The sequence below is a fragment of the Mya arenaria genome, chromosome 7 (assembly GCF_026914265.1).
Source record: "Mya arenaria isolate MELC-2E11 chromosome 7, ASM2691426v1".
Taxonomy (NCBI): domain Eukaryota; kingdom Metazoa; phylum Mollusca; class Bivalvia; order Myida; family Myidae; genus Mya; species Mya arenaria.
The window spans coordinates 66,987,444-67,131,622 of NC_069128.1; the positions used below are offsets into that span (position 1 = coordinate 66,987,444).

Below are 144,179 nucleotides of genomic sequence, written 5' to 3' on the forward strand. Positions count from 1 at the left end.
GACCATCACACAATGAGGTTGTCGTGTCCGGGCTGTAACTTTCCCTGGTATGGACAGATTTTAAAATAACTTGCTACATGTGTTCAACATACCAAGACGAGGTGTCGCGTGCAAGACCCGTGTCCCTACCTCTAAGGTCAAGGTCACACTTGGGTGTTTATTAACAATGGAATGCTGCATATATAAGGACATAGAGTATAGGTTGTCGTGTCGGGGCTGTTACTTTCTCTTGTATGGACAGATTTTAAAATAACTTGCCACATGTGTTCGACATACCAAGACAACATGTCGCCTGCAAGACCCGTGTCCCTACGTCTTAAGGTCAAGGTCGAACTTGGTGTTTATTCACAATGGAATGCTGCATATAAGGACACATAGTATAGTTTGTCGTGTCCGGGCTGTAACATTCTCTTGTATGGACAGATTTTAAAATAACTTGCCACATGTGTTTGACATACCAATACGATGTGTACAAGACCCATGTCCCTTCCTCAAAGGTGAAAGATACACTTAGTGTTTATTCACAATGGAATGCTGCACATATAAGGACATAACAAGTATGGGTGGTATTTATGTTCAGAGGCAATTTAAAATAACTTGCCATAATTATGTATTTGACACGTAAAGGCAAGATAAACTTTTCATGTACTGACCTTGTTCATAGGTCAATGTCACATTCGGGGGCATTCGTCACATACTGTGACAGCTCTTGTTTTTTTAAATTTCTTTTGACAGGCACATTTTAAGCTCGACTATTCGAAGAATATGGAGAGCTATACTACTCACCCAAGCGTCGGTGTTGGCGTCACACCTTGGTTAAGGTTTTGCATGCAAGCACACATAGGTTAATATCACAGCAACTACTTGAGGTATTGCATTGAGACTTTATACAATGGTACTCATACCATCTAACCTACTTAATTAACCAAGTTAGATAACTTTTTGTTGCATTTAATGCAAAAAATAGGCCTTTATTATTCGACTTAGAAAATCTGGTTAAGGTTTTGCGTGTAAGCACATATCTATAGGTTAATATCTTGGCAACTACTTGAGGTATTGCATTGAGACTAAATACAATGGTACTCAACCATCCAACCTACTTAATTAACCAAGCTAAATAACTCTAGTTTGCATTAAATTCAAATAACGGCCCCTTTTTTAATTGACATAGAACTTGTTAAGGTTTTGCATGTAACCACTTTTAAGTGAATACCTCAGCGAATACATCATGTATGACATTGAAACTTTACACACAAGCTCCCAACCAATTAACCTTCTTTTTAGCTCACCTGTCACTTTGTGACAAGGTGAGCTTTTGTGATCGCCTTTTGTCCGTCGTGCGTCAACAATTCACTTAAAAGACATCTTCTCCTTAACCGCTGGGCCAATATTAATAAAACTTCATAGGGATGTTCCTTGGGTGGTCTTCTATCAAAGTTGTTCAAAGAATTCAATTCCATGCAGAACTCTGGTTGCCATGGCAACCAAAGGGAAAATCTTCTTCTCCCAAACCACAAGGCTTAGGTCGTTGATATATGGTAGGTAGGATCACCAAATGGTCCTCTACCAAGATTTTTCAAATTATGGCCCTTGGGTCAAAATTGGCCCCGCCCCGGGGGGTCATGGGTTTTCTCTATATGTTTAGAGTGAAAACTTAAAAAATCTTCTCCTCTGAACTTACTTGGCCTAGAGCTTAAATATTTGTCATGATTCATCGTCTAGGGGACCTCTACAAGGTTTGTTCAAATTATGGCCCTGGGGTCAAAATTGGCCCCGCCCCGGGGGATCATGGGTATTCTCTATATGTTTATAGTTAAAACTTCAAAAATCTTCTCCTCTGAACTTACTTGGACAAGAGCTTAGATATTTGGCATGATTCATCATCTAGTAGACCTTTACAAAGATTGTTCAAATGATGGCCTTGGGGTCAAAATTGGCCCCGCCCCGGGGGGTCATGGGTTTTCTCTATATGTTTATAGTGAAAACTTAAAAAATCTTCTCCTTTGAACTTACTTGGACTAGAGCTTAGATATTTGGCATGATTCATCGTCTAGTGGACCTCTACAAAGATTGTTCAAATTATGGCCTTGGGGTCAAAATTGGCCGCACCCCGGGGGATCATGGGTATATTTGATATGTTTATAGTAAAAAAATCAAAAATCTTCTCCTCTTAACTTACTTGGCCTAGAGCTTAAAAATTTGGCATGATTCATCGTCTAGTGGACCTCTACAAAGTTTGTTCAAATGATGGCCCTGGGGTCAAAATTGGCCCCGCCCCGGGGGATCATGGGTATTCTCTATATGTTTATAGTTAAAACTTCAAAAATCTTCTCCTCTGAACTTACTTGGACTAGAGCTTAGATATTTGGCATGATTCATCATCTAGTAGACCTTTACAAAGATTGTTCAAATTATGGCCTTGGGGTCAAAATTGGCCCCGCCCCTGGGTGGTCATGGGTTATCTCTATATGTTTATAGTAAAAAAATCAAAATCTCCTCTGAACTTACGTTGCTTAGAGCTTAGATATTTGGCATGATTCATCGTCTAGTAGACCTCTACAAAGATTGTTCAAATTATGGCCTTGGGGTCAAAATTGGCCCCGCCCCGGGGGGGTGGGGGGGGGGTAGGGTTTTCTCTATATGTTTATAGTGAAAACTTCAAAAATCTTCTCCTCTGAACTTACTTGGACTAGAGCTTAGATATTTGGCATGATTCATCGTCTAGTGGACCTCTACAAAGATTGTTCAAATTATGGCCTTGGGGTCAAAATTGGCCCTGCCCCTGGGTGGTCATGGGTTATCTCTATATGTTTATAGTAAAAAAATCAAAATCTCCTCTGAACTTACGTTGCTTAGAGCTTAGATATTTGGCATGATTCATCGTCTAGTAGACCTCTACAAAGATTGTTCAAATTATGGCCTTGGGGTCAAAATTGGCCCCGCCCCTGGGTGGTCATGGGTTTTCTATATATGTTTATTAAGTGAAAACTTCAAAAATCATCTCCTCTGAACTTACGTGGCTTAGAGCTTAGATATTTGGCATGATTCATCGTCTAGTGGACCTCTACAAACTTTGTTCAAATTATGGCCCTGGGGTCAAAATTGGCCACACCCCGGGGCTGATGGGTTTTCTCTATATGTGTTATAGTGAAAACTTAAAAAATCTTCTCTGAACTCACAAAGACAAGTAATGTCTTAATTTAAACTGGATAACATATTTAGTACACATACCAATTTTCAATATGGGCCATATACAACAATTAATAACAAATATACATATATAGATACACACGTAAAATCAGACCACTGATGTTTTGCCGTCAAACCAGCCCACAGGCTGACAGGGCAAAACTAAAGGGCAACTGATGTTTTGCCGGTCAAACCAGCCCACAGGCTGACAGGGCAAAACTAAAGGGCAACTGATGTTTTGCCGGTCAAACCAGCCCACAGGCTGACAGGGCAAAACTAAAGGGCAACTGATGTTTTGCCGGTCAAACCAGCCCACAGGCTGACAGGGCAAAACTAAAGGGCAACTGATGTTTTGCCGGTCAAACCAGCCCACATGCTGACAGGGCAAAACTAAAGGGCAACTGATGTTTTGCCTGTCAAACCAGCCCACAGGCTGACAGGGCAAAACTAAAGGGCAACTGATGTTTTGCCGGTCAAACCAGCCCACAGGCTGACAGGGCAAAACTAAAGGGCAACTGATGTTTTGCCGGTCAAACCAGCCCACAGGCTGACAGGGCAAAACTAAAGGGCAACTGATGTTTTGCCGGTCAAACCAGCCCACATGCTGACAGGGCAAAACTAAAGGGCAACTGATGTTTTGCCGGTCAAACCAGCCCACAGGCTGACAGGGCAAAACTAAAGGGCAACTGATGTTTTGCCGGTCAAACCAGCCCACAGGCTGACAGGGCAAAACTAAAGGGCAACTGATGTTTTGCCGGTCAAACCAGCCCACAGGCTGACAGGGCAAAACTAAAGGGCAACTGATGTTTTGCCGGTCAAACCAGCCCACAGGCTGACAGGGCAAAACTAAAGGGCAACTGATGTTTTGCCGGTCAAACCAGCCCACATGCTGACAGGGCAAAACTAAAGGGCAACTGATGTTTTGCCGGTCAAACCAGCCCACATGCTGACAGGGCAAAACTAAAGGGCAACTGATGTTTTGCCGGTCAAACCAATCCACAGGCTGACAGGGCAAAACTAAAGGGCAACTGATGTTTTGCCGGTATAATATATACAGTACAAAGTGCATATTTAAAAAAAAAATCAATATTTTTTCACATATTCGGTATTATAATTTTTAGTGAGGAATTATAAGATTTTTTTTGATTTTTTAAAAAAATGTTTGAGTTTGAAAATCCGGTGCCAGTGGATAGCTCTTCCTGAATTTGTTCTTGCATTTAGGGTCATTTGTCATTTTCCCTGACAGCCCTTTCGTAACAACTTTAAAAATATCAATCATTTTAACTTCAGACTTAATGAAGTTGTTAAGATTAATTTTGTCAGATTCTGTTTAACTTTAAAATTCCAATCCAACAATTAACTTGAACGTTCATCACAACTTGAAAATATTGAAAGAAGGAATTTATTCTCATTTGAAGCATCAATATATCACATTTATATATTGTATTCAAGGGAAGGACCATAACTCAAAAAGCATTTGTTGCCAAGTTGCATCCCTTGATCTGTTTTTTTTTTTCTTCAGCACTAGAATAGAAAATTTAATGAAATTTTAAGGATTGATTCTTCACAATCATCTATTCAACACTGAGTTCAAGATCAATGCAATGTAAACTCTGTATTAAGTGTTTAAGTAATTGAATTAACTTGTCACCGGAACTTTAAAATTGTGAAAGGAGCTTAAAGCATTAATTAGTGTCAATAATGAATTTACACTATTTAAGAATAATTATAATTCTGTGACTGTTCTATAATTGCCCCCATTCAAAAACATGTATGTTTAAAAATTATTCAAGGTATGATTTTTTTAAAGGTCCCAATGTTGAAGTTTAAAATGTTTAAAATGTTATCAAAATTTACTTATTTCATCTATTTACACCCATTTGAAAAACCATAATTTGATTATCAATAGATCAATATCCCCCTATTAAAAATACAATGTTCTAAGCTGGCGCTGCCGCCGCCCCAACCACCACCACCATCAATGGCAGCAGCAAAATCAGCAGCAGCATCAGCAGCAACAAAATCAGCAGCAGCAGCAGCAAATTCAGTAGCAGCAGCAGCATATTCAGCAGCAGCAGCATATTCAGCAGTAGCAAAAACAGCAAAACAATCACCAGCGGCAGCGAAATCAGCAGTAAAAACCAGCTGCAAAAACAGCAGCATGATATGTAGCAAAAGCAGCAACAGCAGAACCAGCAGCACCAACGCGAGCACCACCAGAAGCAGCAGCACCTGCACCTTTACTGATAACATATTTGTAAGATACGTCATCAAGCACCGCCAACTCCAAGATTACTGTCATTTAAAGCCTACGTAACGTCACTATGCAACGCCTCCAACACTCACTCACTCACTCACCTCACCTCACCTCAACTCACCTCACCTCACTCAATCACTCACTTCTCACTTGCTCGCTCACCTCACCTCACCTCAACTCACCTCACCTCACTCAATCACTCACTCACTCACTTCTCACTCGCTCGCTCGCTGTGCTCATATCTCAAACGTGAAGAGCTCTCTTGGTCAGTATTGCGCAACTATGATTTCATAGCAATACTTTGCGTCGAAGCCATAACTTTTAAAACCATAAATGAAAATTCAAACAAATATGGGATTTTGTATTTAACACGTTTTTTTTAAATGGTTATCAATCTAACAAGGCACAATCCGGGCCATTGGTCATATTCCTGTGGCAGCTGCTTTTGCATTCTAAACGTACCTCGGGCATGTTCATGTAGTTAGTGTTCATCATTTTGCAAAGACAATTCGGATGTATACGTTGCTTTAAAAGCGCAAAGTAATTATGGAGTAATATCCTAATCTAGTGTACCAAAAACACATTTAATACTTCAGAAATGACGCAGAATATGATAGTTATGCCTTGATATTTTTATGGAACTGACTTCAAGTTATTCAATATCAAGTAAATGTGCAAAATTCTTTTTCTTTTTGGAATCTCAACAATCGTTTGTTTGTGTGTGTCTAAAACCATTTTTAATATTCTTCCTATACATTCTCTTATTCCAATATCGATCAATCAAGGGCTAAGAAACACTATCGATCCTCAGACTGAAGTGTGCCAAGCAAACACACCGTATTTAGCAACATTCTAATCCAATGGCGTCAATTTTATCTTGTTTGCAGAATATATATTTGAAAATCACTATGCAACTATGCCTTACAGCGATATAACGTGTGTGGTTCGTCATATCATCTTCACAGTCCTGTTGTGTGGGACACTGTTCGTGTGTCTGTGCGATGGGAATGATTGATATGCTACATTTGCAGTAACACCAACTGATTGATGCGCAACATTTGCAGGTACACCAACTGATTGATATGCTACTTTTGCAGGTACACCAACTGATTGATATGCTACTTTTGCAGGTACACCAACTGATTGATATGCTACATTTGCAGTAACACCAACTTATTGATGTGCTACATTTGCAGTAACACCAACTGATTGATGCGCTACATTTGCAGTAACACCAACTGATTGATGCGCTACATTTGCAGTAACACCAACTGATTGATGCGCTACATTTGCAGTAACACCAACTGATTGATATGCTACATTTGCAGTAACACCAACTGATTGATATGCTACATTTGCAGTAACACCAACTGATGATGTGCTACATTTGCAGGTACATATAATGCATGATGTTTAACATTTGTAGGTACACAAATTACTTGTTGTGCTACATTTGAAGGCACACAAAATGCGGGATGTGCTATATTTGAAGGCACACAAATTTCTTGATGTGCTACATTTGCAGGTACACAAACTGCTTGATGTGTTGTATTTGGAGGTACACAAACTGCTCGATGTGTAAGATGTGCAGATACACAAACTCCTGAATGTGTTACCTTTGAAGGTACACCAATTCCTCCATGGGTTACATTTGCAGGTACACATAGCGATTGATATGTATACAAACTGCTTGATGTTCTACATTTGCAGGTACGCAAAATACTTGATGTTTCACATTTGCAGGTACACAAACTGCTTGATGTTTCACATTTGCAGATACACAAACTGCTTGATGTTCTACATTTGCAGGTACACAAACTGCTTGATATTTCACATTTGCGGATCACAAACTGCTTGATGTTCTACATTTGCAGATACACAAACTGCTTGATGTTCTACATTTGCAGGTACACAAACTGCTTGATGTTCTACTTTTGCAGGTACACAAACTGATTGATGTTCTACTTTTGCAGGTACACAAACTGCTTGATGTTCTACAAATGCAGGTACACAAACTGCTTGATGTTCTACATTTGCAGGTACACAAACTGCTTGATGTTCTACAAATGCAGGTACACAAACTGCTTGATGTTTCACATTTGCAGATACACAAACTGATTGATGTTCTACTTTTGCAGGTACACAAACTGCTTGATGTTCTGCAATTGCAGATACATAAACTGTTTGATGTGCTGCTTTTGTTGGGACACAAATTACATGATGTTTAACATTTGATGGTACACAAATTACTTGGTCCTTAAAATTTACAGGTACACAAATTACATGATGTTTAACATTTGCAGGTGTGCAAATTACATGATGTTTAACATTTGCAGGTGTGCAAATTACATGATGTTTAACATTTACAGGTGCACAAATTACATGAAGTTTAACCTTTTGCAGGTGCACAAATTACTTGATGAGCTACATTTGCAGGTGAACAAACTGCATGACATTACATAAAATGAATTATGTTTACATTTGCAGGTACACGAACTACTTGATGTGCCGTTCCAGAACTAGTTTTACCGACAGGAGAAGCTGACGGTGTGTGAGGAGTTCTGTAATGCCTGGTATGCCGCCTGCTCCTCTGCTATTCTGAATGGTAGTTACAAAAATAAACAACTGGCCGACAAAAAGTGGCGATTTCAAGTAGTATTTATTAGGTGCCTTTAGTTTTGGTATAAACTATATAAAATTTATAAGTGGTCGCCGTATGTATCAATTAAATCTCTAAACATGAATCCAACCTGGGTATCTGTATTGTATATTCCTTGTTTTAGCCACGTCGACAGTGACGCATTGGCAACTTGTATTTTAGTGCGACTTTTTTAATACTGACACGTACATTGTGTATGTCTCATCGAGAGGGGTGCTTCTTAATAATCTTATAATTAAATGCACATATATCACGTTTATCATGTGCTTAGACCTTTTACAAGAAAAGAATGGTTATATTTCCTTGCAGGCTCGGTTATAGGCAGATTGTACACGAATGGCTGGGAGTTTGGTGAGAAGCGGAACTACCAGTGTGAACCCATGGAGAGCCAAAACTGTTTCACCTTTGACTTCGCCCTTGAAAACACATCCGGTGCGTCTGAAAACCATGTGATCTTCGTTGTGGAGTTTTTATTGGCAGCAGCATTTTTACTGAATTTGAAGCCATGACAGTCAGTTTGATATTACGTCTGAATTAATCTTTTTCAGTATTAGGTGTTGTATTTTCCGATTCATTGTTAACTTATGGACATTGTTATACCATAATATATTTGTGGTGATTGTCAAGTCGTGATAATATGATGCATTTGAAACTATGTCATCCAATTTATGTTTACAAAAAAGTGGTTGGAAGAGAAAATACATATAAAATATATTTGTTGTAAAATGTAGATCGACAATTGAACTATTATGAATATTGAACCTATATTTTCGAATAGATGCACAATTAAAGAAAAGTTTGAATCATAATCAATAACACTGTGTTCTTTTCTTTCATTTCTTTTTCGTTTTGTCTGTTCTACATCTGTTTCGTAATAAACTAAACTCCTAAATCATTATACAAAACACAGTCGCATTGCCATTTCGCACTGAAGAGACATCTAAAATATGGCTACGGAAAGTCAGTTCCAATTATTCAAAGAACGTTTGTCATCTCGTTGCTGTTGCGAGCGCAATTTGAAGCCACGAGTTAAATTGATGGGTTGAGTGAAATCAATGCAATCTCCACATGTATGGCTCAGTAGTTGCTTGCAAGTGGTACGTAAAAGAGTACGCCAAATCGCTGATTTCTTTGACATGTGAAGATGCCTGTTGCAATTGATGGTGTTTGGCAGAGCAGAAGCTGCGATCATCTAATGCTGCAAAACTTATGAATACTGTGTTTTGTAAACAAGAGTTTCACCTTAGGTCAGGGTCAGAGGTTAAGTAATGTTCACCCAAGGTCAAGTTTATGGATGTTAAATTTTGTTCACCAAGACTCAAGAGTTCAACATAAAATGAATGTTTTAACTTAAGCTTTATCTTTATATAGATTCATTTTTTCTTATCCATTTCTAGTAAGGCTTTATACGATCAAGGTTGACGACGAAGACTTACCACCAGTAAAATTCCTTCAGTAACCAACCGGACAGTCTTTGTTCAAGTAAGTCCAGGGTCTGTTTTTACTCATGTAGCAAGTCTGTCTAGGAGTCTCAACACTCAAACATCAAATCTTGGTTTGATTGTACAACTTTTATTGGACAAGCAACAATGGTTAAACTGACCATCTTGCAAATACAATGTTTGTTTTTTAACAATTATTTAACTCATTTTATATTACAAAGAACTACATTTAACATTATGACATTTAAGATTATGCGTTTCTAGTTAGAGTCCAACATTCAAGAGATCAGTAAACACTGAACCTGCATCATACCAAACACTGTTAAAAATTGAAGCCTGGTGCTCCCTTGCCTGACGTTCAGAGCTAGAGGGTAGTGCTGAGAAATTTGGAGAACTCGGTAATGGTTAAAACCCATGGAATTGTCTCCCATATGTTGGTTCATTCCACTTGATAGGTTTGAGAACCAAACAATTCAGGCATCGCACCTGGACCGGTTCACATCTCACTCCATTTCTTTACCTCAACTGATACAAATTATGGGCCTGGAATTGTGGTTTCTTCTGACTCATGGCATGTATGACTTTCCAAGTCATAATAGGATACTGCAGGTCCAAGTCATAATAGCATACTGCATGTCCAAGTCATAATAGCATACTGCAGGTCCAAGTCATAATAGCATACTGCATGGTCAAGTCATAATAGCATACTGCATGGTCAAGTCATAATAGCATACTGCATGGTCAAGTCATAATAGCATACTGCATGGTCAAGTCATAATAGCATACTGCAGGTCCAAGTCATAATAGCATACTGCATGGTCAAGTCATAATAGCATACTGCATGGTCAAGTCATAATAGCATACTGCATGGTCAAGTCATAATAGCATACTGCATGGTCAAGTCATAATAGCATACTGCAGGTCCAAGTCATAATAGCATACTGCAGGTCCAAGTCATAATAGCATACTGCAGGTCCAAGTCATAATAGCATACTGCAGGTCCAAGTCATAATAGCATACTGCATGGTCAAGTAATAATAGCATACTGCAGGTCCAAGTCATAATAGCATACTGCAGGGTCAGTTCATAATAGCATACTGCAGGTCCAAGTCATAATAGCATACTGCATGGTAATAGCATACTGCATGGTCAAGTCATAATAGCATACTGCAGGTCCAAGACATAATAGCATACTGCATGGTCAAGTCATAATAGCATACTGCAGGTCCAAGTCATAATAGCATACTGCAGGTCCAAGTCATAATAGCATACTGCATGGTCAAGTCATAATAGCATACTGCATGGTCAAGTCATAATAGCATACTGCATGGTCAAGTCATAATAGCACACTGCAGGTCCAAGTCATAATAGCATACTGCAGGTCCAAGTCATGATAGCATACTGCAGGTCCAAGTCATAATAGCATACTGCAGGTCCAAGTCATAATAGCATACTGCATGGTCAAGTAATAATAGCATACTGCAGGTCCAAGTCATAATAGCATACTGCAGGGTCAGTTCATAATAGCATACTGCAGGTCCAAGTCATAATAGCATACTGCATGGTAATAGCATACTGCATGGTCAAGTCATAATAGCATACTGCAGGTCCAAGACATAATAGCATACTGCATGTCCAAGACATAATAGCATTCTGCAGGTCCAAGTCATAATAGCATACTGCAGGTCCAAGTCATAATAGCATACTGCAGGGTCAATTCATAATAGCATACTGCAGGGTCAATTCATAATAGCATACTGCAGGTCCAAGTCATAATAGCATACTGCAGGTCCAAGTCATAATAGCATTCTGCAGGTCCAAGTCATAATAGCATACTGCAGGTCCAAGTCATAATAGCATACTGCATGGTCAAGTCATAATTTCATACTGCAGGTCCAAGACATAATAGCATACTGCAGGTCCAAGTCATAATAGCATACTGCAGGTCCAAGTCATAATAGCATACTGCAGGTCCAAGTCATAATAGCATATTGCAGGTCCAAGTCATAATAGCATACTGCAGGTCCAAGTCATAATAGCATACTGCAGGTCCAAGTCATAATAGGATACTGCAGGTCCAAGTCATAATAGCATACTGCAGGTCCAAGTCATAATAGCATACTGCAGGTCCAAGACATAATAGCATACTGCAGGTCCAAGTCATAATAGCATACTGCAGGTCCAAGTCATAATAGCATACTGCAGGTCCAAGTCATAATAGCATACTGCAGGTCCAAGTCATAATAGCATACTGCAGGTCCAAGTCATAATAGCATACTGCAGGTCCAAGTCATAATAGCATACTGCAGGTCCAAGTCATAATAGGATACTGCAGGTCCAAGTCATAATAGCATACTGCATGTCCAAGTCATAATAGCATACTGCAGGGTCAAGTCATAATAGCATACTGCAGGTCCAAGTCATAATAGCATACTGCAGGGTCAAGTCATAATAGCATACTACAGGTCCAAGTCATAATACCATACTGCAGATCCAAGTCATAATAGCATACTGCAGGTCCAAGTCATAATAGCATACTGCAGGGTCAATTCATAATAGCATACTGCATGGTCAAGTCATAACAGCATACTGCATGGTCAAGTCATAACAAAAGTAATGGGTGTGAGCAGACCTTCATAACCTCCAAAATCAAACTCGCAAATTCCTTCAGCACATATTACGTAGTAAGCAGCATAAAGATACAGGAATTTAAACTTATTATATCAATACTACAATACCTGTCAGTGAACAGTGGCCAAGCCAGTGATAACACCAAACAAATGAGTAATTTTTTTATTTATTGTATCATTTCTTCATATTCAAGCAATACATGTACAATGACACATTTCTATGGGATGAGAAATGAAGACATACTCTGTATGACCTAGTCAATGTTAAAATGTGGACAAAAAATACAACTCTTTAACAAGGCATTCAAGCCAAGCATATTCGTATCACCATTTCTTAAAATGTAAATGTTGACTATCTCAAACATTGATTTGGGTAATATTGGTAATATTATGGTCAAAAATGTAATACAAATTTCCACATAATTTTTTTTTACATGATATAAAAAGCATGAATATAAATCTTTATAAAATCAGTCATCATGGTATTATAACAAACTGTATGTTACATCAAAACAATATTTATGTAGAGATTTTGCACCAAAAATAAATTCTAGCTGTACTGTGTAGCCAACACCTTTCTCCATTACAAAAAAAGCAGTTCTACCAAATTTTACAAAAACTAAATCAAGAAAAAACCTTAAAATACTTATTTATCATCATTACCAAGAAACTCTGTTATGAATGTATGTATATTCAATGAAACAAAAAACAATAAAAAAGAAAATTATGCAAACCTGTTCTTGAAAAGACGAAAAAAACAACAACACATGATTTATTTCAATACAAGTTACAATGTTGTGACCATATTTATACAGCATTAAAAATGTGCAAATGAATACATGAATATACAGGATGGCGGTGTATGATAGAACGACAATATGTACATAATGGGACAGAGACTTGCACAGATTCATGATATCAATGAATGAAACATCCATTGATCCAATTGCTTAGAAATTTGATTAAGTTAACATCATTGTTATTAACATCATCGTTTATTTGAAATCTTGACTGCTCTGAAAGTTTCATGGGTCTGTTCGTGATCTGCAGTGTTTCTTACAAGATTTAACATAACTGTTTGAGCTGATCTCATTTTACTTTCAACATATGAGCACATCATAAAATATTGCACCTTTCAAAGAATATCTATCCTCAAACAATGATGCCATTAACACTGTTAACTTGAACAAAATTTTAAACAATCAACCCAATGTATAGTAGAATGACCATCTACTTAATAATAACTTGGTTGTTGAAGTTTAAAATTCAATATTGTAATTTTTAACCCATGTAACGTCCATTTCTTTTATAGAAGTACTAATAAATTTAACCTCTGTAACTTTCTTTTCCAAGTATCTAGCTTGTTTTCAAGGAGAGAAAAATCTGAAAAATTAGTGTAAAAAATTGCTGGTTTTCATTTTTTAAAAAGCAAAGTGCTTTAAAATGTCAAAATTTTGTCAATGTCAAACTTATGTCAAAACGTCAATGTCAAGAATATTGGCACTGCCAATTTCAATAGTACATGAAGAAATTTCTCATTTCTTTCTAAACTCAACAGTATTACAAAAGTCATAACATTCGTACTCAAAACACACAAGACTAGATTCCTGTCAGTCAGGATACATTCTGCAGCAGTTCTGAATAATCCTGCTGCAAAAATAAAGCTGGCATAGACACAATAACAGGCAAAGCATTTCCTTATCGCATCACACACCCAAGTGAACATGTTCATCTCTCATATCAAAACAGTTTCAACAACTTTATGAGATGCTCACCTCGAGAACATTTCTTCAAGATTATTCCAGAATTGGTCTCCGCCACATGAATGTCCACTGTATTCCTAAATCTTTCCACTCACATCATTAAAGCTCCAATATTTAACAGCAATAGACAGTCAATGTTTTTCACATGTCACAATAATTTCGCATCCCATTTTTTATCTGCTTCTTTTTAATTCACAGCAGATGAAGAGTCAACATATTTCTAATATGTACGTATTGTCACGTTAATCTCAATCATAATGACTTCCGCCACAACAATCTCAATCATAATGACTTCCGCCACAATATTGAATAATTTCCATCATGATCATTTCCGCTGTAACTCTGGTTATAAACGTCAACTATGTAGTATTAAAACTGATATATTTGTAAGCCACAAGCATTGTTCAAACATTTCTAATATTCATCAATATAACTTCCACAGTACTTCTGAATATTCACACTAAATCTGTTCTTTTTATAATCAAAGCTTACATATTAAACAAAGCAAGGAAACAGTCCCCTGGAGTGATTCTAGTATAGTATCCACCTCACAAATTTCTTCTGTAGTTCCAAATAAACTTGCTCTTGTTTTTATTTGTTATTATCAACTTTAAACCTCAAGAACTTGGAGACAAGATGACAGGCTAATTCTAGTAGTATCCTCCCCTATAATTATTCCCGCGGTAATTCTGCTTATAACCGCCCCTGTTGTTGTGACCCCCTCGGTTGCCATAGTTACGGTTGTCTTGCTGTCCTCCCCTGTTACCATGGTAGCCATGTGACCCCTGTTGACCCCGATAACCTTGACCTCCCTGGTTATGGCCCCTGCTGTCGTTGTACCCATAACTACTCCTGTAAAATGTTAAAAGACTTTGTTTATTACAGTATCCAAAGAAAGGAACACTTAGTGAACCAGTTCTTGTTTACTTACTCCTTTATGACGGAATGATAGCATATAGAATCATGCTAGTACTGGTACTCAATTTTCGGATCCCATGAGAAAGTTTCTCTGGTGGAATTGAACCAACATATATTTGAATAAGAGGCTGACAGCTATACCACTAGAACACTCGTACCGTTTATGTTGCACCAGTTAAACATAAAAACAAAACAAGTTTCACCATGTTCTGGGCCTTTTGTTATATCAATACAGTTAGCTGCTAGCACTGACAGTAGAACATTATTACTGCCAAGAACTGTTTCTCAGAATTGTTTATCCTTGCCTTTATTAACTTTCTGACTCGGGGCTTCCATTGAATTAAGTTTAGAAGTAGGGTTACCCTCTTAAATTTGGCTTTCACATCCGAAACTACAGAAACATAAGCTTGTTAAACTTAAAAACAAAGCTGCATACTTCAAGGTTCATACATTTCTAAAGCAAACTATTTTCTGGCCAAAGTAAAATTCTCATAAACTTGTTCATGATTAAATTAGATATTTAAGCAGATTTGTAAGCTTCTTTTTGATTTTTGGAAACCATTGCGTTTTATTATTGTTCTATAAACCTTCACCCCGATGATGCTTTAAACATAGACCCCATTTGGCATTGCTAAATACATTATTATGACATATTTGTTAAACTGACCCCCCATTACCTGTTATCTCCTCCATATCTCCCATCACCATGTCGACTGTCGCTATGATAATCCCGGCCTCGATTGTAGTCACGGCCCCTGTCACGATCTCTCTCGTACGAGCGGTCACGCTCATAGGAGGACTTACTGTGATTGGACCTGAAATGGATTATTTAGCCATTATAGCACGATTATTTTAACCCGTAATGAAAGAAAACAAAACAGCATACATGCCATATCCCCAGTGGGGGGAAAATTCCCCGGAATTCTGACCCATCCCCTGGTACCCTGAAGGGGGATCCGTATCCCCTACAATTTAAAAAAAAACTATATATTTTTTTATTCTAATCTTTTTTTATAAACTAGCTCAAGGTTGACAGTGGAAAGCATCCATAATAGTATGAGTGTGAAATTCCATAAAGGACCATAATGATTAAGTCCAAACATATTGTAAAAGGAGTGTGTTTCTGTATTTATTCTTATATCATAAGTAGATATTGTGCTAAATTTTGCTTCGTAAAAATCCGCTGGTGTAATTTCAACATCCCCTGAAATTCAGACCAAAATCCCCTGGGAAGACTCTCAGAAATATGGCATGTATGAGGCAGCATGAATTTACTTGAGTTAAACAGGGAAAAGTGCCAAACAGCTTGACAAGATGATTGTAATAGTACCTACCTTATGGAGGTATAGTTAATTAATTCATGGAGTCCCTGAAGCAGGGACCCCCATTTCCAACATACTGTGCATCCCAAGGACCCACAAATATAAACATTCAAGTATTTTTCTTTATATTGGGACCCCATAAACTTACCAAACTCCAACTGTCATCCATGAGGGTCCAAGGATCCCAAGCTAAAAATTCATAGCGAAAAAACACACTTTGATAAGACTTCAATATCATGTTTTTTTCTAAATGTTATCTATCCAGCTTACATGTAGTTTAATAACTCACTGCATTATTTATAATTTTGACAGCTTCTCTATTGTGCAAGATCCTCTTTATGGATGTGAAATGACCAATCAATTCTTTACCTGTGAGACCCATGTGACCTGTCATCGTTACGATATCTGTCATCATGTGACCTCTCCTCGGACCTTCTGTAAGAGTCACTACCATGGTTACCACTGGAACGACGCCGATCGTCTGAGTCTCGAGACCTGCCACTTGAATCTCTATTGCGGTCAGAGGAGTCTCTATTCTTGTCCCTGTACTCTCTGTCCCTTTCATGTGAGTCTTTTTGTCTGTCTCCTACATCTCTATTTCTTTCAGATGTGTCGCTTCTCTCTTCAGATTCTCTCTCCCTTTCTGTAGGTTCTCTTTTTTCTTCTCCAATTTCTTTCTCTTGTGAGTCCTTCTCTTTTACTATTTTCTCATCAACAGACTCAGCAGATGTTTCTTGTGTCTCTTTGACTTCCTCTGTTTCAAGTTCACCTTCAGGTTTTTCATTTTCTTCAGTTTGACTGTCTATTTGATTGTCTTGGTCAGAAGCTGATGTTGTGGCAGTAGATTCTTTTTCAGGAGATTGCTCAAGGTCTTGAGTCTTCTCCTTTAACTCCCTTGCTTTTTCCTCTACTTCTGATTCAGCAGCATCTTTAGACACATCTTCAACTTCTTTAGTTTGTTCATCCTTTTCCATAGTCTCTGCTATATCTTCCAATTGTTCTTTGTCTTCCTTCTCTGGTTTATTTGAATTTTCAGTCTTTTTAACCAATTCACCATGTTCAATGTTTTCCAATATGTCATCAACAGATTCAAGATCCATTTCTTCCGGAATCTTATCTTCATTATGACTTGCTGTTTCCATTTTCATTTCTACTTGATCTTTCTTTAGAGCTGTAGTACTTTCATCAACTTCCACTATGTTGTTTTTATCTTCAAGAACACTGGCTTTGACCTCAGTTTCTTTCTTCTGACATTTCAATTCCCCATCTGCTGGTGTGATTTCAGTTTGTTCTTTAGCCTTTTTTTTGCAAATAAGCTTAGATTGTTCTTCATCTTTCAATCCTTCTTCTTTTGAATCTGCTTTTTTAGTATCAATGTTCTCAGAATCCATATTCTGTTCCTTCTGTTCTTTCTCATTAGATTTTTCATCTTCTTGTGCCTCATCTATCACCATTACATCCATCTTTTCTTCCTTCTTATTATCATTTTCTGTATTGATTGTAACACCCTTTTTATCTTTATCTTTCTTCAAATCTACACGCTCTTCTGAACTAATTTTCTCTTTCTTTTCTTGTTTTATATCCTCAGCTATTTCACCTTTTCTCTTCTCAACGTTAACTTTTTTCTCAGTCTCCAATTTTCCAACGTTGTCCAGTTTAACATCATCAATTCTTTCAGCTTCATCCACATCAGCATTTAGAGGAATTTGATTGGCCAGCTTAAATTTCTTTGGACCGGCCCGTATTCCTGAAACATGTTAAGAAAATTAAACCATTAATCTCTACAAACTAGGTCAGTTTCAATGTCTTTATACATGCCCATATTCAAAAAAAACATGTAAGGCTAATAAAACCATTAAATCTATAAACTTAGTTAGTTTGAAAAACATCGGACCTGCCCATGATTCAAGAACATGTTGGGCCAATAAAACTATTAAATCTCTATAAAATTTGCAAAAGCTTGTAATTTTCCCAACTTTTTTATTAGTTCATTATTTGGTTTATTAAAAACACTTCCTTTAATTTTTTTTTTAAATCAAACATAAAAGCATACAAGGAAATTCTATGGGAATCAAAGTTTCACTTAACCAAATGGAAATAAGAATCTAAGATGTTTTTTTGTGTTATCATGGTCCATTTTTTTATATGATCTTGTGAAATGTTAATAAAACTGATGAACAATAGCAGGGGTTAATAAGCATGGAAGGGTACATTGTGTTCTAGCAATAATAGCTACATCTCATCAGAAAAATGCGAAACCTCATGAACTGATTTCATATCTCAATAACTGCTTTTATTTCTATGTGTAGCTATTAAATTATTGACTAAGGTTATTATCGTTCAAACTACAAATGTCCATTAAATAAAATTTAAAAAAAACGCAAAGCAAGCAAAACCCAAGCCAATGGAGTAGGTAGAAGCAACACTAAATGCACATAAGAATACACTGATTATAATAACTCAATATAATATAAAGAGCATAAGACTACCGCCCAAACAATTCTAAGGGAGATACATAACAGGGGCTTGGGTGTTAAAAGTTCGTTGTTTTTTTTTAGTGAAATGTTTACACCGAAGTAGAATAAATTACATATTTCCCCCCCTGCAAAGGAACAAAGAGGTTGGGAAACTGGTCATTCCATTCGTCTGGACAAAGTCTAACAGAACATGTTTTACTCGATTTACGAATCACAGAAATGTTCTTCTAATACAAATGAATACAATGTAATGGAAGTTTAAAGAGCAAGATGTTGTGGGTTTACAAAGACACTCAAATCACTAAGAATTGTGGTAGATATACAATAAGCCCCAGGTATAGGATTCACCAATATATTCATAAAATGGAAATGCTGAAGACTGTTTGAACGGTAGTAGGTATAAAAAAAAATCTATGATAAACAGAGTAGCAAGCTGTGGTAGGTATACAAAGCCATCTAAGCTAAAACAGAGTAGCAAGCTGTGGTAGGTATACAAAGCCATCTAAGCTAAAACAGAGTAGCAAGCTGTGGTAGGTATACAAAGCCATCTAAGCTAAAACAGAGAAGGAAGCTGTGGTAGGTATACCATCTAAGCTAAAACAGAATAAAAAGCTGTAGTATATATATAAAGCCATCTAAGCTAGACTATAAAGCAATGTGGTTGATAAATTACCTTTTGGTAAACGTTCTGTTGAAAAAACGGTGATATTTAGATTTTGAAAAAAATGACATTGTGTAATTTCATACAAATTTGTGATCACTGACTGAATCATATGTCCAGTTTGTCTTCTTTTTTCTTTGTAGGCATAGTTTTATATGATCTTTTTGACAACCACAAGGAAAATATGTTCAAATGTCTTGCATTTAAAACCAAAAATGCTGCTACTAAAACAACTGTATCTAAGTAACATACATGCAATCACGTTCTGGAGATTATATGGTGACAAGAATTATCTATGTGCACAATATGTAAAACATCAAAACTATCAAAGGGCCATTCCTCTGTGAAAATAATCCTCGTAGATCATGCCAATGTTAATATACAACTATGTTTGGTACTTATCATTCCAGTGAAATTTCATAAAAATATCTCCAGTGGTATTGAACATTTTTTGCAAAACTTTTTGACATCCATGCACACATATCAAGACAAATGAAAAGCACAACATACAACATCTAAATATCCCCTTCTACCTTAGGGGAAGGCATAACATAACAAAACGCTGGTCTTTTGTTTTTTTCTTGTAGGCATAAATGTTTTCAGGTCGAATTAGCAATATTTAACAATTATTGAGTCACATTATTATGACATATTTGTTAAACTGACCCCCCATTACCTGTTATCTCCTCCATATCTCCCATCACCATGTCGACTGTCGCTATGGTGATAGTGGTGTCACAGTTACGGACCTTGGTACATTATCCATTTGTCAAAGGCAACATGTGTACCAAGTTTCATTTGAATATCTTTAACTATTTTTTAGTTATGGTAAAGGTTAAAGGTTTTGCATGACGATACCTGGGGTATCATATTGACTATAATTCCTCATAAAACATATGTGCTATAAAACATTCATAAAACATAAAACAAAGACTGTCTTCAATATAACAAAAAGAGGACTAACTGGTTGCTACTGTCCTCTTCTGAACAAATCCTAACACTTCGACTTTGAGACTATGGAATAAGCTATGATCTATACATATCAAACTAAACTTATGTTGTGGTTAGGAGGTCCCACTAACAATCTCAAAGAAGTGTACTTACTAGTTGTGACAGTCTTCTTCTGAACTAGTCCCAATACTCCCAGCACCGACGCACTGTCAGATTCCTTGGCCATGTCTGAAATGGAACATCCAACATTTGTAAATTTTGTTAACAAAACAACAACAGGCGCAGTATTTTGTTTGTGAATAGAAGAGCCCCTTTTAAGATACAACTTCTGAACATAAGAACATGCAATTCTTATTGCCAGTGTGCCCTTTTCTGGCATATATAGTGTTTTGATGGATTTAACACAGTAAACTGCCCATTTCTTTGCCGGATGAATGTTTTTAAGGCTTTTTTGTCAGAATGCTACATCATCTGCCTTAATGCAATAACTGCATATAGAAATAGAGTCAGATATTACCAGGACAACGTTAAAATCTTTCAAGGCTATCCAATTTGAACATACAACCCTTCTCCAGGAAAAATGTTCACACAGGATCAATCCACTCCAGAAGTTTGTCTGAACTTTCAAAAGCAAAACAAACAAATGGGAACCCACCCTTACAGAATTACCTTTACCTTGTATCCCTAGGGCGGGTTGTTTAAATGGAATTACCCTTGAGGATAGACTTTCTGAAGGATTTCCATAAATATGCTTTCGTCACCAAGCCATGTGATTTTTTCTCTCCGGGTTCTCTTAAGTTTACCCATAACAAAAGACCACACTCTCATGCAACATCATACCAAGAAGTATGACTTAGCATAAGTTAATATAAATTATTCACACTTATTTAAAGGCTAAACTAGTAAGGGTTAAGGTTTTCCATGGTCTATCATTTATTTTTAGAACTAAAACCACAGTACCTTTCATTGCCACTGCTGCTGGTTTTGCTGTAGTATCCCCTGTCTGTTCAGGCCGTCTGGTGTAACATACAGACTTTATACACCCTACCATGTGATTGGCTGAAATGACAGAAAAGAAATTGAAGTCATTTGAGATTGGCTGAAATGACAAAAAAAGGAAATTAAACTTTATGAATGAATGACATTTTAAACATGGTATAAACTCTTTATAGTAAGTTTGATGCAAACAAATAATTTGACGTCATAGTAACTGTTTCTTGTCACTAAAAATAGAACTGTGGATTCCCAAATATTCAAGTTTTTTTTCTTTCTTTCTGCAGCAGACATAAGAGGCCATGACAAAACCTAGACATTTTCTCTCAATAGCATATGAACTTTCATAGCCTATTTAAAGACCTAAAGACACACAAGTCAAGTTTTAACCTCAAAAGCTACATGCAAAAGCAAAACCTACCCAATTTGTTGCCAAACTTAGAAGTGTAGCCACAAGCACAGAAGAGTGGAAACTGTGCCTGCCTTTCCCACGGAATGTTCAAGTTGAGACTTGACATCTGTCCACTGTGAAATCCCATCATGTGATTGGCATAAGCTACACTGCAGCTGGTGGCAAATCTGCACATGGAGCAATGGATGAACTTCCTGAAATTAGAAAGCATAGAGTAATACACTTGACAGCAGCACTTATTTGCTATGATACTGGAATTATTTGTTATGATATCAATACTGATTTGTCATAAAACCAATACAAACTTCTGATACCAATACTGATTTGTTATATCAATATGGATTTGTTATATCAATACTGATTTGTTATATCAATACTGATTTGTTATATCAATACGGATTTGTTATATCAATACTGATTTGTTATATCAATACTGATTTGTTATATCAATACGGATTTGTTATATCAATACTGATTTGTTATATCAATACGGATTTGTTATATCAATACTGATTTGTTATATCAATACTGATTTGTTATATCAATACGGATTTGTTATATCAATACTGATTTGTTATAACACCAATACTAATTTGTTATATCAATACTGATTTGTTATAACACCAATACTAATTTGTAACAACACTAGTACCCCCTTAAAAGGAATTTGAAAAACATGACTATAGAAGGTCTTACTTGTAATGGTCAGTTGAGGCCATAATCATTTTACATTCCACACACTTGGCCCTCTGTGTGGCGGCTGGGAACTTCACTTCCCCGATGTCTTGTATCTTTGAGATCGATGGTGCGTTCAGAGATTTGATGTTGGTTTTCTTCTGTTTTAATCCACCATCATTCTTGCTGCCTGGGGAGAAACCTGAAAAATAATTTTGTTAATCTGAAAATTTATTTCTGATGTCTTTATCTGTTTACATCTTGCCAATTTAAATCTTATCTTGTACCTCATTACCTTCCTGGTTGTTGTTAGTGCTGATCAATTGCGTCGTACCTTGCTAGTTTTCATTAAAACTAATATGAAAATGGCGTCATTCCTTGCTGGTTTTTGTAAGCACTGATATGACAATGGCGTCGTACCTTGCTGGTTTTTGTTAGCACTGATATGACAATGGCGTTGTACCTTGCTGGTTTTTGTTAGCACTGATATGACAATGGTGTCGTACCTTGCTGGTATTTGTTAGCACTGATATGACAATGGCGTTGTACCTTGCTGGTTTTTGTTAGAACTGATATGACAATGGTGTCGTACCTTGCTGGTATTTGTTAGCACTGATATGACAATGGCGTTGTACCTTGCTGGTTTTTGTTAGCACTGATATGACAATGGCGTCGTACCTTGCTGGTTTTTGTAAGCACTGATATGACAATGGCGTCGTACCTTGCTGGTTTTTGTTAGCACTGATATGACAATGGCGTCGTACCTTGCTGGTTTTTGTTAGCACTGATATGACAATGGCGTCGTACCTTGCTGGTTTTTGTAAGCACTGATATGACAATGGCGTCGTACCTTGCTGGTTTTTGTAAGCACTGATATGACAATGGCGTCGTACCTTGCTGGTTTTTGTTAGCACTGATAAGACAATGGCGTCGTACCTTGCTGGTTTTTGTTAGCACTGATATGACAATGGCGTTGTACCTTGCTGGTTTTTGTAAGCACTGATATGACAATGGCGTCGTACCTTGCTGGTTTTTGTAAGCACTGATATGACAATGGCGTCGTACCTTGCTGGTTTTTGTTAGCACTGATATGACAATGATGTTGTACCTTGCTGGTTTTTGTTAGCACTGATATGACAATGGCGTCATACCTTGCTGGTTTTTGTAAGCACTGATATGACAATGGCGTTGTACCTTGCTGGTTTTTGTTAGCACTGATATGACAATGGTGTTGTACCTTGCTGGTATTTGTAAGCACTGATATGACAATGGCGTTGTACCTTGCTGGTTTTTGTTAGCACTGATATGACAATGGTGTTGTTCCTTGCTGGTATTTGTAAGCACTGATATGACAATGGCGTCATACCTTGCTGGTATTTGTTAGCACTGATATGACAATGGCGTCGTACCTTGCTGGTTTTTGTTAGCACTGATATGACAATGGCGTCGTACCTTGCTGGTATTTGTTAGCACTGATATGACAATGGCGTCGTACCTTGCTGGTTTTTGTAAGCACTGATATGACAATGGCGTTGTACCTTGCTGGTTTTTGTTAGCACTGATATGACAATGGTGTCGTACCTTGCTGGTTTTTGTTAGCACTGATATGACAATGGCGTTGTACCTTGCTGGTTTTTGTAAGCACTATATGAAAATGGCGTCGTACCTTGCTGGTTTTTGTTAGCACTGATATGACAATGGCGTTGTACCTTGCTGGTTTTTGTTAGCACTGATATGACAATGGCGTTGTACCTTGCTGGTTTTTGTAAGCACTGATATGACAATGGCGTCATACCTTGCTGGTTTTTGTTAGCACTGATATGACAATGGCGTTGTACCTTGCTGGTTTTTGTTAGCACTGATATGACAATGGTGTCGTACCTTGATGGTTTTTGTTAGCACTGATATGACAATGGCGTCATACCTTGCTGGTTTTTGTTAGCACTGATATGACAATGGCGTCGTACCTTGATGGTTTTTGTAAGCACTGATATGACAATGGCGTTGTACCTTGCTGATTTTTGTTAGCACTGATATGACAATTTCGTCGGTGGTTTTTCACGTCCGGGGCATTGAAGAACGTCAGTCGACACATGACACACTTCTTGGTGGAGGCCCGTGACTGGTGTTTGAGAAGATGGCCGTAGTAAGTCTGTGTTTGGCCCCACCCTTGGGAGACAAATTTAACCTCGAATGAGCGCAGGCAGTAGAAACAGAGCAAATGGTTGGAGGAGTCATGTCTCTGAAAAAATACAGAAGAAAAAAAGTAGGTTACAGTAGCATAATAAATGATGATCTAGTGTTGTCGAAAATCACTAGTTTCAGTAGTAAAAAAAGCACAAGCCGGTCAGCCCTGCACGGGTTTAATGCTTTCCTGGCCTAGTCAAACTCATGATTTTATATAACATGGTTTGTAAAAAAATGTGATGTCAAGCAATAATATAACTGCTGGCTTGTTCATCCAAAAGTCAAATTTCTATGACTGAATTCTTTTAGTCTGCAGTACATGATTTTTAACAGGTAATATTTTATCACTGAAACTCAGGACAACAGATCAGAGTGACAGCTATGGTAATAAATGAATCATAAGAGGCATGTACAACAATAACCAAGATATAGTGCACAACATTCTTGGTTCTGATTGATATGTTTGATATGATGAACAGAAGTATGATAGCAGAAAAAAAGCAGAACTAGTATGAAATAGGAGTATCCCCATTCAATTATTTTTTGTATAGATCAGATAAAAGGCAACAATTTTATTTTTTAAGTTTTGTAGCCAAAAAGAAAAAATCAGCTTAAAAGAGGAAAATTGGCATCCCTGTGTTACAGTATAATACCATTTTTAGCTTAGTTTATAGAAATCTACTTTCATTGATTATGAACTGTTCAAATACTTTTTATTTATAGCTTTATTCCGAAATCAGTGACTTAAAATATTTCGGGAAATTTGGGCCTGATAAAATAAAGATTTAATCCCTGAACAAAACTTAAAAGACGCCAACCTTCTTGAAATGGTCCACAACATCACTGTACATGGATGATCGGAAGTTACACAGCTGACACACATATGGCATCTCAGACCTATAGTGACTGGCACTCATATGCGAGGCTAGCTCCTTCTGTGTGTTGAAATCTTTCTCACATATTCGGCACATCAGCACCTTGTTGGAGAGATGAACCTGTAAAAAAACCATGATTTTTATCCCTATTGGCATAGACCTTTGATAAAAAAGAAATTAAACTGAGCAAACATGAACTGCAATAGATTCTTAAACAAGAGCTGTCATAGTAAGTGACAAATTCTCCCAAAGTGCCATCCAGTTCAATGGATTATGATTACTAATATGTCTACATTCAGAAAGAGCTAACACAATCTATAACCATATGCCAGACCCTGCATAAAGGTCAACCTAAAGTGTTGGAGAGTGATGAAGTTAGAGCTAGGATCAGAAAGTGGGTCTTGCATGTGACATGTCAATTTTATATACACAAGTGCAAAGTTCTTTTAAAATCCTTCCCTGCATGACAAAGTTACAGTCCGAACAAGGAAAACCAGATACGGACGGATGGTGTGATTTTAATATTCACACCTTCTGGGATATAAAAAAAGTTTATACTCATCCGTGAATCAGGCCCCAATTTCTCGAAACTTCTTAAGCTTAATCGGCTTAAGTTTCTTATTTTAATTAGCAAAAATACATACTTATGGTGATTTTTTATAAATGAAAAATGGTTGCTTGTGATAATCGTAACGATAATTTCTATCTTAAATATTAAAACATTTGAATGAGTATATAAAAGGCAAAATATTAAAAGACAAAAATAGTGGGTTTAGCTTAATCCTGTTATAAGGGACTTAAGAAGTTTCAAGAAATTGACGCCAGATCGATAAGGCTTAAACTAATGTGAGAGGACACCTTCTGCATGTTGAAATGTTTCTCACAACACATTACGACTCTGCTTAATAGTTGCACAATATTTTTTTTTTATAACTTGGACTGACAGGTTAACAAAGTGGTTAGTACACTCGCTCATCACAAAGGCATCATGGGTTCGATTCCCAGCCTAGGCATATATGAGTTGGTTTGTGGTGGCCAAACCAGAGAGTTTTCTCCTTTTTCCCTCACAACACAAGACAACACTCACGCCAAGAAGGATGACTTATCTTTTACCATTCTTGAACAATGGCCAAGGCTAAAGTTTTTGCACACCACAAAGCTATGACTATACCATGATGTTTTATCTTCAAAGAAACAGGCGAGCTAAACAATCACATACCTTTTCCACATGGGTCTGCATCTCAAACGGCGTGTCAAACTGCTTGTAGCAGTGTTTACACTGACACAGGTCGGACAGATCTATATTCTGTTGTTTGCTGCTATCTATGTGGCCCTGAATGTGCTGCATGGCCCGGACATTGTTGTATAACATCTTGGAGCAGTACCAACACTGCAAGGAAATCAGGTTAAGCATGAAAGGGGTGATAACCGCATGATAGGGGTGATAACCGCATGAAAGGGGTGATAACCGCATGAAAGGGGTGATAACCGCATGAAAGGGGTGAAAAAAGCATGAAAGTCCTAGTCCTGAAAGTAAAGTTTGATTACGTGGGAATTCAGGCCCCAGGCAGGGTCCAAGGGCTTAGAACCGTGATGAAAGTGTTTAATTAGCCTTTTATTTCTATTTCAAGGAATCTATGACTATTGGTACTAATTTGTAAGATGTCAAGAAATATGAACAAATTGAAAGTTCTTTATGATGATTGGCATGATTTACCATGATTTACCATGAACATCATCCTACATAGCAGTACAATTTTTTTTTATAATACTAAATTTTCTGTTGTTTTTACCACTCAAAAGATTAATCTCATATCTTAAAATGCAAAACTGCATCATTTGTACAGGGCTTATTCTAGTGAGTGATATTTGCCATTACCAGCATCAAAAATTTACGAATACAGATTGTGAAACATGATTTATTTAAAACTCGATACAAAAGTTTTCACTTGAGTATCTGATAAATGAAATATTTTAAACAATAGCGTTAATCAAAGTATTGAGATATTATATAAACATTTTCTGATCAAATTAACAAGATTTAGAACATATTTTACACAGGTTTCAATCAAGGCCCTTAGAAAAAATAGCTACTTTTCTCAGTCTCCTCAAACTATATACAGGCCAATCAAACGTCTTGGAATCTGATCTTAAATTTAAGTGTTTAGGTGTTTATTAAATATGGCCCCTGGGCTATGAGTTTTGACTCTGTTCACCAAGCTGGACAACTAGGTTCCCTCTAGGTACTCGAGTTTCCCAAACAACACATGAACACACCTTGGCGTTACGTCATGCTTTCAACGTTGATTAACATGATGTTGACAAATCTTGTTTCGCTATCATTATGTATAAACTTAACCAAACTAACCTTAAACCTGAACTCTCCCTTCTCCTCGGAATAGTTGACATCCCCCTCCAGTGTGCCGTAGTAGAACTCATCCAGCGGAACTATGTTGCCTGTGAAATAGAAAAATATATTTTTTTATAAGGAGCAGGCAGGTAGTTTCATAGCTGTAAAAATAGCGTTGATAGTCACTCAATTGTAAAGAGCTTCATGTAAATCAAGACCAGGTCTGTTTCTACTGTCCACTTTAGGAGGCTATGAAACAGAGCCCCATATGCTGTTCAAACTCTCGACCACTGAGTTATCCATAACATGTAGATAATTATCAGCCACCCAGCCAAGTTTCTTCTTAGCCACAGTTGGTAGCCATGTGTCACCGAGCACCTCTTTAGAGTTACATGAAAAGGGTTAACCCCCCCCCCCACCCTACAAGATCAACCCCCTTAAAAAATTAGAGTTATCCCACTTACAAGATAATTGTTATCCTCCTAACAAAATGAGGGTTATTCCCCTTAAAGATCAGTTATCCCTCTTACAATATAAGAGTTCAGGGTTATCTCCCTTACAAGAGAAGAGTTCAGTTATCTCACCTACAAGAGAAGAGTTATCCCTCTTTGAAGTGCATAGTTATCCCCTTACAATGTTAGTTAACCACCTGACCAGATAAGTGTTATATCCTTTAAAAGATATAAGTCATTGCCTTTAAATATCATAGTAAGCACCTTACAAGATAGTTGTTCCCTTTAAAATATAAGAGTAAGCCCACTTACAAAATAAAGAGTTCCATCTCAAAAAATAGGAGTCAGCCCACTAACAAGTTATACCTCTTAAAAGATAGATATCCCTTTACCTGCTTCATCCTGTACATGAAGATAGTCCTCAGTCTTCTTGCCTGGCTTCTTCTTGGCTACAGGTCCTTGCCATGTGTCGCTGGCTGAACGTTTTGAGCTGCCGGTCTCGGCTGCCATAGGGATTATCGTCGGATCTGAAATATGAGAGTATTTCAAATGTTATTTAGCCGTTTGTTAACTGCAAACTTGTGAGGTAAATGTCAACTTGGGTATATTTTGAGAGGAATTATATAGCTTAACTGGAAATGAATTTTTTCTCTTGATGTTTTAGGTTTGTTTTGTGGGTTTCATTTTCTTGCTGCTTGGAGGAGGAATGCATCAATGAAATGTTGATGTAAAAAAGTAGAGAAGTATTATAAATTTCAGCAATGCATTCAAATGCCTGATGCTTCCATTTTCTTTAGTATTTCCTCATATATTAGAGCACAAACAGCAGAGAATCATTTCAACTATTTCATCTTATACTTCAAGTGGGCGTTCTAAGCGACATTAAAAAAACACTTTTTCTCCTCAAGGCAAATACTACTTTTCTTATTCTTACCAGTCTTAAAATGAACCATCAATCTGTTATCTTCTCCACATTCTATTTTTAGAACTTCATAAACTGGTTCCTTAATTTCCTCTTCAGGTAGCTTCACAGCTGGGACACAGCTTGTCTTCCCTGAATCCTTTGCTTTTCCTGTTTTCTGGTTCCCCTTTTTACCACCAACTTTGCTACTATGTGATGCCTGCCCACTGGTAACTGATCTCTTTGAATGTATCGATGGGGATGTTCCCTCAGTGTCACTTATAATCTCTTCAAACTCATCCTCGGAATGAATAGAAATATCTGATATAAAACTAGATGGTGAACTGCTTCTCCCAAATCTATCGCTTTCAATAACAGACATGGCCTTTTCTGAAACATCTATTTTCCTCCTTTTAGAACTTTCCACTGATCCTTCCCTTATGTTTCCACTTCTTTTCCTTCCAGACGAGTGACACTCTCTCAACCACTTCTGAGTCATATCATTCTTATCAATCTCATCAGCACCAACTTGTGTCTTCTGTGCTTTCACTGCTTTTGCTGCAATCAATTCTTGAGCCTTTTTCAAATCTGTTTCCAGCTCTGCAACGAGAGGCAAAACATGTCTGCTATGTCGCCAATTCCACAATGTTCCTCTTGGAATCTGTGGTAGTTTTTCACACACATATTCAATTCCAAAATGATTGATCAAATGTACTACATCAGCCTTTTGGACTAGTTTGAAATCCATATAATTCACGTCCTCAATAGCAACAAGGGTTCTATCAAAGATGACATCTATGTTCAGCTTTTCTTCATCATCTTCTGGTTCAAACTCAATCGCTTTCTTATCTTTCTCAGCTTCAGATTTCTTCACTTCAGGCTCTTTTCCAGCAGCATTCATTTCTTCTTTAACAACTTTAGAATTCTGCCAGTTCCAAATTGAAGATGCAGGAATTTGGAACTGTTTATGTATTTGTCGTACTCCATACAACTCTACCAACTTTATGATTGCCACTTTTTGCTCAAGTGTGAAGTCCTTGACATCAATATTCTCAATATTGTGCAATGGAATAGGTAACTTTGAAGGGGAAATAGTTCTGTAACCCATTGAAGTCTGCTTCTTTTCTTTCTTGCCTTTTTCTTTAACAGCTGCTCGACTTCTTGTTACAGCTGGTTTGGGAATAACTGTTTCCAAAATGTTCTCAATTTTATTGTCTTTTCTAACTTCAGACTTTCTACTTTCACTTTCCACACTTTTACATTCATCATATCTTTTTGTTTTCCTATATCCTGCTTTTTGTTCATCAATCAAATCACTGATAACAGTTTTTCTATTCACCCATCTCCATAAAGTTCCTTGACTTACTCCAAGTTTCTTACCTACATCTTTTATTCCAAATTTCTTGGCAAGAACAACACACATGGCTTTTTGTTCAACTGTAAAGTGAGTAGGGTTTCCAGACCTTGCAAAAAGCAATATATCAGGCACTGTTACCTGTTCTTGTTCTTGGTTTTCTGGCTGTGTAGTTTGTTCAATGTTTTCCGACTCTTCAATTGGTTTATTATTTACTTCATTGCTCACTTCTGTTGCTATTTCTGTAGTGTCTTCATTTTCTGATTCTATCTTTGTAGCATGTTCTGCTTTTGTGTCATTTTTCTCAGCTTCTTCTGTATCAATCTTCTGAGAGCTTTCTGAGAGCTTATCAACACCCACCTTTTCCAACACCTTTTTATCGTCAGTTTCCTTAATTTCACTATCATCTGGTATTTCAATAATTTCTGTATAACCATCAGTACTTTCATTTATTTGATCTGCTTTTTTGTCACTAGATTCATCACCTGTGTCTAGAACAATAATTGTCTCTTCATTCTGAGCAGTTTCAGTAGCACTGTCTTGAGATATATTGTTAGGTAATATTTCTTTATCTTCATTAAGTTCAGGCATTTTCATAGACAGTGTGTCTTTTACCTCATCCTGTTTCAGCTCCTTATCTTCACTCTCGGCAGAGTTTTGCAAACTGGTTGTAGCTTTTTCACTTTTCTCCAGTTTTCCACTAGAGGATTCCTGTCTTTGAAGTTTTTCATTACATTTCTGGAAATCAAGATCTGAAACATTTTCTACTCGACTCCATTTATCTAAAACATTTTCAACATTTCTTTGCTTCAATATCCATCCAAGTTCATTTTCCCACTGTTTCAACTCATTAACATTCACCTTGAGTTCTTTTCCAATCCCACTCTCATCTTCATTATTCTTTATTCTTCTAAGCGCCGTAAGTTTTGCTTCTAAACTTATGGATAATGAGACTCTCCGATGTTTCCGATCTTTTTCTATTATCCAATTCACTATTACTGATGCTGGAAGACCAAACGATGAACAAGCAAAATTAATTCCATGTTTCTTTGAAATATCAAGTATCAATACTATTTTTTCTGGAGCAAATCCTTTATACATTTCTTCATTTTCTGCATCATCCTCATCATTAGTATTAGGTTTGTCACTTTCACTCACCTCTTTTGATTCTTTTTCTATCTCTATTGAAGCCTCCCTTTCTTTCTGTTTTAATTTTTCAGCTTTAAGGGCAGCTCTTTCCTTTGTAAGTCTTTGCCTTAACTGTTCAAAAGTTTCAATTATAACACCAGGACTTTGAACTTCTTCTTTGTGTTCATCTGCAGCAGTTTTTGAAACAGCAACACTTGATTGTGTGACTGTGTCCTCCTCATGCTTGTTAATCAGGTCTAAACTTTCTGTGTCTGATTGAATTGAGTCAGATTTATAGACATTGTCATCTCCTAGCTTGTATGTTTCAGTTTTTAACTTAGCTTCTTCCTTTAACTTTGAAATTCCAAGTTTTGCTATGTTGCCAAAATTTACATTCAAAGCCATTTTTGGAAATTTGAACATTGGTTTTTTCTTCGAAATTTTTGGCGTTTCAAAATTAGATGAAGCTAGGGTGTTTATTTTTGTACTAGATCTCAAAGACCTTTTAGTTGGTGAATCAATGACTGCATGTTTAAACAAACTCCTTGTCTCAGCTTCAGGTTTGGATGATTCTATAGGTTCCTCTTTTGACCCAATCAAATCGAACACATTTCTCTCAGACTTATCTTTAACAACTGACTCATCATCCATCTGTGGTGTTTTGACTATACTCTCAGTGCTATTTTCATCAACAATACTGCTTGGACCTTTGATATCAACAGCTACAGGATTTATTGCCAATCCTGGCATTTTAAATGACTTCATCAGATTTCCAAATAATCCAAGATTTGGCTTTGGGGAGGAGTCTCCAACCTTGTAGGTATCAGGCCCAGTGGCATTTTCTGTAAGTGTGATATCTACAGTTTTAATCTCTGATGGGAGTTTACCTTCTCTGGGCTCGAGCATGTCAAATAAACTTCTATCCTTTTTCTCCATTTGATCTTCTTGTGAGTCTGTTCCATTTGTATTTTCTTCTTTTTCTGACTTTCTTGCATCAACACTTTCCTTCTTTAGTTCTATGATACCTTTTGCAACCAATTTATCAACTGGCGGCATTTCTGAAACTTCCTCTGTTGCCTTTGTTTCAGAATTTGTTATGCTTCCTTTATCTTCAGAAATATGAACATCTTTGATCGATTCCTTACTATCTGTTTCAATTCTTGCTTTCTCTTTATATTCAATACCGGTGATAGGTCTCCTTTCTGAAGTGAGAGCATCACCTTCAGTATCCAGTTCTCTTCCAGTTTCAAATCTGTCAGCCTTATTTGAAACATTATTTTTGGGATCTACTTCATTTTCAACCTGGACCCTTTTAGCTTCTTTCTCACTTAGTTGTACCTTTGCTTCTGATGATTGACTTTTAGCATACTCAGTCTCTTCTGTTTTAGAGGCATAATTGTTCATCTTAATATCTACTTTAGTAGTTTCTTCATCTGTATTTCTATTGCCTAAACTGGCTTCATTGTCATCATCAACCTTTGCCTCAGATTCTGTAGACACTGTTAATAGTGAATCATTCTGTTTCTTATTTTTTGTTATATCATGGGCCAAACTCTGTCTTGTGCTTCTAGTGCCAGTAAAAAGTAAATTTTCATCTAGATTAGACATTATCTCAGCATCAGCACTCATACCTTTAGCCTTAGTCGCAGTCTGTTTTCTCTTAGGTTTTACAGTTGTAGTCTTGTCATTGAAAAATTTCTCCATCTCTGCTGTCAGTACTTTAAACATTACAGTGTCTTCATATGGAATCATCTCCACAGCCTCAGTGTCCGACTCGGAATCTTCATCAATAACTATTGCATCAACATCACCAACAACATTTTCATTATGTGGCAAGTCTTCAGCTTCCAGTTCATTTTCTTTCTGTTCAATTGATTTTGCAACAAATCTGTCCATTTCTAAAATATTCGGTACATCTGATGGACTAATGATACCATCATCCTCAGGTTTGTTTTGCTCAGTATCTTCAGGATCTTCAATAGTGTCTTCAATACTCTTATTTGTTTCCTTACAGGAACTCTTATGTGACTTGAGAGTAGCTTTTTTCGCAGGAATTGAATGCTGACTTATATTAGCTTCTTCGTCCTCGCTTATCAAATTAATTGTGCTATTAAAACTATCTTCAGCTATATCAATTTCTATTTCCAACTTTTCATGATCAGCAGCCAGTGCTTTTGACTTTACCGGTAGAGCATTTAGGCCAAAAGATGACAACTCTACAGCGTTATCATCTTCATCTTCAGTCCCTATGTCATTAACGTCTTCATCAAAGTCATCTAAATCTTCGTCATTACTATCATCACTACCTTCTGCACTTGAGCCAATCACAATCACTGGAGATTTCCGTCTTGGAGAAAGTGTCAGCTTCAGCGGACTGCTTGTAGATGGTTTTATCACAAAATCCTGTTCCCAAATAGGAGATTCAGGTGGGTTTTTGTTCTTAAGTGAGTTTTCTTCTTGGATTTCAGCTGGTGCCGACATCCTTCGTTGCAGTGGTGATGGTTTGGAAATGCTTAAGTGCAAATTTGATTCAGAACTTTTCATTGGACTTGATGTAAAAGGCAAAGAAGCTTCTTCCGCTCGGAGTTTCTTTGCATCTCGCTCCAACTTAGCTAAATGTCCCATCCAAGCCTTTATTGTCTGAGCCTTTTTCTTGTACTTCTTAGTTGCATTTGTAATCCCATGATCTTTTGCATAGTCAACTACTGTCTTTTTATATTGGTTTCGGAATTCATTTTCCAATTGCAGTCTCTTCTTTCTAGCTTCAAAGAAACTAATCTTCCTAGCTTCTTCTTGACTAATCTTTGTTGCAAGTAATTCAATTTCCTTTGCAATTTGTTCATCTTGTATCTTTTTTGTTTCTTGCCTCTCAATTTCATTTACCCATGACTTGATTGTCGTTGTTTTCCGCTTGTATTTTCTAGACGCAGCAGTAATCCCATGATTTCTGGCATAGTCTACCACTCCTACCTTGTACTCTTGTGTCACAATATAATCAGTCAAGTTTTTTACTATCACAGGTTGCGAAGTCGACACCTCAACACTTGTCTTTTCTCTACTAACAAGCTTTGTTTTGTACTGGGAGTATTCTGCTTCAGCAGCATATTTACTTAATTCTTCATATTCTTTCATCAAATCGATAATAGACTGTCTTGTAATGTTGAATTTCTTTTGAGTCTTTAAAACACCTTGGTCAAAACAATAATTAATTACCTGCATCCTTAACTCAGCATCATCTTCCAATTGTGAAGTTCTTCTTACTTTATTCTTATCTTGTGGACTTCCAATCTTCTGTCTAGCCTTATTCTCTGTAGCTGCTAGTCTTTGTTTTGCTGGAGATGCTTTTGTTTTCAAACTTTTTGAACCAACCTTCTTTGGTGACCTTTTTGTTGGCCATACTGATGTAGATGGTTGCAGGAAGACTGGTTGTTTTTCCATCCTCTTTACCACATCAGGAATAGAACTTTCTGAAGAACTAGATGTTATCATAGCTCTATTTTGACCATCAGCAGAAAATCTGATCTTGATCTTTAAAGGCTCTTGTTCAACAGGTCTTGTTACATCATCAGAGAGCACAAACACCTCACCTGTGTCTGAAGCATTCCTTATCAAAGCTGGTTTATTGTAATCACTTGACTTCGCTGCTGGCAGAGCTTTCTCAGTACTTGTACTCGGAGCAGGAATGAGCAATTTTGGAAGTTGGGCTGAAGGTTGTTTAGCAACTACTTGGTTTAACCTCTTAGCCTCTTGCCTCCAACGGGAAAGCTCATTAAATGGGATCTTGTACTCTCTTGATATCACTTTCTGGCCTCTGACTTCACACTCCCTCATCAGCCTGTTTTTGTACTCCTGACTAAACTTTCTTTCATTTAGTTTAGGTGGATTAATAACTGATTGCACTTGTTTCCAAGTGCTGGCAATTTCAACACTGGTGTCCTTGGTGCCAGAGACACTTTGTTTTACAAGTTTTGGCATGATACCAAGGTCACCCTGGACATCTGCTTTAAACTGTTGCAGTTGGTGAATATTTTCTTGTGTTCTTTTCAGAATTGTGGTATTTGGTCCCATTCTAGATCTGTTTGATTTTGTTGCATTAGTTATAGCTGTCCCCAATTGTTCTGAAGATCCACCAACTTTATGGAATCTTGGCCTCTTTATGGCTCCTTCTTTCACTTCATAACTATCAAATGACAATCCAGAGTTCAGTTTCTTTCCTGCAGTTTGCCCAGGTTTTGAAGATGCTGTGCCTGAAGTCTCACCAACAAGAAACTCATACACATCAGAGTCTGATTCTTGTTGCTGAGCAGAAGTTTTTGTTCTCTTGTTTTTGTTCAAGTCTTCTTCACCTTTCTTGTTCAGTAGGACATCATGCCATTTCATGATATCTGTCATATCAACACTAAACCACTTGGAAGCCCTTTCAAACCCCGACTTCCTTGCCTCTTTAACTACTTCCATTTTAAATGCTTCTGTTGGCTCAGAATATTTATCAGCTTTACTTGTAAACTTCTTTGATTTATTACTTGCTCTGATTAAATCACCTATACTGGCATTTGGAGTGGTAGCTGGAACTGAACCTTTAGAAGAAGTGTTGACATATCTATATTTGAAAATATTTTCTTTGGGACACAAATAAACGGTCCGTTCAACACCCGGCATATGAGATTGTTCAGTTGGAGCTGTAGGTCCACTGACACTGGCATTATTTTCTGGATCTTTCATAGGAGAAATATCACCAAATACACTTGACACAGATTTCTTCATCGACATGGTCTCAATACCCTGCGGCATAGTCAAACTAGTAGGTCCCTTATCTGCTTGAATCATCAATTTTTGTCTCAACATATGCTTAGTTTGGTCATCAGTTCCCTCATTAACAGCTATGTACATCGGAACAGTGGAGGAGGTCATTTTATCATCAGTTTTCATTGCGGGTCCTTGTCTGCTCAGGATGTTTGGAACCCTCTTAGGCCTCACAGGGCTTGAAGATGCTGGATTTTTTTTACTGCTATTCAGCAATCCTATAAGCATTGGAGATACTTTCTTTACATTATCACTTTTAACACTTTCAAGTTCGACATCAGTACTCAGTTTTCTTGCTGGTTTCAATAACTCAGTTTCAATTTCTGTACTTGGTTTTCTAGTTGGTTTCACTATTTCTATTTCTGTTTGTTCTTCAATTTCTTCTTCAGGGTTGTCAACATAAATCTGATACTTTGATTTTCCAGATGTAACAGTCTGATGTGGTTTAACAGTTTGATTAGGTGAAACCTTCTTAACAGTAGTTTTCTCAGCACTTTTGTCATTAATCTGTGACATTCTCTCCTCCCGTACATCCTTCATGATTGCCAGTTCCTCTCCAGTGAACTCCAAACCTGCAATTTCATCTTTTCCATATAACTGCTTCCACTTTGATATTGTCTGCGCATTCATACCATATTTCATACTTAAGCTGGTCATGCTAAATATTGAAGCTAGTTTTGCTATTTTCTTCTTTATAAGAATTGGATATGTCCTTTTCATAACCAGACCTCTACTCTGTTTCATGAGAGCTTTCGGACTGGTTCGACTCAATTGATTGTCTGTATTAACATTGGACCTTCTATGAACATTTCTATCCACTGTGATTGTAGGGCACACTTTCTCTGGTGTTTTCTCAGATTTATAAGGACTTGTATGAAGACATTCCACATACATGGTTTTGATAGGCGAATAAATTGAATTATCACTTTTTCTTGTGCTCACTTCTGGAATAACAATTACTGGTGTATCAGCATCAGATTCGTCCTCGGTGCTATGTGCACTTTCTGTGACATCATCAACTTCTTCATTGTTCTCATTTTCATCCTCACTTGAGCCAATATGAACACTCCCTGGTGACATTCTTGAATCATCTTCATTATCATCTTCCTCACTGTCATCATCAGCATCTTTAGATTCAATAACATTAAAAATATCAGCATTTAGCAGTGACTTTAGTTTTTCACTTAGATCAGTTGGTTCAGAGTCTTTCTTAACATCCACACTATCCTTGAGATCAATTGTAGCAGTGTTAGTTTCAGATGAGAACAATGTGCATTCACTACTGCTGCTCGTTTTCACATCTGTTGACAACTCGGGAACATCAGATACAACACCTTTCTTTACGTCTCTGATATCACGTCTGATTTTACTTTCTCCCTTCCTTTTAGACGTAACAGGCAAACTCTTTTCTTCTACGTTTTCATATATTGCAGACTCTGGTTTCAATTTACCATCGAATGACACAGGTGGAGTCATGCCTTCCATTTTCTTTTCAGTATCTGACTTCTGATCACCTTCACAAGTTTCAGCTGCTTGGGTTAAGTCATGAAAGGTCATTAATCTATCAGTAACTGACGATAAAAGTGAATCTATTCTTTGCTTAGGTTCATCATGGCCTTGCAACTTCGCTAACATTTTACCATCTTTTCCTTCAGGTCTATGCTCATCTGTTGACTCTTGTCTATTTCTTACCAAGCCACTTGGACCAGGCTCATTTTTATCATCTGCCAATCTGTTTTGCATTGTTTTAACTAGGGATTCTATTCTGTTTTCATTCAACTTTGGGACAATTTCCCCTTCTTTTGAGATGGGGGTTACTTTCTTAGATTTCGTACTAACATCCACATTCATTCTACTGGACATGGATCTTATCAGATCATCGATTCTTCGCCCTGTTGGAGGAGCGTTTCCTTCCACTTTATTGCCAGTTTTACTCATCTCACTTCCGATCTCTTTGGACTTCTTCTTTTCATTATCACCTCCAACATCTCCAGAAATTTTTCTCTTCAACATTGTCTTCATCAGAGCTCTCTGTTTAGTTATTTGATTTTCAGATACATATCCTGACAAATCTAAGAACTTTTCCATCTGTACACGTTTCTTTTCCTTTACATCTGTTTCATCAAGCTTGCCTTTCTGTTCTTTCATTTTTTCTTTTGGAGCTGTTTTCTCTGAACTTTGATTTAAAGCAGTCTCTGCAATTTTGTGAATGTCTAGAAATTTTCCAGCTTCTCCCTGGGTGACAATCTTCTCTTTGAAAGCTTTTGGATCTCTCTCTCTTGAAATTGGTTGAAAATGTGTCCCAATTGCGTCTGCACTTTTACTTGCAAGTTCTGTCATAGCTCCAATTTTGCCTGACAAGGTGAAAGACCCAACTGGAACATTTTCCACACTGGAAGCAGCTTGAGCTAATGTTTCTAAATTAAATTTACTAGACTGTGTTTGATTCCTGACTGTTTTCTGCTGAAATAAATGCATCAAATTCACCACACTGGGACTGGACTTTGGAATCTGTGAAATATCAGCTGATGCAGGTGCTTCAGATTTTTTTGGTGATTGAATGATTGTTACATTTTGTTGGTTCAGTTTTGAAACAATGCCTGATATCACATGCCTTGTTTCTTCTGTGTTTGTAGAACTAGCAACAACTGTGCTAGGATTTGCAGCAGTTTTAATATAATACACAGGTGATTTCCCACTACGATTTTCAACCAACGTCACTGGTACTGCAACATTTTTCAGAGACATTGGAATGCTCTTATTTTTATTAGATATGTGCAACCAATCTGATCCTCTTTTAACATAAGCTTTACCCTCATGTTGCATAACCTGAGGCGGCATTGAATGCTTGTAACTTGGAACTGGTTGGTCTGCGTACACAATTATCGGAGATTTCCGGTTTCCTGCTGTTGAACTCTTCGGGGAGATTGGTTTTGATGATATGAAACCTTTAGGAGACACTGAATTAGCACTGAAGGCCTGAGTTGTAGTTTTCACCACATCTTTACCTGGATAGACATAAACTTCTTGTGGTATTGAAGTTGATGGAGGGGAAACTTGAACTGTGGATTTATCTGATATTGCCCGTTTCAGTTGATGATAATGTTCAAATTCACTTAAAAATGAGCTCGGAGTAACTGGTGGTGTAACAGTTGTAGCTTTTACTGTTGATGTCTTCACAGAAGCTTGATAATCAGAAAGGACTGGTACCTCCATCACTGAAGGAGCATGCGAAACTGCTGATGATGATGAAGTTACTATCACTGGTGAAGTTCTAAGGGTGAATGATGAAGAATTTGATGAACTAGAACTTGCTGAATGCACTCCAGGATATAGGGGTGGCGGTTTAGGAACTAGATTCGTTCCTCCTAGAATCAGTGGAGGGGGAAGTGGTGGTGTACCAACATTGATTGGACCAACAGATGCCAATGGGTAATGTTGTATGACTGTGGGTAACAAACTTAAGGAGCTTCTGGAATATGTTGGGCTAGGTCTCCTGATCAGTATGCCTGGCATGGTCGGTAATGGAGTTGTCAGTGATTGTGACACATCTGCTGACTGAATGATTATTTGACTAGAAGGGACACCTGTATTCACGGAGCTAGTCTGCATTTGTGAAGCTGTGGGCATTATGTTCAGGGTATTTCTATCAAGCAGATAATAGTCTTGCCCAGGCTGTAGATCACTTAGTCCGACGATCTGAATGTCAGGTATTTCTGAGATCCCCCCTGAACTATTACTTGTCGATGGATAATTGATATCATTTCCACCATGAGATCCAAAGCCACCCTGTGTTGTGTCTGAATTTTGCTGATTCCCTGAGCTATGAAAATAAGAATTTCCCTGAGTGTTTTGTCCATCACCAACTCCCATTTCTAACATTGGTACCGAGTCTTTCTCCTGGTTTCCTTTTCTAGGTGAATGTGGTTTATTGATTTTTTCATTTATATCTTCTTTGTCAACAACACTTACTTTTTTCCTGCCCTGTTCTATATTATCAAATTCTTCATCAACTGGTTCAGATTTTATTTGAAATGGGTGCAACACTGAGTCAGGTTCACGAACTTTGACAATGAAATTTTCATTCTGAGAACTATCCAAGGTTAAATCTATTATTTCATCAAAATGCTCATCTGATCTAATGTTGAAAGACAGTTCACCGATTTGAATTGAGTTTGCATTTTTTTCTTCAGCCATAGCATCTCTTTCAATATCATCAATGTTTAATGCTTCAACAATGATATCATTCTCATCATTTCCAGTTCTGTTTTCTGTTCTTCTATCTTTAGGACTGGCATTATCCTTCCATTCTGTTTCTTTCTTCAATACATTGCCAGATCTGTCATGCGCTTCTTGACAACCATGATCTGTGGAACTATCAGCTTCAGAGCCAACATCTTTTAGTTTCTCTAAACCTTTCTGCTTATTCAAACCCATTTTAACTGATCTCTCTACTAAAATAGCATTCACCTCATGTTTCTCTTGTTTGATATCAATAACATTCATTCTTTCTCCATTATCAGCATTTTCTCTGGGTTCAACATGTATGTTCCAAGACCCTAAAACTTCTATGTCACCAAGAACTTCTAGGTTGTCATCACCATCATTATGGTCAGAAGAATCAGTAAGATTCGCAATGTCTTTGTTAATTTCTTCATGCATGCTTTTGATTTTCTCAAATGTCTTAGCATCTCCATTTGTTTCACTATTCTTTCTCTGCTTAACTATCATTTCTGTTTCACTCTCATTCTCGGAACTCTCATCTCCAAAGTATATTTCCAAGTTATTCGGAAATGTCTTGCTCTTCTGATTAAATGATTCATGAGCTTTCCCATCTTCATTCACTATATTATCCAGTTCTTGTACAGACACATGTGGACTGTGTGTCTCTTTCATGTGTTCTAAACCACCATCACAAAATACACTTGAACCATTTTTCATCTCTACCGTTTTTTGGGTTCCATTCAGTAATGAGTTCTGTTCTCTACCATCATTTCTGGATTCTGACACTCTACAAAGTTCAAGATAGTCTTCTTCTGTCAAATCATATGACAGCAATTTTACATCTTGATATTTCTTTTTCCACATTGCAAGGGTTTTCATTGGGATGTTGTACATTTCATTTATCTCTCTAGAACCATATAATTTAGCAAGAAAGGCAAGCTTGATTTTCAATTCTTCCCTAAATGGATTCTTCTTATAAGCTGCATATGCATGATGTTGATAAACCAATGTTCTCCAATTATAGATTCTACGGACAGGAATAGCTAAAGCTTTAGCCACCTCAACAGGTCCAACCCTAAAAGAAGCTTTAATAATATCATCTTTTACACATGGGCATACAAAGAATTGAAATTTGCCAGAATCAATATAACTATCCTTTCTTACTTTGTCAGCTAAGTCTTTTAAAATATTTTGTTTATCCTTTTCAGAGATCTTTTCCTGTCTATTCTTAAAGAAATTGTTATCAGCCAAATATCTTATCAACTCATTTCCCATTTCATCATGTTTGTCAGAATTTGGACAGAATTCATAGAAGGTTGTTCTTTTATTTCGAGCCGCTTTCTTTTTTGGAGATGAATCCTTCTTTGGAGCTTGTTTCTTCTTTCGAGTTGGTTTCTTCTTTTCATCTTGATTTGTCATTTTTGTAATCCCCTCTTTGCACAACTTCTTAACAGTTTTACTCTTTTGTCCTTGCTTTTGTCGGTTTGCTTGTATACTTAACATCATTTGCTTCGCTTTATAATCAGTATTGTCAACTTCAACAAGATAAATGGGGCCATTTTCTGCATCTATATTTGGTTTTTTAACTTTTACAACATTTAGAGAATCTTTAGAAAGATACTCCAAACCTAAAGCAGAACTCTTCCAGCGCTCACTAAAACTGGTTGTAGTGCCATCTAGCTGGACATAATTATTTTCTTCAGTTTCAGCATGTTCCAAGTTTGTTGGACTTTCATCAACACCACATTCAGATTCAGCAATTCCCTTCCCATCTACATTCTTCTCTACATCATTATCAAGTCTTTTTTCTTTGTTCAGCAGTGGTTCATTATTTACTTCAGCAAAAATTTGTATAGGTCTTCCGTCTATTATTTCAAATTTGTCTGGCACAGGAACTGATAACTTCAACATTCTTTTCTTGTCTTTCAATTTAACTCCAAGGAAATTGTCATCTTTCGGAACAGTACAAAATGCCTCTTTCTCATCAATCAATTCTTTATCCTCATCATAAATGTCATTTTCCAATGTAATTATCTCGTGTTCACTAGTTTTCTGAGGTTTATTTGGTGATCTAAAGTAGCTATGTTCTGTTAAGTTATCTGTTGAATTCACTTCTGTTTGGCTCTCACTTTGCGCTGTATCATCATTTGCACAACTTATTTGTTTAGTGTGGCTCTCAGTGCCATCCACATTTACATTATCAAGTTCAGGGTGGTTTACAGAGTCACACGTGTAATCTTTGAGTTCACTTATTTGTTCTGTGTGGTTTTCAATGGCTATTGTTAGTCCATTAACTTGTTCAGTTTTGTTTAAAGTGTCAGCTGTGCTATCTTTAAGTCTACTAACTTGTTCAGGGTGGTTTACACTGACAGCTGTGTTATCTTTGGGTAAACTAACTGGTTCATGATCTTTAGAAACTTCTTCATGCATCATTTCCACAACAGGTAAATGATCTGTACTTGAATCATTTGAAAGCTTTGATGTTTCATCTGGTGAGTCTTTTACATATGACACTGTAGATTCATAATCTGATGGTATATACGACTCTGTTGATTCCCTTTGTAATGTTTTTCTAACATGTTCTACCTGAGTAATTTTATTGTTTTCTTTCTCTGCATAAGGCAATGGTTCTTTACTAACATTTCCCACTTGTGTGCTATCTGCCTTTGCTTTTTCATCATCAGATAGTCGTTTCATACAAACAGGTTCTACTTCTGCAGTCTCTATCTTTTCACCAACTTCTTCCAATTGTTTTTCATTTCCAAAACTGTGGTTATGTTCATCAGAGTGAACTTCAATACTGCTTAATTGCTTACCTTGGCTGTCCTCTAACATGTTAATCACCAAATACCTCTCTTTCAATGAACCATCATCACCATCATCATCACTTGTACTAGAATCAGACACTGTTTTGTTAGACATTACAGAATCCCTAGAAAGTTTATCTGACCTATTACATACATTATCAATATGGAAAGACTTTTGTAAATATTGCACTGATTCCATGGTTTGCTTGGCATTTTCTAAATCCTGGTCTCTTGTGTTACTTTTTACAGTGTCTTTTTCTATTGACATATTTCCATTACAGACACTAACATTTAAATTTTCTAGCAAAGTATCCATATCAGTGTTACATGAAGTTTTCTTCAAACAAGAAACCAGAGTTGTTTCAGGAATTACTTTATTCTTAATGTCATCGACAACATCAGCTTTTTTTTTACTTTCTTTCTTAGTGTCATCAACACCATCAACACTTTTCAAAGTGTCTAGTACAACACCTCTTGTCACACTATGAACAGCAATGTTCTCTTTATCATCTTCAACATTAACTTCAGCAAAACCTTGACTGTCCACCCTTCTCTCATTCATAACTGTTGGGCTTTTAACTCCTAATTCAATAACACAGACTTGAACCATTTGCTCAACTTTTAAGTAATCAGTCCAAATCCAACCAACTTCAGAAGTCAGCAAACCAAATTTTGGCAATGTTTTGACACTTGATTCTTGCTGTTTGTCAAAATTGACACACTTCTTTTCCCTTTCATATCGTGCACAGTTTCTCTGACCCTTTTCAATGTTTAGATAGAGCTGTTCTTTTGAGTTGTCATGCTTAACATTTGAGACAATTTCAGATTTGCAATGACCAGCATCAATGTCTAAACAACAAGTTTCATTCATCTCTTCATTTACAACACTCAAGACAGTTTCAGAGTTTGGACCCAGCTCATTGTTTATCTGTTGTTCAGGAGTTACCTTTGTCTTACCACTCTCTTCCATTGTTTCTAAAAAATCAGTCATGGTTTCTTTAGTATCAGCACTTATTTCGCCCTCTATTCCTTTTTCAATTTCTTCCTTTCCACTCAGTCTCTTCCTTAAACGAACCTGCTCTTGTTTAAACTGCCGGTTTAACTTCAGCAACTGTGTTTTTGGTATTTGTGTCTCTTTGGATACTTTAACAAATCCAAGCTTCTTACACAAATCAGGCAACATAGCAATCTTGTCTCTCATTGAAAGACTTTGAGAAGGTTCACAAAGTTTGCTCAACTTTTCTCTTGAGTTCTCTGCACATTTATATTCAGAAATAGCACCAAAAGTTGCCAAATCATTCTCATTAGCTTCAAATGACTTAAATGTATCACATTGTTCAGATTGACTATTATCATTGAGGTAATCCACTTGGTGAAAGAAATTATAACCAAATGGAGTTGGAGAGGCATGGGAGGTTTTAGTAGGGAGTGAAACATTCAGTTCCTGCTCACATTCAAGACCTTGGCTGATTGTTTCTTTAGTACTCTGAGGTCTATTGACTGGAAACTCACTGTTGCTAATAACATTTGACTGCAACATGCTACAGTTCAGGTTAATAGCTCTTTTTTGTTGGTGTAAGTTGTCACAAATATCACAGCATAAATTCTGACTATCAAAGTAGCTCTTTGCACCCAGTTCATTCCTTTTATTTTCGGTAAAAACACAAGAAATGTTTGAAGTAGGACTTCTGTCATTATCACAGTCTTGACAAATGAAGCTCAACCTTTGCTTTTCATTTATGTGGTTTGGGCGAATCACAGGCTTTCTTTCATCAAGTTTTCTCAGTTCTTTAAAATGACTAATCGCATTGCAGCTTTCATGTGGGCTGACTGAATGTGAGCCAATGAAATTTCTTCTTTCATCAAAACAGCAATCTGATTGGTTGGGCTCCCCTGGAAAGAGAGGAATTGTGCAAATTGTTAATTTACATACACAAAACACCTATTATTACACAGGTCTATTTTACCATATTTTACAATATGAATAGCCAAAAACACAAGGGGGCTGAATAAATCCCCAAATCATTATATTTTTTATGGGTTTCTTTACATGAATTGTGTATGTAAATAATCGGGCCCAATATGCACAATTATCCCTCTTTCTCAGCCCCCTTTGCCGCTGTCATTCCCAATACAATTTGGAAAAGAAGTTTTGTGAATTATTTCCATTTCCATTATTCTTTCAATGCCACCTTGTTCAGCTTTCCCTTGCTATTTCCTCAAAGAATTTTACCACAGATAATACACTATGATAAATAATACGCAGAGGTATAATAGTGAGAAATAAAGGCTAACAACTCTTGATACTGTGTTTAGTACACAGGTAAAACATGGAACTGAATCAAGTTATTCAATCAATGGTATGCTGGGGAGAGTAAATGTTTACTATTTATATTAAAATTCGGAATATCAATTGCAAGGAAATTGCTAAAATTCTAAAACTATAGGCTTTTGTTTTGTAAATAGCAACAATTCCTCTGCTGTCTGATTTTTTTGGTATGCATTGCATGGGTTTCTATGCTAAACCTTCAATGTACATGATAACTTAAGATATTTCTTGAAAAAAGAATTAAATATTGAAAGAATTGTTAAAAAGACGAAAATAATGAAAACATTGTAAAAAAGTAATACAATATTGAAAGAGTTTTCTTGCCAGTGAAAAGTAACATTACAAATAGGTACTTGAACATTATCAGCAATCATTATTTTTTAAACATGCCCAAATTGTAACACCAGTGCTTGGCATCAGTTTTTTAAACAAGAGCAGGGCTCGTGGGCTTGTGCTAATTTCGAGCACTGCATATAACAATTAAGATCCACTTTCGCTACTTACAGTCCATGGGATGTCTAATTAGTTGCTGGGGAGAGGCCAATTGGAGAATCTGTTGACCAGATGGCCGTATACTGAATGTAGACATGACTTTCATCCTCTGTTGTTGAACAGCATTTGCAACTAGAAGGCTCTGTTGTTGGGGCTGAAAATAAAAACATAAAGGTCTAAATACCTGACAGGTGGGAGCAAGATGAATTAGTTGCACACACATATAAGGGCTAATTGGAGCACAAGTTGCACAGATAACTGGATACTAAATGTAGACATAACTTTAATTCACTGTTGTTGAACAGCAGTCACAGCCAGCAGCTTGTAATGAGGCCTACAGGTCTAAATGACAGCTGGGTGCTAGTTGCAGAACTGTAATACTAATTGAAAAATTGATTGCCCGGAAGGCTGTATACTGAATATAGACATGACTTTTATTCTCTGTTTTTGCATGTAGCAGTCACATTTTAATTTAAGCAGCTTCTGTAGCTATTGAGACAGTAAAGAGAAAGCATACAGGTCTGAATGCTGGGCAGGTGGGGGTTAGTTGCAGTACCCATTATCAAGAAAGCCAGATTCTTATTGTGAGCATCTCAATCAGCAGCTTTTGTTGTTAAATACAAGAGAAAACTGATACATGAACATACTGCTTATATACTGCTACATGAGTTGGATAGGTGAGAGTTATAGATGTCGAATAATTATGTTGCCCTGAACACCCATAGGATGAAGATTTCTACTTCATGAAATTCTTAGAATTTTTACAAACAAATATTTTAAACACCCTCTATTTATCATTTAAGTTATTCACATGCTTAAATTATTTGGACCTTTTTAATAGTTTTGTGTAAAAACAGTCAATGGTATTTTTCTAACTAAATTTAGAAAATGATCACATTTTCACCAAGTTGATATTTTTTTACTAAGATGCTTTATGAATATCGCTCTAGACATCATCTTTATCTGCTGTTAGGGCTAGATATTTCTTTGGGCTAGCATGCTCCACAACTTTAAATAAAGGTATACACTGATAATCAGGGATAATTCTAGTAAGTGAAATCCGTGATTTCTCGCATAAAAATCGCATCCAAATCACATAAATGCGAGATATTCTCGCGCTTGATTGCAGTTTGTGTATTTTGTGCCTTTTCCCTTTTGTTGTTTTACAAAATAAAGCATCCAAGTCGCTGATGGCTTCTTGTTCATATTAATTGAATTACGGACGAATTGCCTCCCCTACATTGAATGCATTTGTCTTATCGAATGTTTTGATCGATATCGTCCACGCACTAAGTCTTGTGTTCAAGCGATTTTGCGACCCAGAATAATTTTGTTTACGCGGGTTTCCACTGCATTTAAAAGCGTCTACAATATCGGAAGTGTCAAAATGTCAAATCAGAAAACGTTATTTGCATTCCTGGAAAAAAGTCTCTGTACCAAAATAAAATACCAGCTTCAGATGAAAACAAAAATGGAAAGCCTTCATCTCCCCCCCAAAAAGTCAATGCACTTATCAGCAAAAATGGCTAAATCCTATCTTTTGCTCAAGTATGATGAGTATGAATGTTCATGATGTCGGAACTGTTAACGAGTGTTTCCTTCTAGTCAAACAAGTGTATATATATTATATCTATATATTGTTATTGTGTAAATATATTGATATTTATGAATAAAGTTACTGTAAAGCATTGTTTTATCACTGTGTAATCCATGTATTATAAAAATCTCACTGAAATTAAAATTCTCTCACCAATTTTGGACAAATGGGAGCAATTCTCTCATTGAAAATCTGACATAGAATTATCCCTGATAATCATTTAATTTATCTTCAACAAAAGGTCCAGAAGGATCCCCCCACTTCTATCCAATCAGTCCTGGCTTTCACCCCATTACTGCTTTAGGACAACACAAATAATGTTGTGGTTGTTGTTACAAGCTGACAAAAAACAGGCTAGGCTAGTATGTACGGAAAATATCGTATTGTGTGAAAAGTATGTATAATTATTATCAGATTGTTTACATTCATACACAGTCGGACATTATGTTGCCTAGGAAGTAACACAATACAAGTAAACTGTTTCACCTTGTACAAACAATAGTAACACATGGTTTATATTTACAATGATAATTAATATTTTTGTTTAATATGTCATTTTAACTGTATCACCTTAAACAAATAATAGTACCATGGATTGTCCTCCCAGTAGTAAGTACGATGGTTGTTTTCGTATTAAAAAACTGATGCCACGCCCTATGCACATGACATCATCGCAATGTGTTGAATATAGTCATATGACCTTTGACTTCTAAGTGTAAGGTCATCTCCATATGGTGAGGCGAGTTATTTAAAAATCTTTAAAGCAGATCAAGAGAAATCATGACCTTTGATTTCCAAGTCTGAACTTGACCTTAATTCATGCTGGCTGTAACATGCCCTCTGCACATTGTCACAATATTGTAAACATTTGTGACATTTTAAATCCTTCATGCGGTTCAAGAGATTGACCTTTAACCTGTGTGACCTTGGGATTGATCAGAGCTGGTTGTAGCATGAACTCTGCATATCGTCTCAAAATAAATACTTGTGGGTAGTTGTTTTAAAATCCTTCAAGTGATTCAAGAGATATGGAGCGAGACAAATATTAGTCATATTGAATTCATATGACCTTTGATCTCTATGTGTGACCTTGACCTTGTACCCAGATGGTTGTAATATGTGGTGACAGGTCTGCACATTGTCAATTTGGATAACCTTTGTGGAAAGTAATTTCAAAATCCTTCTAGTGGTTCAAGAGATATGGAGCGGACATGATTTGTGACGGACAGAGGGACGGACAACTTCAGCAAGAACAATTTTATAAGTCTCTCCAAATAATAATTACTTTTTGTTTGATATTTTTTTACCAAAAAAATTAATTGGTCAGGACTTATAGTAGGGTAACTATATCCACAACATTAATTTTAAGTGACCTTAATGCTACATGGTCCATTACAGACACATTGAATATAATGCAATGTTGGTCAGTCACAATCTAGGTCAGTTCATCTATAAGAAAACTAATGTCATATTAGTCTATATATATGAGAATTTACATCAACCGTTTTTACAACATTGATTAAGTATTTGACCTAGACCTGGTCCTAATTTCTGGAAAGTTCTTAAGTAGCTTAATTCATTAAGCCAAATTTCTTTCTCAATCAGAAGAACTTCAGCCTGTGTATGTTTTTCTATTTTTAGTAACAGTGACCTTGACCTTGACCCTAGGGTCACCAAACGCAATCCTATGAAAGGTATCCATAAACTCTTCCTTTAAACCAAGTTGGGCCAAGATATGTGAACCCTAACTAAAGTTATTCAGTTTCAACCATTCTTCTATTTTGAGTAACAGTGACCTTGACCCTAGGAACCCCAAACACAATACCTTGACAGTCATCAAAATTAGACTTTCAGATGAACAAGCCCGAATTCTTATACTGTTGCTTGGAATCAAATTTCTGAACAAGCCCTGCTATATAAAATTCAGAATTCGAGCAAGCCCGGAAGACATTTTACCAGTGCAGGGCTAGTGGGCTTGTAGTAATTTTGACCACTGCCATGAAAGGTATCCATTAACTCTTCCTTTATACCAAGTTGGATCAAGATATGTCAACCCTAACTAAAGTTATTCAGTTTCAACTGTTTCTTTTTTAGTAACAGTGACCATGACCTTGACTCTAGGGACCCCAAACACAATCACATGAAAGGTATCCATAAACTGTGCCTAAAGACAAAGTTTGGTAAAGATATGCCAACCGTTTCTGAAATTATTCAGTTTCATAGGTGAGTTTGACGCCGCCCGGCCGGCCGTCTGCCCGACCGAACGACGACATTTGTCATTCTAATAACCAGGTTTCACTTATGAAAACCTAGTTAAAAATCAGTTTAGCTGGATTCTCAGAGTATTTCCTTTTAAAGTCCAAGAACTCTTAACGACATTAACATATAAACTCAAAATATACCAAAACAAAAATACCAAGCTTAGCTTAATCATGTTATTAGGGTCTTAAGAAACATCGAGAGATTGGGGCCAGGACGGGACAGAAACATCTTCAGAAACCACAATGCTTTATAGATGTCATGTAAATAAAGAGATTTAATGATACATGTCCCTGGAGCCATCAGGTCCACAGAAATCCGTGGACAGATCAAATCCCTTAACATTTCTTTGCACTACCTGATACTTACATTAACAGACAGGAGAGGTCTAATGGCCCACTGGTTCTGCAGCTGCTGTGGTGATGTACTCGATGGCAGACTGACAAACTTGTACACCTGAAGTTATATATATATATAACTTGATATAACTATGCTTCGTGGGACACGCATATTTTAGTATTTCCCCAGGTTTTCTCACGATGTTGTTGGCTGTCAGTCAATGGGAAATTATAAATTCCAATTTTGCCTATACAAGAACAGGAATGCTCTAAAACAATAGACAGAAAACATTAAAGTCTGTTATGAATACAGCAATTCTTCCATTGGTTGGGGTATGCAATTTTTTGATGGAATAAATTTTTAAAAAGAATATGTTTTAAGGTTAGGAATTGAGCCAAACTTTGACCCTAAATGAGTCAGAAGAAACACTGTTACCTGTTGTGGGGTAACTCCCAGTATATTTGTGGGTATTTGGCCTGGCAGGGGGGTTGGTGAAGATATTGCCACACCCTGGGGCTGGGTCTCCTTCAGAAGGATCAGCTCCGGAGGGCTGCTCACAGAAACACCTAGAAAGATAGGGTTTTTATGACGTGCTGAATGAAAAAGCTTCAAAATTTACCTTAGCACAACGACAGACCTAAAGTATCCAACAAGAGCCGTCGTAAGACAGCGCGCTCGACTAAGCCGCTTTGACTTAGAATACAATGTAATAATACCAAGTTTGGTCTCTTTATGTCAAACCTAACTAAAATTATTCGATACATAAGGTCACTTTGATGCTGCCCTCCCATCAGCCCGCCCAAACAATGACGCAAGTCATTCAAATAACTTGATTTCCCGTTATGAAAATGTGGTTAAGAATATACAAATATGCCTTTCAAAGGAAATTAAAATAAATCTAAATAATAATAATAATAATTCAAGGGCCATAATATGTATTTAGGCTTAAAACGGAGTTATGTTTCTTGTTGTAAGATGGTCATAAATAATTTTAAATTTTATTAAGTGCATTTAAAGAACGGTATATAAGTTTTTTTATTAAAATCCCAACTTGCCCTTAACTTTTACTTGCCTAAAACTTTAACCTAAGTCAATCAGGGGCCGTAACTTGTATTAAGGATATGGAGTTATGTAATCTCATTGGGTGATGGTCCTGAACAATTGAGTGAAGTATTAAGTCAATTGAATGAAGGGTATAGAAGTTATTAAACAATATCCCAACCTGCCCTAAAACTTTAACCTAAGTTCCAGTCAATCAGGGGCCATAATTTGTATAAAAGATAATATGGAGTTATCTAACCCCATTATGTGATGGCTCTGAACATCTGTGTGAAGTATTAAGTCAATTGAATGAATGGTATTGGAGTTTTAAGTGAAAATCCCAACTTGCCCTAAAACTTTAAACCTGCCCTAAAACTTTAACCTAAGTCAATCAGGGGCCATAACTTGTATTTAGGATAATATGGAGTTATGTAACCTCATTGTGTGATGGTCCTGAACAACTGTGGGAAGTATTAAGTCAATTAAACAAAGGATATAGAAGTTATTAATAAATATTCCAACTTGCCCTAAAACTTTAACCTAAGTTCCATAGTCAATCAGGGACAATAATCTGTGTAAAGAATAATATGGAGTTATCTAACCTCATCATGTGATGGCCTTGAACAACTGTGTGAAGTATTAAGTCAATTGAATGTAGGGTATTGGACTTATAAGTGAAAATCCCAACTTGCCCTAAAACTTTAACCGGATGCCGACACCGACGCTGGGGCGAGTAGTATAGCCCACCTATTCTTCGAATAGTCGAGCTAAAAAGGTATTTCTAATAAACAAAAAAACATAACTATTAAAAACAAGGTATGTCTCCATATGCGCTTGTTCCATAATTTGCATGAATTTCATAAACTTTAACATACACAGGGTTCTCAATAAGTTTGGGTTGAACCGTCTCAAATAGTTAAGTAGCTGACCAGCTTCTACTTATTCTACTGAAAATTCATTTAGTTTTCCAAATTTGAACCGGCGCTATTGCCATTTGAACCGTCCATTTTGGCCAGCAGCCGGTTCTTATTGAGAACACTGCATACATGCAAGTTTTGTTGCACCAGGCAACTGTTGTTTTAATCATTTTCTCAGCATTTCGGTCTTTCACATTTAGGCCAAGCCAAAATGATTCTATGTCTATTAAAAGGTATCTAGTATATTTCGGCCTTAAAAACCACAAAAAACAGTTTTCAGAAATTTGCATTTATAGAGGTTGTTATTAAATTCTTAAAATTGCCATATTGCTTTCCTTCATGTGTTTTTTCTGCCTGACAAGTAATAATTTAAAAATGAAACCTAACACTAAAAATAGAACCCATTTGGTATTGCCTTACTTTTAAATACTTGGAAACACTTACCAGCAGGTCCTTTCCCTTGGTTCTGCTGTTTATTCAAGAACTGTGCTGTTCTTGGAGGAGGCAATCCCATTGGCTGGCTGTCGACTGCAGTGGGCGGAGTCATACCCTTAGCTTTCCTCGAATTGGTAACTGGTACCTGTAGTGATAAATAGTATTTTTAGATACTTGTAAACAACATAATAGGATGCAATTCCATTGGCTGTCACTCGACTGCAGTGGGCGGAGTCATACCCTTAGCTTTCCCTTGATTGGGTAATGGCAACTGCTAAGATGTTTCAGGAAAAAAATATTCCACAGGATTCTATTCAAATCCTAAAAAAAGTGAATTTCGGGATATTATATGCAGTCATGCAAAATAGCTGTTAAAATTACAAGAATTTCATTCATGTTTGTGGGTCTTGTTCACAAAAAACAATGATTGAATTTTCTTGAAAAATCTTTTTTTAACATCATTGTTCTTTGGAGGGAGGAATAACATTTCTTTTCGCTCTAAAATGCATTGTTATATGCCGAATCTGTTTCACCTTTTTTCGTTTGTCAAAAGGCTGTCAATTCAAAATGTACAGAAAGTGATCTTAACTAGCAAACTGTGATATTTTTGTAAACAAATCCTTGTACATAATAGGACTAATGTCATTTCCTTTACATGCTTTGATGAAACAAGAGATGTTTGTCAAACATAATGCTCCCCCCCCCCCCCCCAACTGGTCACCCCCCAACCTAAATGTCAAGTTTTGAGTGCCATGGGTGCATTGTCCAGTTAACACACGGACAACCTTTCCGCATTCAAGGTTACTGTTAACTTACCTTTGACCAGATGACCCCTAAAATCAATAGTGGTAATCTACTGGTTAGGTCCAGCCTTCATGTCATGCCTGTTGACCATTGCTCCAGGCATTGTTGAGTTATTACTTGGAAAGATTTAGTCTACCGACAGATGGACATGTGCAAAGCAACACACCCCCTCTTCTTCAAAGGGGGGCATAATAAGCGATTAGAAGCAGAAATTATGGTAGCAACATCTTTTCTACACATAGAGGTTTTGGCCGTTATGATTGGTGTGTTCCCCATTTTATGTACAACAAACAAAATCTCAGTTTCTATGGTCTGTACAATCGGATACACTTCATGATTGGTCAACACCTGTATAGCAAATTTCACATATAGAATCACTGACCTGGTTGCTTATCAACACCGACATGTTAACAGGCTGGGCCGGTGTGATAGGTGCTTGCGCCTGTTTGAGTAGCTTTGGTGGGACCAGGGTGAAGGTGTTTGGGGTACTGGCGGGAACCATCGTGTTTCCTGCACGAGCTAACTTGATGAGGTCGTTTGCCTGAAAAAGAAGATGGAATGAATAAATTCTGTCAATGGTTTACAGTGATCAAAAATAGCACAAGTCTGCAAGCCCTGCACTTGTTAAATGCTTTTAAGACTTGCTCACATTCTACAGGTACATTGTAATTGCATGGGTCATTGACAATTGTTGATGCCAAGCACAGGTTTAAGAATTCAGGCATTTTCTCTTAAAAGTCTTTGATGACTTAATTTCAGATGTGTTCTCCTTAAATCAAAATGGCCACCTATGCGGTATGTATGCACAATTAATGATTAATTTACTGCCGCTGATACAGTCCATGACATGTACAGTTTTAGCTACATGGTTATGGAAGGATGTGCAGGACATTCAAACTATAAATATTTGGCAGTTGAAACATAAAACTCTTATCAAATTCATGGAGTTCAATATCATCAGAGCCCGATACAATATGTCATAAAAAATACACAGGGCGTTCATGTCATCATTGCTAACTTTCAACTCTTAACTACTTGTATTCTTCAAGTTTAATGGATTTACTTCTGATCTGGAGTACTTATTACAAGGATGAAAACAAGGGTTTCAGCTGTGCTTGTTTTATTTTAATATAACAATGCATCATAAAATATTTCTCATTTAAAATTGAAGTGTACACATACATGATGTTCATCAATACTGCAAATTTTAAACAGTGACCTTGACCTTCAACAAAACAACAGTGACTTTGACCTTCAACAGAACAACAGTGACCTTGACCTTCAACAAAACAACAGTGACTTTGACCTTCAACAGAACAACAATGACCTTGACCTTCAACAGAACAACAGTGACCCTGAACTTAAAAAAAACAACAGTGACCTTGACCTTTAACAGAACAACAGTGACCTTCACCTTCAACAGAACAACAGTGACCTTCACCTTCAACAGAACCAACAGAACAACAGTGACCTTGACCATGTACACAAAGTTTGGTGTCCATATGCTTAACAAAACTGTAGTCATTATATTTGCAGGAAACCCTAGTATGACTAATGCCCATCTTAATGTTCATTTCTGATGTGTTTTTTTATCGTTGACAGTTTCACTGAAAGCTCTACCTAGTATCTTCTCACTACAGTTTTTTTCTGTGCTTTATTATATTAACTTGCCTTTAGTTGCTAGGTATTGAAGTCCTATGTTAAGCTTTGTTTTCATCATTCAAATTTAAAACAAATCAAATTCAACTTCACCAAACTCAGACCCGGTTTGTAAGTACATCTCTAACATCTCCAATTTTTTAAAAGAGTAAAAAAATATATATTTTATGCAAAACTTTTATGTTAAATAACTCAATCTTTTGGGGTGTTGGAAAAAAATAACTGAAGCAGAAAACCACAAAAAAGCTAGTTTTCTGATAATGTAATTAAAAATCACATTAAAAATTGTAAAATTCTTATGCCTTCGGCAAAGAAAAATGGTTTGGTTAGGGTTACATCCTTTCCAAAAAACAGGTAGGCTTTTAAACAAAATCTTAAAACACACACTTAAAAAATGAGTTGTTTTTTTAAATCTTAATTTATTTACCAACTGACTATAAAAAGGTAGGGTTGACACCTATGTCATGAGGAAGGATCGTGTAACCAAAATAATGTACCTTTTTAAGGCCCTGTGACCCCATATTTTTTCTGTATCAATTGAAAGTTATTGGCCTGTTGATGACTATTATGTAAAATAAATGACCAAAAATGCATCATACATGAAGTTAATACAGTTTGTATATATAATTTGCTCTTTACTTCAACTGAAATTGGATATTTTGCAATCTTTCAAAACCAAAAAAGCTTTTCTGTTATATTATTTTAAAAGGTACATGTACATGTACTTTTTTTTTAATATATTTTAATTTGCACATAAAACCCTTTCTGATGATATTAAAATAATATGGGATTAACAGTAGTGATGGGCAATCGGCTTGAATTTTCATAATCGATTAATCGGAGACCCTGATCGATCGATTATCCGATTAATCGGCTGTAATGGGACAGTATCACAAAAGAATCATTTTCTACTGTATATATATAAGGACCTTAGTTTTCATGTGTATTTTATTTCAGAAAACAGGTATTATTTCTGCCATATAGAATAATTCTAAAAATTATTTAAAAAATAAATATTCCAAGGTTTATGAAGTAAGAGAACGTTTCATGGTGAGGTTTTCCTAAGTTGACTTATAAATTAATATTATTTAAATATTTTTTATATATTATTACATTATTAATTAATATGTAAATTATTGTAAATGAAATAATACATGGTTGACCATGGCTTTTGGTTGATAATTGCACCAATGCAAAGAATTATTGCCAGAGGGTACTTATTTTTCACTGGGGCAATTTTCAACCATGTCTTTTCCTGTATGATTCGAATGTTTTGTCATTTGGACAAATTTTTCAATGACTTATCTAATAAAACAGATTTTGAAAATTAAACTGAAAATATGAGACATATCAAATTAGTTTTAAATGGCATTAGCTATTAAAAATAACGAGTAATTCGAAATTAAAATAGCAAAAATTTCCTCATGTGTTTTTTGGAGTTTGACGGCAAACATCTGCATTCTTCAAATATTTCTCGTTTTTACATCGACTGATCTTGACGTTCATTTCAATATGTGAGCACAGCTGGGGTCGATCAAGCTTAGTTTCATAAGAATCTGGGCTTGAATGACCCTAACCATTTCGCTGGAATAATTTGCACTTTTCCAGCAGCTGGAGGACCATGGTAATCAAATATTTTGAGATCGATGTCCCCCTAACCATCCGCCATCATAAAGCGATTTGAACACAAAGAAAAACTAAATGAAAGTACTGTACTGAATTACGAATGTCTGCCGATATAATCGATAATCGGCAATCATCGGCCCATCATTAATTAACAGCATATCCAACCAAAATTCCAAAATTTGTGTATCTGATTCCTCATTATAACATCGCAGCCAATGACCTTTCTTGGAGCAATTTACTGCCTTCTAAGGGCTGTTTCCCCTTGCCAAAAAGTGTCCAATTCCCCGTATACTCATAATAAATTCAGTGAATACAGTTCACATGTATGAATAAAAAAAGGAATGTATATCTTGGAAAATAAACAAAATCTTTACCAGGTCTAGCTCTGATGTACACAGGCAAGTGTATGCATAAAAATGTCAAAACATGTATAATTATGTGCTATTATATAAGGTATTTTAACATGATCATGCATTTTCACATAGTCAGAAACTTTTTCCATGGTGAAAATATTTCCAAAAAAATCAATGGCAGTAATTACCTTCTCGTGTTCTTTCTGGGCTTCATCAATGGCCTTCAATTGTGCTGGTGACAGCTCATCATCAACACATTCCATTTGCAGTTCAACGTCAACTCGTGATGCACGCCGCGTGTTATGGATGTGTGCAGATTTATTCTGGCTTTTTCTTCCCCGCTTTGTTGACACTGGGAGGACCTCTTCAGGCTGCGAAAAAGAAAAAAACAACTTAGGTTTTATGGCTAAAATGAGTTCTGTGGCGGAAAAAGTGAAGTTTTTATTTTTGTAAGGTCAAAAGCAGGCCATTGATCATAGCTTATTTGACATGTTTTCTGAAACGTTCTTTGATTTAATGTACAAATTGAACAAAATTTGTTTTGTTATCATATCTCTGGATTAAAACTATTTGTTGATAAAGTGAACATGCAGTGTTTGGTTGTTTTTTTAAATGAATCAAACATGACAAACTTCGTCCTCATCCAAAATCCCAAAAGTATTATTTGAACCGAAAATTCACAGATAAAAATTTAAAATAAAAAGAAGTTTTAATCTTCAAACACAAAATAAGGGGGACTTTGTTTAAAATAGGGATGCCACTGCAAATTTGCAAAAAAAGAGGAAACCAGTATGAAATAGGTGTATCCCCATCACACTAAATAGAAAAAAGTCATTTTTAGTACAGATCAGATAAAAGGCATCAACTTTAATTTTAAAGTTTTTTGGCCAAAAAAGAGGAAATCAGCTGAAAAGAGGAAAATTGGCACCTCTGGTTTAAAATATGCTCACAATCCAAAAAAACCCGGGCCCATTCACAAAAAGGTGGGAAAAACACTGATATGTCAACACTGAACAGGACTCATCTTGGCAGACAATGTCACATGTATTAACAAGAGCTGTCACAGTATGTGACGAATGCCCCCGAATATGACATTGACCTACGAACAAGGTCAGTACATGAAAAGTTGATCTTGCCTTTACGTGTCAAATACATAATTATGGCAAGTTATTTTAAATTGCCTCTGAACATAAAAAAATACCACCCATACTTGACAACCTACACTGTTATGTCCTTATATTCAGAATTCCCTTTTGAATAAACACTTAGTGTATCTTTCACCTTAGAGGTAGGGACATGGGTCTTGCACACAACACGTCGTCTTGGTATGTGGAACACATGTGGCAAGTTATTTTAAAATCTGTCCATACAAGTGAAAGTTATAGCCCGGACACGACAACCTATACCCTATGTCCTTGTATGCAGCACTCCATTGTGAATAAACACTAAGTGTGACCTTGACCTTTGAGGTAGGGACACGGGTCTTGCACGCGACACGTCGTCTTGGTATGTGGAACACATGTGGCAAGTTATTTTAAAATCTGTCCATACAAGGGAAAGTAACAGCCCGGACACGACAACCTATACTCTATGTCCTTATATGCAGCACTCCATTGTGAATAAACACTAAGTGTGACCTTGACCTTTGAGGCAGGGACACGGGTCTTGCACGCGACACGTCGTCTTGGTATGTGGAACACATGTGGCAAGTTATTTTAAAATCTGTCCATACAAGGGAAAGTTACAGCCCGGACACGACAACCTATACTCTATGTCCTTATATGCAGCACTCCATTGTGAATAAACACTAAGTGTGACCTTGACCTTTAAGGTAGGGACACGGGTCTTGCACGTGACACGTTGTCTTGGTATGTGGAACACATGTGGCAAGTTATTTTAAAATCTGTCCATACACGGGAAAGTTACAGCCCGGACACGACAACCTATACTCTATGTCCTTATATGCAGCACTCCATTGTGAATAAACACTAAGTGTGACCTTGACCTTTGAGGTAGGGACACGGGTCTTGCACGCGACACGTCGTCTTGGTATATGGAACACATGTGGCAAGTTATTTTAAAATCTGTCCATACAAGAGAAAGTAACAGCCCGGACACGACAACCTATACTCTATGTCCTCATATGCAGCACTCCATTGTGAATAAACACTAAGTGTGACCTTGACCTTTGAGGCAGGGACACGGAACTTGCACGCGACACGTCGTCTTGGTATGTGGAACACATGTGGCAAGTTATTTTAAAATCTGTCCATACAAGGGAAAGTTACAGCCCGGACACGACAACCTATACTCTATGTCCTTATATGCAGCACTCCATTGTGAATAAACACTAAGTGTGACCTTGACCTTTGAGGTAGGGACACGGGTCTTGCACGCGACACGTCGTCTTGGTATGTGGAACACATGTGGCAAGTTATTTTAAAATCGGTCCATACAAGAGAAAGTTACAGCCCGGACATATGCAGCACTCCATTGTGAATAAACACTAAGTGTGACCTTGACCTTTGAGGTAGGGACACGAGTCTTGCACGCCACACGTCGTCTTGGTATGTGGAACACATGTGGCAAGTTATTTTAAAATCTGTCCCTACAAGGGGGCTGTTTTAAAAAAAATGGCAGGAAACATGTAAAAATGGTCAAAATTTTAAACAGGTCTGAGTAAACATTTGATTACCTCATTATAATAAGCTGTCATTGTAGTCTTCAAAAATATTTGTGTGCAAAGAATATAACAAATACTTATTTTTTTATTGAACTTTAATTCAGCTGACCCAACAAAAAAATAAAACAACATGTACCATCTTCAAAGTCACTACAGAAACAAAATCATTAAACTCTGTGTCTTTTTATGCTCAGTTTTCTTAGTTTAGGTGTTAATGTGAATGAAAAAATGTTTAAGCAAGCAATATGCCAACCGAAAAAAATAAATTATTTTTTCCCCATTATTTACCCAAATTTAATGGCTACTATTAACAAACAAGTTTGTTTTCTTATTGAATTGTATAATATTTGTACATAAAAACTGCCTTTCCTTATATTTTAAAGAATAGCAAGTCAATACAACAGAGTATTACATTAACATTACTTAACATTTCAACTTACAGAACTGATATAAAGATATAGCAGTTTGATGAATAAATGTTTCACTCCTGACATAATTCACATTATTATCATATTTCAGATTACAACTTAATCTTGTGAAATAATTAGAATACAAGTGTAATAATACCTTAATTTATCACTGTAATGCTAACATGAAATAACTATTCAACAGTTTTAATACTGAAACTTTGATTTTTTATCACTTTATGAATAACAAGATGAATTTGATACAAGAAACAACAACAGAGTTTCAACTTTAAGTTAACTTACAAACACTTTGATAAGAACAGGTCATTATAGTACTGATTTGTTGCATATTAAAGTAACCCTGTACTTTTAACAGAATATAACCATCATAACTTCTGAAAAGATGAAATGTCAACATGTTTCACTCCTGACGTGTATGTCAACTTAAACACTAGGAATGAGTCCTTCTGCATGTGCAACCTGTGGTATGTTGACCTCAATTTTGATTCCACAACCAGGCAACAGTGTACCGTAGGCTGAGTTAGAGTTTGTAAAATATCATGTACTGACTGCCAGGAACCATCATCATTTGACCATGTACCGTATACCCTCTCGGCCGGCATATACTTGTTTTATCCAACTTAATTACCTGTAAATTTATGTAAATTTCAAGATTATATATGGAAAATAGAGCTAAATAGTACACATGAATAATAACATTAACATCTTATCTTATCCTATTTGCCTATCTTATGTAAGAAGTGTCAGTTTCTAAAAACTTATTTTTAGTATCACATTAGCCATATATACGGTACAGATATAAGGGCCACAGATAATGCCTGTTTCTACGTGAGCTCAGTTTGACTGCAACAAAGTCCTGGGGTGCATAACTGAAATATGGAGATCAAAATTTATCTATTAATTTGGTCATGTGCATTTTATATCTGTCATTTTTTTAAATCAAAACTTAGTTGTTAGAGTAAAAATAATTGTTTGTAAATGCTTGAAACTCACCTTACTGCATTTGTTCTACTACAAGTTACATAAGAATTAAAACAAAACTCATTTATAAGTAATTCTACAACTTCACAAGTTATTATACTTTTGTTCAACATTATTTGAATGCCTGTGGCATAATTTACTTAGAAGCATTATGTGATACTCATTTATTTATAAAAGCATTTATGTGATATTCATTTATTTATAAAAGCAATTTTGTGATACTCATTTATTTATAAAAGCATTTCTGTGATATTCATTTATTTATAAAAGCATTTTTGTGATATTTATTATTAAAGCATGTACCTGTTCATGTCCCACTTCACTTTGCCATTTACAGTGTTATTTGTGCCAAAAAATGCCAACTTTCTTTGTCTTTTCTTGGTCGGCCAATTTTGTTAATCCCAAGTACTTCTTCACCATTGTCTGTATCCTTCTTTGTTAATATGTTCATATGTGACAGCCTTCGTGGTGAAGCATTCTTTACTATATGATCCATAGTGTTTGCATAAGCTCTAGGACTTTCTAGTAGATACCTGCATGGTGTTTCGGCAGATTTGCAAATGTTTACATTTTTCTGCTTTCTTGTTCTTCTTGATATTGTCCGGGAGCTTCTACTCTTCAGTTTTCTTCCAGCTTTGGCAGCTTTGCAATTTCTACTTTTCTTTTCCCATTCTCTGTTAAGCTTTCATTCTTTCATATACAACTGTGTTTGGTTCTCTTTCTTTCTTTACTGTCTATTTGTATTTTCGACTTGCTTCTTTTTTCAGTTTCACCATTTCAAGTAGTTCATCATCCTTTTTCAACTTCTGTCTATGTTTTCGAACTCTTTCTGTGGATGTTATTATATTGGTTTGTGTCCTATATTGATTTTCTTATTTTTCTTAATGATTTTCTGATGGTTAAAAGGCTAACAATAAGCATGCTCATCTTGGCCTCTTTATATTTACTCTGAAATTGAATGTATGCAATTTTATCATTTTAATGTCAGGAGTGAAACATTTTTACCCATGCAAGAAATCATGCTAAGAAGAAAAGGTATATGCTGTAATTTGTTATTTACAGAAACCTGCAGTAACATTTGATAAAACATAAGCATGGAAAACATAAAAAAATCATACAGAAAAATATGTTTATCATTTTAGTCATATATTTTTATCAGATATATTTTCGACTAATAAACTATTATTATAACAATTTTATTTGATAGCATTAAAACACTTACCATGTATGAACTAGATGGTAGTATTATCCACCAATCATCACCAAGAAATTAGAAAAATGCACAGCTGAACAGTGTTGCTTAATAATATGCTAGTTTAAAAAATAGCACCAAAATTGGAAATTGCGTTTCACTCCTGACATTGACATACATGCCATATACTCAATACACAAACAATAACTTTGATCATGACTGCCACTTGTGATTGCTCTAAGACAAACACTTCTTGGAAAAATGCATTTGGGTACATATATGTTCTTTTTTCAAACACAGTGATTCATTTAAGTGCAAATGTTTCACTCCTGACATATTTGGGTCATCTTAGAATATACACTGCTAAAAATAGAATTTAAATATATGATGATTAAATTATTACTTGTTTAAGTCATGGATACATATAACTTTATAATAGCAAGAGTAAGTTATGAAATACCATTAGTTCCAAGAAGTTCTAGTCATTTTCAAAGATTTATACCGATTTTTTATGGAAAATAACATTACCGCCCTTATTCCTTTTCAGTCTTGTTTCATGTCTAAAATATTTTTATATTTTATTTAGTTTTATGTTATTTTTTAGCCAAGACATTCAAATTGAATAAAAATAAATAATTTACTCTCTCACCCACATTTTGACATTGAAATAACATTTTGAATTTTAAGCTTTTCTTAAAATGTCACACTTTTTTGTTGCACTCCTGACATTTTTGGCATGTTTTATGGACATAACTTTTTTTTCTGTGAATATATCTTGTCCAAATTTTACATACCGTTATATGACACCAGTTGGCATTTTTAGACAATTGAATTAGAATCTTATAATGCATAATGTGATAGAAGTTAATGAAAAAACTAAAACTAGCCATTTTTTTTAAAACAGCCCAAGGGGAAGTTACAGAGCCGGATGGACGGACGGACGGACGGTGCGATTTTAATATGCCCACCTTCGGGGGGGGCATAAAAAGTTAAGGTCAAGTAACACTGTTTGGAAACTGCAAAATATTTCAAACTTTCTAAAATTTATGTTGATTGTATTGAAATTCTGCGTACATGCATTCATCAAAATTTGACTTTTGGAATATATTTATATAAATATAATATATATTAAAATATAATTATAAAACTCTTAATTTGAATATTCGAGGGCTGAAAAATCAGCAAACCACTGACCTCATCATCAGGGTCTAGGTTGATGATCTCTGGCTCAGATACGCTACTCTTGCGAGGTCTTCCCTTCCCTCTGCCTTTTGGTTTCATGGTTTATATTTGGTGCTTGCGGGACTGAAATATATAGAGAAAAGCACTGATAGCAAAATAACACATAGAGATGCAATCCTGCTTCCATCTCCCTTCTCATTTTTACTGTGAAACAGCTATTGTTTTATCAACTATGAGTCTGCACACTAACACTAACCATTTTGGTGTTTATTTGTACTTTACCACACGCTGTACACCAAAGACATTCTTAGTGACACTCTTATTCAAAATCAATGCATACACATGTATAACAAACATAAGTTTTGAGTGATAAAACTTTAACTTCTTACTAAATAATGCATTTGTGGAAAATATTAATTACTGATACATGTAACAAAATTGTAACCGTGTATTTAATAGCAAAACACACAAAAATATTGGTGAATGCTAAAAGATTACTGTGGTCTAACTATAGTCTCATAAGTTAGAAATACAATGTTTTATGCTCATTTCTTTCAAATTAAACTCAATATCCTTCATAAGAATTGAGCCTTTTTACTGCATCTTCAATTTTTCAGGGGGAAATATTGCCTATTTTTAGAAAGTATTATATTTGGCAGGAAAATGGTGGCTTTGAGCTACATTGTACACCGGGCATATCACAATAAACAACAAAACATTTACAGTTTAGGTCTTTCACAGCAAATAAAGAATGAATAAAGAAGTTAAGAACAAAAAAATGAACTCTCTCCGAGTAAATTAACTCCAAATGGTTTGAAGTGAACTTTTGACCTATTAATTTGCATATTTAAGTTTTTCTTAAGTTCCAAAATAACGGGCAAGATCATTTTAATAAATTTAAACACCATTCCCTGTGTAATTTTGTTCACTTAAGTCAAGTTCAAATAAAATCAATAAAAATAATAATATGATTTAACTTTCAACAAACAAGTGTATTTTACTATAAACATTGCAAATGCCATATACTGAGTTGATACCACACCACGTTTTAGTGTACCAGTATATGAAATACATCTGAAAACAGGACTATACTGGTGGATTTTCAATTTGTCCTGCATAAAAGCTAGCTACACTGACTGTGACTTTTTTATGAAACATTTCCCATCTACATGCAAGTAAGAAAAACACAAGTATTAAGGTCCAAAATACGAAAACATTTTGGTGAACATTAAACTTTGTCCTGTGTTGCATCAAAATGTCCTGTATTAGCCACAAACATCAGAAAAAAGTTTTCATGGACAATGTCACTTTGTTCACATGCATGCATGCAAAAGCAAATACAGACATGAGAATCTGGACAAATGAGCTGATTATATGAAAAATATACACATTTGATTTTGGCTGTGAGGCAATTATAATTTTTTCCGAGATTTTCATCCCCGCCTGCCCCCTCTTTTTTCTGCTGCCCCTTGAAATTTATCTAGTCAAATCAAAATGTTGAACTGGGGTCTGTACTTCAGCATCAGTCCAGTTATGTTCGAGAACGGCGTTTATTTATACCAGCAGGTGTCAGACAACGCAAACATTAATATGTAACAAGAGCCGTCGTAAGACAGCGCGCTCGACTACGCCGCTTTGACTTAGAATACAATAACGATGTAATAATACCAAGTTTGGTCTCTTTATGTCAAACCTAACTAAAATTATTCGATACATAAGGTCACTTTGATGCTGCCCTCCCACCAGGCCGCCCAAACAATGACGCAAGTCATTCAAATAACTTGATTTCCCATTATGAAAATGTGGTTAAGAATATACAAATATGCCTTTCAAAGGAAATTTAAAAAAAAAAATAAATTCAAGGGCCATAATTTGTATTTAGGCTTAAAACGGAGTTATGTTTCTTGTTGTAAGATGGTCTGAATAATTTTGAATTTTATTAAGTGCATTTAATGAACGGTATAGAAGTTTTTTTATTAAAATCTCAACTTGCCCTTAACTTTTACTTGCCTAAAATTTTAACCTAAGTCAATCAGGGGCCATAACTTGTATTAGGGATATGGAGTTATGTAACCTCATTGGGTGATGGTCCTGAACAATTGTGTGAAGTATTAAATCAATTGAATGAAGGGTATAGAAGTTATTGAACAATTTCCCAACCTGCCCTAAAACTTTTACCCCAAGTTCCATAGTCAATCAGGGGCTATAATTTGTATAAAAGATAATATGAGTTATCTAACCTCTTTATGTAATGGCTCTGAACATCTGTGGGTAGTATTAAGTCAATTGAACAAAGGATATAGAAGTTATTTATAAATATTCCAACTTGCCCTAAAACTTTAACCTAAGTTCCATAGTCAATCAGGAGCCATAATCTGTGTAAAGAATAATATGGAGTTATCTAACCTCATCATGTGATGGCCCTGGACAACTGTGTGAAGTATTAAGTCAATTGAATGTAGGGAATTGGACTTGTAAGTGAAAATCCCAACTTGCCCTAAAACTTGAACCGGACGCAGATGCCGACGCTGGGGCAAGTAGTATAGCCCACCTATTCTTCGAATAGTCGAGCTAAAAAAGGAGAACTGTTCCTATGGCTGTCGTGGTTCGCCTAGAAACACCTGTATAAGGTCCTTATAGCAATAAGAAAGAACATGAACACAATGTTCAACGATGAAACAGTCACACATATTCAATGGTGATACAATATTTAAAGAAAATTAAAACTAAATTGTGTCCTCCGTACTTTGGGTTTAAGACAGTTTCAATATCAATACATTTCATGCATTTTCACCTAAACTCTGCAAGAGTGTGAGAGTTTCATTAATATCTATCTTTTTAAAGACACAAAAGGATTACTTTTTGGAATTTTTCCATAATGTCTTAAAATTATATGAGAACAAAAACAACCCTTCAGGTAAGAGACCCACTAAATGACCCCGAAATGTTTTTTTTCCTTGAATAATTTGTGAAATACTGACTACGTTTCAATGAAAGAAAGTGGGGCTTCTGAGATAAAAATCAGAACAATAAAATCTTATTTAAAAAAAAAAACATGTGCCAAACATACTCAGTAATTACTGAAATTACAGCGTACTGTAATTCGCCCACTTATGTATTTATACATAGAAAATCACCTAGGTTGTATTAAGAACAAGAGCTGTCACAGTAAGTGATGAATGCCCTTGAAGTGACATCATGTTCAATGGATTCAAATGTAAATGAAAAACAAGAATAACAAGAGATGTTTGTCAAACATTATGCCCCCTGAGCGCCAAGTTGCCAGAAATATTTGGACAATTGAATGAAATATGCATGGACTGAAATGACAGCTGATTTGTCATTGGATGCATATGAGGCAGGTCATCTACTTATGATAACTTAAGAAGGCAAATAAATGCCCAACTAAAATAGTAACATAAAAGAAAATCATTTCTATACAAACATTTATACATCAATCCCAATCATCTGTGCATGCATTAAAAAAATATGGACAATCAGAAAACCTTTTTTCAGCTTACAGTCACACTGACCTTGACCTTTGACCCACTGACCTCAAAATCAATAGGGTTCATCTGCTGGTCATGACCAATAAGCCTACCTAGTATGAGGTCCCTGGGTCAAAGCGTTCTCAAGTTATTGATCGGAAACCGTTTTTCATGTTAAGGTCACACTGACCTTGACCTTTGACCCACTGACCTCAAAATCAATAGGGTTCATCTGCTGGTCATGACCAATACACCTACCAAGTATGAGGTCCCTGGGTCAAAGCGTTCTCAAGTTATTGATCGGAAACCGTTTTTTATGTAAAGGTCACACTGACCTTGACCTTTGACCCACTGACCTCAAAATCAATAGGGTTCATCTGCTGGTCATGACCAATAAGCCTACCTAGTATGAGGTCCCTGGGTCAAAGCGTTCTCAAGTTATTGATCGGAAACCGTTTTTCATGTTAAGGTCACACTGACCTTGACCTTTGACCCACTGACCTCAAAATCAATAGGGTTCATCTGCTGGTCATGACCAATACACCTACCAAGTATGAGGTCCCTGGGTCAAAGCGTTCTCAAGTTATTGATCGGAAACCGTTTTTCATGTAAAGGTCACACTGACCTTGACCTTTGACCCACTGACCTCAAAATCAATAGGGTTCATCTGCTGGTCATGACCAATACACCTACCAAGTATGAGGTCCCTGGGTCAAAGCGTTCTCAAGTTATTGATCGGAAACCATTTGGTATTCCGACCGACCGACCGACCGACCGACAGACAGACAGACCGACCGACCGACCGACCGACCGACCGACATGTGCAAAACAATATACCCCACTTTTTTCAAAAGGGGGCATAATAATAATAGAATCATACAAACACACAAAGTTTATTCATTGTTTACGTTTCAGCATAACGCCTTCATAAATACATTTAATAACCAGTATGAACATTAAAGATAAAAAATGTGAATAAAAAGCACAAATACACTTACAATCTATCATTATCTGATAAGGGGAACTTGATTTAAGAATCAAAACAAATATGGTCTATAAAAGAATACACTAATTTATTAAGAAATGAAATATTGAATTGATATATGCCAAAGCAATGTATATTGTTGATGCGCAAGAGCAGCAGTGTACAAAAAAAATGTGATCATACATCGTTTTAATTTATCGATATGAAGAGGAAATACGGTTTAATATATTTTGAACATATACGGTAATGGAATCATGAATGTTGTCATGAATATATATTAAATGATTATAAAAAGAAAGAAAATCAACAGTGTCTTAAGCATACCCAATTGGCATTATTCTCATTCAAAAGGAAAACATCAATAACTTGAACACGACAACAGGGTTCTCCAGAAGGACAATGCCAAAGGTTCACTAAACATTGCAAAAGCAAATTTTGGAAAACAAGTGTATGATAAATAAAAACAACTCTTACAGAACTTTGTTTTGCAATATTCAATTTCGCACACCAAGAATAAAATGAAACGTCTGGCCTAATTTCGTATGCAGCATGGCTGCCGTCTCATTGTTAAATGGACATGAAAGGAGGTAAAATTTTACTTCGAAATACAAAAAATCCCTGGAGAGAACAACATCGACATTTAGCACAAACATTACCTGTGTTTTAATGTTTTAAAATATGTCCGTGTCATTCGTAAACTCGTTTCGCATCTTTAGTTATTCCTCGTCAAAGTAAGGCATAGAGGTGAGCCACCGCCGTAGCAGCCATAACAAATCCTAATCACGTGACTTTCAATTGCGCGAATTTCAGCACGCAGGTTATGTTTATTAAAATTTCAAAAATGTGTCAGAACAAATTCCATAAAGCTTGTCGTACATTGTTCCTATGTATTGCCATTGAACATTCTTCAAAGAAACATTTAATATCTATCGTGGGATTTTTTAATAAATTGGTTTTAAACGATACGGAGCATTTGGTTTAGAGACTATCAACACTGTTCGTTCAATTCCGTAATCCCGAAGATAAACGACTTCGTTCCGGAGATTGATCGGCTATCTACGGATATTCAGCTTTTAAAAAAAGCTTGTAACCGACTTGTAGTTGAAAAGATTAACAGTTTAATATAAAATAATATAAAAGAAGCTATTTCAAATAAAACATTTATCGATTAATCGTAAGAAATACATGTTTCCAGTCATAAATTATTCCCAAATACTTAAAGCATTATTTTTCATAAAATAATTCCAAAGTAACCTAGTATTATTATTACGGACCTATTTATAAACCTATCATAATTGGTAACTGCACCAAGATAATTCGGCCTAGTCAATTCGTCACCAACACATTCGGCACCCAGTTGACTCGGCACCATAAAGCATAGTCAATTCTCATAATTATGTCCGTGCTATTAAGAATTCCTTTTTTTCAAAATACACATGTGTGTAAGTCAAAGAGAAGAGTTTAAGATGTTTTCTACGACATGTGTGATAAGGGGTACCTGATACATGAAAATAAAATTGAAGAAGTATTTTCAGACTTGAGTCTAAATAATTCCTTTTCATAATGCTTTAATGTGCTGTGACACTCCTATTAAAAATCAATACACATGTATAACAAACATAAATTTTGAGTGATAAACCTCTAGCTACTTACTAAATAGTGCATTAATGAAGATTATTCGTTACTGATAACAGGATTGTTAGCGTGTATTTAATAGCTTAAAACACACAAATATTAAATGATTGATGAGTGCTCAAAGATTTACGGTGATCTTCTAACGTCTCATAAGGTAGAAATACCGTGTTTTCTACAACTTTCTTTCAAATCAAACTAAGAATCCTTCATAAGAACCATTGTTTCGACATTTATTCATCCTTTTTTGGTATATTAAAACCATTTTATTAATTGTGGTAAATCTATTTGGGACCAAGAGTGCATCTTTAACATCATGCACCAAATGGAAAGTAGATATCACAAAAGTTGAATATCATATGTGGGTTATTTGGCATAAATACAGATAGAGAAATTTTGTTTGAGGGTAACTTTGTCCAAGGTGTATTTTGCCCGAAGTGTATCGTGCCTAAGGGGACTTCTGTCAGAGGGGTAGTTTGCTTGAGGGGTATATTGTCTGAGAGTTATTTTGTTTGTGGGGTATTTTTTCTTATGGGTATTTTGTCTGAGGATATTTTATCTGAGGGTAATTTTGTCCGATGGTTATTTTGTCTGAGGGGCATTTTGTCTGAGGGGCATTTCGTCGGAGGGGCATTTTGTCTGAGGGGCATTTCGTCTGAGGGTAATTTTGTCCGATGGTTATTTTGTCTGAGGGGCATTTCGTCTGAAGGGCATTTTGCCTGAGAGTTATTTTGTCTGAGGGCTCTTTTGTCGGAGGGGTATTTTGCCTGAAGGATATTTTGTCTGAGAGGTATTTTGCCTGATGGATATTTGGCCTGAAGGAGATTCTGCCTTAAGGAGTTTTGTCTGAGGGGTTTTCGGTCTGAGGGGTATTTTGCCTTAGGGGTATATTGCCTTAGGGATATATTGCCTGAATACTTTGTCTGAGGGGTATTTTGTCTGAGGGGTATTCAGCTAGAAGGAGATTTTGTCTGAGGGGTATTCAGCCTGAAGGAGTTTTTCTGAAGGAGATTTTGTCTGAGGGGTATTTTGTCTGAGGGTTATTTCGCCTGAAGGAGATTTCACCTGAAGGAGATTTTGTCTAAGGGGTATTCAGCCTGAAGGAGAGTTTTTCTGAAGGAGATTTTGTCTGAGTGGTATTTTGATCGAAGGGTAAAATTATTTTGTCCAACGGGTATTTTGCCTGAGGGATATATTGGTTAGATTGTTTTTAAGAGGTATTTGTCCATTGGGGTATTTTGCCCGAGGAGTATTTTGTCTGCCTATGCAAACAAAATGGTGGGGGTGATAATCAAAATAAAGTCAGACTTTTGCTTTTAAGGGATTTATTATTTTCCATGTAAAGCAAATATAATGAAAGAGAATTATATAACTTCATAAATTCAAATAATATACTTGTTTAGCTTGTTTATTTGACAAAAGAAATAAATAAAATACAAGCTTTCATGACAACGTGAAAATAGGGGTGAAGTAAATTTGCTATCATATAATTTTCAACTTTACAGCCTGCAGCCAATTTTACAAAACTGGGAATTCTTCGCTTGGACAAAAGAAGTCTCATTAGCCTATCAAATCTTGTGAATACATACTAATAACTATTATCCACTTAAGTATTTCATAAGTACCTCCGCTTATTAATAAGTACGCTTACATCCTAGTATCACAATTTTGTGCATTATGGAAACTGTAAAAAATGTTTTTTGCAATCGTACATTATTGCCTTGCATAATCTTTGTCTTAAAATGGAATATTATAAGAGTACAACACTTATTTCGAATAAATATTATAACTTTATCTATATATACATATAATAGGACAAAAATCCCACTTTCCTCAGGGGTAAATCTTTAAAAGGAAACATCTAAACTGCTAACATGAATATATATTATTGTACTCACACTCCCAAAGGTACATACAATGTATTACAGGCATAAATAAGCTTTATATCAAGGGGAATAACCAAATCTGAATATAAAAATATTATAAAGCATTGAAATACTTCTTCATGATCAAGATTACTTACTCAATATTTGTTTTCTGATTCCTTACATAACAACAGTGCTGGGTATTCATAAAATGTCTAAAGTCATTTCCTTCCTTCAGTCATTTTCCTAAGCCAAGATTCTCATTGGTCGGCCTGTCAATTCATCACCAATTTGAAATAATTCTAAAATTTGAAAGCCTCGTGACCCTATGTAATATTGCTATAGGCTGCAAGGGTTTTGCTTTCTTCTAACTAACATGTAAAAGATATGACCTAAAAAAATAATTACAGATGAAGTTATGTGATTTTGTTATTTTGTTCTTAATCGAAAGTAAAATGACTGACTTTGCAATCTTTCAAGACCAAAACAACTTTTTTTTTTACTTTTCTTAACGATTACATGCTCATGCGGATTGTCTTGTTTTCAAATCTGACTATGCCTCTGTGAAACACCGAACACATTTATAAAATCAACATCAACTAAAGTCAGTAGTACTTCATAAAACAAAGTTGGATTAAAAGATATAAGTAGTAAGAAATCATCTTAAAACGATTTGTAAAGTTTAAGGTAAAATCTAAACAGTACCTTTGTACTAAAATACTTGAACAAAATAGATTTTGCATAAAACTTAAAAGTCTTAACGATGTATTCAATTCAAGTATACTTAAATAATACAAGACTTTCATTCCATTCATAATCGCAACAGTCAAGGAATAAACATAAATATGCATACAATGCCTGAAATTGGAACGAGACAGCAAGCCTAAGAATGGTCTAAGACTTGTCAGGCTTGCTTTAATTCTGAATTTTATATGGCAGGGCTTGTTAACAATATTGATACAAAACCCCCTGTGAAGAATATTCAGCCCGTTCATCAAAAAGCTTTATTTCGATGACTAGGCATCACTATTTGTCACAAAGACACAAATGTCAAAACCTGGTATACAAAACTCTTAACAAGACAATGACTTGATAAATACCAAACTTTATTGTAGATGAATATGCTAGGATAGAAAATACGTAGGGTGGAAATAGTGAGACAAATCAAATAAAAACTCCAATGTGGTGTTGAGTACACAGGGAAAAAATGTAACTGAAACAGTTTATTCAAAGTCCTTTTATTACGCAGGTAAAATAATTTATATTCTTATATTATCATTTTTCCCGAATTAAGTGCTTTAACTTGACTTTTTCTCATTATCTATCTTAGCAAATTATTACCTACAGTATAATATGGTAAATGTAATATTCATCGGTAACATTTGAGCTACTTACATACCATACACTTAACAAATTTAGCATAAACATCAATCACACACTTCACAAATTCAACAGTCATCATTATCTTATCTTGAAAACACCATATCACATAATTTGTTTTATAGCTAATTCTCAAACTATTTTTCAACATTTATCATCTTTTCGGTGAGAATTTGGGGTTTTCAGGACCTTCGGTGAAAGACCGCAGCTCATAGTTTCCGACCCGGGGGTCGAATTCAAACTTGTCCCTCGCAAATATGAGACGAACATCTGTGTGAAGGTAGATCTTCCCCGATTTGCTGCTTTGAAATCTGAAAGAAGAAAAATTTAAATATAATTATCAATCAGCATTCGCAACAATTGAGGCAAGCCTATTCCATATACTGTATTAGAGGGAAAAAATAGCAATGTAGAAGTTAAGTGTTTATTTAAAGTTTTTAATACAATCCAAGTCATCAAGGCAACCTATATAAGGCAACCATGGTTAATTATTCGTTACTGCTACATATGATGATTTTTTTTATCCTTTTTGCTATTTGAATGATAGTATACAAGTGTGAATTGTATACATGTGTTTATCATAATTAACATGTTTAATTATGCATTAATGCTTCATATGACTTGTTGTTTATTCAAATTATTGTTTTTGATGATATTTCAATAATATTATGTATACATGTGTGAATTATGTAAAGATGTCATTATGTTTTGTTTAAGAAGGCCATATTTAAAATATGATGTTTTATAGTTGACACTGTAATTATGTCATAATGTGTTACCTTCTTAAAATAAAGATGTTATTATTAATTATTATTATTATTATTATTATTATTATTATTATTATTATTATTATTATTATTATTATTATAAGTCATAGACAAGATATATATGACAAAGATACTTTAATTTACTTACATTATTATTTTCAAATGCCGATGCATAGATTCTAATGAAAGAAAATGTTCTGTTTATTTAAGCGATAATCAAAAAAAAAAATTATCACCACTGAATTTGAATGCAATCAATCTACTTGCGACAGTTTGTGATCCCCATTTGATCTCTAGTTATTGCCCAGTACAATGAAATTAATTTGCCTGTAAGCGCAAATTGTACAAAAATTAGATTTTTGCAACCTAAAAAAAATATGCAGCATTTATAAGAAACCTTAGATGTATGAGGTATCGAAGAAACGAAGGCTCAGTGGTGTTCTCCTCAACAGGCATGTACATCGTGCGTTGTCGTAGAAATGTCTGACAGCTTGACGGCATGTCTGACATGTCGTACATCACTACAAACATCTTAATCACGCTTTTGTTTGGATTAAACAGCGTCTGAAATTACAAAATATAAAATACTGCATGTTGAACTGGTATAATTCCTGCTTTAGGATTTAACAGGGTCTGATAAGATAAAAATGTATACCGGTAATGCTGCATGTTGAACTGGAATAATTCCTGCTTTACGGTTTAACTGGGTCCCTTATAAGATCAAAAGTTGTTATTATTCTTTACTAAGTCATGTTCAAAGTTCAAAGTCTTGAATACTTGTGGCAAAATGTGTATCTACCAACTAACAACAAATATCTGACATAGAACGAAGGCAATCATAGTAGAAAGCACTGGTTCAACTAGCTAGAAAAACACGCCATGCACATAATTTCCAGAATAACAGGTCTTGTTATACATGTGCGTATTGTTTCTGGCAATATGTGTACCAAATTTCAGCTGGAAGTCTCAAAAAAAATAATTTCCAAGGTAAAAGTTGTTGCACGCTGACGAAAACAACGCCAAGGCTATCACCTGACCTCCAAGCAGATCAGGGGCGGTATTTATAAAACTTTTTAAGTCATTTCTTAACTTAAGTCACTTTCCTAAATGAAGTATTTCATCGGTCAGATGATATAAAACTTCTAAATTACATCATTTTCATTGACCTTATTAAATAAACATATTTTAATGTTAAAAACACTGAAACTTTTTTTTTATAATTTGACTATGAAAATCTTAGGAAATCAACTTAAGTAAAGGAAATGACTTAAGGTGCTTTATGAATGCAGACCCTAGTGTTGTCAATATTCAATAATTTTTTTACATTAATATAAGTTGTATATCAGACATAAAGCTTACCACTTGCACCGTCCCATTACGAGGTATATGGTAGCCTCTCTTACCCAGTGGCTCGAGGTTCACATAGCCCTGAAAATGACAGATATTGTTGTTATGTAAATTGAAAGTTAGAAATGACATACCGAAACCTAAATGTTTATTTATATATATCAGAGTTATCTTTTAATGATGGTGAACACCAAATTAATTATATTGTTGTTTAAGCATTGATAAGTTTTTTTCTTGTTTTTTTGAGAATTCAACCACAGCTATCCATATTTATCTAGAAATTGACAAGCAAAGTACATGTAAAATGTTTAGAAATGAAATATACCAGATAAGGAGACGGTGCATTATCGTCAGACAGTTGGAAGAAGTACGAAACCACTGGCAGTGTGACATGTTTAGGGCAGAAGGTTCCCCCTGCTCCTATCTCCACTGTAAACCCTTCAACGACCCCTATAGGCTCTATTCTGCCATTGAGAACCGACTCCTGAAAAACATGTACAACATCAATAACAAGAGCTGTCACAGAGACAGTGCGCTTGACTATTCCGCTGCTTATTTGTGTAAGGATTGAAAAGTTTTGGAGAAACATGCATGAATCACTGTAAAACTAGACTAGAATGATGCCATAATTTGAATTTAATGCAAACTGGAGTTATCTTTGGTTATTTAAGTAAGTTGGATGGTTGAGTACCATTGTATAAAGTCTCAATGCAATACATCAAGTAGTTGCTGAGATATTAACCTATGTGTGCTTACACGCAAAACCTTAACCAGAATTTCTAAGTCAAATAATAAAGGCCCATTTTTTGCATTATATATTAAAATAAGTGTTATCTTACTTCATTAATTTAGTAGGTTAGATAGTTGGGAATACATATCCAAAGTTTCAATGCAATACATGATGTATTTACTGAGATAATGACTTAAAGGTGCTTACATGCAAACCCTTAACCAAGGTCGACGACGCCAGGGTGAGTAGTATAGCTCTCCTTATTCTTTGTATAGTCGAGCTAAAAATTGTTTCATTGTTATGATAAAAAAGTAACACTTTTTTTTCCTTTGTGCACCAATTTTTGAAAGAAGTGGTCGATCAAATTGTCAAAAGAAATGAGTGAATTTTTACAGTAACTTACACAACTTCATAATGTACCTCAAAATTGCCAAGGAGACAGTTGGTTGACGCTGGTGCACTAGTACTCAGTACTTTGGGGTCTTCTATGGTGTCAGAGTTGTCTTCAGAGTGCAGGGTTAGCTTGGAACAAGATATGGCACTGAAACAGGGAGAAAACATATTGAAATGACATGAATAGAAAATAAGCTTTAGTTTCCATAGTAACTGCTATGTTGTCTTCTATCTGTGAAAAAGATTACCTGGTGATATTCAAACACTTGGAATGAGTCAACATTAAAGTTTGTGCAAATGTTTGGTAACTGATATGAGACTGCTTTCAAAAGATTATCACAGTTTTTCATATTTCAGTTCGTAAATTTATGTTTTATGGCTTTTGTTGTTACTTGCGCTTTAAGAAAAATGAAAAATTCTGCAGTTTTCCAGAAAATTGAGATCTGTTCTATTGTGAGTTATCTTGTATGACTGGATTGAAGGCATTGATGCAAAAACCAGCTGTTTCTGAGACAAAAATTAAAACAAATGCCAAAACTGTCAATCTGTGCGAGTGCAGCTTTAAGTATGGTAAAATACCCCAAAACAGGAGATATTATCAGAATCTGTATTTTCAACTTATGAAGTAATGTTAAAGCTTTTCTCTTTCATGCTTTTCGATGAGATGTTTTTTTTCACTGCTGTTATTTTCACGGATGTAAGTGACAGTGTTGCTTAATGAAGGTAACATGGTACTCACTTTGTGGCATTAAAATTGTTTAAAATGACGTCACCAAAATTCAATGACTACATTGTGATTCTCTCGTGATTTTCAAATTAACACCAATTAAATTTCTTACTTCTAAAAATATTGCTGTCTGTGATCACTCTGTTTAATCAATTAGATCTTTCACCAAAATTCAATAAATATAAGTGGTTGGCCGATTATCGGCGGTAGTCGATTAATCATCACCGTGAACTGAAAGTCAACAATTGGTGATGACGTTTTGCCAGTACCGAATAATTATTTAATTAGTTGGTATGTCAGTCCAATTAATCGATAATGAAAATCCAACTGATTGCCCACCACTTACAAATAAGCTGTCTTACTTACTTTTTGATAGCTCTGATATTACTGAGAGAACAGTCATAGTCGAATCTGGTGCTGGACTTTTTCTTCACCGGAGCCTGTAATATAATAATGATCTTTTTAAACACTGACTCAAAAATCAAATTTTACAGAAAATGCATGTACACACAGTCATCAAAATACAGATTTTCTTTAAGCAAGCTCAAACATAGAACTGAACCAATGCCTCTGTTGACATTTAATTTCTCAGGTTAACATTAGATGCTATCAACCTCCATGGTAAATGCAGCCAACCATACAAAACCAGCTTAAGTTTCATGTTGGTCAAAGTTATCAAAAATGTGTACTGATTGGTCAATATTTATCCAATGATAACTTCTGACGAAGCAAATCATTTTAATGAGTCACCAAGCACAAAAATAGCATGTGGACAACTTATTAAAGATTTAAACAATCGCCTGCTGATAATAATAAAATTACACTGGTACTACGACCCATCCTGAAATGGAACTGTTTTATATCGTCTGGAGAAGGCACTGTTTCATATATGTCTTGGAAGTTTGGTGGCCTATTTCTTTATATTTCTTTCAACATCTTGTTCATATTTGCTGGACTGGAGCGAGACAGTAGATTGGTACTAGAGGTGAAGAAGTTTTCTTTCCGGTGATGGCAGTGACTTAGTTCTTTGAATATGGATCTTATAAATTCCATAAAAACCTTGTTCGTTCTTACCAGTACTTGACAAAAGCAGGAGATAGATCAGTACTTAAGGTTAAAATACACTAATATTTTTGCCAATCATGAAATGGAACTGTTATATTTTGTCTTAAAGCTGCACTCTCACAGGTTAAACATTTTGACTAATTTTTAATTTTTTGTCATGAAACGAGCCAAGTTTTTTGAAAATGCATGGAAACTGCAGATCGCAGGTTTTCATATTTATGTTCAAACTTTATGTTTTATGCATTTTTCTTAAACCTTTAGTAAAGCATTTAGCAATAAAACGTTAGTCATGAAAATCTGCAATCTGATCTATTGTCAGCAGTTTCAATCATTGGTTTGCAGATAATTATGCAAAAATTGGCTTATCCCAAGTCCAAGACAAAAAAAACATAACAAGTTGTCAAAACGGTAAATCTGTGAGAATGCAGCTTTAAGGTACCGATAAGAATCTATTCAATTCCAAGTTTAGCTTTTTTAAAAATATTTCTTTCAACATCTTGGTCATACTTACTGGACTAGACCGAGAAGGAAGACCAGTACTCGAATTGAAGATCGCACTGGTACTCCGACCCATCGTGAAATGGAACTGTTTTATATCGTCTGGTGACGGTAGTGATTTGTAGGGCTTCGAGCTTGGCCTTAGCATCTCCTGTGATATTAGGGGATTTTAGAATATTAATATAATGGAGGTTTTGGATGTTATTGTTGACATGTTCTTTTTTCTTTAAAATTGACGGATAATAATTGCACTTCTCACATAATGCTGCTTCTTTGGAGTGCTATAAAACAATTACTTTTTTCATATTATACTAATTTAGTATAACTTGACATTGTCATTTCGCCCTACATAACTTTTAACAAAAAATCAGATACCATCTTTTGAATGACTATGTCCTTTTTTAAAATTTATACAGATATCAAAATACTTGCATTTATCACATAATGCTGATTGTTTCAATTGTCATAAAACCATCCTTATTTCTGCAATACTCTACTGTATTATATCTTGACATTACTCAACCTAAAAGAAAAAAGCTTTTAAAACAAATCCACTTACATTTTTGACATTTTGCTGAAAGTCCCTCTGTAGTAGTTGCATGCATAGAGAAAGATCACGGGAATTCGTGGTATCACAGTTGTCGGCCTGGTTGAGAGGCTGGATAGGTTTGCTTCTAGCACTAGAAACATTTTCATCACATGTAGACTTTTCACAGTCTGTGTCGTTAGTACTGGACTCGCTACTAGTATGTACGTGTTCTTGTGACTTTTGAGTGTCTACACAAGGTTTTTTGAACACTTTTTCTGGATCTGAGTTTTTGAGATGATCTTCGACTTCTTTATCAAGATGACAATAAGGACTTTCATCGATTTCCATGCTTTCTATATTTTGAGCTAAATCAGAAACATCTGCTTTTATAGCTCCAACATTGCAAGGTATACTATGATTTTTAAGAGTTACTTCCATTTGAAAAGCACTTGAGATTATTTCCCTTGATTTTGGAAGATCCTCCTCTTCGTTTAGAGTAGCTTCTTCTTTTGAGGAGGTATGTATGGTTATGTCCCTTTGGGTTTTGGGGTGAGTCACTTCCCTTGAATACAAGAGTGTAGTTATCTCCCCTGAAAGACTTGAAGGTTCCATTAGGATCTCATTGTCTGTGAAAGCACCTTCATTTTTTTCACTGAACACTAATTTTTCCGAAAAACCATTTTTGCTTATACTTGGCTTTGAGGAATTTTTAATATTCGTTTCGAAATCATTACTTAAGATGATTTCACCCTCATCAAACAATTTTCTAACATGTGACTTTCCTTTACTTAAGTTGTACTCCATATCATCAGTTTGGTTATTTGAAAGACTTTGGGTATAAAAACCTACTTTTGTGTCAAACCCAGTTTCTTTTGCTCCATTTAGGCTATTTTCCACTAATTCATTCCTGATACCCTCTTCAAGATAGAAACTACATTTGGTAGTTGGAATATCATCCAACTTTGAAAATCCGGGTCGCTTCGAAGCTTTGTTTGAAAGACTAGAAAGGTAAGCTTCTAAATCACTCGGACTTAGAGGCTTGATGAGATCATGAAATTCACTGGATGTCAATTCTTCGACCGCTTTCAGAGGCGTCGATATCACATAATCTTCTGCTCTCTCTGCGCTTGTACCCGGAGAATGCAAATCTATACACCTTTTCTTAAACAAAGATGGCTCAGGTTTTCTGCTACCAGTGACTAACACTTTTGGACTTGGTAAGCGTTTTGTTCCTATAAATGCATTGTTTGTGGACACAGTCAAATTTGTTGGTTTCGTTAACATAGAACCTTTAACTCCAACTTTTAAAGGGGTTTTGAAATCTATGAAGTTTGAATGTTCTCCTATATCACATACTGATGTCATTTCCGACATAGAACAAGAAACAGTGCACTTGTCATTGTTTGAAGCACCCGCAACTGCAGAGCTTACAACTATTCGACATAAGTTGTTTTCATTTGATTGTGAGCTTGAAGAAACATTAGGATATTCATGTGCATATTTCATTGTAGGAGACAACTGATCAACCTTCCTCTTTGGAGTATGACTCATTGGACACGGAGTCATTTTTGATTGGCTATTTTTAATTTCTGCATATTTTCGACCAATTGGAGGCTTTTGTTTTATCAACTCCTTTCCTTCACTCCCATAATGCTTTGCACAGGAAGTTGATGTCTTCTGCTTCTGAGGTATGGCATTTGTCCTATTTTTTCCATCGCATTCAACTTCTGAAGATGTGGAAGGCATAGGATTTGAGTAACTATCATCAAATTTTCTAGTTCTCTTAATTTTACTTTCATCTAGAGTTTTTCTCATCCTCAAGTGGGATTCAAGACTTGGTGACTGTGACCTGCATATAACCTTAAACACTTTTTCTTGCCTTGGCAAATAGGCAACTGTTGTTTGCATAATGGCAGAATCCATCTCAGCAGATGGGAAATTGTGAACTTCTGGCAGATGACTAAAGGTGTATCCGACAGCCTCTCCAGGGGCATATATCCTGAAAATAAATTGGTTCATCTTAATAAATCTACTTTAATGTATATGCCCAGCTCGCAATTACACGAAAGCAATAGTATTTACACTTTGAAAAATCCTACCAGTATTACTTTCTTTAGACATTATAATCAGATATGACTAAATCAATATCATTTGATCAAATAACAGCCTCATTAATGGTCAAAAATTAAACTTAGAGATAATCTATCTTCGCTTAACATGAGCTATCAAATGAAAGAAAGTATGCTGTTAAAACTAGCTTGTACACAAAAGTTCAAGGGAAGTAACTCAAAAACAAGGGGGACAAGTCCTTAATTTATACAACATTTTCAGGGAGACAACTCTGTAAAAAGATGAGTCAAAACCTCAGTAACAAACAGTGGACATAAAATTTAAGAATGAGAGCAAAGGGGGACAACTCTTACCTGTATACAACAGTTACAGGGAGACAACCCTGTGATGAAATCAGCCAGGAACTCAGTTGGGAAAAGTGGACATAACTCCGTATGACCTGTAGATGAACCAGACCATTTACAAATCCTTCCAGTCTCTCTGATGACCTGAAATAGCAAGTTTATACAAAATTGAAACATGTGTTTTTTTCAAGCTGTGCAGAGCAGGAAATTTTGAGGATATAACAGTCAGTGATCATCCAAAGTTGATACCAATGCTCCTCCATAATGAGACCTAATTCACAAGTTATTTTTGCCACGTTACATTTATTTGTTCTGGCATTGGTACCATGATAATATTTCGTAGTTTTATAAGAATATCTTAAAAATGTTTTTACTCATGAACAAAGTTTTAAATATTTGCTCTATTACACAATGACAATAACAGAGCTTTGACAAAACCTTGACTGAAATCAGAAAAGTAGCTTAGTTTATGAAAGGTTTATTGAAGAATGATGCCCTTTGACTAGTATTCTTCAAATAGTCCAGCTAAAACTTATTTCACTGAATAGAGCCATACCTCTTTTTAACCATCTGTACGTCCCATCTCTCCAACAGTTCAAACTGATCCATACACGAGAATGACGCCCCTTCGATTATCATCGCCTCCTGCTGCCCATGCTTGCAATTGGGAAACAAAAGAACGTCGATTCTCATCGGGATTCGATTCTGCCACAGGACCTCTTGTATACTGACCAGCTCACTCGCTTTCCGACACTAAAAAAATAGTACCGGTATAAAAGTACAGTTACTTCTTTTGGTTTAATCAAAGGCAGATTTTGATTTAAGTTATAGTTACATTTTTATGCAAGTGTGTAATTAAAGTGTAAAATTCCAGCAACCAGGATAGTTGGTGAAATAACTGTTAACAACAGTAAAAAAAACAGCTTTCAGTGTACACCAATAGTGTTGCAGTTTACTAATAAAGGGCCCCATTCACACGAATGTCAGAAAACACACATGTTGGAGTTTATCACACTCATGGGTGCCACACCCATGCCTGGCAGGGTACAGCCACTGCCAAACACCCAAAGTTGTGATAAACATGTCTATGACAGCTTTGTGTATGCTGATAGATTGGTATTTATAGTCATGACCACACATCCCATGAAACAAGTAATTGCAAATAACCGTATAAGACAAGATCAAAACCACTTGCCTGTAACTTATGACGATCACACTCGTGCCGTATCACACCTCTAACAGGAGGGCAGTGAGGCCCTTCTATGCGTCCTTTCGGGGAGAAGTCAGGCGTACGGGCCTCCGTCACGAGAAGGGCAATATTGGTAAACAACTCCCGCGGATTCAGCTGCTTTTCTTCCATTTCGTCTGAGTCTGAAAAGGAGGAAGAGATAACATTAATTTAATGTCGCAATGATGAACAAGTTGCTGAGTAAGCTCTGTACAGCTTCTATAGCAACAGACATAATTATTATGTTTTGTTTTAGCTGATGAGTTTTAGAATTGTGCTGCACCCAGTCCTTTTTTGGAAAAAAGCCTTCTGCCTTCAAGAATTTTACTTCAATTAAACACAATTCTGACAATTATTTGTGAAATTCATAATGTTCAAGGCTGTAAATAATCAAATAAGTATGTATGCTACATATTCAAATTCATTGTTTTACAACAAAGAACTTATTAATCATGTTTTATAAACTTAATAAAAAGTAGTCCGAAAGAAGAGGGACAAAAGTTTTGAAAAAACAGAATTGAAAAAACAGAATATCATTATTGAATTGACATTAACTCCCAAACTGTGCTGTTACACTTAGCTTCTTACAAACCTAATGAATCATACTTAATTCAGGGGCAGATCAAGGAATTCATATTAGAGAGGGCGTAGCTTTGGGGCACATCCTTTACAACATTCACCCCCACCCTCAGAACCGAAATTTAAATGGTTTTAAAAAAAGTTGGCAGGGGAGTTTGGGGTTGACAATTCCTAGTCTGAAATGGTGCATTTTGAGCATATTCTATTACTTTTTTCTCCCATATTGACATTAAAAGTAAAATTGGATGATTTAGGGGAGGGCAGGCCTTGTGCGCTCCACTCAGGATCTGCTAGTGAAAATGAACTACAATTAAAGGTGACAAACACTTTTGGTCATGTTGAATTCAGAGCACTGAAGTGTTGTCTACCTTCAGTAGCTTATTATCAACGGATAATAAATCATTTGCATCAATAATTTTCAAAACATAAGCTGAAAAGCTAATTATTATATGATTAATTGATTGATTTCATCTCTCCCCTGAGAAGTGGGTCAGTAGTGTGAATAGTGAAATATGTATTGCGAAATCTACAACTTATTACCATTCTTGGGCATGACCATTAATCATCAAATATCTTTAAAGCTGCACTCGCACAGATTGACAGTGTTGACCTTTTTTAGTTTTTGCCTTGGAATCAGCTAATACTCGTATCAATGCCTTCAATCCAGTCAAATAAGATAACTCATAATAGAAAAGATCTTAATTATGTTATGTTGAGAAACTGCCGAAAAAAAAGGCTTTTAAGCATAAAACATCAATTTTCTAACGAAAATAGGAAAAACTGTGATCTGATCTGTTGTCAGCGGTCTTATATCACTTGTTTCCAGATATTTAAGAAATAATGGCTCATTCCCCAGACAAAATTTAAAAATGTTGTCAAAACAGTCAATCTGTGAGAGTGCAGCTTTAATTCAATTTTGATTTTGAGGTTTTGACATAAAAAATAACACTTCAATATGAGTTGAAAGTCACACTTCACTGTATGTAAAAACAAAGTCAAATATGAAAGGCCTTATATGTTCTGTTCTTGCTCACCTAATGAGCCTTTTAGGGCCAAAATGAATCACAATGTAATACAACCTTAAGCTAATACATTTGAGACTTTGATCTAGTAAGCTGACAAAGAGACAACGAGATAATTTAAAGTCCTTTGTTAAACGACAGCTAGAATTGAACCTCGTTACATGAAAAAACAATAAAGGGACGACTCAATTTGTTTTAACATTGGCACACATATTTATCTCTTTAAAGCAATGATTTATTTATTTTTAAACAGAGGGAAACAATGTGAGCACTAAGTATAAGACATAAGTAAAGTAACTCCTTCTATTTTTGTAAAGACATAGGACAGATTTGCACTGAGCTTCGGAATATGGAACAAAAAAGTGAACTGATTATCCTCAGACAAACACATCATTTCCTTAACAATGTAGACATGACAAAATGTATACATAAACAGAGGAGGGTTCAGGGTTTTACTTTGGGGCGCATCTTCAGGGCCCGGCTAAGGATATGTGCCCCTCCCCTGTAATGAAATATTTAAGGTTTAAAGCTGCACTCTCACAGATTGAACATTTTGACAACTTTTTTTTTCTAGGAATGAGCCATTTTAAGCGAAAATGTAGTAAACCATTCATATTAGACTGTTGAATTTAATCACAGATTTTTCTATTTAAGTTAAACAAGAGCACCGCGAAACGGAGCATTATACGCCCGAAGAAGATTCAGCTTGAGGTCCTTTTAATGTAGTGATGATTTGTATAAAGTTATTTGAAAATCGCTTTATTAGTTACCAAGTTATTGCTCGGACACGGAATTGCTAACGGACAAGTTACAAAGATGTGGCCCGGACACAGAATTGCTAACGCCCCCCCATGGTGATTCTAGTCTTTGAGTTATGGCCTGGACATGGAACTGCTAACGGACCCCCCCCCATGGTGATTCTAGACTTTGAGGTATGGACCTGGAAATTGCATGTGACACATCCTTTTAATGTAGTGATGATTTGTATAAAGTTATTTGAAAATCACTTTCTTAGTAACAAAGATGTGGCCCGGACACAGAATTGCTAACGCCCCCCATGGTGATTCTAGTGTTTGAGGTATGGACCTGGAAATTGCGTGCGACACATCCTTTTAATGTAATGATGCTTTGTATAAAGTTATTTGAAAATGACTTTATTAGTGACCAAGTTGTGGCCCGGACACGGATTTGCTAACGCACCCCCATGGTGATTCTAGTCTTTGAGGTATGGACCTGGAAATTGCGCGTGACACATCCTTTTAATGTAGTGATGATTTGTATAAAGTTATTTGAAAATCGCTGTATTAGTTACCAAGTTATGGCCCGGAAACAGAATTGCTAACGCCCCCCCATGGTGATTCTAGTCTTTGAGGTATGGACCTGGAAATTGCGCGCGATACATCCTTTTAATGTACTGATGCTTTGTATGAAGTTATTTGAAAATGACTTTATTAGTAACAAAGTTGTAACGCCCCCCCCCCCCCCCCCAATGGTGATTCTAGTGTTTGAGGTATGGACCTGGAAATTGCGCGCGACACATCCTTTTAATGTAAAGATGCTTTGTATAAAGTTATTTGAAAATGACTTTATTAGTGACAAAGTTGTGGCCCGGACACGGAATTGCTAACGCACCCCCATGGTGATTCTAGTCTTTGAGGTATGGACCTGGAAATTGCGCGCGACACATCCTTTTAATGTAGTGATGATTTGTATAAAGTTATTTGAATATCGCTTTATTAGTTACCACGTTATGGCCCGGACACGGAATTGCTAACGGACGGACAGACGGACAGACGATGGAGGCCATAACATAATACGACCCTTCGGGCGTATAAAAATGATGTTTTATGCATTTTTCTTAACCCTTAGTAATGCTTTAAGCCATAAAACATTAGTTCTCAAACTGAAATATAAAAAACTGCGATTTGATTTTTTGTCAGCAGTCTTTTATCACTGGTTTGAGTATATATTTACGCAAATATGGTCTGACATTCCAAGACAAAAATAAAAAAGTTGTAAAAACATTACATCTGTGGGAGTGCAGCTTTAAAGTGTCTGGCAATTTAGTCTATTTTTCTAAATTTGAGGGGTGAGGTGAGGGCATGCAAGGTGCACCCCCCCCCCCTTAATTTGCTAGTGATTTATATCTTCATATCTACATCATTTACATTGTATCTAGCTGAAGATAGTAATATTTTGATGCACAGGCATGTCACTACAATATTTATTTACCTTACTATTGTTTGTCAACACTGGTAAATGTTATCATCATATAGTTCATAAGTATCAAAATATTCAACTTTACATTCCTTAACCTACAAACTATGTAGTTTGAACTCATTGGTTTAAACTATTGTAAAACCAGTGATTTTTTTGGAATTGTTTTTACTGCCTGTGCCTTGCAAATTGGGAAAAAAAGTTGTCATTGGGAAAAATACAAAATCAGGCCAAAATAGCTAATATAATGGTAAATACATACATGTTCTAACTTTTTTTATGCATACATTATGCTGTTAAAGAGTAAGAATTGTCAAGATTTTGTTTATTTTTCAAGAAATTCATTGTTTTTTTATTCATTAACGTAATCAACACTAATCAAATTGGGAAAAAGATATAAAAAAAATTGGGAAAAATGGACAATTTTTCGCAAGGGGAAACAGCCTTTAGAAGGCAGTAAATTGCACCAAAAAAATCACTGTAAAACAATAGCCAATGTCTTAAGAGCAGTACAGTACCCATACTAATGCCTTTTTCTTTTACATATAAACATCATTCCACAAAATGCTAAACAATACAGGACTCATGGATTCCAAACCAACATTTTCCTCATCATGTTATAGTTCAAGGTTGTATGTTCTTACAAAAGTAAATGGTAGAAAAACATAAATTTTGTGTGAAAGCACATACTAACAAACTTTAAACTTTTTTAGTGGGCCACACTTCATTGAGTAAACTACCTACAAACTAGGCCAGCCACTGTTGATATCTGTCGCTTGACCTGATTTAAATCAATAAAGCCTAACTGCTGATTTACAGAACTAAATGTAGAAATACTGCCATTTCATGGGACAAAAGAAAATGTTGACCACTAAATGGTATAAAATGTGATACAAATACAATCATAATTATTAAGACCATTCTAATAGTAAAGTTAATATTGAGAATTAATACATATATAATATATATAAACAATGAGGATGAACTAACAAATACCCATAGCATACCATAATGTTGTTTATAATTATTTCTCTCAAATTTTTCAATTAATTATCAATTAATTATCACAACAACCAATTTTATTCTTAAGTCTGACTTTTACATCCTAGATACCCATGGTAACCAAAACCACCTAAGTTAAACAAAGCAAAAATAATAACATTAAAAAGTCCCTTATTCATCAGCTACGTAATCATTTCATGATCTTAGTAATAGTAACAAAATGACTCAATTCTTTGTTGAGTGTATTGTACGTTTTTTTATCAATATTTGTATAAATTCACTAGGCGTTTCATATAAACATCCAAGGCCACAATAAATACATTTTGTAGTTTGTTTTGTGTGTTAGCTTCTAAAGAATACTGTGATCCAAATGTTTTCAGCCTTTTAAATGGTCATATTGTTTTGGAGGTATTTCTCAAATGTTTTGAGGGGTTAGGAATTTAATAGTGTCACTCTTATTCAAAATCAATACATACACACATATAACAAACATAAATTTTTAGTGAAAAACCTAAATAATAAGCTTTTTATTTTTGGTGGCCTTACAACAGTTACTGTTTTAGTAATCTTGTTTTCTCGAACCATGATCAGTTTTAACCTTGTTTCCAACTCATGGTAATAAGAGTTAAAAAAGCCATTATATTATATCACGATCATTACAACTATAAATACATTATGCATATGACTATAACGTTTCTACTGATCTATTTATAGCCTGGTTTCTATAGTAGCCTTAGTAGAACACAAGATGAATTCAGCAGCTAATTAGTTCATGACATCTTTTCATTCATCAAACAATTCTGGGGTCAAGATTGTTTACATTTTAATGTTAAATTGTATTATAATACATTTTAACCATTATCAGACAGATTTCACAGACCTTTAAACATTCTGAATCACTGTTTTCATGAATATAGTTTCACAGACCATTAAAGGCACAGTTTTTGTTAAATATAGTCTATAAACTTTTAAATGTTATATGTTGACATTTATAATTAAAAACAGTTTTAGATAAAAAAGGAAACTTTATTTCCTATAAACATTGAAATATCAAGTTAAAAACTTATTAACACCATGAGGTTTTACTGACAATAACAAGCGTCATGAATTTATTTCCCGATATTACGTTTCCTTTTAACGAAAACAGTGTAACCATATCATTGATTCCCCATGACACTGTGAGGCCCTGATATGATGTATTCGTAGATAGCTTGTTTGAAAGTCACTGGTATTAACTATGCTCAGTGATTTATAAAAATATATTTGGATAAGTCAACTATGAGGGCCTCAAATACCTGAATGGCGGGTGAATTACAGATAATCCACAAAACTAATTCCTTATAACAACAATGATCTTTACCTTATATTTTTGTAAAGGAGTTATCAGGGGTGGATGCAGGATTTGACAGTAGAAGGGGTGTAACCTTTTGACTTGCACTCCTCCCCCAAAACCAAAAGTTACATGTATTTGGTTTAAAGTGTTGTTAGGGGGTAGGGGTAACAATTTCTTGTCAGAAATAGTGCATTTTGAGCATATTTTGTTACTTTCTTCCTCCTATATTCAAATTAAAAGTGAACTTGGATTACTTTAGGGGGAGCCCGCCTCTAGATCTGTCCGTGGTTATTGTTATCATACAGTTTAACAGACAAAAGGGCATATTCATTTATTTTTCTATATATTTATCTACTAATTTAAATGTTATAACACTTTTAAGACTAGTTCAATGTCCTATTAATCTTTTAAGTCATTGAAATCCAGTTATGAAACTAAATGTAGACGACCCGCGAAGCATTACAGGGTCACAATGTAGCGTTAATTTGGCTCGAGTTCACACTAAAATCAATTTGAATGTTGTGATTATATTTGTTAGTAATCATACTTAGCTCCTAATCGATAGAACTTTGATATACAAAATCAAATGATATGATCAACTTTTTACAACAAAACAAATTACCATACTTTAAACCCATTAAATAGTGAATAACAAGACTTCAAAATTGTTCAGTCTTGATAGCACTTCAGGGAATAAATCAATTACTCATATGTAAGTGTTAAAGGTTAATGGTATGCACCTACCAAAATTACTTGGCCTGGAGTGTCACATACCCTGTCTGTTTAAATGTGCCTATTCACCTGATTAAAATAAATGCAAGTAAAATTTGAAAAATACTGCCATCGAATAGGACAAAATATAATTTTGAACACCAAAGTATTGTTTGGAGTTGTATCCCCTGTTTACCTTGAAAAGACAGTTGAAGAAATTATGATCTTGATTTACAAGCAAGTTGGATTCGTCATTTGCAAATTTAAACCAGCCCCAATGGAACCTCACAAGTTATGACAATTGCCTACCAAAAGTTGTATCCGGAATGAAATGGGTTAAATAACTGATCAGAGTATTTAATGAATAACCTAGGCCTTTCAAAGTCAGAAGATTTTCAAGAAACTGGTGTGGGTTTTTTTCATTAAAAGAAGTGTAAGTATGAGTTTTACTACTTGCAAACCTTTCTTGTAATTAGTGTGTTTTTTACAAGCCAGAGAGAATATCTACTTTTTTGTTGTTGTTCGACTAATGCCTTACTTATTGCAACCACTGCTATCACTACAATGCAATTCCTATATTAATGAGATTGATTCGTTTCCCAGATATTTACTTTCAAGAGAAAAGCTCATTTGACTTCAGAAATGAGTCCAGCTAGACAGAAGACGTGAACAGATTTTATAAAGATGGAAATCAAAAGATAACAAGAGCTTGCTATTCTCTTACAAGAATTAGAACAGTTGAAAATAACTAGAACTTAAAGCTACATTTCTTACCTTAGTTCGAAGTATATTTATTTATACTATATACAGTATATAAATAACCATCATAAAACCATACGCAATACATATCGTAAAATACGGTAGTCAATATTCCGATCTACTGACTCAACGTCATAAAAGTATCATAGCGCGATGTTAAAATGACATCATAAAACAAAATAGTGCATCATTAAAATGACATCATGTTTCTTTTAAGTGATTTAACAAGTAATTTATATAATTTAACTGTTAATTAGTACTGCATGTTCACCTGGAATGTCATATTCAACTCTCATGGATTTTTGCAGATTTTGATATTCCCTTATGAAATCCGAATATGAAAAAAGCAATTAAAGTTGAATACAACTTTACTGTATCAAAACGAATTACCAATAAACCTATCATATCCTCATATAAAGTATTGCACAACTGGTAAAAAAAGGTATCTTGATCTCATGTTGACAGTGAAAAGTCTCATGTTGACAGTGAAAAGTGTTTACAATGACGATAACTTTATTTTTAAGTACAATGAATATTTAAATCCCATGAATCAGTTGACAACTATTGCTGCATTGTTGAAACTTTTATAATCATGAATTGTGTTTATAATATGACATAACACGGGTTTGTATCTATAACTTTGACCGAGGTCCACACTGTGGTCCACCAGAAATAACTTCATCCAGCAATTCAGTCAGAGGTCTAAGGATCATATCCGGCTGCTCTAAAGTTCTTCATTTTTACATTTACTGAATCGTTTTTAGTTGTAACCTGAACGCAATGAACATGCGTAGATGATATTTTCAAAATGTTTTATATTAAATGGCCAACTTAGTGCAAGATATGTAAGTCAATATGTAAATGGAAGGCAACAGACTTGTGCTAAGCCCTAAACCTGTAGTGAATGGGCCTGAAATGTGATAGCAGTAGAAATAAGCACATGCCAGAGACTGGTTATTGGTGGCTGGGCCCTCAGTCTACTATTTTTAAGGTCTTATGGGCCCCCTTCCAAAACCAATTTCTTTCAGTCAATTTTCTCAAATCAATTTCAATGATAAAAAATGCACTCTCTGTGTAAAAGATTTTCCAAGTGCGAGGATTTATTGGTAAATGTGTAAGGGGATTATGACAAATGGCTGTTAAAGGCTGTCTGTATGGCTTCATTGGATCAAAGATAAGTGCCCCTAATCACGTTCAACAGATGCCTGCTTCATACATGCACTTTATATAGTAAAACTGTATGGGAGGAATTATAATTATGAATCAGTTAGACCGGGACGGCCAGGTTAAACAGTAAGACCCGGTCGCCTAGGTTAAACTGTATTTCTACAGTTACTTCGTTATATTCCAAACATTTTCTGTCAAATTCATAATATTTAAGTTCTTCATAGCCCTATTAAACATGAGTGATCTTTTTTCTTGCACATACATGAAATTTTTCCACTTGTATAGAAATTGACATCGAACATGCATTTTTGCACATTTTACCAATGGCGCATGTGACATTTTCAAGTGACACCATGATGTGCATAATTTTCTTTCATTGTTGACTTCAAATAGTTCCAAACAGTGAATTTTTTAGACAACTGAACTCGTTTTATCATAATTTTTGTACAATTGTGTATTCAATTGCGTTCTATTGAAATGTCACAATTAAGTTTTCATAAACTATACAATAAAAGAGATAAGAAGTAAGGGTCGTGATTGACCGGGCACCTGAAGGGCAATTGGTTTTGGGGGCTCGTTAGTCCCCTAATATGGATCAAAGGGGGTGAAGCCACAGAAGAAGCTGGCATTTTAGAAATTTGAAGCAAACTGGAGTGTCAATACTAACAAAAAAAAATTAACTTTCTTAATTAGTTCATTTTTTTTTTTCCTGAGCCATTGGATAAGCAAAAATACACGAACAATTCACATCCCTTGAACAGCTGTGTAGTTGGGCACGACTCATCTGGCATAGGTACTGCCAGACAAATATTCCAGCAATGCCATATTAACCAGGAAATTCAGTTTCATAACCATTAAAGAAGGGTTGGACTTTGTTATCATGTCAAATGATTTTGGAGAAACAACATACTTTTGATTGTTGCGTCTTGGGCTTAATCCCTTTGTGCTGGAGCTTCATTGATAATTAATGATGACTCTTGACAGCTAAACTAAGTTTAATATTTCAAAGATAATATGTTAACTTTGTTACCTTTTGGAAAACAACAAGTCAAACATATATCTATCTTTTCATTAAAAAAACGGGCATTCATGAGTTTGGTTAGTCGTTCACCAAGCCTGACAAATCCAAGAGCGCTCATGCAGGGCTGCCCCACAACACATTAGACCACAGGCTCGCGTAATGTCACCCAACAAGGGTGTATAAGCATCGATATCAGTACGTTATACAGTAACTTTTGTCAGCACCCGTTAAAAAAACAAAGTTTAATATAAAAAAACATATAATGATCACTGATTAAAACAGAATTATTCACTATCAGTATCATACTGGATGTTGCTTTTATATATACATATACTGTAGTTTAAAAGTCGGCAACACGTACATTATAAAAAGTAACCTTGTCCTTCATGATCGATATAATTTTGTTACCAGCATCAGAATTATTGATCAGCTGTTGGTTCAACTACAGAAGTCAACCACTCATTAATAATAACACATCGACACCTTTTATTACACGCATGTAATACACAGCTGTTGTTTTGTGTATTGACTCAGTGACAAACTCGACCGACTTAAGAAAAATAGTCAAAAGATCGCACCTTTTTGTGGTTTCATTTTCCGCCAATCTTCACCAAATACAGGCCCTAATCGTTGATAAACATCTCATCTTTAAGATGGTAGCAGTCTGGACTCGATCTAGGCTGGAAAAGTAGAGAAATTTCATTTCTTTTCATCCCTACCAACTCGTCCTTTCCGTGTTGTAAAGTTGACTCGCCCGAGACTGAATGTTTTGCTCTGCGCAACATTAAGTCACGTGACAAAAACAAAAAGTATAAACATTCATATTTTCCGCGGATTTTTCTTCAATTTCATGAATAAAAGGCCTTGTCTTTATGGATTTTTAAGAGAATTAAACCTGTCAAATGCGTGAAAATTAAACATTCATGGAAAATGTTTTATCTTCGTTACTCTTCGGAAAACAAATATGGCCTTGACCTTAAATTCGTGAACTAGATATTCATGCAACCAGAAATTGATGGAAATAACGATGTTTTAAGAATATTTACACACAGTTATCATTTAATCACCTAGATCACATATAATCAAGGTCATCTGCTTCATATTTCGTACGCAGATAGGTTTATATGGCTTAAAACATTGTATGAACATTTTGACATTTAGGAACCCGATTTCCGCGAAGGGAGATAACTCTAAGCAACTTTTAGAAATTATTGCGCAATCGATGTGCCCTCACGTAAACATGACAGATTGAACTAATAGACGCTTTATCATTGGTTTGATTATTCGCCGAATTCAACACAAACATTTAGTATTATCTTATATATGCTTGAGACCCTTTTAATATGAAAATGTGCTCGTAGGTCACGTGCGTTTCGCTTCCGTTTGATACAAGCGATACAAGCATGTTTAATAACTCGTCACCTTAATGGAATAACTCGATATCTGCTTCTATATTTTATATGCAATTATTGAGTTTTTGCACTAGAGCGACGATATGTAAAGTTGGGTATACGGTAACAAATAAAAGAACGTTAGGTCAATGAGCTATTTTCCGACATGAATATCAAACATACACAACATAACAATTAATTGGTGACATGAAAATAAAAGCATACACTTTTGTATTTACAAAAGCCGTTAATATTTATGCAGAAAATTACAAAACGCAAGCTGGATTAGAGCACTGTAACAGTACAATTATAACAACAATTAGTTATCCCAGCTACGGCCAGTCCACACGTGCACGGTTCCATGGGTTCCTCAAGTTGACACAAACCACTGTATAATGGTTAATTCTTTCAATACATTTGAAATTTTAGTTTGATAATCAATTTTCAAAACGCCCGCTGAAATCTTTTTTTTTAATGCCACATCTTATCCAGTAGATTTAAACAATCCCACTTAAACAAAACTCCTTTTCCATAAAGGCAAAGTAGGGGCGGGTCCAGAAATTGACGTTGGGGGGGGGGGCGTTATATGGGGGCACAACCCTTTGAAATTCGCCTCTCCCCCAGAAATTATTTTCTTTTTAAATAGTGGCAGGGGGTACAGTACTGCTACAGTATATGGAAAATATACCGCAATACCGCTAGACCCCCAGGTCTTAGCATTTCTTTCTCCTCATATATATATGTCTATTTCCCATATACCGTAGCAATAACATTAACATTTGCATCGAGTAAATTGAAAACTGATTGCTGGCGTCTTCTTACCGAAGTCATTAATCAACCTTTTTTCAAAAATTCAGATTCAAAATACAGAAAATGCATCTGCGTTTACTTTAAATGCAGAGCTCAGTATGCTTATTTACCATGAATTAGGAAATTTCCAGCTTTCTTCACTTATTTCAACTTGTGTTTTTATCTTTTTATATAATTATATCGTCTTGACGTGTAATGATACGCACATTTGATTTTTAATACTGCAGAAAATGCATTTGCTTGTGCTCGTTGAATAGTAGTACTGGTGATATTTTACCTTGTAATCAAGACACTTCCTATGATGTTCCATTGCCTTCTCCTCTGTCCCATTTCCTACCCCACTTTTCGGCTTCCCTTTCCATAACTCACCTTTGCTTCCCCCTTTTCTATCCCTGAACTGTTTTCTAGCTTCCAATCTCTCATATTTTCTTTGTACCTTCTCCTACCCCTTTCCTATATCACCCATCCCTTTCTTACCCCATTCCCTCCTTTCCTATATCACCCATCCCTTTCTTACCCCATTCCCTCCTTTCCTATATCACCCACCCCTTTCTTACCCCATTCCCTCCTTTCCTATATCACCCACCCCTTTCTTACCCCATTCCCTCCTTTCCTATATCACCCATCCCTTTCTTATCCCATTCCCTCCTTTCCTATATCACCCACCCCTTTCTTACCCCATTCCCTCCTTTCCTTTATCACCCACCCCTTTCTTACCCCATTCCCTCCTTTCCTATATCACCCATCCCTTTCTTACCCCATTCCCTCCTTTCCTATATCACCCATCCCTTTCTTACCCCATTCCCTCCTTTCCTATATCACCCATCCCTTTCTTACCCCATTCCCTCCTTTCCTATATCACCCACCCCTTTCTTACCCCATTCCCTCCTTTCCTATATCACCCATCCCTTTCTTACCCATTCCCTCCTTTCCTATATCACCCATCCCTTTCTTACCCCATTCCCTCCTTTCCTATATCACCCATCCCTTTCTTACCCATTCCATCCTTTCCTATATCACCCATCCCTTTCTTACCCCATTCCATCCTTTCCTATATCACCCACCCCTTTCTTACCCCATTCGCTCCTTTCCTATATCACCCACCCCTTTCTTACCCCATTCCCTCCTTTCCTATATCACCCATCCCTTTCTTACCCATTCCATCCTTTCCTATATCACCCATCCCTTTCTTACCCATTCCCTCCTTTCCTATATCACCCATCCCTTTCTTACCCCATTCCATCCTTTCCTATATCACCCATCCCTTTCTTACCCATTCCATCCTTTCCTATATCACCCATCCCTTTCTTACCCCATTCCCTCCTTTCCTATATCACCCACCCCTTTCTTACCCCATTCCCTCCTTTCCTATATCACTCATCCCTTTCTTACCCCATTCCCTCCTTCCCTATCCAACATCCTCCTCCTCTTTCAATCCTCTCATATTTTCTGTATACCATATCATTCTCTCATTTTCTATCTCGTTCACCCTTTCGTATATTACATCTTAATTTCTTCTCTTTCAAACTTCTCCCGTTTCCTCTAAATGATTTTCACCCCGTCCTATCTCTATCTAATCTCACCCGCCCCATCTGTTCTATATTACCTTTCACCTTTCTTAATATATCACGCGTTTGCTTTTTTCATACATCGGTGTTTAATATCACCTTTCCTACCTCGTATTTCCCTCACCGTATTTTATCTATCATTCTTTTTTGCATATCTCCCTATCTCCTCTTTCTTTTCCCCTTTCCCCTCGCACATTTAGCATTTCCCTCGCACTGTGTCCATCTCATTACATTCTCTCTTCCATCTCTCCTTCTCTCATTTATTCTCTCCCCGACACTTCTGTTGAACTTGTCCATCTTCAAGTCAAATACTGACTGACTGCATGAATATACCAGAATAAATGCACCATTTGTTTATTCTTTGTCCACAAACCTCCCCGTATTTCTTTATACGTTATACCATTTGTACAAGAGTCTCTGTACATAATGCCTAGATGATACGACTCTACATAAGATTGATCCGGCTGGACCTTTAGCATATTGTAAACACATGGGCCCAGGGGCGATCCAGGAATTGACGTAAGGGGCGTGACTTTTTGACACGCGTCCCTCCCCCAATTCCGACAGTATTTGTCATAAACGGTTTGCATGGCGGTTTGGAGTTACTCCCTGAAGAAAACTTTAACCATTTGTAGTCAGAAATGGTGCATTTTTGAGCGTGTATTATTACTTTTTAACCTCCCATATTGAAATAAAAAGTAGACTTGGACGATTTTCCGGGGGGGGGGGGGCGCCGGGTGCGACCCCTCTAAATACGCTAGTATGGGCCTAATGTCTGTAGAAGGTTATTTCGAAACCACTCCCCTTTGTTGCTGTGGTCAAATGTTAACATGCGTTCTATTGGGTTTTACACGAGGTTTTTTGGGGGCCATGAGGTCTTTTTCAGGGGTGCTTTCTCAGGGCCTCTCAAAACGTTAATGTACTAGTATAGTGATTTCTTCCTAGGTACCAGACTCGAGCGTGATTCTATTAAAGAAATTAGTAATAACCAGCTTATAACATGAACCTCTGCCACAAGGGACGACAATCTTCATTTCGAGGGCTTAGTGCAACCCCAGATCTGTTTGCATCGTACAGCCTAGTGCGGATGGCATAATTGGCTACGGAACCCATACAATAGTGGGTTGGTCGTATACATTAGTAGTACTATATAAACAAACAAAAACTGACGTAAACTATGACCGTAGACGAAAGGCAAATATTTTTACAGTGGTCCGGTCGACTTACCGAAAGCGTCCCACGATTCAGTTACGTTTCCAGGAGATGGCGATAAAGGGTGTGCTACTTCGGAAACGAAACTTTGGGGATGTGCCAGCGAAATAAATGCACGATTAAAATGGTTGGTGATTTTGGCTAATTTAAGTCTGAACTGGTACATTCTGGTGTGATATATGTATAGTTTCCGAAATTGACATAAAACGTTACATTCAATAGTTTACCACGTGATAAATTACGTCTAGTAAATGCTAAGTCGGAAAGCAATATTTTGCTTCCAAAAAAGACTTTAAACAAAGATAACTTTACTATTTATTCATCCTATGAAATGAAACATGGCGCAGTCTACGCCGATTACACAGGTCTGCCTTCTGTCTTTTATGAGAGTTTGATTGAGAGTTTACTTTCTTAAAACACTTCGACAAACCTTTTCACAAAACCGCCACCTGATGTAACACTGTCAAAACATTATTTTGGAAAGAGGTTTGTCGAAGTGTTTGAGGAAACTAATCACCAAATCAAACTCTGGTAATAAAACGAAGGCGGGGCTCTTTAAGTTGCATAGACTGCCCTTTGTTTCATTTAAAATGGTAAAGCAAAGGAAAAGTTATCTTTGTTTCAAGTAATCATTCGAATCAAAATGTTGCCTTCCGATGTAGCATTTGCGACGTAATTTGTCACGTGGTATACACACACCGGTTTAAGGGTGAGGGGACGGGTGGGAAGGATAAAACGTATTTTAGCAAAACGCAGTCAGACCCGGGATTGAACTCGGGTATTCCGGACCCGAAGCACTGCAGTTGAGCCATTGTGGAGGTCATCCTTTGAAAATAACCTGGCCAAGTCCAAATCCCGGGTGGTGGGGGTCTTACAGGGCCTGCGTGAAATTATGTCCGTCGGGAATCACCCTCTATCATATACCCCCACCCCGCGCCCGCTCCTGCCCCGGTATATATGTGCGCAATGCACACTTTGGCCTATTTATTTCCCTACAACGGTATAATAAACGTATAAGATATACAAGTATACAATACAATGCAGTGTTCCATCACCGACATGTGGTTATGGGTACATTGTGTACGGGACATGTATTTGATATACAAGTATACAATACAATGCAGTGTTTCATCAAGGGCATGTGGTTATGGGTCCATTGTTTACGGGACACTTTTTTAATATACAAGTATACAATACAATGCAGTGTTCCATCACCGATATGTGGTTATGGGTCCATTGTGTACGGGACACGTATAAGATATACAAGTATACAATACAATGCAGTGTTCCATCACCGACATGTGGTTATGGGTCCATTGTGTACGGGACAGGTATTTGATATACAGGTATACAATACAATGCAGTGTTCCATCACCGACATGTGGTTATGGGTCCATTGTGTACGGGACATGTATTTGATATACAAGTATACAAAACAATGCAGTGTTTCATCAAGGGCATGTGGTTATGGGTCCATTGTGTACGGGACAGGTATTTGATATACAAGTATACAAAACAATGCAGTGTTCCATCACTGACATGTGGTTATGGATCCATTGTGTACGGGACACTTTTTTAATATACAAGTATACAATACAATGCAGTGTTCCATCACCGATATGTGGTTATGGTCCATTGTGTACGGGACAGGTATTTGATATACAAGTATACAATACAATGCAGTGTTCCATCACCGACATGTGGTTATGGGTCCATTGTGTACGGGACAGGTATTTGATATACAGGTATACAATACAATGCAGTGTTTCATCACGGGCATGTGGTTATGGATCCATTGTGTACGGGACACGTATAAGATATACAAGTATACAATGCAATGCAGTGTTCCATCACCGATATGTGGTTATGGGTCCATTGTGTACGGGACAGGTATTTGATATACAGGTATACAATACAATGCAGTGTTTCATCACCGACATGTGGTTATGGGTCCATTGTGTACGGGACAGGTATTTGATATACAGGTATACAATGCAATGCAGTGTTCCATCACCGACATGTGGTTATGGGTCCATTGTGTACGGGACAGGTATTTGATATACAGGTATACAATGCAATGCAGTGTTCCATCACCGATATGTGGTTATGGGTCCATTGTGTACGGGACAGGTATTTGATATACAGGTATACAATGCAATGCAGTGTTCCATCACCGATATTTGGTTATGGGTCCATTGTGTACGGGACAGGTATTTGATATACAGGTATACAATACAATGCAGTGTTTCATCACCGACATGTGGTTATGGGTCCATTGTGTACGGGACAGGTATTTGATATACAGGTATACAATGCAATGCAGTGTTCCATCACCGATATGTGGTTATGGGTCCATTGTGTACGGGACAGGTATTTGATATGCAAGTATACAATACAATGCAGTGTTCCATCACGGGCATGTGGTTATGGGTCTATTGTGTACGGGACTCGTATCTGATATACAAGTATTCAATACAATGCAGTGTTCTATCACAGGCATATGATTATGGTCCATTGTGTACGGGACAGGTATTTGATATGCAAGTATACAATACAACGCAATGTTTCATCACGGGCATGTGGTTATGGGTCCATTGTGTACGGGACAGGTATTTGATATACATGTATACAATACAATGCAGTGTTTCATCACCGACATGTGGTTATGGGTCCATTGTGTACGGGACAGGTATTTGATATACAGGTATACAATACAATGCAGTGTTTCATCACCGACATGTGGTTATGGGTCCATTGTGTACGGGACAGGTATTTGATATACAAGTATACAAAACAATGCAGTGTTTCATCAAGGGCATGTGGTTATGGGTCCATTGTGTACGGGACACTTATATGATATACATGTATACAATACACTGCAGTGTTTTATCACCGACATGTGGTTATGGGTCCATTGTGTACGGGACACTTATATGATATACATGTATACAATACAATGCAGTGTTCCATCACCGACATGTGGTTATGGGTCCATTGTGTACGGGACAGGTATTTGATATACAGGTATACAATACAATGCAGTGTTCCATCACCGACATGTGGTTATGGGTCCATTGTGTACGGGACAGGTATTTGATATACAAGTATACAATACAATGCAGTGTTCCATCACCGACATGTGGTTATGGTCCATTGTGTACGGGACACGTATTTGATATACAAGTATACAATGCAATGCAATATTCCATCACGGACATATGTTTATGGGTACATTGTGTACGGGACTCGTTTTTAATATACAAATATACAATACAACGCAGTGTTATCACGGACATATGCTTTTGGTTTCACTGTGTACGGGACTCGTATTTGATATAAAATAATACATTATGATGCAGTATTCCTTCATCTACACATGGTTATGGGTCCATTGTGTACGGGACAGGTATTTGATATACAGGTATACAATACAATGCAGTGTTCCATCGCGGACATATGGTTATGGGTCTATTGTGTACGGGACTCGTATCTGATATACAAGTATTCAATACAATGCAGTGTTTTATCACAGGCATATGATTATGGTCCATTGTGTACGGGACAGGTATTTGATATGCAAGTATACAATACAATGCAGTATTCCATCACGGACATATGGTTATGGTCCATTGTGTACGGGACAGGTATTTGATATACAAGTATACAAAACAATGCAGTGTTCCATCGCGGACATATGATTATGGGTCCATTGTGTACGGGACAGGTATTTATATATAAGTATACAATACAATGCAATGTTTCATCACGGACATATGGTTATGGGTTCATTGTGTACAGGACACGTATTTGATATACAAGTATACAATACAATTTAATGTTCCATCACAGACAAGTGATTATGGGTCCATTGTCACGGTACGGGACACGTATTTGATTTACAAGTATAAAATACAATGCAGTGTTTCTTGTACAGGAATAAAAAAAAGTTTTTTTTTGTTTGGTCATTTTATTATATAAATAATCCAATTAGTTTACTGGGAAGGCCAAAGAAAGTCCTAAATGTTTCCAATAACACCACGAAAACAAATAGGGTAGGTAGGTAGGAATAACATTTTTACTCTTTTTTTTCGAGAACAGGTATTCTGTACCCAACTGACCTATATCAGGGTATATCCCTATTGTACACAATTTTAAATATGAAATGATCAACGTTTAACATGTTTACTGAAAAAATGGACATGTTTAGGTAAATACGAAAAAATATCCTCACTACGGCAAAAAAAGTGTAGGGTCGGGAGAGAAAGATAGGGTCAGTCGGGTTAGTGGGGGTCGGGAGAGAAAGATAGGGTCAGTCGGGTTAGTGGGGGTCGGGAGAGAAAGATAGGGTCAGTCGGGTTAGTGGGGGTCGGGAGGGAAAGATAGGGTCAGTCGGGTTAGTGGGGGTCGGGAGAGAAAGATAGGGTCAGTCGGGTTAGTGGGGGTCGGGAGAGAAAGATAGGGTCAGTCGGGTTAGTGGGGGTCGGGAGAGAAAGATAGGGTCAGTCGGGTTAGTGGGGGTCGGGAGAGAAAGATAGGGTCAGTCGGGGTAGTGGGGGTCGGGAGAGAAAGATAGGGTCAGTCGGGTTAGTGGGGGTCGGGAGGGAAAGATAGGGTCAGTCGGGTTAGTGGGGGTCGGGAGAGAAAGATAGGGTCAGTCGGGTTAGTGGGGGTCGGGAGAGAAAGATAGGGTCAGTCGGGTTAGTGGGGGTCGGGAGAGAAAGATAGGGTCAGTCGGGTTAGTGGGGGTCGGGAGGGAAAGATAGGGTCAGTCGGGTTAGTGGGGGTCGGGAGAGAAAGATAGGGTCAGTCGGGTTAGTGGGGGTCGGGAGAGAAATATAGGGTCAGTCGGGTTAGTGGGGGTCGGGAGAGAAAGATAGGGTCAGTCGGGTTAGTGGGGGTCGGGAGAGAAAGATAGGGTCAGTCGGGGTAGTGGGGGTCGGGAGAGAAAGATAGGGTCAGTCGGGTTAGTGGGGGTCGGGAGAGAAAGATAGGGTCAGTCGGGTTAGTGGGGGTCGGGAGAGAAAGATAGGGTCAGTCGGGTTAGTGGAAAAAACTTCTTTATTACGCCTAGATGCTGAACATTAAGTTATATTAAAGATGCACTCTCACTCCCAAATGAGACTTACCACAATCAATACAATTGTTTTAATATACCAAATAGGATGAATAAATGTCGAAAACAGTGGTTGTTATGAATGATACCTAGTTTAATTTGAAAGAAATGAGCATAAAACACAGTATTTCCACCTTATGAGACCATAGTAGACCACAGTAAATCCTTGAGCATTCACCAATAATTTAATATTTTTGTCCTTTCTGCTATTACACTAACGGCTACAATCTTGTTATCAGTAATAAATAGTTTCCATAAATGCATTATTTAGTTTTAAGTTAAAGGTTTATCACTCAAAAAATAGGTTTTGTATACATATGTGTATGTATTAATTTTGAATAAGAGTGTCACTTTAAAAATAAATCTTCGTCATTTCGTCATTATTTAGTTGCTTTAAGGTGTCACCACAGTTCCAGAGTACAATACAATATTTATCATAAAAATGATTACATCAATAGTTTGCTATCAAGCTCTATAGAAATAGTATTGCTAAACTAGTAATCAATTATAAATGAATAAACCATTATATTAAGTTTTAAATATCCCTGCGAAAATACAAAAGAACTTTTGCAAGTATCGGAACATTTTCTGAACAGGTGCTTATTGTACGCACAGTAGAAGTCCAAACGTATAAATGTCTATCTAAACAGGCCTATCTAAACTTATGATTTGAACTATGAAGTGGTACAGTGTTATGTCGCTTTCTTACCTGGCGTTATAAGATGAACGACAAAAACACATGCATTGTACTGTACATGCACAGTATGTTAAGAGTGTATTGGTAAAGCCAAATAAAATATTTAGTTTCTCAGGTATTGCCGCGTTTTTTTTATATAAAAAGGTATTGATTATCTATATCCCTTAAGGCTTTCTATTTTGATATTAACCACATACATTCCTATTGATTTGCGCAAACAAATGCGACCGCGTTAGACAGTTGGCCGATTAATGCAGTGTGATTTGATGGGAATTCATTCCTGCTTTGGTGGCATTAGACCTGTACAAAATTTAGTGACATTTACAATAAAATATTATTTTTTTTCTTCAGATTTATCAAAGGGGTCACTCCTACCAACTGTCTAGCATAAAATAACTATCAATTACTGCAGTTTAACAATGTCAGAAAAACTCGAATGCATGTGCTTTATATAGTAAAAACGTACGGGGGAGCGGGATTGCCAGATAAGGCGGTGGCCTTTTAAACCAGGTGACCGTTCAACCAGGTTTGACTGTATTAGCTTTTTTCTTAATTAAATTACATGTCATTTTAACATATTGCTGGCGCATACTTGGCTTCAGTTTGAAATTAGACTATATTAAAAAAAACAGCGCAACTTGCCAAGCGTGAAGAACTGAATATTGAATTTGCCTGAACTAAATCATGATAGAGCCATATCTAAAACTGGACAACACACGTCGAGTTTATATATTACAATATAAACACACATGTATTGGCTATCCGAATGAACATTTTTAAAGTACTTCGCTGTTTATTTATCTATTTATCTTAATGATTGAAGCAGGGATTTGTTTCTTCTTAAAAGACTAGACACCAGATGATACAATTGTAAGAAAAAAGAAATTGTCAAAATCATACATAAAAATGATATCGTTGTGTACAACGCATTGAATCTATTTACACTCTCACCCGGGCAAGGCCCATCCGACAGGTGCTCCGATAATATCTTTAGTCATTTTAGGTTTTTGTAGCAAAGTGCACAGACAAAATGTAACCGGCTTGGTTAGAGCTACCCTGGTTCTTTAAATAACGTGTAATAGTGTATAGCAGTGGCACACGGGACCCCCATTTAACGTCCCTCCCGGAAGACGATTAGTATTTTAGTGGTGCGACGTGGAATCGAATCTGCGACCCCTGCATGGATAGAGAGTCAATTTTAAAAGTGTGTTACCACTAGACCACAAATCAGCCTCTCGACGATCGTCAGGTGGTTTGTAAACCTATTTATACGTGGGCTCGTGCAAGGTCCATTCGGCGAGTGCTCTGATAAGAGTGTCAGTCATTTTAGTTTTTTGGAGCAAAGTGCACAGACGGAATGTCACCCTGCATGGTTAGGGCTACCCTGGTTCTTTAACGTACACCAGTGTATAACACCCACATACGGGACCCCTAATTTTTGTCGAACCAGCGAACACATGATTGACAGTCACGGATTCGCCACCGATGACCGTCAACTTAAAACCCGCAGCAGATTAAGCACCAATCGGAACATCCCGGTCAATATCCAACATAATTGACTATATCCCTAAGCTTACCACGGAGATGCCCGAGTTGTAAGGATTGACTTAGCACGACATATAGAAAATAAAAACAAATTTTCTTCCTACGAAACAAGTACAGTTAGGACGGTGTGTTTTTATTGTTCGTCAAATGAAATATGTTCATGTAAACTCAAAAAAAAAATAAATGATGAAACAACTTCATATAAATATTTATATTAGGTGTATTACACTTATTCGGTTCCCTAACGAAACTAACCGTGAACTGACATCCAATCATCGGAAACACGGGAAAGCATGTACTGTTATACATCACGATCTTACACTTTTAAAACTAGCAACTATCTATCTGTAAATATACGCATTCTGGGCTTGTGATATTTCATAGGGAATTATCATAGATATAAAAATGATATTTTACTGTTGCAAACGGTGAAATAACATTTTGAGTGTGTTCACTATTTTGAAATTCAAACGGCCCGCTCTCAAGTTCCAACGCCCTCGTGCACATTCCTGGAACACACTTTCAACGACGTCGATTAGTTCCAAATGACGTTACGTTTGCATACAATTTGTTGCACTTTTCTAAAAATCTACAATTAAATGTCATTTTATATCCTTTTCAGGCATATAATAAAAGAAAAAGGGGTTCAGTGTAAGACCGCTGTACATTTCACCTCTTGAACTCCAAAAGTAAACATTTCACGATATAGCTTTTAGTGCTCATGTCAGGGGCGTACCTAGGCATACTCTAGTATGCCCGGGCGTACAATGAAATCAGTAAGTTTCCCTGATATGGCAAATATTTGAATCTTAAAATAAGGCTAATGAGTGTTTAAATTATACATGCCATGATTTTACAAATTACAATTAACTGTCACCTCACAGAATGTTGCTGTTCGGAATACTTGACTATGATTCTGTTGTTACTGACTTATTTCAACTTCGCCTTATTAGGAGACCTCTCTGCCTTAATTAAGCCATATTCTATTTTGGAGACCAAAATAAAGAAAAAAATGTATATGTTGACGACTCACTCAAGTATACATGCGTATAATTAAAAAAGCTTTAGATACAACTCTGCATGCACGCGGTGAAAATTAATACAATAATAGTACGGTCTTAATTACACTGAACCATGGACCTATACTGTAAACCAGGTTTATAGGTCCGTGACTGAACCATACAATTATCCTCTATATAATGATTAACATTATCACTTCTTTAAAGAAAACACACCTAATCCTATCTAATTTAAGCCTACTCGAACACAATATAGGTGTTTTCTTTGATTTGAAAGTACAGGGGGGCTGTTTCTGGACCGGGCCTTTCTAGAACTGGTCAGCTTTTGATCCGACTCCTATAACTACTACTCCTAACGCATTATTGAAATAAATAAATGGAAACGAACTGCTGTATTGTATGTCTTTTTACAAACTTAATCAGCAGTTAATTATTGATCTTTATTTTTTATGAATTATACAATCACAAATCAATTCGTTGTCTGGGGTGCTACCTTAATTAAGACTATGTCGACTTGTTGTGAAATACCCGAGTACGAATCGGCCATTTTGTTGCGCAATGTTTTGGTAAGCACAATTTGGTTGCGAGCGCTATTTTTAGATTACAACGTATATATTTAGGACAATTTTCGTTGAACCCGTCTACTTTGCGTTGCTGATTTACCACGTGCAAACCCCATGCAACTTCCTTTTCTATTCGGTTCACGAAAACTGTAAACATGCCAGTGAGTATCTCTGAAATAAATGAAGTTTTCTCTCTCTTCGCTGTTAAACTTTGCAAGCTATTGAGTGACATTGTTTAACATATTTCTTAAGCTTCATTTTTGTGCGTTTTTATGTGTAATGATGTTTTCTTAATGTGCATATTTGGATTAGAAATCAGGTTGTCGGAATCAAAGAAATGTCACATTTTACGAGGAGATTTGTCATCGCGTGTTTACAATTACTTGTGCCTTTGAGAGTGACATCTGTCATTGTACCCGATTGCAGCATTTCTAATCATTCTTTTGAATTCATAAAATGGAATGCAGAAAAAATGGAAACTGAAAGATTAATGCACCAGTCAATTGTAACCACGGACCCCCCAGGTCCGGGGGGGTACATAGAATTACCGGAATCTCCCTAACTACCAAAATCCACCGGAATCTACCGGAATCCCCTGAGAAATAACTTAAATTTAAAACTTAATATTGTTTTAGTTTATATAAATGTTTGGAGGTGTTTTAATTATTTACTACCCATTATATATCATTATGAGCGTATGTACGTACATACTATCTGAAAGGGTACGGGGATTCCGGTAGTTTTCATGTCAGTATACAACGACTATAATGAGTATAAGTCTGTATTTAAGGAATATGGATAAGGATTCCGGTAGTTTACCGCTGATTATGTTATGACCAAGCTACCGGAATCCCCTGTGAATTACTAAAATGACTAAATTTCAATACTATTTCAAGTATTTTAATGCTTGAATATAGAATGAAGTAAGAGTTTTAATCTAAAAGTGACAAGGATTCCGGTAGTTTACCGCTGATTATGTTTTGACCAAGCTACCGGAATCCCCTGTGAATTACTAAAATGACTAAATTTCAATACTATTTCAAGTATTTTAATGCTTGAATATAGAATGAAGTAAGAGTTTTAATCTAAAAGTGACAAGGATTCCGGTAGTTTACCGCTGATTATGTTTTGACCAAGCTACCGGAATCCCCTGTGAATTACTAAAATAACTAAATTTCAATACTGTTTCAAATATGTTAATGCTTGAATATAGAATGAATTAAGAGTTTTAATCTGAAAGTGACAAGGATTCCGGTAGTTTACCGCTGATTATGTTATGACCAAGCTACCGGAATCCCCTGTGAATTACTAAAATAACTAAATTTCAATACTATTTCAAGTATTTTAATGCTTAAATATAGAAAGAAGTAAGAGTTTTAATCTAAAAGTGACAAGGATTCCGGTAGTTTACCGCTGATTATGTTTTGACCAAGCTACCGGAATCCCCTGTGAATTACTAAAATAACTAAATTTCAATACTGTTTCAAGTATGTTAATGCTTGAATATAGAATGAAGTAAGAGTTTTAATCTAAAAGTGACAAGGATTCCGGTAGTTTACCGCTGATTATGTTTTGACCAAGCTACCGGAATCCCCTGTGAATTACTAAAATAACTAAATTTCAATACTGTTTCAAGTATGTTAATGCTTGAATATAGAATGAATTAAGAGTTTTAATCTGAAAGTGACAAGGATTCCGGTAGTTTACCGCTGATTATGTTATGACCAAGCTACCGGAATCCCCTGTGAATTACTAAAATAACTAAATTTCAATACTATTTCAAGTATTTTAATGCTTAAATATAGAAAGAAGTAAGAGTTTTAATCTAAAAGTGACAAGGATTCCGGTAGTTTACCGCTGATTATGTTATGACCAAGCTACCGGAATCCCCTGTGAATTACTAAAATAACTAAATTTCAATACTGTTTCAAATATGTTAATGCTTGAATATAGAATAAGGTAAGAGTTTTAATCTAAAAGTGACAAGGTACCGGTAGTTTACCGCTGATTATGTTATGACCAAACTACCGGAATCCCCTGTGAATTACTAAAATAACTAAATTTCAATACTATTTCAAGTATTTTAATGCTTGAATATAGAAAGAAGTAAGAGTTTTAATCTAAAAGTGACAAGGATTCCGGTAGTTTACCGCTGATTATGTTTTGACCAAACTACCGGAATCCCCTGCGAATTACTAAAATAACTAAATTTCAATACTGTTTCAAGTATGTTAATGCTTGAATATAGAATGAAGTAAGAGTTTTAATCTGAAAGTGACAAGGATTCCGGTAGTTTACCGCTGATTATGTTATGACCAAGCTACCGGAATCCCCTGTGAATTACTAAAATAACTAAATTTCAATACTATTTCAAGTATTTTAATGCTTGAATATAGAATAAAGTGAAAGGAAAGGGCTTACTAGGTCTTCATTGTATTACCACCCTAGTGATTAAGGGCCCCAACAACAGGTACACGGCGTATACAATGAAAACTTCGTATAGCTTAACTATCCTTCTTCGTCCGTTTTGTCAATGTAGTAGTTCTGTCATTCACCTTCCTTCTTCTTTGTCCGGGTTTCCTACCAAGGGTCTTTGGGGCCACAAGTGTAACCTGTCCGTTAGTTGACGTCAGTAGACGTGGGTTCGTGAACAGGTGATTGCGGTACTTGGAAAAGTGCCGTGACCTTTGTTCTAATGTCATAGTAACCCAGTCTGTTTTAGTCAGTTTGAACTTTTCATGAGTCGGGGCAAGTCGGAACTCGCCCGTGCCGATTATGGCACTGCGGAGTTCGGCAAATTGACCTCGTACAAGTCTGTGTATTGCATCGATCAGGTCTGTAAGAGATTTTGACTTCCACTCTATCAATTGTTTTAACACGTGGTTGATCGATTCGCAGTTATTGTTCGTCCAGTTCGCCCCAATCAGGTCATGTCTGACGGGATGGTTGACCTTTGTTTTCAGGATCGGCTCTAGAGGTTGTGTTTATTACTGTAGTCTGGTCAATATGTTCATCTGAGGGTGTGTTTATTACTGTAGTCTGGTCAATACTGTCCATGTCATCATCTATAATCAGATCTATGGTAGTCTCATCATCATCATCAGCATTATCTATTCCTACTAGTGGGACGAAGTGATTTGGGGCATAATGATTCCAGGTAGAGGGGCGTGCCGCCCGACTACACATAATTAGAGCATCAGTAGGCTGGTCTGTAACGCCACGACCAACAACCCGACGGGTATATGGGTCGGACGAAAGGTAAGAATTTACCTGTGGTGGGTAATAAGAACCGATGCATCTTTGAAGAACTGCACTAATTGCATACAGATGTATGAGCTCTGATTCTGTGTTTATAAAAATGGAATCATGCACTACCTTAGTGTAATCACTTGTAAAAAGCCGACTGTCAGTAAAGAAATTTTCGACATCATAATAATATTCGTTTTCTAACAATTCAATGCAACTAAAAGTCTCAGCAATACATGATTGTCTTGACTGCCTGTCTCTATCAATGAGCATGCCCGATATAGGCAGTTGCCGTCGCCAATGATTTCCAAGGGCTTTCTAGTATGCAGCATGACGGGGTGGTAATGTTTTAGGATGCATGTGGCGACGGGATCAGTGTTATTCACACAAGATGATTAGAAGGCCAACTTTATAAACCTCTAGCAGTTTTCTTTCGTTCCGTGCCACTCTACTTAATTACAATGACTAAATGACCATAAGCAATAATTAGAGTTTAAGTTCTCAAAAACTATGCTAAGAGGTACCTGATAATTAGGAAAGAAATGATATTGTTCAATGTATGTGCTTGTAAGAGATAAAATATATATAATAAGATATATGAGAATATCAAAACAATTCACGCAATTAGATGTAAATCAATTTTCAAATGTGTGAAATTTATCAGAACTTAACTGCAATAAAATGAATTGGCCCCGGGAAATGACCCACAATAAAATCCCTAATCTGATCGATACTGTGTATTCGCGCTATATATTGGCCCCCAATAAAAACCCTTATCGGATCGATTGATACGAGGACAGATTGACAGGTCATGTTTTGAGCAAAAAAAGAAAGAAATATGGTGCTGAAATCATTTCTTAGGTCGACAAGTTAAAAGCATATGAAAAATTACATTCATTCCACGTTAACAAAGTAACTTTTAAAATCGACCCATGCATATATTTCGACAATAAATAACGTTAAGGTGCGTTTGGGGGCATCTGTGTTTTGAACAATAACTATAATTTCTCAAACCACTCATTGTTTTAGTATACAAATTGTCACATTGCTGTGGCAAAGGAAAGGGCAATCAAATTCTGGTTAAAAATTATGCATAAATGGCGACTATCCAATGAATTATATGTATCTCGATCAGTGTAATAATATTAATGGCCATTGAGACTACGAAGAAATCTGTTATAAACCATTTAGGATTAAATTTTCGTATTGATAATTTTGATGTAACTGCCGAATACTTTCCTCTGTAAAAGTGAATTTTTTTTCTTCATAAATAAAAAGAATTCATAACCTCGCTTATTTTTGTTTACCCCATTATTGATAGCTGATGGGTTGTTTGTTAATTAAGGCCTGTTTGAACCCACTGCCTTCAGTTGAAACCTTATTCTTTCGGATAAAATAAAGAAAACCAACTTTTTTGAAGTTACAATGGGTGCCAAATCTTCTTCAATATATTAAAGCTTAAAAATACCCCAAACAACATTTAAGTATAGTTTAATTATTATTTCTCAGGGGATTCCGGTAGCTTGGTCAAATCATTATAATCGGCAATCCGACCTGCAAACTACCGGAATCCTTGTCACTTTCTGTATATGGAAATATGATTATAAAGGTGCACCTCTTAGTACATTACATATATTAAAGCTTAAAAACATCCCCAAACAACATTTAAGTATAGTTTAATTATTATTTCTCAGGGGATTCCGGTAGCTTGGTCAAATCATTATAATCGGCAATCCGACCTGCAAACTACCGGAATCCTTGTCACTTTCTGTATATGGAAATATGATTATAAAGGTATACCTCTTAGTACTTAACATATATTAAAGCTTAAAAATACCCCAAACAACATTTACGTATAGTTTAATTAGATTTTGGTACCAAAAACATTTCAGTAAAGTTTAATTATTATTTCTCAGGGGATTCCGGTAGCTTGGTCAAATCGTTATAATTGGCAATCCGACCTGAAACTACCGGAATCCTTGTCACTTTCTGTATATGGAAATATGATTATAAAGGTATACCTCTTAGTACATAACATATATTAAAGCTTAAAAACATCCCCAAACAACATTTAAGTATAGTTTAATTATTATTTCTCAGGGGATTCCGGTAGCTTGGTCAAATCATTATAATCGGCAATCCGACCTGCAAACTACCGGAATCCTTGTCACTTTCTGTATATGGAAATATGATTATAAAGGTGCACCTCTTAGTACATTACATATATTAAAGCTTAAAAACATCCCCAAACAACATTTAAGTATAGTTTAATTATTATTTCTCAGGGGATTCCGGTAGCTTGGTCAAATCATTATAATCGGCAATCCGACCTGCAAACTACCGGAATCCTTCGGCTTGTCACTTTCTGTATATGGAAATATGATTATAAAGGTATACCTCTTAGTACATTACATATATTAAAGCTTAAAAACATCCCCAAACAACATTTAAGTATAGTTTAATTATTATTTCTCAGGGGATTCCGGTAGCTTGGTCAAATCATTATAATCGGCAATCCGACCTGCAAACTACCGGAATCCTTGTCACTTTCTGTATATGGAAATATGATTATAAAGGTATACCTCTTAGTACATAACATATATTAAAGCTTAAAAATACCCCAAACAACATTTACGTATAGTTTAATTAGATTTTGGTACCAAAAACATTTCAGTAAAGTTTAATTATTATTTCTCAGGGGATTCCGGTAGCTTGGTCAAATCATTATAATCGGCAATCCGACCTGCAAACTACCGGAATCCTTGTCACTTTCTGTATATGGAAATATGATTATAAAGGTGCACCTCTTAGTACATTACATATATTAAAGCTTAAAAACATCCCCAAACAACATTTAAGTATAGTTTAATTATTATTTCTCAGGGGATTCCGGTAGCTTGGTCAAATCATTATAATCGGCAATCCGACCTGCAAACTACCGGAATCCTTCGGCTTGTCACTTTCTGTATATGGAAATATGATTATAAAGGTATACCTCTTAGTACATTACATATATTAAAGGTTAAAAACATCCCCAAACAACATTTAAGTATGATTTAATCAGATTGTGGTAGATTCCGGTGGATTCCGGTGGATTCCGGTAATAAGGGGATTCCGGTAATTCTATGGACCGGGTCCGGGGTATACCGGGGAAATGTGCCTGGTTTTTTATCTTTTAGGTGGCCCTGCAGTGCCGGGTGAATGCAATGGTTTTGTCTTCGCTTTAAATATAGGGGGGTATGGACCTTACCTATGGTCCTTGGGTTGCGGGGGCATTCGGCGGGGATTTTACCATCTGTTCGTCGCCGCAGGGCGGGGATTTTAGCCGGGGTTTGCTGGATTGAAAGTCCAAGTCCCCACTATTCCCCGGACCTGGGGGTGCCGTGGTTACAATTGTCTGGTGCATAATACAAAAATTAAAACTGTCAGGCCTTACTTTTAAGTGAGATCTGTGCGGCTGGTTCTTGCCCACAACCACTACATTTCCTCCACATTAACCTCTTTAAGATCGATCCAGACACTCTTGCTGTTTACTTTTGACACCAGCAGAGTAAACCTGAAGGTGATGTGTTCCGGGTGTGGTGCTCAGCTGGGACACTAGCAACTGAGTTAATGAAGCAGCTTGTTCTTAATCAACACACATAACATCTTTTTGTGTATCAATATTCATTAGTTGTAAGGCTTAAAATTATGTGAGAGGGTGGTATGAGGTTTTCAAAACTCCATATTCAGCATTATTCAGTGAATGCGTCAAAGTAGTTGAGGTAAATTCTATGTCAGATGTTCAGAGAATTGCTTTCATGTGTCCTAATTTTTTTGAGAGAAATTTTGATTGAAGTGTGATGTTTAATATGAAATGAAAGAAAAATCATTTTCTGTCCTGACATTTGGTGAAGTTTTCAGAATGCTTTCGATATTGTAGACGCTAATAATGCAGACTGAAACCTGTGTAATCAAAAATAATTCAGGTCTCTAATATGCTTGAAAACAAGTGTGTTGGTGATATCAATGAAAAACTTTGATACTGCGCAAGCAGACCCTAGTTAACACTGTTTTACAATAAACAACAGCCATTTTCACCAATTATATGTGAGAAATCTTGAAAATCGCTCATTAGAATTATCCCAATAAAGGTATATGATTTTAATGGCTTGGCACAAATATTGTACTTATCTTTTTTCAACCAAAAAGGGACTGGCTTCAGCCATTATCTAGAAAGTAAAAAAATAACAACAATGGAATTGTAAGGTTTAATTCTACTTGTATTTCAGCTTGCGAAAGACTTGCTTCACCCGACTGCAGAGGAGGAGAAGAGGCAGTGTAAACTCAAGAGGCTCGTGCAGAGTCCCAACAGCTACTTCATGGATGTCAAATGTCCAGGTAAAGTTTTCATTTTAATATGCATATGATATAGATTGTGGAATTACAGTACACTCAACGAGTTAGACCCACTTTCCTCGCTCACTCCGAGGGATAAAGTCGGTGAATAATAGCAATATACTGGAGCCGTCATAATCGGTTGAAAATTTTAATAAAATAAATATAACTTTAGCGTAGATTTTTATCTAGTGTCCACAGAGTTTCGCGGAGTTAACCCCTCTGAGGAACGCCGAGTTCGATATTCTTCGGTCGACTGATCACCCTCCGAGGGCCTTAATTTCAAACTCCGAGGAACGCGGACAGTCGATAAAATCATTTTGTTGTCCGCGATAGCAAAATCCGCGGAGGGAAACGGAAAGTGGGTCTAACTTGTTGAGTGTACTGTACTGACATCTTAAGAAGTGCAAACTCAATAGACGTATGACTTGGTCAACAGTATCTGCTATGTTGTCAGTCAGGACCGTCAGACAGATATCATCAGTCAATAAAATTGTGTTAATTACAATTCAACTCAACTTATAAACTTAGTTAAGATTTAATTTATAACAAATTAAAATGTCAGACACTGCTTAATCTCTAGAACTTATAATGTAATTATACATTCATACAAACTGCACATTTTGGCTGTTGAACTTAATTTTACTGCAGTTAAACTAAATTTCCAACATTTTCTCTGAACTTTATAATAGATTTAGTTTTAGTCTTTCACATCCCAAAACAAAGAGTCTTTTTCTACCGTAGCACCTGGTCTCTTTACTCGGATCCTTTATAAACCTTTGCTAAAGACCTTAATATCCATTTATATTGGGCAAATAATATTATGAAATATTAACTCCATTTCAGGCTGTTACAAAATAACCACAGTTTTCAGTCACGCCCAGACCGTGGTGTTGTGTGTCGGATGCAGTACAGTGCTGTGCCAGCCCACTGGAGGCAAGGCTAGACTCACTGAAGGTAAATACTCAGGATTTCTTCATTAAAGGGACATAATATAGGTTACACTTGATGGACGAAAAAAAGGGGAACCTGATCATTAGAATGACGTTTGCCTTGTTTGGGCAGGAGGATACGTCATTACATGTTTGTCTGCAAATACCAATCTACGTGATCATTAGAATGACGTTTGCCTTGTTTTGGCTGTAGGATACATGTTTGTCTGCAAATACCAAGTCATCTCTACGTGATCAAGAACTGTATCTACTATCCTCACTGAATTAGCATTGGTCCTAATCTTAAAACTGCCTTCTGTGCATCCAATGGGAAATAACACATTTCGGTCCAACCATATTTTATCCAATTGTCCCAAGTATTCCTGAGAGTATGGCACTCAGGGGAGCATATGTTTGACAAACATCTCTAGTTATATTTTAAATATTTGACTTAATGCCACACCAAATTAATATATTTTGTTCCTCAGATTTTTTCCAAAAAAAAATAAGGAGCGAGTGAAAGGAAAAAAAAAATATAAATATATATAACAATAATAAACTTATGTCATTTATCGTAAAACAAAAGTGAAAAAAATGTTTCCTATACTCGATAATGAAGAAAAATTATTCAATATAATTGCCCTTTAACCCATATGATCACATTCTTCACAGTGGAAAGTTTTTCAATCCATACTATTAACTAACCTGTTTTGAGTAAGCACAGATATGAATTAATAAAATTTCTAAGATATTTAAAACATACCATAATACATAATAGCCTATGAATCTTATTTTTTTATTACTGGCGTTCTTACCTTATGCATATTTTGACTTCACCTGTTACGCTATTTTCAGGCATCTAACCTTGATGAATGACATTAAATCTTCAATATATAAAAGTAATATAATTTTGAAGAAGTGATAATTTAAAATGATGGAAATTTGGACCAAGATGGGGTCAAAATTAATGCCCAACAAAAAAGCTTTGGAAGGTTATAGTTGATGATGACACAATTGTAATCAAATATTGCTGATGTTGACTTTGGGCTTTTAGATTGATATTCAAATATTATTGATCGTAAGTGCAACAAGACCTCATGGTTGGGCAAAAAAATCAATGGTTTGATTTGGAAGACATCCTTTTCAAAAACAGATAGGGATAAGTAGATTTTTTAGGCTTTATGTTAAAAAATGTTTTTGTCATCATTGGGCAATGGCATTAAAGAGATTTTCTGTTTAAAGCTTTAGAGGTTTTAAGCTGCATATTTAAACAAACATATCATATATAGAAAATACGAACAGAGCATAAAAACCCTAGGGTCAGCGCCCATTTCGTAGGAAGGGTAGGGTTACTTGAAACTGTTTTTTGGTCTTGGACTAGTTTTTAATACATTGTCATTGATAAGTCTTTGAAGCTAAATGCATTCTCTCAATGTTAAAGTACAAGGACGACTGATAAGAAATCATGGTATTCAGTGCACAAACTAAAATTCTGTACTATATGAGCCATCATTGTGTTGCTCCTTTAGTAGAGATGAGTTACCTTTCATACATCACAAGCAGATTATTGCATGAACACATTGTGTTGCTCCTTGAGTAGAGATGGGTTACCTTTCATACATCACAAGCAGATTATTGCATGAACTAAATAAAGATATTGAAGGTGTTTAAACAGTCTTCTAAGCCTTCCTTTAGTTTAGTGGGGTAAAGCCGGGCTGAGTCTACTGTTAAACCTGTCCCTGGCTTCACCAGTGCTGTCAAAATCTCACCTGTTAGATAGAAGAAATGTCCCGCAATCATGAAGTCCTTTCATGCCTGCTGCTGTTGCGCAGTCACTGTGGAGACGATTAATATCCATGACTTACCCTGAAATCTGGGTTTGAAGTTAACAATTTCAAGTTTATTGATTGGGATTTTCTGTCTTGACAATCAGAGCCAGTATTCCTAAAACATCTTGGAGTCATTTCTTTACTTCAGTCATTTTCCTAAGTTGTATCTCACTTCAAAATTACATTAGATTAATGAAAATATTTAGTCTCACTTGTCATAAGAACTTAATTCTATCTAGAATACTTTATTTTCATTAATCAAATGTAATTAACACACTTCTATTTTAAAGTCACTTGTTCATTTCTTTAAAACTGACTACCGTAAATGACTGGGTATTAGACACACTTTTCCCCTCAGAATTTGATGTAAAAAAATGCCTGCGTATAATACCCAGTAACAATTTTTTGAACTTTTTTTCTGAGGTCGATTTCAAGCCGAGAGTTTGTTTAGTTTTATGTAGAAAGGGATGTTACTCGTGTCATATTGATCGAGTATATATGGGTTAAGACGTTGAAGATCGGGATACGGTATATCGTAAGACGTTAATAATTTAAACAAAAATATTTTTCGATTAAAGTTATTAAAGTTATTTAATATTATTTTGAATAATAAATTGAATTGAACTATAATTAAACATGCATATAAAAAGCAAAGTTTCGCACTGTCAAAATATTTTTTGTCAGTTGTATGATAAGGTGTGAAAAACTTTCATTGCCTTTTGTTCTGTTTAACATACCAATACTACAAATTGATGCGATAATGGTCTTGTTTTTTCACACAATTATGCGAACTTTATTCTTTTCTGTAGGTGTTGACATTTTGAGAACAAACCCGTACAATATAAGGTTTATGCGTAACTTAACTTCATTCTCGACAGGTTACTGTCAAAAAGAAATCTTACATATTTTCATAACAGGCACCTTTCAGTGCTATCCAGAAACAAATGGTCACAATCAGTTCTTTTTAGTGCCTTTCCTAACATGAAACAAATTAAAATGAAACACATTTTGCATTTTCATTGTATGGTTTTAAAGATAACCATCGCCATTTTCACGATTTTTTTTTTCCGTCACTGTCAACAAACATGGTGGCCGAAATTGACAGACGTTTTTGACATATTTTCTATGCGTCCTTTAACCCAAAACATAGATTAAACGCTTTTTTCTCAGATTTTTCACGGATTTTTTTTGTTTGCGTCTATTACCCCTATCGTCTTTTACCCAGTCATTTACGGTACAAACTTCTTAAAAATCAACTTATGATAAGAATTGACTTAAGACATTTATTAATAACCCTGGCAATCCATCGATAAGTGTGTAACTTTTTAATAGCTAGTAGTTTGTGTCTGAAATGCTCCATTTTGTAACGATGAATCAAACTGTTTTCCATTTGTTCATTTCAGGATGCTCCTTCCGAAGGAAGCAGCACTAGACACCAAACACAACACCAGGGGGGGGACTTCAAGAAAGAAAAAATCTTAAAATGGGGCCTTGTTGCCCTGTGTAGTTGATTGATTAAACTGATGGTTAATTATGGGATTCCTAAAAAGGTCTCGTAGTTCATATCTGTGCTCCATTTTCTTTGTTAATTTATGATTACCCTGTGATCAATTGTGAAAACCATTAAAAGTCAATCATCTACATAGAAACCGGTGTCTGCTTTACTGGATATTGACCCCAATGGAGCCGTTTCATGAAAGGATTTCAGTCGTAATGTCAATAATCTGTTTCAACGTCACAAATGGCCACGCATTTCTTTTCCTCACCGTTTGTGTTTGTTTTCAATGCTTATTAAAGTTCTGTCTACTTTATTATGTAGAAAAATTATGATTTAATAAGACTAAAATTGACTAAGATCTTTTTTAAAATGGAACAGCAACAAGTAGAAAGTTGTCTTGAGGAGACGAGCTTTTTTACAGACAAGAAACGTAAAATATCTAAATAGTACCCGTTATCTTTTTACACATCAAGCAAATTGGACCCGTATTCCCTCTTACTTTATAAATAATATCAGTCCCAAAACCTTCTGCATGATGTGAAACAGGTGCGCTTTATTGTAGAAAGGCCATTTGTCAATACGGCTTCAAGCTCACTCATTGTGAAGACTTAAAGCTCGTCATTTGGGAGACTGTTCAAGCTTGGTCACTGTGAAGACTATTAAAACTCAGTCATTGCTAAGACTATTAAAGCTCGGTCATTGTGAAGACTGTTAAAGCTTGGTCATTGTTAAAACTCAGTCATTGCTAAGACTATTAAAGCTTGGTCATTGTGAAGACTGTTAAAGCTTGGTCATTGTTAAGACAGTTAAAGGTTGGTCACTGTGAAGACTGTAAAAGCTTGGTCATTGTAAAGACTGTTAAAGCTCGGCCATTGTGAAGACTGTTAAATCTTGGTCATTGTGAAGACTGTTAATGCTTGGTCATTGTGAAGACTGTTAATGCTTGGTCATTGTGAAGACTGTTAAATCTGTCATTGTGAAGACTGTTAAAGCTTGGTCATTGTTAAGACTGTTAAAACTCAGTCATTGCTAAGACTATTAAAGCTCAGTCATTGTGAAGACTGTTAAAGCTTGGTCATTGTTAAGACAGTTAAAGCTTGGTCACTGTGAAGACTGTAAAACCTTGGTCATTGTAAAGTCTGTTACAGCTCGGCCATTGTGAAGACTGTTAAATCTTGGTCATTGTGAAGACTGTTAAATCTCGGTCATTGTGAAGACTGTTAATGCTTGGTCATTGTGAAGACTATTAATGCTTGGTCATTGTGAAGACTGTTAAAACTCAGTCATTGTGAAGACTTTTAAAGCTTGGTCATTGTGAAAACAGTTACACCTCAATCATTGTGAAGACTGTTAAATCTCCGTCTTTGTGAAGACTGTTTAAGCTCGGTCATTGTAAAGACAGTTAAACCTCAATCATTGTGAAGACTTAAATCTCAGTCATTGTGAAGACTGTTAAAGATCGGTTATTGTGAAGACTGTTAACAGCTTGATGATTGTGAAGACAGTTAAACCTCAATCATTGTGAAGACTGTTAAATCACAGTCTTTTTGAAGACTGTTAAAAGATCGGTCATTGTGAAGACTGTTAAAGCTCGGTCATTGTGAAGACAGTTAAACCTTAATCATTGTGAAGACTTAAATCTCAGTCATTGTGAAAACTATTAAAGCTAGGTCATTGTGAAGACAGTTAAACCTCAATCATTGTGAAGACTGTTAAATCTCAATCTTTGTGAAAACTGTTAAAGCTCTGTCATTGTGAAGACAGTTAAACCTCAATCATTGTGAAGACTTAAATCTCAGTCATTGTGAAGACTGTTAAAGCTTGGTCATTGTGAAGACTGTTAAAGATCGGTCATTGTGAAGACTATTAAAGCTTGGTAATTGTGAAGACTGTTAAACCTCAATTATTGTGAAGACTGTTAAAGATCGGTCATTGTGAAGACTGTTAAAGATCGGTCATTGTGAAGACTATTAAAGCTAGGTCATTGTAAAGACAGTTAAACGTCAATCATTGTGAAGACTGTTAAACCTATGTCATTGTGAAGACTGTTGAAACTCGGTCATTGTGAAGACTGTTAAAGCTTGGTCATTGTGAAGACTGTTAAAGATCGGTCATTGTGAAGACTATTAAAGCTAGGTCATAGTAAAGACAGTTAAACGTCAATCATTGTGAAGACTGTTAAACCTATGTCATTGTGAAGACTGTTGAAACTCGGTCATTGTGAAGACTGATGAAGCTCAGTCATTATGAAGACAGTTAAACCTAGGTCATTGTGAAGACTGTTAAACCTAGGTCATTGTGAAGACTGTTAAAGCTCGGTCATTGTGAAGACTGTTGAAGCTTGGTCTTTTTGAAGACTGTTTAAGCTCGGTCATTGTGAAGACTGTTTAAGCTCGGTCATTGTGAAGACTGTTAAGCTCAGCCATTGTGAAGACTTATAGCTCAGTCATTGTGAAGACTGTTTAAGCTCGGTCATTGTGAAGATTGTTAAACTCGGTCATTGTGAAGACTGTTAAAGCTCGGCCATTGTGAAGACTTATAGCTCGGTCAATGTGAAGACAGTTAAACCTAGGTCATTATGAAGACTGTTAAACCTAGGTCATTGTGAAGACTGTTGAAACTCGGTCATTGTGAAGACTGTTGAAACTCGGTCATTGAGAAGACTGTTGAAGCTCGGTCATTGTGAAGACAGTTAAACCTAGGTCATTGTGAAGACTGTTAAACCTAGGTCATTGTGAAGACAGTTGAACCTAGGTCATTATAAAGACAGTTAAACCTAAGTCATTGTGAAGACTGTTGAAACTCGGTCATTGTGAAGACTGTTGAAGCTCGGTCATTATGAAGACAGTTAAACCTAGGTCATTGTGAAGACTGTTAAACCTAGGTCATTGTGAAGACTGTTGAAGCTCGGTCATTGTGAAGACTGTTGAAGCTTGGTCTTTTTGAAGACTGTTTAAGCTCGGTCATTGTGAAGACTGTTTAAGCTCGGTCATTGTGAAGACTGTTAAAGCTCGGCCATTGTGAAGACTTATAGCTCGGTCATTGTGAAAACTGTTAAAGCTCGGTCATTGTGAGTTATAGACCACTGCATTGTATTGTATACTTGTTTATCAAGTTTTGTTCGGGGTATATCTGGAAGAATATAAGAAGTATCAACTTGAAACTTCATAGCTCCATGGATCTCATTGAGGGCGAGTGTAGTGTACAAGAAGCGTAACTCTTGCATCTATATGTTTAGAGTTATTTCCCTTTGTGAATTGGCAAGCTTATCTTGTGTAAGGGGCATATATCGTAAACTATAAGAGGTACCAACCTGAAACTTAACTATAATGCCGACAGTTAATAATTCATCCGACTCACAGGGTTCTAGTTGATAATTCTTTCATAAAATTTGTCATAGCTGTGAAAATACATCAAGATCATGCTGTATAAAAAATGGCTATAGCAAGTTCTTAAATTGATGAAAACCCCCTTTTTCATACCTTGTAAGCTGGATTTGTTTCTGTAGTAATTCATATAAATATTTTTATCAACTGTATAAGTGGTCAAACACTTACTGTATGGCTTCTTATCCCATTCTCTCGCGCATATGTTCAAATCTTTCTAGGAAGTTTACTTTTGTCACTTTGTAAATCTTTTCTTTTGATGCTTTGTTATAAAGTCAAATAGTGTTATAATGCTTGGTATAGTTTGACCAGAAATTATTGAGAATTTTATTACAAACAACAACAACAAAAGAGTCATGATTTTTAAATTTTCTTCCACTCGATGGTAGAATAACAATTGATCATTATATATGTACAACTAATTCCAGTTTCAGATTTATTTAAAAGAAGGCAACAGATGACAAATATGCATGAACAATAGAAACATAACAACATAAATTTGTATAAGAAATTTGATTCATGAAACATAAACAGAAGCAAGAAATTACAAGAGCTAAAACTGAAGATTTCATATCTAATAAATATGAGAATAGTTTTTTTTAAATAAAGAGTATTTTTTTTTTTGCCATGAAATGTGGTCACTCCCTGTTTTTTCAACCAGACTTGTGACTGGCTTAGGTCAGGTTACCCACTTGACAAAGGAGAAGGAAATGGTAACTATTTCCAAAAGTGTTACACACCACTACTCTGCCAGCACCCTTAAAGAGCCCTCCCAGGCGGGTTTTCTACTGTAGAAGTCCTAGCGAGGAGTAGTACTGGGCCTCTCGGAACATTTCTACGGGGCCACACTGGCATTCCATGGGCATAACGCCAAACTAATGATCAAGATACATGAAGGGATATACTAATGCAAGAATCAGGTGCATTAGCCGCATAGTCCGATCAGTTAGGAAGGGATGTCTGCAATCAACATCATGTACTCAAACCACCAGTCAGGCTTGAAAACTCTGTAGACTTATTTCGCATATGATTTATGGAAAGCTACTGAGTTCACCTTCAAACATGCACCATATTATGAGTAATGAAGCAATTGTTTGGCCACAGACTCGCTTTGTCCATTCAAAAGCAGGTAGGAAATGGTAACTAGTATCGCCGATACCTATTTCCGTTTTATATTTTTTGTACCGCACCCAGAAGCTGGGGAGCGATGGTTTGGTACCGCACCCAGAAGCAAGGGAGCGATGGTTTGGTACCGCATCCAGAGGCAGGGGAGCGATTGTTTGGTACCGCACCCAGAAGCTGGGGAGCGATGGTTTGGTACCGCACCCAGAAGCAGGGGAGCGATGGTTTGGAACCGCACCCAGAAGCAGGGGAGCGATGGTTTGGTACCGCACCCAGAAGCAGGGGAGCGATGGTTTGGTACCGCACCCAGAGGCTGGGGAGCGATGGTTTGGTACCGCACACAGAAGAAAGGGAGCGATGGTTTGGTACCGCACCCAGAAGCAAGGGAGCGATGGTTTGGTACCGCACCCAGAAGCAGGGTACCGCACCCAGAGGCAGGGGAGCGATGGTTTGGTACCGCACCCAGAAGCTGGGGAGCGATGGTTTGGTACCGCACCCAGAAGCAGGGGAGCGATGGTTTGGTACCGCACCCAGAAGCAGGGGAGCGGTGGTTTGGTACCGCACCCAGAAGCAGGGGAGCGGTGATTTGGTACCGCACCCAGAAGCAGGGGAGCGGTGGTTTGGTACCGCACCCAGAAGCAGGGGAGCGATGGTTTGGTACCGCACCCAGAAGCAGGGGAGCGATGGTTTGGTACCGCACCCAGAAGCAAGGGAGCGATGGTTTGGTACCGCACCCAGAAGCAAGGGAGCGAGGGTTTGGTACCGCACCTAGAAGCAAGGGAGCGAGGGTTTGGTACCGCACCCAGAAGCAAGGGAGCGAGGGTTTGGTACCGCATCAAGAAGCAGGGGAGCGATGGTTTGGTACCGCACCCAGAAGCAGGGGAGCGATGGTTTGGTACCGCACCCAGAAGCTGGGGAGCGATGGTTTGGTACCGCACCCAGAAGCTGGGGAGCGATGGTTTGGTACCGCACCCAGAGGCAGGGGAGCGATGGTTTGGTACCGCACCCAGAGGCAGGGGAGCGATGGTTTGGTACCGCACCCAGAGGCAGGGGAGCGATGGTTTGGTACCGCACCCAGAAGCAAGGGAGCGATGGTTTGGTACCGCACCCAGAAGCAGCGGAGCGATGGTTTGGTACCGCACCCAGAAGCAGGGGAGCGATGGTTTGGTACCGCATCAAGAGGCAGGGGAGCGATGGTTTGGTACCGCACCCAGACGCAAGGGAGCGATGGTTTGGTACCGCACCCAGAAGCAGGGGAGCGATGGTTTGGTACCGCATCAAGACGCAGGGGAGCGATGGTTTGGTACCGCACCCAGACGCAGGGGAGCGATGGTTTGGTACCGCACCCAGACGCAGGGGAGCAATGGTTTGGTACCGCACCCAGACGCAGGGGAGCGATGGTTTGGTACCGCACCAAGAAGCAAGGGAGCGATGGTTTGGTACCGCACCCAGACGCAAGGGAGCGATGGTTTGGTACCGCACCCAGAAGCAGGGGAGCGATGGTTTGGTACCGCATCAAGACGCAGGGGAGCGATGGTTTGGTACCGCACCCAGAGGCAGGGGAGCGATGGTTTGGTACCGCACCCAGACGCAGGGGAGCAATGGTTTGGTACCGCACCCAGACGCAGGGGAGCGATGGTTTGGTACCGCACCAAGAAGCAAGGAAGCGATGGTTTGGTACCGCATCCAGAAGCAAGGAAGCGATGGTTTGATAATGTCTATGAAGACATGTCGCCCTCCTCGTTCATGGTCCTCATTTGTTGATTCATGAAACAAAAAATAAAATAGTGAAACAAAAAGCTCAACTTTTGTTTACATCACACTGTTCTTTACATTATATTGAATCCACAAAATGAACAACACATAAAAGAGTATATTGCATGCAATTATTACAACATCGGGGTGGGGAGGGGGTCTGTGTTTATGAATTGAAGGGAAGTGTTATGTGTTGTTGGTAAACATGTGGGGCTTATGGCTATATATTGAAGGACAATTTTGACATAGGGTCATGTGTTTATATGTTAAAGGACAAGGTTATAATTTTTGGTTTAAATAGGAGACTATGTTCATATATAAAACGACAAATTTAAGTGTTGTTGGAAGACATTGGAAGCTTTTTTATATTAAAGGGCAGAATAAGGCGGTTGTTGGTCTACCTACGGGGTAGTATTCATATATTAAAGGTAAGTATAATTGAAAGATATACTGTAATTATATATCATAATTGTTTGCAGACATATTAGCTTGTGTTTATAGGACAGCATTACATGTTGTTGGTTAACATTGGGGACTGAGTTTATATATTAACGAACATAGTTATATGATTTTGATACACATGGGGGACTGCATTTATGTATTATAAGACAGAGTAACATGTTCCTGGTACACATTGGGTCATTTGCTTAAATGTTTACGGACAATATTTTGAATAGTGATATACATGGGAGGCAGGCATTAGGCCTATGTATGTGTATTCAAGGGCAGAGTTGCGTGGTGTTGTCAGGTGCATGGCCTATGTATATACATTAAAGAACAGTGCACCATGATGTTGTTTTATATGGGGGTCTGTATCTAAAATTTAAAGAACAGGGTTAGCATTTGCTGGCAGACCTTTGGGACTGTATTCATAAATTAACGGGCAAGGTTACATATTATTAGCCTAAATTGGGGCCTATGTTTATATATTTGGGATGGCAACGAGTACCAAATGTCGAACGTCCGAGTACTCGAGTACCAAATCACTACTCGAGTACTCGGAAAAAAAATCTATAAAAATCACAAAATACACGATTTACAGATGAAGTAACAGATCTGGTTAGTTGCCAAGAGGACAATTTACGGTCCCTCTAATCCCCGCTGTGTACACAATTGACCTTAATAAATTAGTTGAGGGTGGCAAACTGTCAACAAAGGGCCCCTATTTCCAATTTGCACTGATGTCAATTAGCGACGTTTTGATAGCGGAACTTTCACTTTTAATGGGCGTATTTTAACTATTTTTGCAATGTTTATCACATTTGATTGGTTGATATCTTAAATCAAGAATTTTGAATATTAATGAGGTAAACAACAATAATACAGTACGCAGTAGTTCGTTCATTCTTATTATGTATGCTATTATTTTTCGTTCATTGTAATTCTGATTGATGTTCATTATAAATCTCGACTATCTAGACGCTGGAATAAAATCCGGGTTTAACTTTCCAGCTTCATTGTAGCCATTTTGCAATGCATTCTTATATAAAATCATTCAAGTGAAATGAAAAAGACAAAATTAAAAGCATGAAACAGCATCTGTTTTCCTTTTATTTAATTTTCTGTTAAAGTACATAATGAAAGTCTAACTTAAAGATGAAAATGACCAATAATACGACCAACGCACAATATACGCCATGAACGATACATTTATACACGATCTTGTCTTTCCCTAAAACGATTTTTCATTTTTCCGAGTAATCGAGTACCCGAGTACTCGATCGAAAGATTGTCCGAGTACTCGAATACCAATTTTACTACTCGTTGCCATCCCTATTATTTATCAAAGAAGATATTTACCTGTTCTTGGTTTGCATCCGGGCCTGTGTTGATATATAACAGGGCATGGTTACCTGTTGTTGGTTTACACTTGGGTCCATGTTTTGTTTTATTTTAAAGAAAGGGGTACATGTTGTTGGTTTACATGGGACCGGTGTATGTATATTATAGGGCAAGGTCACATGAGGATGGATTACCCGGGGGGGGGGGGCTATATTTATCAATTAAAAGACAGTGTTACGTGTTGTTGATTTACATGGGGACCCTTAAAGTTTATATTTTAAAGGAAAGGGTCGGTTTATATGGGGGCCTTTATATATAAAAGGACAGTGTACCATGTCTTTGTTAACATGGGAGGGGGAGGGGGGGATGTTTTTAATCTTAAAAGGCAGGGTCATGTGTTGTAAGCAGACAATTTGGCATATGTTATGTTATGTTGTTGGAAGGAATGGGGACCTTTTATGTTAATATATGAAAGGACCTCAACTATGTGTTGGTGGTTCAATTGGGGTCTTTGTTTATATATGAATGGACCTCAACTATGTGTTGGTGGTTCAATTGGGGTCTATAAACTTGTTAATATATGCATGGACCTCAACTATGTGTTGGTGGTTCAATTGGGGTCTTTGTTTATATATGAATGGACCTCAACTATGTGTTGATGGTTCAATTGGGGTCTTTGTTTATATATGAATGAACCTCAACTATGTGTTGGTGGTTCAATTGGGGTCTTTGTTTATATATGAATGGACCTCAACTATGTGTTGGTGGTTCAATTGGGGTCTTTGTTTATATATGAATGGACCTCAACTATGTGTTGGTGGTTCAATTGGGGTCTTTGTTTATATATGAATGAACCTCAACTATGTGTTGGTGGTTCAATTAGGGTCTTTGTTTATATATGAATGAACCTCAACTATGTGTTGGTGGTTCAATTGGGGTCTTTGTTTATATATGAATGGACCTCAACTATGTGTTGGTGGTTCAATTGAGGTCTTTGTTTATATATGAATGGAGCTCAACTATGTGTTGGTGGTTCAATTGGGGTCTTTGTTTATATATGAATGGACCTCAACTATGTGTTGGTGGTTCAATTGGGGTCTTTCTTTATATATGAATGGACCTCAACTATGTGTTGGTGGTTCAATTGGGGTCTTTGTTTATATATAAATGAACCTCAACTATGTGTTGGTGGTTCAATTGGGGTCTTTGTTTATATATGAATGGACCTCAACTATGTGTTGGTGGTTCAATTAGGGTCTTTGTTTATATATGAATGGACCTCAACTATGTGTTGGTGGTTCAATTGGGGTCTTTGTTTATATATGAATGGACCTCAACTATGTGTCGGTGGTTCAATTGGGGTCTTTGTTTATAAATGAAAGGACCGGGTAACATGTTGTTTAAAGGCACGGGGCCTTTAATCTTTATATAAAACGGATAGTGTTTTGTGTTATTGGAAGGCACGGGGGCCTTAAATGTTTTTTATATTAAAGGGCAGCAATACATTGTGTTGGAGGGCATGGGATCTATGTTTATATATTTTTGATTTTGGACTTTAATGTTTATAATTGGGCAAGGGACAGTGTTGTTGGTTTAGATTTGGGCCTTTTATGTTTATAATTCATGGGACAGGGAAAAGGTTGTTGGTTTAGATTCGGGCCTTTAATGTTTATAATTCTAGGAACAGGGACAGTGTTGTTGGTTTAGATTCGGGCCTTAAATGTTTATAATTCGAGGGACAGGGACAGTGTTGTTGGTTTAGATTTGGACCTTAAACGTTTATAATTCGAGGGACAGGGACAGTGTTGGTTGGTTAAGATTTGGGACTTTAAAGTGTATAATTCGAGGGACAGAAACAGTATTGTTGGTTTAGATTTGGGTCTTTAATGTTTAAAATTCGAGGGACAGGGACAGTGTTGTTTGATTAGATTGAGGCCTTTAATGTTTATAATTCGAGGGATAGGGACAGTGTTGTTGCTTTAGAATTTTAATTCGAGGGACAGGGACAGTGTTGTTGGTTTAGATTTGGGATTTTAATGTTTATAATTCGAGGGACAGGGACAGTTTTGTTGGTTTAGATTCGGGCCTTTAATGTTTATAATTCGAGGGACAGGGACCGTGTTGTTGGGTTAGATTTGGGCATTTAAAATTTATAATTTGAGGGACAGGGACAGTGTTGTCGGTTTAGACTTGGGCCTTAAATATTTATAATTCGGTGGACAGGGACAGTGTTGGTGGTTTAGATGCGGACCTTTAATGTTTATATTTCGAGGGACAGGGACAGTGTTGTTGGTTTAGATTCGGGCCTTAAGTGTTTAAAATTCGAGGGACAGGAGTACGTGTTGTTGGTTTAGATTCGGGCCTTTATGTTTATAATTCGAGGGACAGGGTTGTTGTTTTAGCTTTGGGCCTTTAATGTTTATAATTCTAGGGCTAGAGGACAGTGTTGGTGGTTTAGATTTGGGCCTTTAATATTTATAATTCGAGGGACAGGGACAGTGTTGTTGGTTAAGATTTAGGCCTTTAATGTTTACAATTCGAGGGCTAGGGACAGTGTTATTGGTTTAGATTTTGACCCTAAGTGTTTATGATTCGGGGGACAGGGACAGTGCTGGTCTAGATTTGGGCCTTTAATGTTTATAATTCGAGGGACAAGGACAGTGTTGTTGGTTTAGATTTGGGCCTTTAATGTTTATAATACGAGGGACAGGTACAGAGTTGATGATTTTGATTTGGGCCCTTAGTGTTTATAATTCGGGGGACAGGGACAGTGTTGTTGGATAAGATTTGGGCCTTTATTGTTTATAATTCGAGGGACAGGGACAGTGTTGTTGGTTTTGATTTGGGCCTTTAATGTTTATATTTCGAGGGACAGGGACAGTGTTGTTGGTTAAGATTTGAGCCTTCAATATTTATAATTCGAGAGACAGGGACGGTGTTGTTGGTTTAGATTTGGGCCTTTAATGTTTATAATTCGAGGACAGGAAAAGTGTTGTTGGTTTAGATTTGGGCCATTAATGTTTATAATTCGAGGGACAGGGATAGTGTTGTTGGTTTAGATTTGAGCCTTAAATGTTTATTATTCAAGGGAAAGGGACAGTGTTGTTAGTTAAGATTCGGGCCTTTAATGTTTATAATTCGGGGGACAGGGACAGTAATATTGGTTAAGACGTGGACCATTAATGTTTATAATTCGAGGGACAGGGACAGTGTTGTTTGATTAGATTTAGGCCTTTAATGTTAATAATTCGAAGGATAGAGACAGTGTTGTTGATTTAGAATTATAATTCGGGGGAAAGGGACAGTGTTGTTGGTTTAGATTTGGGCCTTTATTATTTATAATTCGAGGGACAGGGACAGGGTTGTTGGTTTAGCTTCGGGCCTTTAATGTTTATAATTCTAGGGCTACGGACAGTGTTGTTGGTTTATATTTGAGCCTTTAATGTTTATAATTCGAAGGACATGAACAGTGTTGTTGGTTTATATTTTGACTTTTAATGTTAATAATTCGATGGACAGTGACAGTGTTGATGGTTTAGATTTGGGCCTTAAATGTTTATAATTCGAGAGACAGTGTTGTTTGTTTTGATTTTGGACTTTAATGTTTATAATTGGGCAAGGGACAGTGTTGGTTTAGATTTGGGTCTTTTATGTTTATAATTCGAGGGACAGGGAAAGTGTTGTTGGTTTAGATTCGTGCCTTAAATATTTATTATTCGAGGGACTGGGACAGTGTTGTTGGTTTAGATTCGTGCCTTAAATATTTATTATTCGAGGGACAGGGACAGTGTTGTTGGTTAAGATTTGGGACTTTAAAGTTTATAATTCGAGGGACAGAAACAGTGTTGTTGGTTTAGATTTGGGTCTTTAATATTTATAATTCGAGGGACAGGGACAGTGTTGTAGGTTTAGATTTAGGCCTTTAATGTTTATAATTCGAGTGATAGGGACAGTCTTGTTGATTTAGAATTTTAATTCGAGGGACAGTGTTGTTGGTTTAGATTTGGGATTTTAATGTTTATAATTCGAGGGACAGGGACAGTTTTGTTGGTTTAGATTCGGGCCTTTAATGTTTATGATTCGAGGGACAGCGACAGTGTTGTTGGTTTAGATTTGGGCATTTAATGTTTATAATTTGAGGGACAGTGTTGCTTGTTTAGACTTGGGCCTTAAATATTTATAATTCGGGGAACAAGGACAGTGTTGGTGGTTTAGATTCGGGCCTTTAATGTTTATATTTCTAGGGACAGGGACAGTGTTGTTAGTTTAGATTCGGGCCTTTAGTGTTTTTAATTCGAGGGACAGGAGTACGTGTTGTTTGTTTAGATTCGGGTCTTTATGTTTATAATTCGAGGGAGAGGGACAGGTTGTTGGTTTTGCTTCGGGCCTTTAATGTTTATAATTCAAGGGGTTAGGGGCAGTATTGGTGGCTTAGATTTGGACCTTTAATGTTTATAATTCGAGGGACAGGGACAGTGTTGTTGGTTTAGATTTGTGCATTTAATGTTTATAATTCGAGGGACAAGGACAGTGTTGATGGTTAAGATTTGAGCCTTCAATATTTATAATTCGAGAGACAGGGACAGTGTTGTTGGTTTAGATTTGGGCCTTTAATGTTTATAATTCGAGGGACAGGGACAGTGTTGTTGGTTTTGATTTGGGCCTTTAATGTTTATATTTCGAGGGACAGGGACAGTGTTGTTGGTTAAGATTTGAGCCTTCAATATTTATAATTCGAGAGACAGGGACAGTGTTGTTGGTTTAGATTTGGGCCTTTAATGTTTATAATTCGAGGACAGGAAAAGTGTTGTTGGTTTAGATTTGGGCCATTAATGTTTATAATTCGAGGGACAGGGATAGTGTTGTTGGTTTAGATTTGAGCCTTAAATGTTTATTATTCAAGGGAAAGGGACAGTGTTGTTGGTTAAGATTCGAGCCTTTAATGTTTATAATTCGAGGGACAGGGACAGTAATATTGGTTAAGACGTGGACCATTAATGGTTATACTTCGAGGGACAGGGACAGTGTTGTTTGGTTTGATTTAGGCCTTTAATGTTAATAATTCGAAGGATAGGGACAGTGTTGTTGATTTAGAATTATAATTCGGGGAAAGGGACAGTGTTGTTGGTTTAGATTTGGGCCTTTAATATTTATAATTCGAGGGACAGGGACAGGGTTGTTGGTTTAGCTTCGGGCCTTTAATGTTTATAATTCTAGGGCTACGGACAGTGTTGTTGGTTTATATTTGAGCCTTTAATGTTTATAATTCGAAGGACATGAACAGTGTTGTTGGTTTATATTTTGACCTTTAATGTTAATAATTCGAGGGACAGGGACAGTGTCGTTTGTTAAGATTTGGGTCTGAAATGTTTATAATTCGAGGGACAGAGACAGTGTTGATGGTTTAGATTTGGGCCTTAAATGTTTATGATTCGAGAGACAGTGTTGTTTGTTTTGATTTTGGACTTTAATGTTTATAATTGGGCAAGTGACAGTGTTGTTGATTTAGATTTGGGCCTTTTTGTTTATAATTCGCGGGACAGGTAAAGTGTTGTTGGTTTAGATTCGGGCCTTAAATGTTTATAATTCGAGGGACAGGGACAGTGTTGTTGGTTTAGATTTGGACCTTAAACGTTTATAATTCGAGGGACAGGGACAGTGTTGGTTGGTTAAGATTTGGGACTTTAAAGTTTATAATTCGAGGGACAGAAACAGTATTGTTGGTTTAGATTTGGGTCTTTAATGTTTATAATTCGAGGGACAGGGACAGTGTTGTTTGATTAGATTTAGGCCTTTAATGTTTATAATTCGAGTGATAGGGACAGTGTTGTTGCTTTAGAATTTGAATTCGAGGGACAGGGACAGTGTTGTTGGTTTAGATTTGGGATTTAATGTTTATAATTCGAGGGACAGGGACAGTTTTGTTGGTTTAGATTCGGGCCTTTAATGTTTATAATTCGAGGGACAGGGACAGTGTTGTTGGTTTAGATTTGGGCATTTAATGTTTATAATTTGAGGGACAGGGACAGTGTTGTCGGTTTAGACTTGGGCCTTAAATATTTATAATTCGGTGCACAGGGACAGTGTTGGTGGTTTAGATGCGGACCTTTAATGTTTATATTTCGAGGGACAGGGACAGTGTTGTTGGTTTAGATTCGGGCCTTAAGTGTTTAAAATTCGAGAGACAGGAGTACGTGTTGTTGGTTTAGATTCGGGCCTTTATGTTTATAATTCGAGGGACAGGGACAGTGTTGTTGGTTAAGATTTGGGACTTTAAAGTTTATAATTCGAGGGACAGAAACAGTGTTGTTGGTTTAGATTTGGGTCTTTAATATTTATAATTCGAGGGACAGGGACAGTGTTGTAGGTTTAGATTTAGGCCTTTAATGTTTATAATTCGAGTGATAGGGACAGTCTTGTTGATTTAGAATTTTAATTCGAGGGACAGTGTTGTTGGTTTAGATTTGGGATTTTAATGTTTATAATTCGAGGGACAGGGACAGTTTTGATGGTTTAGATTCGGGCCTTTAATGTTTATGATTCGAGGGACAGCGACAGTGTTGTTGGTTTAGATTTGGGCATTTAATGTTTATAATTTGAGGGACAGTGTTGCTTGTTTAGACTTGGGCCTTAAATATTTATAATTCGGGGAACAAGGACAGTGTTGGTGGTTAAGATTCGGGCCTATAATGTTTATATTTCTAGGGACAGGGACAGTGTTGTTAGTTTAGATTCGGGCCTTTAGTGTTTTTAATTCGAGGGACAGGAGTACGTGTTGTTTGTTTAGATTCGGGTCTTTATGTTTATAATTCGAGGGAGAGGGACAGGGTTGTTGGTTTTGCTTCGGGCCTTTAATGTTTATAATTCAAGGGGTTAGGGGCAGTATTGGTGGCTTAGATTTGGACCTTTAATGTTTATAATTCGAGGGACAGGGACAGTGTTGGTGGTTTAGATTTGTGCATTTAATGTTTATAATTCGAGGGACAAGGACAGTGTTGATGGTTAAGATTTGAGCCTTCAATATTTATAATTCGAGAGACAGGGACAGTGTTGTTGGTTTAGATTTGGGCCTTTACTGTTTATAATTCGAGGGACAGGGACAGTGTTGTTGGTTTTGATTTGGGCCTTTAATGTTTATATTTCGAGGGACAGGGACAGTGTTGTTGGTTAAGATTTGAGCCTTCAATATTTATAATTCGAGAGACAGGGACAGTGTTGTTGGTTTAGATTTGGGCCTTTAATGTTTATAATTCGAGGACAGGAAAAGTGTTGTTGGTTTAGATTTGGGACATTAATGTTTATAATTCGAGGGACAGGGATAGTGTTGTTGGTTTAGATTTGAGCCTTAAATGTTTATTATTCAAGGGAAAGGGACAGTGTTGTTGGTTAAGATTCGGGCCTTTAATGTTTATAATTCGAGGGACAGGGACAGTAATATTGGTTAAGACGTGGACCATTAATGGTTATAATTCGAGGGACAGGGACAGTGTTGTTTGGTTTGATTTAGGCCTTTAATGTTAATAATTCGAAGGATAGGGACAGTGTTGTTGATTTAGAATTATAATTCGGGGGAAAGGGACAGTGTTGTTGGTTTAGATTTGGGCCTTTAATATTTATAATTCGAGGGACAGGGACAGGGTTGTTGGTTTAGCTTCGGGCCTTTAATGTTTATAATTCTAGGGCTACGGACAGTGTTGTTGGTTTATATTTGAGCCTTTAATGTTTATAATTCGAAGGACATGAACAGTGTTGTTGGTTTATATTTTGACCTTTAATGTTAATAATTCGAGGGACAGGGACAGTGTCGTTTGTTAAGATTTGGGTCTGAAATGTTTATAATTCGAGGGACAGGGACAGTGTTGATGGTTTAGATTTGGGCCTTAAATGTTTATGATTCGAGAGACAGTGTTGTTTGTTTTGATTTTGGACTTTAATGTTTATAATTGGGCAAGTGACAGTGTTGTTGATTTAGATTTGGGTCTTTTATGTTTATAATTCGCGGGACAGGGAAAGTGTTGTTGGTTTAGATTCGGGCCTTAAATGTTTATAATTCGAGGGACAGGGACAGTGTTGTTGGTTTAGATTTGGACCTTAAACGTTTATAATTCGAGGGACAGGGACAGTGTTGGTTGGTTAAGATTTGGGACTTTAAAGTTTATAATTCGAGGGACAGAAACAGTATTGTTGGTTTAGATTTGGGTCTTTAATTTTTATAATTCGAGGGACAGGGACAGTGTTGTTTGATTAGATTTAGGCCTTTAATGTTTATAATTCGAGTGATAGGGACAGTGTTGTTGCTTTAGAATTTTAATTCGAGGGACAGGGACAGTGTTGTTGGTTTAGATTTGGGATTTAATGTTTATAATTCGAGGGACAGGGACAGTTTTGTTGGTTTAGATTCGGGCCTTTAATGTTTATAATTCGAGGGACAGGGACAGTGTTGTTGGTTTAGATTTGGGCATTTAATGTTTATAATTTGAGGGACAGGGACAGTGTTGTCGGTTTAGACTTGGGCCTTAAATATTTATAATTCGGTGGACAGGGACAGTGTTGGTGGTTTAGATGCGGACCTTTAATGTTTATATTTCGAGGGACAGGGACAGTGTTGTTGGTTTAGATTCGGGCCTTAAGTGTTTAAAATTCGAGGGACAGGAGTACGTGTTGTTGGTTTAGATTCGGGCCTTTATGTTTATAATTCGAGGGACAGGGACAGGGTTGTTGTTTTAGCTTCGGGCCTTTAATGTTTATAATTCTAGGGCTAGGGACAGTGTTGGTGGTTTAGATTTGGGCGTTTAATATTTATAATTCGAGGGACAGGGACAGTGTTGTTGGTTAAGATTTAGGCCTTTAATGTTTACAATTCGAGGGCTAGGGACAGTGTTATTGGTTTAGATTTTGGCCCTAAGTGTTTATAATTCGGGGGACAGGGACAGTGCTGGTTTAGATTTGGGCCTCCAATGTTTATAATTCGAGGGACAAGGACAGTGTTGTTGGTTTAGATTTGGGCCTTTAATGTTTATAATACGAGGACAGGAAAAGTGTTGTTGGTTTAGATTTGGGCCATTAATGTTTATAATTCGAGGGACAGGGACAGTGTTGTTGGTTTAGATTCGGGCCTTAAGTGTTTAAAATTCGAGGGACAGGAGTACGTGTTGTTGGTTTAGATTCGGGCCTTTATGTTTATAATTCGAGGGACAAGGACAGTGTTGTTGGTTTAGATTTGGGCCTTTAATGTTTATAATACGAGGACAGGAAAAGTGTTGTTGGTTTAGATTTGGGCCATTAATGTTTATAATTCGGTGGACAGGGACAGTGTTGGTGGTTTAGATGCGGACCTTTAATGTTAATATTTCGAGGAACAGGGACAGTGTTGTTGGTTTAGATTCGGGCCTTAAGTGTTTAAAATTCGAGGGACAGGAGTACGTGTTGTTGTTTTAGCTTCGGGCCGTTAATGTTTATAATTCTAGGGCTAGGGACAGTGTTGGTGGTTTAGATTTGGGCCTTTAATATTTATAGTTCGAGGGACAGGGACAGTGTTGTTGGTTAAGATTTAGGCCTTTAATGTTTACAATTCGAGGGCTAGGGACAGTGTTACTGGTTTAGATTTTGGCCCTAAGTGTTTATAATTCGGGGGACAGGGACAGTGCTGGTTTAGATTTGGGCCTTTAATGTTTATAATTCGAGGGACAAGGACAGTGTTGTTGGTTTATATTTGGGCCTTTAATGTTTATAATACGAGGGACAGGTACAGAGTTGATGATTTTGATTTGGGCCCTTAGTGTTTATAATTCGGGGGACAGGGACAGTGTTGTTGGATAAGATTTGGGCCTTTATTGTTTATATTTCGAGGGACAGGGACAATGTTGTTGGTTAAGATTTGAGCCTTCAATATTTATAATTCGAGAGACAGGGACAGTGTTGTTGGTTTAGATTTGGGCCTTTAATGTTTATAATTCGAGGACAGGAAAAGTGTTGTTGGTTTAGATTTGGGACATTAATGTTTATAATTCGAGGGACAGGGATAGTGTTGTTGGTTTAGATTTGAGCCTTAAATGTTTATTATTCAAGGGAAAGGGACAGTGTTGTTGGTTAAGATTCGGGCCTTTAATGTTTATAATTCGAGGGACAGGGACAGTAATATTGGTTAAGACGTGGACTATTAATGTTTATAATTCGAGGGACAGGGACAGTGTTGTTTGATTAGATTTAGGCCTTTAATGTTTATTTTTCTATGGACAGGGACAGTGTTGTTGGTTTAGATTCGGGCCTTTAGTGTTTATAATTCGAGGGACAGGGACAGGGTTGTTGGTTTTGCTTCGGGCCTTTAATGTTTATAATTCTAGGGCTAGGGACAGTATTGGTGGCTTAGATTTGGACCTTAAATGTTTATTATTCGAGGGACAGGGACAGTGTTGGTGGTTTAGATTTGTGCATTTAATGTTTATAATTCGAGGGACAGGGACAGTGTTGATGGTTCAGATTAAGACCTTAAATGTTTACAATTCGAGGGACAGGGACAGTGTTGTTGGTTTAGATTTGGGCCTTTAATGTTTATAATTCGAGGGCTAGGGACAGTGTTGTTGGTTTAGATTAGGGCCCTAAGTGTTTATAATTCGGGGGACAGGGACAGTGCTGGTTTAGATTCGGGCCTTTAATGTTTATAATTCGAGGGGCAGGGACAGTGTTGTTGGTTTAGATTTTGGCCTTTAATGTTTATATTACGAGGGACAGGGACAGTGATGTTGGTTTAGATTTGGGGCCCTAAGTGTTTATTATTCGGGGGACAGGGACAGTATTGATGGTTTAGATTTGGGCCCTAAGTGTTTATAATTCTAGGGACAGAGACAGTGTTGTTGGTTTAGATTTGGGCCCTAAATGATTATAATTCGAGGGACAGGGACAATGTTGTTGGTTTAGACTTGGGCCTTTATTGTTTATAATTCGAGGGACAGGGACAGTGTTGTTGGTTTAATTTGAACCTTAATTGTTTATAATTCGGGGGACAGGGACAGTGTTGTTGGTTAAGATTTGGGCCTTAAATGTTTATAATTCGAGGGACAGGGACAGCGTTGTTGGTTTAGACTTGGACCCTAAGTGTTTGTAATTCGGGGAACAGGGACAGTGTTGTTGGTGAAGATTACGGCCTTTATTGTTTATACTTCGAGGGACAGGGACAGTGTTGTAGGTTTAGATTTGGGCCTAAGTGTTTATAATTCGGGGGACAGGGACAGTGTTTTTGGTTAAGATATGGGCCTTTATTGTTTATAATACGAGGGACATGGACAGTGTTGTTGGTTTAGATTTGGGCCCTAAGTGTTTATAATTCGAGGGACAGGGACAGTGTTGCTGGTTTAGATTCGGACCTTTAATGTTTATAATTCGAGGGACAGGGACAGTTTTGTTGGTTTAGATTAGGGCCTTTAATGTGTAAAATTCAAGGGACAGTGACAGTGTTGTTGGTTTAGATTTGGGCCTCTTATATTTACAATTTGAGGGACAGTGCTGTTGGTTTAGATTTGGGCCATTAATGGTAAAAATTCGAAGGACAGGGACAGTCTTGTTGGTTTAGATTCGGGCCTTAAATGTTTATAATTCGAGGGAGTGAGACAGTGTTATTGGTTTAGATTTGAGCATTTAATGTTTACAATTAAAGGGACAGGTTATATGTGGTATGTTTAAATATGGGCTTTGTGTATATATTAAAGGACAGGATTACAAATTGATGATTTAGATTTGGTCTTTCAATTGTTATTATTCAAGAGAGTAGGGAACCTGTTGTTTTTTAACATAATATAATTTAATATTTATATACTACAGGACAGGGTAACGTGTTGGTAGTTTGGATTGGGGCCTTTAATGTTTAAATACTAAAGGACAGGGTAATGTGTTGTTGGTGAAGATGCTTTTAATGCTAGTAATTCAAGGGACCGGGTAATGTGTCGTTTGTTTAGATTGAGGTCTTCAATGTTTATGATCCAAGGGACAGGGTTACGTGTTGTTGGTTTAGATTCGGGCCTTTAATGTTTAAAGTGAAAGGGACAGGGTATGAGTTGTTGGTTTAGATTCGGGCCTTTACTGTTTATAATTCAATGAACAGGGATATGTGTTGTTGGCTTAGATTTAGGCCTTAAATATTCATATATTAAATGTTTATAATTCGAGGGACAGGGACAGTGTTGTTTTAGGTTCGGGCCTTTAATGTTTATATTTCGAGGGACAGGGGCAGTGTTGTTGGTTTAGTTTTGGGCCTTTAACGTTTATAATTTGAGGGACAGGGTTGTTGGTATAAATTTGGGCCTTTAATGTTTATTATGCGAGGGACAGGACATTGTTGTTGGTTTAGATTTGGGCCTTTTTTGTTTATAATTAAAGGGACAGGCTTACTTTAATGCTCATATATTTACAGGCAGAGTTACGTGTTGGTGGCTTAGATTAGAGCTTTTAATATTTAACATTCAAGAGACAGGGTTTAGTGTTGATGGTTTGGATTGGGGCCTTTAATGTTTGTATATTTTAGGGATATGGTAACGGGAAAGTGGTTTCGATTAACCTGTTGGTGGTTAAGATATGGAACCTTTAATATTTATATATTTAAGAACAGGGTTATATGTTCTTTGGTTCAATTGGGACCTTTAATGTTTATGTATTTAAGGACAAGGAAACGTGCTGATGGTTTATATTTGGGACCGTTAATGTGTTTTATATTAAAGGACAGTGTGACTCGTTGGTGGTTTAGATTGGGACCTGAAATGTTTATATATATATGGACAGGGTAACGTGTTGTTGGTTTAGATTTCGGACCGTTACTGTTCATGTTTTAAAGGACAGGGAAACGTGTTGATGGTTTAGATTTGTAATTTTTAATGTTTTCATATTTAAGGACAGGGTTACGTGTTTGTCATCTGATTCGGACCTGTGAAGTTTATATATTTAAGGACAGGGAAATGTGTCGGTGGTAAAGAGTTGGAACCTTTGATGTTGATACATTTAAGGACAGGGTTACATGTTTTTGGTTAAGACATGTTGTATATTTAAGGACAGGGTAACGTATTGGTGGATAGATTGGACCTTAAATGTTGATATATTTAAGGACAGGGAAACGTGTTGATGGTTTAAATTGTGGACCGTTAATGTTTTTGAATTAAAGGACAGGGTAACCTGTTGGTGGTTAAGATATGGAACCTTTAACATTTATATATTTAAGAACAGGGTTATATATTCTTTGGTAAGATTGGGACCTTTAATGCTTAAGTAATGAAGGACAGGGAATCGTGTTGTTGGTTTAGGTTTGGAACCTTTAATGTTTATGTATTTAAGGACAAGGAAACGTGCTGATGGTTTATATTTTGGACCGTTAATGTGTTTTATATTAAAAGACAGTGTGACTCGTTGGTGGTTTAGATTGGGACCTGAAATGTTTATATATAAGGACAGGGTAACGTGATGTTGGTTTAGATTTCGGACCGTTACTGTTTATGTATTAAAGAACAGGGAAACGTGTTGATGGTTTAGATTTGTGACCTTTAATGTTTTCATATTTAAGGACAGGGTAACGTGTTTGTCATTTAGAATGGGACCTTTGATGTTTATATATTTAAGGGCAGGGAAACGTGTTGTTGGTTTAGATTTGGACCTTTGATGTTTATATATTTAAGGACAGGGAAACGTGTTGTTGGTTTAGATTTGGACCTTTGATGTTTATATATTTAAGGACAGGGAAACGTGTTGTTGGTTTAGATTTGGACCTTTGATGTTTATATATTTAAGGACAGGGAAACGTGTTGTTTGGTTAGATTGGAACCTTTGATGTTTATATATTTAAGGACAGGGAAACGTGTTGTTTGGTTAGATTTGGACCTTTGATGTTTATATATTTAAGGACAGGGAAACGTGTTGTTTGGTTAGATTGGAACCTTTGATGTTTATATATTTAAGGACAGGGAAACGTGTTGTTGGTTTAGATTTTGAACCTTAAATGTTAATATATTAAAGGACAGGGTAATGTACTGTTGGTTTAGATTTGGGAGTTTTAATGTTTTTATATTTAAGGACCGGGTAATGTTTTGGTGGTTTAGATTGTGACCTTTAATGTTTATATATTTAATAACAGGGAAACGTGTTGATGGTATAGGTTTGGAACCTTTAAATTTTATATATTTATGCACAGGGTAACGTACTCATGGTTTAGATTTGGGACATTTAATGTTTATATATTTTAGGACAGGGTAACGTGTTTGTCGTATAAATTGGGACATTTGATGTTGATATATTTAAGGACAGAGTTAAGTGTTGTTGGTCTACATTGGGACCTTTGATGTTCATATATTTAAGGACAGGGTAATGTGTTGTTAGGTTAGATTAGGACCTTTGATGCTATATATTGAAGGACAGGGTGACGTGTTGTTGGGTTAGATTTGAAACCTTGAATGTTGATATATTTATGGACAGGGTAATGTGTTGTTGGTTTAGATAGGGACCTTTGATGTATATATATATTGAAAGACAGGGTTACGTGTTGTTGGTTTAGATTGGGACCTTTGATGTATACTTATTGAAGGACAGAGTTAAGTGTTGTTGGTTTAGATAGGGACCTTTGATGTATACATATTGAAGGACAGAGTTAAGTGTTGTTGGTTTAGATAGGGACCTTTGATGTATATATATTGAAGGACAGAGTTAAGTGTTGTTGGTTTAGATAGGGACCTTTGATGTATATATATTGAAGGACAGAGTTAAGTGTTGTTGGTTTAGATTGGGACCTTTGATGTTTATATATTTAAGGACAGGGTAACGTGTTGTTGGTTTACATTGGGATCTTTGATGTATATATATTTAAGGACAGGGTAACGTGTTGTTGGTTTACATTGGGATCTTTGATGTATATATATTTAAGGACAGGGTTACGTGTTGTTGGTTTAGATAGTGACCTTTAATGTATATATACTGAAGGACAGGATGACGTGTTGTTGGTTTAGATTGGGACCTTTGATGTATATATATTTAAGGACGGAATTAAGTGTTGTTGGTTTACATTGGGACCTTTGATGATTATATATTTAAGGACAGGGTTTCGTGTTGTTGGTTTAGATTGGGACCTTTGATGTATATATATTTAAGGACAGGGAAACGTGTTGTTGGTTTAGATTGGGACCTTTGATGTATATTTAAGGACAGGGAAACGTGTTGTTGGTTTAGATTGGGACCTTTGATGTATATTTAAGGACAGGGTAACGTGTTGTTGGTTTAGATTGGGACCTTTGATGTATATTTAAGGACAGGGAAACGTGTTGTTGGTTTAGATTGTGACATTTGATGTATATATATTTAAGGACAGGGTAACGTGTTGTTGGTTTAGATTGGGACCTTTGATGTATATATTTTGAAGGACAGGGTAACGTGTTGTTGGTTTACATTGGGACCTTTGATGTATATTTAAATTTTGGGACCGGATAATGTGTTTGTGGTTTAGATTTGGGACCTTTGATGTTTATATATTGATAGACAGGGAAACATGTTTGTGGTTTAGATGTGGAACTTTGAATGTTTATACATTTAAGGACCGGGTAATGTGTTGTTGATTTAGATTTGTGACTTTAAATGTTTTAATATTTAAGGACCGGGTTATGTGTTGGTGGTTAAGGTTGTGACCTTTGATGTTTATAATTATTTAAAGACAGGGTAACGTGATCATGGCTTAGATTTTGAACATTTGATGTGCATTTATTTAAGACTATGTTTGTTGTATAGATTGGGACCTTTGAGTTATATATATTTAAGGATATGGTTACGTGTTGTTGGTTTAGATTGGGACCTTTGATGTTTATATATTTAAGGACAGGGTAGCGTGTCTTTGATAAGGATTTGGCAACATGGTGATGGTTTAAATTTAGGACCGTTAATGTTTTTGTTTTTTTTAAATTTAAGGACAGGGTAACATGTTGGTGGTTAAGATTCGGAACCTTTAGTGTTTATATATTTAAGGACAGGGTTACTTGTTGGTGGATTAAATTGGGACCTTTGATGTTGATATATTTAAACACAGGGTAACGTGTTGGTAGTTTAGATTGGGACATTTGAAGTTTATATATTTAAGGACAGGGTAACGTGTTGGTGGTTTCGATTGGGACCTTTCATGTTTATTTATTGAAGGACAAGGTTACGTGTTGTTGGTTTAGATTTGAAACCATTAATGTTTATGTATTTAAGGACAGGGCAATGTGTTGGTGGTAACGATTTGGAACCTTTAATGTTTATACATTTCAGGACAGGGTTACGTGTTGTTGGTTTAGATTGAAACTTTTAATGTTTTTATATATAAGGACAGGGTAACGTGTTAATCGTTTAGAGTGGAACCTTTATTGCTTTTAAATCGGAGGACCTGGTAATGTGTTTGTGGTTTAGATTTGGGACCTTTGATGTTTATATATTTAACGACAGGGTAACGTGTTTGTGGTTTAGATTTTGAACCTTTAATGTTTATATATTTCAGACAGGATAGCGTGTTCTTGGCTTAAATTTGGAACCTTTGATATTCATACATTTAAGGAAAGAGTGCCGTGTTCTTGGTTTAGAGTTGGAACCTTTAATAGTTTTGTATTTAATGACATGTTACGCGTTGGTCTATTAGATTGGGACTTTTGATGTTTATTTATTTCAGGACAGGGTAAGGTGTTCTTTGTTTAGGTTTGGAATCTTTAATGTTTATATATTTAATAGGTTTGGAATCTTTAATGTTTATATATTTAAGGATATGGAAACGTGTTTATGGTTTATATTTGCGATCGTTAATGTTTCTATATTTCATGACAGGGAGACGTGTTGGTGGTTAAGATAGGGACCTTGGATGTGTATATATTTCAGGACTGGATAACATGTTGTTGGTTTAAATTTGGAACCTTTAATATTCATAATATTTAAGGAAAAAGTAACGTGTTCTTTGTTTTGAGTTGGAACATTAATATTTTCGTATTTTAGGACAGGGTAATGTGTTGGTCGTTTAGATTGGACTATTAATGTTTATATATTTAAGGACAGGGCAATGTGTTGGTCGTTTAGATTGGACTATCGATGTTTTTATATATAAGGACAGGGTAAAGTAATGGTGGTTTAGATTGGGACTATTGATGTTTATATGTATAAGGACAGGGTAAGGTGTTGTTGGTATAGATTCGGAACCTTTCATGTTTATATATTTAAGGATAGGGGAACGTGTTAATCCTTTAAATTTGGGACCGTCTATGTTTTTATATTTAAAGACAGGCTTACGTGTCGGTGGTAAAGATTTGGAACCTTTGATGTTCATATATTTAAGGACAGGGTTAAATGTCCTTGGTTAGGATTTGGGACATTTAATGTTTATTTGTTTAAGGACAGGGTAACGTGTTGGTGGATTAGATTTGACCTTTAATGTTTATATATTTAAGGACAGTTAAATGTGTTGATGGTTTAAATTGTGGACCGTTAATGTTTTTAAATTTAAGGCCAGGGTAACGTGTTGTTGGTTAACATTTTGGACCTAATGTTTTCATATTTCAGGCCAGGGTAACGTGTTGATTGTTTAGATTGAGACCTTTGATTTTATATATCAAAGGAAAGGGTTACTGTTGGTTTAGATTGGGACCTTTGATGTTTATATATTTAAGGATAGGGTTATGTGTTGTTGGTTTAGATAGGGACCTTTGGTGTTTATATATTTATGGACTGTGACACTATTGTTGCTTTATATTTG

General features: G+C 36.5%; 3 protein-coding genes across 7 annotated transcripts; 1 reads left to right on the plus strand and 2 right to left on the minus strand.

The window, feature by feature from the left end:
- Positions 1–12,326: 12,326 nt before the first annotated feature.
- LOC128241759 (uncharacterized) lies at positions 12,327–68,991 on the minus strand. Of its 2 annotated transcripts, XM_052958833.1 has the most exons (22): positions 68,877–68,991; positions 63,760–63,870; positions 57,470–57,652; positions 54,026–54,184; positions 52,849–52,984; positions 50,882–51,012; positions 50,477–50,563; positions 46,264–46,405; positions 29,148–45,323; positions 28,606–28,740; positions 27,780–27,868; positions 26,631–26,801; positions 25,355–25,531; positions 24,360–24,591; positions 22,371–22,551; positions 21,684–21,868; positions 21,230–21,328; positions 20,423–20,497; positions 19,331–19,345; positions 16,550–17,927; positions 15,536–15,673; positions 12,327–14,792 (listed from the first exon to the last, which is right to left on the minus strand). In XM_052958833.1, the coding sequence occupies exons 2-22, from the start codon at positions 63,844–63,846 to the stop codon at positions 14,591–14,593; spliced, it is 20,178 nt and encodes a 6,725-aa protein (XP_052814793.1). In that variant the 5' UTR covers positions 63,847–63,870; positions 68,877–68,991; the 3' UTR covers positions 12,327–14,590. The 2 variants fall into 2 exon arrangements, with proteins under 2 accessions (XP_052814793.1, XP_052814794.1); XM_052958834.1 differs by lacking the exon at positions 19,331–19,345.
- A 2,175-nt stretch (positions 68,992–71,166) lies between these two features.
- LOC128240736 (atos homolog protein A-like) lies at positions 71,167–93,380 on the minus strand. 4 transcript variants are annotated; one of them, XM_052957545.1, is made up of 12 exons: positions 93,185–93,380; positions 82,763–82,938; positions 82,124–82,320; positions 81,577–81,711; positions 79,184–81,152; positions 78,638–78,775; positions 77,428–77,501; positions 76,362–76,482; positions 75,537–75,695; positions 75,224–75,292; positions 74,262–74,428; positions 71,167–73,408 (listed from the first exon to the last, which is right to left on the minus strand). In XM_052957545.1, the coding sequence occupies exons 1-12, from the start codon at positions 93,198–93,200 to the stop codon at positions 73,252–73,254; spliced, it is 3,378 nt and encodes a 1,125-aa protein (XP_052813505.1). In that variant the 5' UTR covers positions 93,201–93,380; the 3' UTR covers positions 71,167–73,251. The 4 variants fall into 4 exon arrangements, with proteins under 4 accessions (XP_052813505.1, XP_052813507.1, XP_052813504.1 ...); XM_052957547.1 differs by lacking the exon at positions 93,185–93,380 and adding an exon at positions 90,809–90,913; XM_052957544.1 differs by lacking the exon at positions 93,185–93,380 and adding an exon at positions 90,690–90,830.
- A 13,206-nt stretch (positions 93,381–106,586) lies between these two features.
- LOC128241423 (40S ribosomal protein S27) lies at positions 106,587–118,557 on the plus strand. Its single transcript, XM_052958342.1, has 4 exons — positions 106,587–106,685; positions 114,042–114,150; positions 114,994–115,104; positions 118,312–118,557. Exons 1-4 carry the CDS (start codon positions 106,680–106,682, stop codon positions 118,338–118,340), a joined length of 255 nt encoding a protein of 84 aa, XP_052814302.1. The 5' UTR covers positions 106,587–106,679; the 3' UTR covers positions 118,341–118,557.
- The last annotated feature ends 25,622 nt before the right edge of the window (positions 118,558–144,179 follow it).

Coding starts and splice junctions, on each gene's coding strand:
- LOC128241759 (XM_052958833.1), bottom strand. CDS start 63,846: ATGAAACCAAAAGGCAGAGGGAAGGGAAGACCTCGCAAGAGTAGCGTA. Junction 51,013..52,848: donor CCAAGGGAAAGGACCTGCTG/GTAAGTGTTTCC, acceptor CTATCTTTCTAG/GTGTTTCTGTGAGCAGCCCT. Junction 14,793..15,535: donor AGATATGGAGGAGATAACAG/GTAATGGGGGGT, acceptor AACATTTTACAG/GAGTAGTTATGGGTACAACG.
- LOC128240736 (XM_052957544.1), bottom strand. CDS start 90,714: ATGAGAGTTGAATATGACATTCCAG. Junction 82,321..82,762: donor GTGATCGTCATAAGTTACAG/GCAAGTGGTTTT, acceptor CTATTTTTTTAG/TGTCGGAAAGCGAGTGAGCT. Junction 77,502..78,637: donor TTCCTTCTCGGTCTAGTCCA/GTAAGTATGACC, acceptor ATTATATTACAG/GCTCCGGTGAAGAAAAAGTC.
- LOC128241423 (XM_052958342.1), top strand. Junction 114,151..114,993: donor CATGGATGTCAAATGTCCAG/GTAAAGTTTTCA, acceptor ACTCCATTTCAG/GCTGTTACAAAATAACCACA. Junction 115,105..118,311: donor CAAGGCTAGACTCACTGAAG/GTAAATACTCAG, acceptor TGTTCATTTCAG/GATGCTCCTTCCGAAGGAAG.